The sequence below is a fragment of the Leptodactylus fuscus genome, chromosome 6 (genome assembly GCF_031893055.1).
Source record: "Leptodactylus fuscus isolate aLepFus1 chromosome 6, aLepFus1.hap2, whole genome shotgun sequence".
Taxonomy (NCBI): Eukaryota; Metazoa; Chordata; class Amphibia; order Anura; family Leptodactylidae; genus Leptodactylus; species Leptodactylus fuscus.
This window is the reverse complement of record NC_134270.1, coordinates 123,660,182-123,774,952: the sequence shown is the minus strand read 5'-3', so window position 1 is coordinate 123,774,952 and position 114,771 is coordinate 123,660,182. Positions and strand designations below refer to the sequence as shown.

Genomic DNA, 114,771 nt, shown 5'->3' with positions numbered 1-114,771 from the left:
AATCAGGGCTGGGATTCTTCATATAGTCTTAACACCTTAAGGAAAGGCCTAGTTTTGTACTTAAGGATGCAGAACCTTTTTCTTTTTCCGAAGCCTCAATTTAAAAGCCACAATTTTTATAATTCGTTTTTACAAAATTTGCACTGTGCATCAAAAATAACATACTGCATTGCCTTTTTATGTAGTTTTTTACATTGCAATACTTTTACATAATAAAATTGCATATTTAAAAAAAAAAATAATTAAAAAGAAAAATTTTGAATAAGTAAAATCAACTTAAAATATTTAACCATAATATGTGAGCTATAACTTTTTAATTTTTCCTTCGACTAGGCCGGGTGAGCGCTTATTTTTTGCAGTATAAGTTATGGTTTCTATTGGTACCGTTTTGGTATACCTGAGTTTTTAGTCCATTGCAAGGAGGGGATTTGATCAAACCTCTGTCAATTTTTTACTGTGTTCACTGTGCTGGATCAATAATGCTTTATTTTTATAGTCTGGATTGTTTTCAGGTGTCTGGCAACCAGACTTTATTATTTTTAATTTTTATGTACTATAACAACTGTAATAGGAAAGGATGATTTTTAAGGCATCTTTATATTTTATTTACATTTTTTAAAAACCTTTTTATATAGTCACGGCATGGGGCCTTGAATTGTGTATGGCCCAATCATTAGTATTATACTTTCTTTTTTTTTACTCATTTACAGTGCACACACATTGTGTCATCACTGTGTCAACACTTGATGTCCATACTAGAACTGACAATCTGAATCCGAAAATAATCCATTTGTATGTCTTTGGAGTGTGGAAACAAAAAGTACGCTGTGGAAAGCTACACAAACACAAAGAGAACATAAAAACTTCATACAGATATTGCCCTTGGACAGATCTGAAGACAGTATAGAGTCTTAGGATGCATTCACACGGAGTAACGTGATGCTGATTCTGCCATGATAACTCACGGCAGAATCAGCGCTGATAATAAGATTGACATTGACTTCAATGGATTCCGTGTAATGGGTTAAAAAGCCTCCCATTGAAACCACATGGACCCCGTTATAGTCCATGCGGTCCGCGTGGTTTCTTAGGTAACCACTTTTTAATGCATATAGCTTTCTATTTGAAGGGAGTCCCCAAGCAGATTTCCCAAACAGAAACCCAAACACTGATGTGAGCCGGGCCTTACAACTCCTATAAAGACTTATGCTATGCTTACATATGCACCTTTGTTTCTATTCTTCTGAGCCATTGGAATTATGGCTCCCGCTAATCTGTATTGCCTAGTCATGTATTTATAACTGTATACATTATTATGTTGTACAGATTTCAAAGGACTCCTAGAGTATAATAAATAATCTTGCCATAGATGTGCCCGAAATGTAGATAAATAAACTACTGATAAAGATTGACCTCTCAAGTATATGGGCTTCAATGTTCAACCTTGAGATAACAAATTCTTTTGTGAGAATTTATAGAAACTGTAAGAAAAAAAAAGGACATTTTCCCTTTCAAATGTGACTGCCGCAATTCGTAAGTGTTAGTTTAACACAATCCTAACATAACAGAAGACATTTCATTACACGACTTCCAGAGAGAGCAAACAAACTGCTCCCACCCACCCACACTATAGCAAACACTAAGCTCGGTCATCATATGGTACTCGTGCAAAGTAACTTACCGTAAGCTCAGGAAAGGGCAATATTCTTTAATATTTGCTTTATAGAAGGGTTTTCCCTAGGGGTTTCCCTCCTTATAAAGGAACTCTACCACCTAGAGACCACCACCTTTCTCACCCCCAGCACTAAGATGATGAAAATGTTTTTGGCTACTATTCATCATTGCAGATGTTGCAATATGTTGGAGAACATCCTGCTAACAGGAAAAATACTGTTAAAGGGAAGGTTCGCATCCAGAATTTTGCCAATGGATTCAACCAACCTTAATATGACAAATGGTTTTCAAAAGAGGTGTAACTTATGTGACAAAATCTCTTACAATTTCACTCCCCTATAATGTGGCATTTATAATGTATGCCCATTATGATGCCTTTGTAGTGGCAGAGGGGCCCTTGGACCTCCTCAGGCATCAAGGCCTGGGTTTGACTGGTACCGCCACATTCCCTATAGGTATGATGAGCTTTAAAAAATAAGTAAATTACTGTATATCCTTTCAAGGGAAATGTACAAGTGATGACAATGTTCCATGTTACCAGTTCAGCATTGGGAGAGCGGACACACAAATAGGGGCTATCTTAATAGGTCAACCCCTTTAAAGAGGACCTTTCATGTAATACACTGCTAGCTTTCCCATTCTGTGCCCCCGCTGAAGAGCTATCGGTGCCGTTACCCTAGCCCTTCTAACACTGAAGAGCTACGGTAACGGCACCGATAACTCTTCAGCGGGGGCACGGAAAGGTAAAGCCAATAGTGTGCACACCGCAGCTTGCATGTAGGTTGTCTTTTATTGCCTTCACTGCTGCCAGCCATGACATAGAGGACAAACTGTCTTCATTGGATCATAAATCATAAAAATATAATAAAAGCTCTGCCTATGCTTTAATTGGAATTACGATAGATTGCCCTCATGATAGATTCCTTTGAGCGATGATATTTATGACATCAGAATATCTAGTTCATTTCTAGACACTATGTGTGTGAATGAATCTTATCTCAATACATTTGGCTCACTGACAGCTTTCTAATGCCCAATAAAAAGGTAGAGTTATCACCAGGGGCAATGACAATAATGAAGTGTTCATAAACCCTAGTGAAGTTCTAAATGCATGTGGCAGATGTGGAAGAAGCCATAAATATGTCTTCTCACTACAGTAATAAATCACACAAGACCTGACATAAGTTAAAGGGTTTCCCATATGTTGACAGCCCCTATCCCCTCCTTTGATGAGGGCAACCCAATCCTTTTATGTGGTAGACAACTGACACAAAGCCTAAATTCTTCAGATGATCTCCAATCTGCGGGTCTTAAGCTTTCCATACATGACAAAGAGAGACTATAATCATGAACTAAAACATCTCTGGTGCTAGATGTCACACCCAATAGGTATTCGGGTTGCCACGTTCAGGTCTATGTGACCTCAGAAGGTTTACAGATAATGGGCCAACTACTGCTTATACTGTATGCTGTTATGAGAGTCATCACCTTGTAAAGACGACAATCCTATATGAGCAATTTGTAAGATTATAAAGAATCAATAGCAGGGTTACCAAACCCTTCTCTTGGACAGGAAAACCTTTGCAATAACATGGATGGATTCTAGGCCTCCGAGGATTACCAATTGGAAAAAGCAGGGCAACAAGGTGGTCTCCTATGAAAAAATTATCTTTCTACAAAGGGGTTTTCTGTAAAAGTTTCAAAAATGGTGGGGACACAGTCTACCATCTATTGATGACCTTTCTCCCTGTTCATAGCATAGCTATGTTTGAGACCTGGGACTCACCCACCCAACTCAAATGGGTTTCCCTAAGGTCCTTCGCACCTCCACCGCTTTGCATGTATACCACGTTTATATACAAAATCATGTCTATGTGAATTTTTAATTATTGGAAATGGTTTGATGTGAACTATTTGTTATACGGTTTTTACTATTACTGTTTGAATCACTTTTGAATAAAATTAGTTAGGATTATCATACAAAAATAGTAGGATTACCATAGGCAGATGAGCTAAGAGATTATTACACAGGGGGTATCCTGTTATTAATCATCCCAGGGCTAAGACTGCATCATGACCTCGTATTGAGTTGTTGGAGAGCAGTACTAAGATGAAAGGTGACACATGGCTTGTACTAGCTTTTCACTATAGATGTGTGAGTGAGGCTATTAGAGCGGTAATTCGTAAAAACTGGGACATTGTATAAAGTGACCCAATCTTATATGAGATAACAAATAGGAAGTCCATTTTTTTCCTTTAATAAGTATCGGACAATAATTGGTACCAATAGGACAATAGTTGAGAGCCAGGGAAGGCTGATGAGTCATCATCATTACCAGCAGCAACCTCCCTGGCTCTCACCTCCCCCTTGTACACATAGCAGACAGTGCTCAGTGAACTTCTGGTGCTCTGTACTGGTTAATTGGCATAGCAATAAAAGCGGGCTAATTCAAAAACGGCTAAAAGGATTATCAAATAAAAGGTATGTCTGGAATAGCCTTTCTAAAGGCTATGCAAATATATGCAGTGTTAAAAATCACTAGAGCCAATGATAGAATCCCTTTAATGGCCACCATGCAGTACTACATTTGTCCTGGGGAAATATATAGCCAGACAATGGTGCTGGAAGCCAAACCCTCAACAATCGATTTTTGCAGTGGATCCTTTCTGAAAAGGATTGTCTTTTCAAAGAGTGGCAGTCAGATACAAGGCATGGGCTCTCCAAATGATTACCAGTGATTTACAGACTCTAGGTCTTCAGATTCCAATAAATGAACCAATGAAAACCAGAATCAAAACAGCACCATAACAAAGAAGAATTATGGGACCTTCTTTCTGACTCACATCTCGTAAAGTGTACTAGAGCAGGCCATATGGCAAAAAGCACCCTTTTATGGACAGTTGGCCACGCTGGACCATATAATGGCTTTATATGCAGAAATGGTGTGTTTGTGAAGCAAGCTGAAGTGTGATCAAAGTCCAGCCTTGAAGTTTATAGAAAGGATATAATTCCCCATAATGACTTTATTTTTCTAAAGATATGATCATTGTAAAGTCATATAGACAAAACCAGTAATGTAGTTCCTGACATCCAGTGTGAGAATTCTGAATAATACACAAAGGTGAACCTTTATGTTCTCCAGATTCATTCAACAATTGAAGTTGAAGGAACTGAACTAATAGAGTCATAATGTGAGGCAACTGCAGCCCAATGCCCAAACCTACCTTGTGCCATTTACAATGAACAGTGGTATATTTTATGTGGCGAAAGGACCTTAGCTGCCCCCTCAAAGTCATGGGCCTGGGAGTGAATACTTTTGTTGCTATGCCTTGGATTTCTAATGTACTTACCATGTATATACCTCATATATACCATATACATATACCATGTATAAGCCGACCTGAATATAAGCCGAGGCCCCTAATTTTATCATAAAAAATTGGGAAAATTTATTGACTCGAGTATAAGCCAAGGGGGGGGGGGGGGGGAGATGATGCAGCAGCTACTGGAAAATTTCAAAAATTAAAATGGTCGGAGTTTTTGGGTGCAGTAGTTGCTGGGTGCTGGGGTAGGGGAGGGGGTGTTTTGGTTGTCTGTCTGCCCCTTCCCTGAGCTTGAGGACTGTTTTTTTTTCCCCCACTTGGAATTCAGCCTGGCTTAATATAGGGTATCTACAGTGCTCCTATTAACCCCTTCCCGACAGAACAGGAGCACTGCAGATACCCTATATTCAGTAGACACAGGGATACCTAATGTGTATGTGTTTCACAGTAATTTTCTACTTTTATATGTATTCTAGGGAAAGGAGGGATTTAGAACTTTTATTTATTTTATTTTAATTATATATTTTTTTACGCTTCTTTTTTTCACTATTTTATGGGAGATTATATACATTACTATTGCGGCTGGTCATACATACCCCCCCAGAAAAAAAAAATAATAATAATTTTTTTTTTTCTTGACTCCAGTATAAGCCGAGGGGGGCTTTTTCAGCACAAAAACTGTGCTCAAAAACTCTGTTTATCTTCTTTTTAGATTTTCATAAGATTGTGTCAAATATATATTTTTTACTGCAGAAATCTGTCTGTAGAGCGTCACTAAGTTGAACAATCCCAACAGCCGAGAAAAATAATCTTTTTGGAGACCCTATTATTAAACATAAGTAGAGATGAGCGAATCGATATAGCACAAATCAATTTCCAAAATTTTTGTATTTCTGTCAATCTGACACTTCTGGAATTCATATGGTATAAATAGTTCAAAATGACAGATCAGAAAAAGACAGAGGAGAAGGATGACATTGTTTTTTTATGCTACCATCGTTTGTATAATCCCGGCAGGCATCCAATATAATTTTTGGACCGAATGTTAAAAAAATATTGCCTTGTTCTGAAATCAATGTGTAGCCCAAAAGGGATAATTTTTGGACTGCTTTTAAATTTTATAAAGCATAAGATTCTGAGAGTACAGCAGTGCAGGCTTAGTCCGGTGCCCCACGGGACGGAAATGCCGCAATTTGCTTGTGGTGGAAACTCAGTGGTTAAAAATTGTGGTGTTTTACAGTAAGTGTAAAGTGGATGGGATTCTAGCGAATCCCATGCTCACTTTGCAGTAAAAACCACAGTGCGGACATGCTGTGATTTCCAAAACCAGCGCGGTTTTGGAAATTGCAGCATGTCAATTATACCTATGGAAACGCTGATGGTTTCGCCATAGGTATAATTGTAACAGAAAGTCCACGAGGAAAACTCCACAAACTAAAGCGCTGCAGGAAGAACTGCAAAGTGTTGCCGCCCGTGGGGCCTTAGCCTAAAACAGACTTTTTGTTACTACCAGCTGCCATCCATTTACTCAAAGCCATATATTCTGCTGTCACCCTGACATAACTAATGCTGTCTTGGACAACAGCTTGAAATGGGTTGGAATGTAATGTCATACAGTACTTTTAAGGGCAGTTGGGACCAACTAGAATCTGACAGCTAATTCGATCAAATCAGACCCCAAAATAAAATGTTAGAAAATTCACAAATCTCTAAACATGCGACATGCTGGCACTATATAAGGGTAATCAATGCTGTACTTGCAAGTCTTTCTGAGTGTCCAGATCAGTTCATACCCATGTATAGTATAAGTAGATTGTGGGCAACAGTGTTAGTTATATGGGCAACCTTATCATCCTGGTATCCAGTGGTCACTTATTTAACACTTGGTTCCTGTGCGACTATTTTTCTTCCAATGTTATTACATGGCTAAATGCAATAACTATAGAATCTGATCAAGGCAATTGAATTTGTGTACTGTGGAGAAGTTAGTTTGGTAGAAGCAGTGATGCGAACCCAAACAGTCAAGACAGGGACACAAAATATGCAGCAAACTGATTTATTTAGAAAAAAATAGGAAAATAAATTACTTCAGCCTCAAAATGAGCAAAACAAAATACAGCCTTAACTTCAGGCAAAAACAAAGTAAAAAACCTGCTCGTCTGAGCAACTAACTAAACAGAACTGATATCCTAACTATACTTACTTCCACATGAACAAAACAAGTGCAAAATTGTCTCATCGGACGGTTACAGGACAGAACCATACACCTCCTTTCACTTCATGGAACTGCACTGGAATGCAGGATCTGCAGCCTTTTCTGGCCCAGGGTCTACACCTGGGCTGAGGCCTACTCCAGATCTGCCCTGGACCACACATATGTCATAAACCTGGGGCTGATATATCTACACTCCAGCACTCTGCCTGTCACCTCAGTACTTACTCTTCTAAGCCTCGGCATAGTCTTTATAAAGTATAGTCTTTATACTAGTGACAGGGTTGAGTGACTACCAATATTACATCCTGAAACATTTTGGCACAGTGTACCACTTTGTGGGTGTGACCACAAGTCTAATCTCCTGAAACATTTCGGCAAGTTGCACCACTATGCCTCTCAAGCATTCAACCGGAAGTAAAGCTCCACTTATTATAATCCGATCAGTCATCAAAGCAATTTACTCTCTAAAAGAATATACATATATGCCAAGTGTCAGGATCAATCTCTTGCCACCTATGACATTTCTTTTCTGGTACTTAATTCTGATATTGGAGAATGAACTTGTCATTGTGGATAACATAGTAGACTATAATTGTTTTTCTTATTTTCATGCAGTGAATTCTTCAGAAATTCTTGAGATTCCTTTAGGTGTTATACGCTTAGCTGGGCAGGACCGGCGTCTGCATACTTGTACATTTTAGAATGTAATACGTGCTGTCGACCAATTTCCTAGGTGGATTTATGGCCTGTTATTGACTGACACATTATTTCCTTGAATTGAGCGCTAGAGAAATGTTCTATGCCTGTTAATAGTTAATTGGTCTCAAGTCAAATGTGGTAAAATGACACGGATGCCTGAGGCATACATGACTATTACTATCATCTTAATAACCTCATTTGTCTTTGATATAAGATACAGTAGGTGAGTACAGATCTTTCAGAACATGATCTATGAGATGATGCACATAATAAGGGCCCATTGCCAGATTATAGCGAAGGCACAAGATAGGGGACGTAGCGGGATCTTCACTTGATCCTATTCAGAAAGGAAAAGGTGATCAAACAAGCATGTGTGTGCCTCTCCTTTAAAGCCACCGGCCCATCTATGTCCATGACTCCTATAGGTACGCAAATGTGCACCCACCTTTACCATTTGGAACTGCACTAGGGTCAGGCCAGGAGGTGGGATTGCCACCCCCACCAATCTTGATAGGGCCCCTTCCCCTAAAAGCTAAAGGGCTCATTCAATTGTCTTAGAACATAGAACTCCTCAGAGGGGTTGTTCAGGATCAGAAACAGCCCTGTGCGCTGTGCGCTGAACTCTGCTATATCTGACATCGGACCACAATAGAGATTGCTGTGGTCAATGCATTCCTATGAGAAAAAGTCAGCTCCTGCATAAACGCAAGCTGCCAGGTATCCCGACTAGCATATAATGGGCTGCTGTGAGATGTTTTTTTTTCATATGAAGTGTAAAAGTGATGAGACCTTACCAGCCCGAGCTAAATGCGAGAGCAAGTTCAATGCAAATACATCGTGGCAGCGCACCATATGCTAGTCAGGATCGCTGGTAGCGGTGTGCGGGAGCTGACATTTTCCCATAGGAATGCATTGACCGTACTCTTGCATATATCTCAGGCTGGCAAGAAAGGTATATAGAGCCCCATAGAGCTGTTTGAGTAAGATTCCTACCTAAATAAAGCTAATTCCTAACTAACCCTGCCAGTACATCTATCCCTGTCTAGGTCACAGTCTCATATGAATTGAATCTGAAATCCACTATTCGTATAAAGTGGAGGTCACCTGATTTAGCCAGCCAATTACTTTTTCCGATTTTTTTTTCGATGCCTACGTTTTCCTACTTCCTATCCCACCTCCCCTGCACAGTTATTGGTGTAAAAAACGCGCCAGGGAAGGTGGGAGGGGATACAAATTTTTAATGCGTTTTCCGCGTGGTATTCGATTGGAATCGAATACCTCGAACAGCCTGATATTCGATCGAAACCAATTCGATTGAACGCCGTTCGCTCATCTCTATTCTTTACTAACTATAAGATGCACTTTTTTAGCAAGTAAAAACCCTGCTAAAAAGTGTTTGCGTCTTATGCCACGTTCACATCTGTGCTGTCCTACTTCAAGTCTGTTGCAAACAAAATGAATGGAATACTTCAGTGGATACAGTTGGCAGGTGTAAAACAACAGCAGTATGTAGGGGTTGATTCATAAGATCACAGACCTTAGTGGTGAACAGCACTCCTGCACCTATCCACCGAAGAACTCACGAATGCCATTAGGGTCCATTCACATGGAGGAAAATGGTGAGAAATGGTGTGGTGTTAGCAGAAAAAGGAACACACCAAATTCCACACCAAATTCCTCACCATTTTCCTCTGTGTGAATGGACCCTTAGGTTTGTTGAGTTATGAAACCTATTGGTATCTTTTTGGCTATCAGGCTGTTTTGCTGTCTAACATACTTCCAAATTTTCCATATCTCCCTCCTTCAAGCATTTCTCCTCTTAAGTAGAGATGAGCGAACAGTGTTCTATCGAACACATGTTCGATCGGATATCAGGGTGTTCGCCATGTTCGAATCGAATCGAACACCACGTGGTAAAGTGCGCCAAAATTCGATTCCCCTCCCACCTTCCCTGGCGCCTTTTTTGCACCAATAACAGCGCAGGGGAGGTGGGACAGGAACTACGACACTGGGGGCATTGAAAAAAATTGGAAAAAGTCATTGGCTGCCGAAATCAGGTGACCTCCATTTTAGACGAATAGTGGATTTCAAATCCGGGTCATATGAGAATGTGAACTTTGTGACTATGAGACAGGGATAGCTGTACAGGCAGGGATAGCTAGGGATAACCTTTATTTAGGGGGGAATGTTATTAAAAATAACTTTTTGGGGCTCTATCGGGTGTGTAATTGTGATTTTTGTGAGATAAACTTTTTCCCATAGGGATGCATTGGCCAGCGCTGATTGGCCGAATTCCGTACTCTGGCCAATCAGTGCTGGCCAATGCATTCTATTAGCTTGATGAAGCAGAGTGTGCACAAGGGTTCAAGCGCACCCTCGGCTCTGATGTAGCAGAGCCGAGGCTGCACAAGGGTTCAAGCGCACCCTCGGCTCTGATGTAGGAGAGCCGAGGGTGCACTTGAACCCTTGTGCACCCTCAGCTCTGCTACATCAGAGCCGAGGGTGCGCTTGAACCCTTGTGCACACTCTGCTTCATCAAGCTAATAGAATGCATTGGCCAGCGCTGATTGGCCAATGTATTCTATTAGCCTGATGAAGTAGAGCTGAATGTGTGTGCTAAGCACACACATTCAGCTCTACTTCATCGGGCTAATAGAATGCATTGGCCAGCGCTGATTGGCCAGAGTACGGAACTCGACCAATCAGCGCTGGCTCTGCTGGAGGAGGCGGAGTCTAAGATCGCTCCACACCAGTCTCCATTCAGGTCCGACCTTAGACTCCGCCTCCTCCGGCAGAGCCAGCGCTGATTGGCCGAAGGCTGGCCAATGCATTCCTATGCGAATGCAGAGACTTAGCAGTGCTGAGTCAGTTTTGCTCAACTACACATCTGATGCACACTCGGCACTGCTACATCAGATGTAGCAATCTGATGTAGCAGAGCCGAGGGTGCACTAGAACCCCTGTGCAAACTCAGTTCACGCTAATAGAATGCATTGGCCAGCGCTGATTGGCCAATGCATTCTATTAGCCCGATGAAGTAGAGCTGAATGTGTGTGCTAAGCACACACATTCAGCACTGCTTCATCACGCCAATACAATGCATTAGCCAGTGCTGATTGGCCAGAGTACGGAATTCGGCCAATCAGCGCTGGCTCTGCTGGAGGAGGCGGAGTCTAAGGTCGGACCTGAATGGAGACTGGTGTGGAGCGATCTTAGACTTAGACACATTCAGCTCTACTTCATCGGGCTAATAGAATGCATTGGCCAATCAGCGCTGGCCAATGCATTCTATTAGCGTGAACTGAGTTTGCACAGGGGTTCTAGTGCACCCTCGGCTCTGCTACATCAGATTGCTACATCTGATGTAGCAGTGCCGAGTGTGCATCAGATGTGTAGTTGAGCAAAACTGACTCAGCACTGCTAAGTCTGCATTCGCATAGGAATGCATTGGCCAGCCTTCGGCCAATCAGCGCTGGCTCTGCCGGAGGAGGCGGAGTCTAAGGTCGGACCTGAATGGAGACTGGTGTGGAGCGATCTTAGACTCCGCCTCCTCCAGCAGAGCCAGCGCTGATTGGCCGAATTCCGTACTCTGGCCAATCAGCACTGGCTAATGCATTGTATTGGCTTGATGAAGCAGTGCTGAATGTGTGTGCTTAGCACACACATTCAGCTCTACTTCATCGGGCTAATAGAATGCATTGGCCAGCGCTGATTGGCCGAATTCCGTACTCTGGCCAATCAGCACTGGCTAATGCATTGTATTGGCTTGATGAAGCAGTGCTGAATGTGTGTGCTTAGCACACACATTCAGCTCTACTTCATCGGGCTAATAGAATGCATTGGCCAATCAGCGCTGGCCAATGCATTCTATTAGCGTGAACTGAGTTTGCACAGGGGTTCTAGTGCACCCTCGGCTCTGCTACATCAGATTGCTACATCTGATGTAGCAGTGCCGAGTGTGCATCAGATGTGTAGTTGAGCAAAACTGACTCAGCACTGCTAAGTCTGCATTCGCATAGGAATGCATTGGCCAGCCTTCGGCCAATCAGCGCTGGCTCTGCCGGAGGAGGCGGAGTCTAAGGTCGGACCTGAATGGAGACTGGTGTGGAGCGATCTTAGACTCCGCCTCCTCCAGCAGAGCCAGCGCTGATTGGCCGAATTCCGTACTCTGGCCAATCAGCACTGGCTAATGCATTGTATTGGCTTGATGAAGCAGTGCTGAATGTGTGTGCTTAGCACACACATTCAGCTCTACTTCATCGGGCTAATAGAATGCATTGGCCAATCAGCGCTGGCCAATGCATTCTATTAGCGTGAACTGAGTTTGCACAGGGGTTCTAGTGCACCCTCGGCTCTGCTACATCAGATTGCTACATCTGATGTAGCAGTGCCGAGTGTGCATCAGATGTGTAGTTGAGCAAAACTGACTCAGCACTGCTAAGTCTGCATTCGCATAGGAATGCATTGGCCAGCCTTCGGCCAATCAGCGCTGGCTCTGCCGGAGGAGGCGGAGTCTAAGGTCGGACCTGAATGGAGACTGGTGTGGAGCGATCTTAGACTCCGCCTCCTCCAGCAGAGCCAGCGCTGATTGGCCGAATTCCGTACTCTGGCCAATCAGCACTGGCTAATGCATTGTATTGGCGTGATGAAGCAGTGCTGAATGTGTGTGCTTAGCACACACATTCAGCTCTACTTCATCGGGCTAATAGAATGCATTGGCCAATCAGCGCTGGCCAATGCATTCTATTAGCGTGAACTGAGTTTGCACAGGGGTTCTAGTGCACCCTCGGCTCTGCTACATCAGATTGCTACATCTGATGTAGCAGTGCCGAGTGTGCATCAGATGTGTAGTTGAGCAAAACTGACTCAGCACTGCTAAGTCTGCATTCGCATAGGAATGCATTGGCCAGCCTTCGGCCAATCAGCGCTGGCTCTGCCGGAGGAGGCGGAGTCTAAGGTCGGACCTGAATGGAGACTGGTGTGGAGCGATCTTAGACTCCGCCTCCTCCAGCAGAGCCAGCGCTGATTGGCCGAATTCCGTACTCTGGCCAATCAGCACTGGCTAATGCATTGTATTGGCTTGATGAAGCAGTGCTGAATGTGTGTGCTTAGCACACACATTCAGCTCTACTTCATCGGGCTAATAGAATGCATTGGCCAATCAGCGCTGGCCAATGCATTCTATTAGCGTGAACTGAGTTTGCACAGGGGTTCTAGTGCACCCTCGGCTCTGCTACATCAGATTGCTACATCTGATGTAGCAGTGCCGAGTGTGCATCAGATGTGTAGTTGAGCAAAACTGACTCAGCACTGCTAAGTCTGCATTCGCATAGGAATGCATTGGCCAGCCTTCGGCCAATCAGCGCTGGCTCTGCCGGAGGAGGCGGAGTCTAAGGTCGGACCTGAATGGAGACTGGTGTGGAGCTATCTTAGACTCCGCCTCCTCCAGCAGAGCCAGCGCTGATTGGTCGAGTTCCGTACTCTGGCCAATCAGCACTGGCCAATGCATTTCTATGGGGAAAAGTTAGCTTGCGAAAATCGCAAACTGACAGGGATTTCCATGAAATAAAGTGACTTTTATGCCCCCAGACATGCTTCCCCTGCTGTCCCAGTGTCATTCCAGGGTGTTGGTATCATTTCCTGGGGTGTCATAGTGGACTTGGTGACCCTCCAGACACGAATTTGGGTTTCCCCCTTAACGAGTTTATGTTCCCCATAGACTATAATGGGGTTCGAAACCCATTCGAACACTCGAACAGTGAGCGGCTGTTCGAATCGAATTTCGAACCTCGAACATTTTAGTGTTCGCTCATCTCTACTCTTAAGCTGTTCTCCAAATCAGCAGACTCACCGAGAGCATGGGAATGGATCCTTAACCACTTCAGTACCAGGCCAATTTGTGGTCTAGGACCAGACACATTTTAGGTTTATTTTGTATGTGCAGTTTAGAGGGCTGTAACATTTTTCTCATACGTCTCATTCAACTAATTTTTGCGTCTTTTTTCGGGGACTCATAGGGCTTTATTTTTATGTTGTTTTTATTTTCGAATGTGTTTTAATTTTTTTATATCTGGGAAAATATAAACATAATAGGAGGGAAATTGTGTCTGGTTTTCACTTTTCTTTTTTTAAAATTTAATAACACAAAGTACAACTGAAAAACTTTATTAAATAGTTTTTCCTCTCCATTACAGTAACTTTAATTTTATATGGTGTCATCGGGGGTGGGGCTATAACCTTTAATAACGTCATTTTATTGGCGTATTATTTTACTTATTTTTTTAATTATTTTATTTCATTTTTTAAAAAACTTTTAAATCAATTTTTTTTTATATTTTTTTCAGATGGTGTCCCCATAAGGTCATAAGAGACCTTTGGGGACATCTGATCACTTTTTTTTTTGTACTGGAGGCTGATTTCTCCTATAACTGGGGCTGGTACATTTAGCCCCAGTTGCAGGAGGAATACAGCCTCCTGCACGCTGCTACATGGTATACAGAGCTGATCTGGGGTCCTGTAGGACCCAGCAGCTCTTGCAAGAAGCTGCTCCCGGCGGATCACGGGACTGCCGGGTCAGAGGGCGGCCGCATTCCCAGATCCCTGAGCTGAAGCAAAAAAAAAAAACTGCAGCAAAAACCACGAAGAAAAAGCAACAAAAAACGCATCATCAACCATTTCCTAATTCCTCCAGATTTTTTTTAACTTGCAGAAACCTTCGTGTGAAAATACCCTTCACACTACCTTTGGATTCTGTCAGCAGTGTCCGTGGCTAATGTCCTTTACAAGATTTTAGCAACAGACACTAGCTGGTCCATCTGAAATTTCCATTCATTACAATGGGATTTTATCTTGTGTCCGTTTGTGTCCATTTACACCCAAGTCCATTTTTTCAAGCGGACAAAAAAATCCTACATGCAGGACTTTTCTGTCCATTTGCAAAAACGGACTGCAAGTGTCTGTTGTTTTTTTAACATTGAAGTCTATGGGGAACGGACTTCTAACGGACAGTAAATGAAAGCCATCACTGTCCATTATTTGGGGGTGGGGATCAGATAACACTGTCAGGTTTGACATACACAATTTAGATTCTAAGTTCCTTTGGGGACATAAACGGATGTGAGTTATGATATTCTCTTCACAAGGCTACAGAGAATGTTGGTGCTATGTAAGCAACAGCGAAGAATGAAACAGGTTCAAGATGAATATGTGCTATAGTAAAAAGGGTTGTAATAATTCCAACAATTGTGCAAACACATAGTCAGCCAGTTACTTCATTCATCTTCTTATAATACCATATTTAGGTCCGTAGGTCAATTCTAAGAAAGATTATCTGTCTTCTTATCAATAGGTATACTATTTATGAGCTGTAGTATGCCAAACACATGACACATTCTGGAGTGACATTTTATGTAGGGTAAATTATTAATGGACACTTGTGTCTTAAGTACAGCCCTTTAAGTGAGAACATCTAAGAAATGAACTCAAATCTATCTATCTATCTATCTATCTATCTATCTATCTATCTATCTATCTCCTATCTATCTTCTATCTATCTATCTATCTATCTATCTATCTATCTATCTATCTTCTATCTATCTATCTATCTATCTATCTATCTATCTATCTATCTATCTATCTCCTATCTATCTATCTATCTATCTATCTATCTATCTATCTATCTATCTATCTATCTTGTCCTGGACTGGCTTAGATCAGCAAAAATGCTGCCCTCCTGAGGCCCTGGCATAGCACCGCCTGAAGCGGTTGCTTTAGGTCGCCTCATGGGAGGTGCGGCGCTGCATAGTTCTGCACAATATGATGTCTCTACACAGTATAATACTCCCTTTGTGCCCTCATACAGTGTAATGCCATCTTAGTTTCCCCTGTACAGTGTAATGTTTCTTAGTTACATCACATAATTCAGTTCTTGCAGAGCTCCAAAGTCCCTCTGGCATTAACATATCATCTGGGAACACCATGGCAGGGGATCCCATGGCTAAGTATCTACATGTGAGCCTTACATCACCGAGCACAACACTAAGCAGCTGGTGGAGTGGCGTACAGCACCGGACTCTGATGTAGTTGTTCTGTGGAGTGATGAATCACATTTCTCTATCTGGCAGCCTGATGAATGAGTCTGGATTTGGCAAATGCTCCCTGCCTGAACGCATTGTGCCAACTGTAAAGTTTTACATTGCCAATGGAGATTACCATAATAGGAACTTGCCAGAAAAAAACAGCCCTGATTTCCTTATAGTGGACAAGTTATCTGGCAGGGACACTACATATAAGAGAAAATAACCTTTCCACAACAAGGAAATCATGGCTGGGTTTCTGACCAGTGCCAGACCATAGAAAGTTTCTGCATTCATGGTCATATCCATTGGTAACTGATCAAGACAAAAGACTGTCAATGGTAAGTTGGTCAGTGAAAATCTTTATAAATCTTGCATAATTCAATTATTAACATCTCAAAAATGTTTAACTTTTTATTGTCTACAAATTTATATATGGTCATGTTCATGGGAAAGGGAGTCTGTCAGCATCAGACTAATGCCAGTATCTTGTAGGGAAGCTTCTACACTTTCCAAATATGCCTTTTCTTTACATTTTCCCCCTGCCAGGGCCTTGCTCTCTCCTCTAGATAATCGCCTCATCCACCTCCTTCACAATTGCTTGAGTGACATCTCCCACGTTGTCAGACTGTTCTGCAATGAGTGCTGCTTATCTGGAGTGGAGAGCGAAGTCCGACAGGAGAAGAAATGCCCTTAAAGTTCTTTTCAGTTAATTTGCATAAGAGTAAAATGATTTTCATGAAATTGTAGCTGCAATGCAGAATAGGAAAATAATATTTGTAAAGTGTAGAAGCTGACCTGTCACTAGTTTAATACCAATTTTCCTGCTGACAGACTCCATTCAAAGGGAGTTTGTGAGCAGTAAATTAGTTATAAACCCAGTCTACAGTTTACAAATATGCCATATATCCAGCTTTGGAGCCCCTTTTTCATGTAAATTGTCATTTTATTAATTTGCAAATGTGGGAAAAAGAGCTTTGATTGAGCTTCTGTCTCAGCAAGCTGCATGAAAACAGGGCTCCAAAGCTGAATAACGGGCATATTTGGAAACTGTAGAATTACATTTGACATTGACAGGCCGCAAACCTTATGTTGACCCCATACGTTAAAATGGCCCTCATCTGTGATCCCCACCAGTAGCCGGATACTGTATAATGGACCCCACATACAGTGTCTGTCCTCCATCACTGCCCTCATACAGAGATGTTTATTAGTATACTAGTACAGTATTTACCTCACTTCATCACGGCAGCGTTGATTCCCTGCTTTGGGTGCACTACTTTGATATGTCCTGTGCAATCCTGGAGCAAGAAGAAGCAAAAGGGGCCAGGGATCGGAGAGGTAAGAACTGCATTTATGCTGCAGTTGGAAAGGGGTAGGAGAGGAAGGCTATGACCTCTTGTCATGCCAGGGCTCCTCTATTCCCCAGCTCTGCAATCTGGCTGGATTTTTTACATCTTGATTAGAAACACTGAGCAGAATCCGCTGCATCCCAACTCTTCCTGCTGGCCTCAGATGACAGCCTCAGGGGCTACACATGGCCCGAATTTTTGAAATCCCTGATATACAGTATATTAGTTTGGAGACATTACTATTGAAGAAATTCAGCATGTGGCATTGTACCACAATACATAAATAATTGAAGGCAATGCTATATGTATAATGAAGATTCATGACAACGTAGTAGAGTAGCCTTGTCTTTCCCCCTTGAGTGCACAGGCCTGTTCTCTAGGTAGCGTGACATAAAATAAACACTATCAATGAGGTCCTATAGTCTTTGAAGCAAACTTGAAGTGGCCTCTATGCTGTGGATTAGTACATAGAATAGATTTTGCCCCAGACAGCATCTTAATCTTTTTTATATGCTCTTCAAACACGCTATACTATGTCAAACATACAAAAGAAAACTGTACAGATGTCATCTGGTGATTTGTTACAGTGTAATCTCAGCCTGCGGTCACAGGTAATTTTCCACAGCCCCTCCTGGCATAGCAGACACAGCAAATCATTGAAATCTCACTCCCTCCAGCAAGGTTCATGTAGTCATGAGATTCCTTATCGCCTGTAATTTCAGTAGACAACAGTTTACATGGAGTCTTAACCTAAACCTACTATAGACAACAGATCATGATTAAAGGGGGTCTCCATGAATCAGGATGTTTGGCCAAGTCAAATGTCTACAAATGTCTACTTTAGCAAGGATATGTCTTTACTTCCTGAGGTCTGACCAAGTACTCTTTAGTATTATATTTTCATAGTTCGAGGATCGGTGTGACACTGTAGCAAAAAGTTCAGAAGGTGCCATAATACTCCATAATAAAGGGTCACAACTCCTTGACTCTAGAAGTTTTGCTTTTGAAACCAGACTCACAATAAGAAGCGATTCCATATGGTAGAGATATTTTGTCTCTCGTATAGGTGGGAAAAATCAAAAACTTAGCCATAGAAATTAGATGTCAACTAAAACTCGCTATACACATTCAATTTTGGATCGCCATTATGTGGCCGTCAGATCATGGATGGGGTTGTTTCTACAAATGATTCCACCATCAATATTAATAACCTGCCCAATCGGGGGTCAATATAGTCTACCCAAGTTGGCTCATAATCCACCAAAAACCTGACACATACAGAGTCTTGCAGTGTTTTCACAGCCAACTGTAAGCCAGAATAACTGTAATCGGCCATTTTGGCTGACAAAAATCCAATGTCTATGGCCAGTTTTAGCCCAATTTTCCATCATATAAAGACTAAATGGCCAAATATGCACAATATTTTAGAAGAAGGGGGTAAGATAATTGGTAGTTGGAACTGACTGTTGTTGCTTATGTCTCTTCAATCAGATGTTGAGAGACTGTCCGTATACTATGCACATTAGACTGTCCATTATCTACAATACACGGGACTATTGATGTGATTGAATACTTTTTGAAAGATCTTTGTGTCCCTATGTCTTTATGTTCATGAAAGCTGGAAGGTCCTAATGTGAGCTAAGATGTTGTCGTAGAGGTGAGATTTTCTTGTCCAATCAGATTGTCCACCAAGGTTAGTCTTATCAGCGTCTGCTGTCTCTAGAGCAGTTATCAAGAGTAAGGTGTATTTTACATGGTTTGAAGGTAAAGAACCAAGTGCACAATGGCCCTATTTGCTAGTGTAACATGCCATCTTTATAATAAATGTGTGGCTTGTTCTATGGGGTTACTGAAAAGGAAGTGAAATATAATGGATTTCATAGGAACTAGACTTCCAAAGTCCACGATACAGGAGTGTCACTCATGGTATGTGTGTGCACACCTGCAAAGGAACTGTGTCAGAGGGTCTGTGTACACCCCGTCACTAACACTCTTGTAAGATTAGTACAGTACACAATGGTTTGATGGGTAAAGCAGGTGTAGCTGTTAAATCATTAACTCCTTGAGTTTGCTTTTTCACTGCCGGAACACACCTTTGCCATCGGCATTTTGTTTCTAGCATGTTAATCATGAGTATTCCTGTCTGTACACTGATCTAGATGTAATAGTCTGACATTGTACCGTGCTTTCAGCAAGACATGCAAGTCTCCCTCAGAACAGTTCAAAATGAGACCCTCTTCTGGTGCGGATAAACACTACCACATCCCTTATTGCCTGTGTTCCTTGATCTTTAGGTTTATTCAATACAATCTGTGGGTAGTATCAAATGCATATTAGATAAAATGCAACTCTCCCCCCAACAAGGATGACAACTTTTGTCACCGGGCCACAAGGGTCTGGTATATATTTGCCTCTTTATTCTTTTTCTGTGACCCTTGGGTCCCACCCTATCATATATTAATAATTCAACAATAATTGCTTCCTGGCCTTTTGGCTAAGATCAAGTGTAGTATCTGTTCTTATCAGAACCAGTGAGTACAGATTCTTTTCCAGAGGGTAGGACAGGCTCTGCTGGAGGTTGCTGGCTATGAAAGTTGGGGAGATGGGAACAGAGAACCACTTATTGGATTAGCTGCTTTGCCAGTTGTGGTCAGTAATTTGCTCTGCCAGTGGGGGTGACGCTATGAAAGCGGGCCGTGAACCACACCAGGGATTGACAACCCCTGGGGATCGAGGCCAAAAGGTCAGGAGGCGCTTTGAAAGCTTCTGAGTGCTAGTGCCAGTGAGATCGGTGGCTCCCAGAGTGCCTGAACTCACTGGGGGTGGAAGCCTACTGGGTGACGGCACATTGCACTGCACTTTTACACTTTCAGAGCACCCACCTTTATGCCTGGTCTAACCAGCATGGGTAATTTTTATGGATCCGGCAGATAGACTGGGCCTTCACTGGCATTCTGTAAGCTTATTTATTATTTTTTGTATGTGAGCAATGTTTTGTCACTTTTTGTCACTGTGCGTCTAGTTTTAGGATGAAGAGGTGCGGATAACCCTCCCAGCGTCTAGAGGTAGGATGGTGTGGCCATTAGGTTCCCTTCTCCCTGATTTTTTGGTTAACCTCTGCTTTTGTGGAGGTGGAAACAGTCTTAGGCTCTGGGAGTGCTCTTGGGGTGAGAGCCCGTGAGGAAACCGAGCAAAGTAGCCTTCCTGCTTCGGCAGGAGGCAGTTGTACCCTTTGGTTGCTTGGTACCTTTTGGTCCAGTAGCCTTGCGATTGTCGGGAGCCTATTCTTATTTGAGATGGGTTACCATTCAGACGTATCCTGTACATGTTTTTTTTAGCGGCACTCCCACTTTTTCGTGCACTGGGTGTATGTTGACACAGTTTAGAAACCTTCAAAAAAAATCGTATTAATAATGCAGTCCCTCTAAAGGAGGCAGTCCTGCACAGGTTCCCACCACACAGTAATAACATAATGGGCCGAATTAAGTGGGGCCCCCTTTCTCCAGAAGCTACATACCAAGACTTTTAACCATATACAGTAGTTTACCCTGGAAAAAAATGTAAGTGGGCCTCAAATATGACAGAAGATTGCTCATTTCCTTTCGAGTTTTTCTTTATCTCTCGCTTCCAAGAATGTCCAAGTTCAAAGTCTCTTTCTTCTGCTTATAGTGTAGAATTTCCTGTACTAATGACCCTGTAGTTCAACTGATCATATACAGGTACCACTCATTACTCGTATTACTTCCAGTTCTTATAGATGCTCAAGCGGTGTAAGAGCTGGCTGGCAGTGACAGTCCATCTTTCCTCCATAAGAATAATGGAAATCCATTGGTTGAGGCTACATTTCCACCATGTAACCTTGTATTGTATCATGCTCTGTGATCCTGGTTGAAAGAATTCCAGGTGTTTTCAGATGGACAAGACTTCAGATAATGATTTTACTTATTGGGACAGATAAACTACTAAATATGCCCCAGAATTCTGGCGTAACTTGCTCTATAAAGTGAGTGCACATTATAGATGGGTGAACCAATTTAGCACAAACTGAGTATGACATGAATATTCCAAAATGTTCATTTTCTAATGAAACCGAATAAATGGCAATTCATCTCAAACAAATGAAAATGGCTGCCGTCACAAATTACAATAAAATACAGAAGAGACAAATGTCTGGTGAGTCTCTGTCATTATACAGTACCCATGTCATATACAGTATATAAGATTGTGTGGGCTAGAACATGAAGCATATCAGTGATGGTGGAAGTAGGAGATGGATGTTATTCATCATTGCCTGATATAGAGCACTGAGTGCTGCAAAGCTTACAATACAGCTAGAGAGTTAGGAGTAGGCGAATTACAACACAGTTTAGTCAGATCAATTACAGGCAGATTAGTAATAGAAATCATAGATAGGAGTGAGTGCTGTGTGAGCGGTAATACATACAAACTGCTATTCTAACAGCAAGATGCTGATTCTGCCTGCACTAATCTGAAACAAATATTTCAGCGTTGATTTTTTTGCAGTGTGATGGAGCATGCTAATCTGAAAATTTGGCACAACAGATCCACCATTGATACTCCAGACTGCTCATTTGCATAATCTGAAGTAAATTAATATCTCTGTAATGGAGGCATGGATTTTCATTGGGAAAAGAGTGTCACACACACATAGTTGTGTTGGTTTAATAGAGTGTTGGTTTGATTATCCAGTTATAATTACCCCATTGGGTCTATATGAGATAAAACATGACTTCACAAGACTATAGGCTCAAAAAAAATCACATGGCTCCAAAAATCCTTGGCTCCAAAGTACAATGACATTTTTGGAGTCATTGGCAATCATTTTAGTTGCCATGTGGGACTCTGGAATAATAAAACATTAAAGCTTTATAGATGGATTTGTGAAGCTCGCTGTTTGTGTCCTCTCTGCTCCAATTTGTGCCTTGAAGTTACAATCTGAAGGAAAAAAATGACAAGTAATGACTGAGCCCAACCAGGCGATATCTTTATCTTTATTTTATGGATTCAAAGGTGTTTCAGAAGGGACTATGCCCATACTAACACAATATGCAAATCTATTCTCCAGGATGTAATTGGGAGAACAGTGCACACTCTCCCTGATGTATAGGATTATCCCCTGGCCCATACTAACACAGTAACTAGCCCATAATCGAATGGTTCCCCATAGCTCGATGGTTCCACAGAAGACAACTACCCTGGATTCAGTCACTTGCCACTATGTTTTTTCTCTTATCAGTTGATTCATAAGAAAGTTAGTTGATGTTCCAATTCTTCTGGTGGGCCCAATAAATCCCCACCAATTGTGAATTGTCTGGTTCTGTCCTGGAAAGTGGTGCCATGTTTCCTAGAAAAAAAATCACTAGAAGTAGATGGTGTGTCACCAAACTGTGTCACTAGTGCAACAAATACATTATTGTTGCACTAGTGACACAGTTTGGTGACACACCATCTACTTCTAGTGATTTTTTTCTAGGAAACATGGCACCACTTTCATGGACAGAACCAGACAATATAAGATACTAAATCATTCTTATTGTTACAGTTCTGGGAGAGTGAGTACCACAGACATTGTCTCTTTGCTGACATTTTTATGTAGGTTTAGTAAGACATTTAGCGCATTGTTGGAAGACATTTTAACCGTGATCATGGGACAAACTTAGAAGAATGTAGTAGGAATGAGTAGTATTCAGAGCATGGTTGTTTTGCACGCAGTCACACCCTGAACACTTTGATCATTGCTCTGCTTTATCTGCTATGTACTTGTTTTTGACAACCTTGACTGTCGGCGAGTGGCACATTCCAGGTGACTAGCACGAAAGTGAGATAAGAGGGGATGGTCGATAGGATTTATGTGGCCCATCCCTGGCAGGAAACCAACCGCCACTATGTCAAGATATGTTCAATGCTGGACTCCACAAGTGACCTTATATTGCCCCTTCTCCGTAGCCCATATACAAGCTAATAATACTCAGCGGTAAATGCCAAAACTACCTTGTGGGCAACACCAAGGAATTTTAATATCTAGCAGATGCCCTCCATTTCAAACTAGAGTTTCTTAGGCCTACCAGAAGACATGATTCTTAGGACCCACTCACTATGTATGGAGAACATGTCCATAGCCACTATCACTGACATCCTAAGATAAAGATGTAGTAGGTTATTTGTGATTAACCCATAAGAAATAGGTACTAGTCAGTGAGTAGTCAGAATTCAGTCCCTAAAGAACAAAAGGTGTAGATATAACTTTTTCATCCAGTGAAATGCTGGTAAACATAGCAGATACTCAATGGACCCCCTTATAGTCAGATCCACTTGTGTGAGTCATATAAGAAATATATTCCGCTCTTCTAATAATGGAAACAGAAAACTGTCAAAGTGCTTCTGGGCAGTTTCCATATACAGGGTAGAGATGTTACCTGGCAGTGTCCATATACAAGACAGAAGTACTACTGTACAATGTCCATAAACTGGTTGGAGATGCAGCAGTAACTAGGAATGGCAGTGCCCCGTGGCGAACTTTTGACATGGGCCCCCCCCAACCGACGCCAGGATCGGCAAGTAAATAGGGCCCGTAACGGCCTATTAAAAAAAAAAAAAAAAAACCCGGGCCCTGTGGCAGCCGCCTCCGTTGCCTCTATGGTAGTTATGCCCTTGAGATGCAGTATCCATATGCAAGATAGTGGTACTGTGCAGTGTCCATATGTTAATATGTAGTCTCTCTCTCTCTCTACATAGTGTAATATGGCGCTACGCGCGCCACGGCAATTTTAGCCACGCCCACTTTGTTGACTCCGCCCATTCGTTAATTTTTCATGTGCCCGCACACAGTATAATCCTCCTACAGTCACCCGTAAATTATATGTCCCCCCTCTATCTATATATCCCCCAGTTTCATATACACCCTTCATCTGCCCGCTTCATGTCCCCCTTCCATCTCTGCCCCCAGATTCATGTCCCCACATCTCTGCCCCCAGATTCATGTCCCTCCATCTCTGCCCCCAGATTCATGTCCCCCCTCCATCTCTGCCCCCAGATTCATGTCCCCCCTCCATCTCTGCCCCCAGATTCATGTCCCCCCATCTCTGCCCCCAGATTCATGTCTCCACATCTCTGCCCCCAGTGTCATGCCGTCCTCTCCATCTCTGCCCCCAGTGTCATGCCATCCCCTCCTTCATCTGCCCCCAGTGTCATGCCGTTCTCTCCATCTCTGCCCCCGGTGTCATGCCGTCCTCTCCTTCATCTGCCCCCAGATTCACGTTCCACCTCCACATTAAACTTACCTTCTCCTCCGCTCCCTCGCCGCTCTCTGCGCGCCTCTCTCGCTGACACATGCGGCTGAAGGAAGGAGCTGACACAGGTCAGCTCCTCGCTTCGCCGCTGCGTGTCTCTCTCGCTGACACATATGCGGCTGAAGCGAGGAGCTGACCTCTACAAGCCAGGAGCCGGCGGCAGCGGCTAAGCGAGGAGCTGACACAGGTCAGCGCCTCGCTTCAGCCGCATATGTGTCAGCGAGAGAGACACGCAGCGGCGAAGCGAGGAGCTGACCTGTGTCAGCTCCTTGCTTCAGCCGCATATGTGTTCAACTCAGATCTGCGTCCTCTGGACGCAGATCTGAGTTGAAATCGGGATATACCTCCCTCCAACCAGGACCGCGGGACATGTCACCCAAATCGTGACTGTCCCGCAGAAATCGGGACGGTTGGGAGGTATATATCACCGGCCACTTTATTAGGTACACCTGTCCAACTGCTCGTTAACACTTAATTTCTAATCAGCCAATCACATGGCGGCAACTCAGTGCATTTAGGCATGTAGACATGGTCAAGACAATCTCCTGCAGTTCAAACCGAGCATCAGTATGGGGAAGAAAGGTGATTTGAGTGCCTTTGAACGTGGCATGGTTGTTGGTGCCAGAAGGGCTGGTCTGAGTATTTCAGAAACTGCTGATCTACTGGGATTTTCACGCACAACCATCTCTAGGGTTTACAGAGAATGGTCCGAAAAAGAAAAAACATCCAGTGAGTGGCAGTTCTGTGGGCGGAAATGCGTTGTTGATGCCAGAGGTCAGAGGAGAATGGCCAGACTGGTTCGAGCTGATAGAAAGGCAACAGTGACTCAAATAGCCACCCGTTACAACCAAGGTAGCCAGAAGAGCATCTCTGAACGCACAGTACGTCGAACTTTGAGGCAGATGGGCTACAGCAGCAGAAGACCACGCCGGGTGCCACTCCTTTCAGCTAAGAACAGGAAACTGAGGCTACAATTTGCACAAGCTCATCGAAATTGGACAATTGAAGATTGGAAAAACGTTGCCTGGTCTGATGAGTCTCGATTTCTGCTGCGACATTCGGATGGTAGGGTCAGAATTTGGCGTCAACAACATGAAAGCATGGATCCATCCTGCCTTGTATCAACGGATCAGGCTGGTGGTGGTGGTGTCATGGTGTGGGGAATATTTTCTTGGCACTCTTTCGGCCCCTTGGTACCAATTGAGCATCGTTGCAACGCCAAAGCCTACCTGAGTATTGTTGCTGACCATGTCCATCCCTTTATGACCACAATGTACCCAACATCTGATGGCTACTTTCAGCAGGATAATGCGCCATGTCATAAAGCTGGAATCATCTCAGACTGGTTTCTTGAACATGACAATGAGTTCACTGTACTCCAATGGCCTCCACAGTCACCAGATCTCAATCCAATAGAGCATCTTTGGGATGTGGTGGAACGGGAGATTCGCATCATGGATGTGCAGCCGACAAATCTGCGGCAACTGTGTGATGCCATCATGTCAATATGGACCAAAATCTCTGAGGAATGCTTCCAGCACCTTGTTGAATCCATGCCACGAAGAATTGAGGCAGTTCTGAAGGCAAAAGGGGGTCCAACCCATTACTAGCATGGTGTACCTAAAAAAGTGGCCGGTGAGTGTATATATATATATTGTGAGAAGGTGACAGGCAGACTGCTGGAGTCCAGATACATCAGCCCCAGATTTATGACATATGTGTGGTCCAGGGCGGATGTGGAGTAGGCCTCAGCCCAGGTGTAGATCCAGGACTCATTACTGGGCCAGAAAAGGCTGCAGATCCTGCATTGCAGGGCAGATCCATGGGATGAAATCAGGTTTGTGGGTCTGTCCTGTAACCCTGAATCCGGTGAGACAATATTGTTCCTGTTTTGTTTGTGTGGCTGGAAGTAAGCCACACATATAGTTAGATTAACCTACTGTTTAGCTATCGGCTCAGATGTGCAGGTTTTTAGTATGTTTTTGCCTGAAGTTAAGGCTGTATTTTTTTTATTTTTTTTTGCCCACTTTGTTCCTGATGTCAAGGTTTATTTATTTTCCTCTGGTTTTTTTTTTTTTTAATTTAAATAAACCGGTTTGCTGCATATTTTGTGTCCCTGTCTTAACTGTTTGGGTCTGCACCACTGCGTCAACCAAGCTAACTTCCCCATAATATATATATATATATATATATATATATATATATATATATATATATATATATATATATATATATATAGGATGGAACTGCTACTGTGAAGTTTCCATACAATATAGATGTAGTGCTGTGCAGTGTCCATGTACTGGATATAGGTAGTACTGTGTAGTGTCTATATACGATATAGAAGTGCTAATGTGAAGATTCAATATGCAGGGTAGAAGTGCTACCATAAAGTGTCTGTGCAATACCCCCATATATCCTCTGAATTGGTGATAAGATGGAGGGATATCCTCATTTATCAAAACCACCTGACAGAAAAAAACAGAGATCTGCTTTCATTTAAAAAAAAAAAAAAAAAAATGATAAAGGTCCTGTCCTTCTATCTCTATTGTGGAGTCTTCGTACATTGGGAGATGGTCTCCAGAATACTTTCATAGATGACCATGATGCAGCGCTCTCTGATAAACCAGGGAAATAATCTTATGAAGATCTTCCGAGGAATCATCCCACCACTTCACCTTTAGGAAAATATAGGCTATCTTCGGTTTTTGACCTTTAGTTGTAAAATGGTAAATCATTTACGGACATCGCTAGGTAACAGGTGTAAATTCTACAATACTTTCCTGTATGTCATTGATCTTCTGACAGGCCCTGATATAGATGATAAGAACTTCCATATATAGTAATGGATGTCACAGACCTCTCCTCTTATATCAGTGGCAGATGGATGCCTGCAGGAAATGTATAGGGCCAGTCAGTATATGGGGTCCATAGGGATCCTAGAAGTACAGTAAGATTCACACATATCTATCGCTGACCAACCTACAGGCAGTCTCTATCTGTAACAGAGACGCCAACCTAGGAGATCCCTTCACAGATCCCTTCATGCAGGGTTTTTCTGTCCGCTTGAGAAGTTGGACATCTTCACTTGCGGACAGGGAAGGACGGGCACGGAGTGCAAAACAACGCACCCGATGCCCATTGAAATAAATGACAGGTGTCACGGACACAGCTAGTGTCCGCTCCTAATGTCCATGACAGATTTTGAGCGGACACTAGGAGCGGTCACTACCTGTCGGACACCGACGGTAGTATGAATGTCCCCTTAGCGGCAGAATAACGTCCCACAATGAAGGACATAGCGCAGTCAGTAGAGCGGCTATCTTATATACATCATCATTCAGTGTCATCCTGGCTTGGGAAACCTAGTGCAGCACCACTCCTATTACTTCAATGGGAGCGACACTGCCCATCCACTAGCAGCTTCTGGATCTGTGTGGATCCAGGTATCCGACAAATAAAAAATTCATTTAGGACCGGAAAAGACCTTTAAGGGTAAGTGAACACGGGAGTTTTTTTGGATCGTATTTTGACACAGTGGCCCCCTCAGAATCTGGTCCAAAAAACAGCTAGTCGCCACTGGATGCTGCTACAGTGCACCGGCATCCAGTTGCGGCATTCTGCTCCGGGTTAGGCCCAAATGAATGGGCCTAGTTGGGAGGGAGCGTCACAAGGCGGACGTGCGTGGCTGAATCAGCCATGGAATCCACCTAAAGAAAGGACATGTTGCTTCTTTGTTCCACGAGCTCGCCGAAAAAAGGAACCCATTGATTTCAATGGGAGGCTGTTTTCTGAGCCAGATTTTGACATGACCAAAAAACTGTGTGAACTTACCCTTAATATTTTTGACATATTGCACAGCAATATGCCTCCAGCTCAGGGGCAAACATGCTCCATATAAATCCACATGGTATATTGGCCGCATTTCTAGGATTGAATATGATCTGGAGATCGGGACTCCTTTCGTTTGCTCGAACATCATGTGATCATTCAGTTTTAGCTGTCCACAGAATCTTTGTTCGCCCACAGCACATTGCTTGGTGTCATCTGGGTGGTGTTTGTACAGTGTCTCTGAAATCACCTACATGTGACTAAGTTATTGGTGCAGTATTTCAGTATTTGAGGCCCCTCTTTTAATTTTGCCCAGGTCCACACTTTGTCTAAACCCAGCCCTATTCCTACAAACATCTGAGAGTCAGATCTGGACACAAGTCAACAGCGCCACCTAGGGTTATGTCACTTATTTTGTTTGAGGATGTTCTAGTCTTCCTACGCCTTCCAAGATATTTTCTTTTCCTATTGAGTTAGCGCCCCCCAGTGGTAAAATATAGATTTATATGAAAAGAGTAGCTATGGATAGTCAAAGAAATTATGTGGGTGCAAATCCTTGGTAGTGGTCAGCCAGTCCCAAAGTATGTACAAAAAGTCAGAAGCACTTCCGGAACAAACGTGTGGACTGTGCAACATTTCTATCCATATGTACTTTATCTTTCTCAAGATAGACAGATATGCCAAAAGAAATGGACACTTTCTCCTCCTGCATGGGCTTTTAATATGTCTATGAGCTATCAGTGACTTCTCACCTACTGTCCCACAGGATTAACTCTCCTCTGTTATGAGGTCATGTTTTACCATATTTTCCCAAAATTTGACATATCAGCCATCATTTTAGCTGTTTTGTGTGTATTAGACTGCAGTAAGTTTGGATTCTTTCAGAGCCAAAATTTCTAAAAAGTTCAGGCTGAGCTGGTTTGTTAATCTCAGATAGAAAGATCTATGGAAAAATCATTCAGGTATGGGGGCGTTCACATTACTGTCGGTGTCCGACAGCTAGTGTCCGCTGCTAATGTCCGTGAAAAATCTTGTGCGGGCATTAGCATCGGACATTAGCTGTGTCCGTGACATTTTGCATTGATTTAAATGGAGATCGGATGCGTTCTTTTACTGTCCATGGGTTTCCTTAACTGTCAGTTCCCAAAGATGTCCGACTTTGTAAGCAGACAGAAAAATCCTACATGTCGGGTTTTGCTGTCCGCTTGAAAAGTCGGACATCTTTGGGAACGGACAGTTAAGGACAGGCACGGACTGTAAAAGAACGCACCCGATGTCCATTTAAATCAATGCAAAGTGTCACAGCGCTGGTAATGTCCGCACAAGATTTTGAACAGACATTAGCAGCGGCCACTAGCTGTCGGACATCGATGGTAGTGTGAATGCTCCCATATAATCTAGTATGAGAACTATATTATTGAGTGTCATTCCCTAATTGGCCAACAGATGGAGCCAAAGGCAAAGGTAACTTTGTCAATAAAATAGTCTGAAAATTTTCCTTGTATTTAAGGGTCAGTTCACACGTGAAAACCGCCTAGCTTATTTGTGCGAGGTAAAAAACCTCGAGGAGTTTTTTTGACGCTGTTTTTTGCATTCTACGCGGTTTTTGACGAGGTTTTTGACGCGGTTTTCGCTAGCGGTTTTGTGTGCAAAAAACCGCGCGGTTTTTTACCGCGCGGTTTTCGCCTCCCATTCACTTCTATGCAATTCTTCAGGCGTTTTCCGCCTGAAGAAAGGTCATGTCGCTTCTTCAGGCGGAAAACGCTAGGAGGAAAAAAAAAGCTAGTGGTCTACATAGACCACCATGTTAAAGGAGAGGTTTTTGAAGCGAATTCCGCTGTCAAAAACCTCCCCTTTGCCCACGTGTGAACTAGCCCTAAAGCCAAAGCTGTGTCACTTGGTCCTTTTTGCTGGTGAAATGGAATACATACACAATGAGATGGCTGACTCTTTTTAGAATGTCCCGGGCCCTGTGGCAGCTGCCTCTGCTGCTATGGCGGTAGTTACGCCACTGATCACATCTTTTTATGGCCCCCACACAGTATATGACCCCCTTTTTAAAGCTTACCTACAGTAAATGAACCACATTTTTTCTCATACCAAGGGAATGAAAAAGCTTGGTCTGAGAAAAAAACACCTAATGAAAAAAATATTAAAATAAGGCTTTAGTAATTTTAATCATAAAAAATCTGCAGTCTGATATGTGATCTGAATATATGCAATTGTGCACTGTTATAAAGCTACTCCCGCTTTTTCTGTGACTTACCTTTGGCAAATCACCCTGTGAAGAGCTTTCTCTTCAATCTATCCGTCCAAAATCAGTCCATGGTCATGTGATGTACAGTCCATGGTCATGTGATATGTAGTCCATGGTCATGTGATGCACACACAGCTGCACAGTTCGTTACCATGCAGATGTCTGATTACTGTGCTGTGAATGTGATGAGCTGTGCACCTGTGTGTACTCATCACATGACCATAGACTGATTTTTATCCACTGGGAGTAAGCAGAATGAATGAATGAATGAAAGCAGAGATGTAGAAAACTGTGAGCATTTGATACAGAAAGTATATTGGAAAACAAACAATAACATTAATCTATCAATATTTTTGTCTGAAAGTGGCCAACCCCTTTAAGCTTTCTTGACAGATAATTCCTTGTACACAAATATACAAAGAAATATAACTGCACATGTGCAGCAAGCCATTGGGGAGAAGATGGGAGTAGTAGTCACTGTTTCTAGGATTCTCGACCAAGTGGTGCAGAGCTGAGAGGTTCTGCAGAGTGATGACAGTCTTCACCTGGGGCATTTGCTAATGGTTTTGAGCCTTCCTAAGGCAGGTGGAATTTGGAAGGACCATTGACAGTACTTTCACGTAAAGACATAGAATTGCATATGAAACAGTTCTCAACACTGCAATTATGGTATTTCTAGCAACCTGTGCTAAAGTATGGTATACCTCCCCGTCTCTCTCTTTCAGGTTGCCAGTCTTATCACTCTCATTTTTCATTCTTACCAGTCCCAAATTTGTCCAATACAGCTGGATTCCTTGTCTGTCTTGAGGTTTGGGAAGGATCAGTCATGGTGGCATCTAATCAGATTCTCCAGAAAAATACTTGTCTGACTGTCTTTCTCTCTTTCTCGTTCACCATGTATCAGTGTGTCCTGTCTCTCTAGTGGCTCAGGCAAAGTCAATTCGTGAGGCCTCAGATTCTATATTATAGCATGTTCCTCTTTCCCTGACAGCTTTCTATGCAAAACAGTTTCTTAAGGTGTTCCTACAAGTTTTGCCTACACACTACCTCTATCATTCTTTTCCTGCGAAAGTGGGATGAAGACTCACTAGTCCCAAACCAGTTTTCAGTACTAACTGGCTGGAATTTATCATCTACTGTAGTACAATTCAAGGCTGCTCTTCGGTGTATCTTGCGGTGCTTCTTCAGTCCCTATTCACAGTTCACAGCCTATTCAAGCAGCTGATCTTTGAGGAGTACTGAGTGTTTTCCCCCAAAGATTCGATATGAACGACCTATCCTAGGAATTTTTCATCAATATTAATATGTAGGAAACCCCATTAAGGATGGAGCAGATGTGAAGACAGGATGCTCTATGCAGATGAATTGATGTTATTTTTGGGATACAGCAGCTGCTCCATCAGCAAGGTTTTCTTCCATAAGACAATCCATTTTCATATATTTGGGAAATAAAAACTAAGTTGCAAAAAGTATGCAGACGCCTATCACAAATATATGGCCTTGCTGGACATTCTAAAACCATGTGTAAATATGGAGCTAGATCCTCTTTTTACAGTTATAGTATCTTTATAAAATTTCAGGCAGTGATGGTGGACAAGATCTGGCTCACGATCAATACATCACAGAGATGCTGCATCTGGTTGGATTCAGGGCCATACCCAGCTGCTTCCAGTTCCTTAATACCACATGTGTTGAACTATCTCTTTATACACCTCACTTTGTGAATAGGTGCACACTTATGCTGGAACATCAAGGGAAATGTTTTTTTGCGCTTCTTTTTTTGTGAGACAAACCTTTTTATATTAAAATTATAGAAAACACTTTACAAGTGCTAAATTGTGCAAAAAAGTTCTTTATTTTTTAAAACTCCTATATGGAATAAAACATCTGCAAGAGACCACCTCTTTGTGGAGACCACCTCCTTATCCAGACCAGAGAAAAAATGGAAGAGAACCTTATGGATCCCCAAGGCTCTTGGGCCTGGGTAACACTGGACTCGCTGCACCCCCTAAAGTTACAACCCTGGTTATATCATGGCTCTGTACAAGTTTCTAGATGTATGTAGCCATAATGCAGTCCCAATAAAAGTCCTATAGGCCATACTGTACCTTTTCATGCTTCAGATTCTGATTACAGGAATCATACAATTATAATGACAGCATTTATTACGGTGTAGTAGCCTATATTCACAGTTCTGTGCCCTGAGTAGCCGGATTCATAAGAGAAACCAATTAAAGTACAGGTATGAAGATAATAATCCATTACTATTTATTGATCCCTTACTTCTTGGCACACATCTTATTTTAATATTTTAATTCTTTTTGGGAATATTACAGTAAAATGGAATTAATTAGATCTTGTGTCCTGGTTTTTATTCATTAGACCCATAACAAACCATATTTCTCCCGTCAACCGTAATAAGGATGAAAGTAATTTACTAAAAGTAACAGCAAAATGATCCAAATGTGAAAACAAATTTAAAAGTGTCATAGGAGAAATGTACAAATAATACAATCACGAACAGAGGAGGTTACAATGAAATTCATTCATTGAAATATATCTCAGATTCTTTACCCATAACTTACATAATATTTATAGAGATTGGAAGTCAGGTTTTCTTGTACAGAGGCCTTAATTAGAGATGAGCGAGTAGTATTCGATTGAGTAGGTATCCCACAGAGTACTACGGTATTCGAAATACTCGTACTCGTTCGAATAGTACTCCTATTGGCAGTAAAGATTCTATTCAGAACCGGCATTGATTGGCCGAATGCTATACAGTGTATAGCATTCGGCCAATCAATGCTGGTTCTGCAGCAGGCTCTTCTTTGCTAGTTGGGAGAGCTGACAGTTAGGGTTGAGCCAATCTTGAAATTTCAGGATCATTTTTAAAATCTGATTTCCGATCATTTTCCATTCGAACCCAATCCCGATCCCAATGCAAGTCAATGGGATTTTTTTAAATAATCGAAGATCGGATTTTAAAAACGATCCTATTCACTACACAGCATGGAATCTAAAAATTGTTTCAATTTCTGAACTTCACGCTGTGTAGTGATTTAAGAAAAATCCCCCGGCTACTTAGCCCCCCTGGTGTCCACTTACCTGCACATATTCGCTGCGACTCCCCGTTCTCGCTCCTCTTCTCTCTTTGACATGCCTACAGCGCGCCGTGCGCGCCCCCACCTCCCTAGGCTAGTGTTAGAGATGATGGGAGTAGGCGGGGTTTGTTATGGCTTAGGAGAGTGTGGGCGGGTACAGGGCGGGGAGATGTGAGCGCTTCACTCACGTCTCCCCTCCCAGTACCCGCCCACACTCTCCTAAAACACACTTCTCCCAGCATCTCTAACAGAAGAGGAGTGAGAAGAACGGAACCGGCAGCGACAGCACTTCTATACAGGTAAGTTGAGCGAAGTTCGCGAGTAGATAGATACTATCTACTCTTCTGCTTCGTCCCTGCTTTACTGTATACTCAGTCTGCTACATCTCAGTTGAGCACACAGCTCTGCTACATCTCAGGTGTAGCAGAGTTGAGCACACAGCACTGCTACATCTCAGGTGTAGCAGAGTTGAGCACACAGCTCTGCTACATCTCAGGTGTAGCAGAGTTGAGCACATAGATGCTCGCTCATCTGATACTATAGCTTTTCCCACAATGATTGGCTAGTAGCCAAGCATTGTGGGAAATAACCTCTGACCTTGATCTTGCCGGAAAAGATTGGGATCGGAATTCCGATTGCGATCGTTAAATTTACTCGATCGCCGATCAGAATCCGAACATTTCCGATCCCGATCGCTCAACCCTACTGGCAGCTTTCGGTTATGCGGGAGCTGACTTTTTCTCATAGAAATGCATTGACCAGCATTGATTACTCGAATGCAGTGTACAGCATTCGGCCAATCAACGCTGGTTCTGCCGGAGGCTCATCTGTGAGGAGGCGGAGTCTAAGATCGGACCACAATGGAGACCAATCAATGCTGGTCAATGCATTCCTATGAGAAAAAGTCAGCTCCCGCATAACCACAAGCTGCCAGCTCTCCTGACTAGCAAAGAAGAGCCTGCTGCAGAACCAGCGAGCATTCGGCCAATCAATGCAGGACGAGTAAGTCCACATTAGCGCTTGCCTCCCGTCCGGAAGGAGTCCGCAGGAGGACCCCCCCTCCCGAACTGAATATTAGCGCAACTGCAAGCGCTGTGCAGTTAAAGCGCACGGACCCGTTATAGTCTATGGAGCCATGCGCTTTAACCGCACAGTGCTCCTCCTAAACACTCTCCTCCTGCTACTCGTGGACTTGGTGACTCTCCTTTAGTCAAATAGTGGTTTCTCCTGAAACGAGCATTTTTTCCCATAGACTGTAATGGGATTCGATCTTCAATCAAGTATTCGAATATTGACGCTCTACTCGAAACGAATATCGAATCTCAAATATGTCACCACTCGCTCATCTCTTGTCTTAATTCTTAGTATAACCATACAGTTTAAAAAGGGCTATTCCCATCTTGGACATGTATGACCCATCCACAGGGTATGTCATAAATGCTCGATCAATGTAGGTCCAACCTCTGGGACCCACAATTACCTTAAAGACAGGGTTTGTCGGCCTTTTCACTTCCGTGAAGCGCCTGTAGATGAGAAGCTCTCTCCATTCACTTTTATGGAGTCTTCTGTAAGTAATTGAGCAGACAGACGTGCCTATTTTCGGAAGTCCCATAGAAGTTAATGGGGATAGTGGTATATGTGCCACCTCTCCATTCACAGGAGAGATATAGGCTGGGTGAACCCCACTTTTGAGTTGGGAAATAGAACTTAGAATGGTAAAATTGTGACTGCCTGAAATCCCCAGCTTGCTGTACATGGACCCTCTCATTTCCCATGGATACAATCATAAGTGCATATGTGGAAAGCTCTTCCTAGTGGTGGCTCAAGCCAACCAGGTTTGTTTCATGTTTTCGGGCTGTGATAATAAAAAAACAACTTAATCATCCTAACTAAAACATCTAAAAGTAAGATATCTACATGGTTCCGCTTGTGTCATGCAGCACTGTTAAGACAGTTATCAGGCCACATGTGATGGTCTAGCAGTAGGTTATGTCACACAACAGTAAATCTTGTCCACATGCTCCAGAATAGGACATGAGCAATATAGAAGAGATACCTCCTGCTGCGTCTTGGCCACTGGAATGCCATTCTGATACACCCAACTTGACCAGGTACTATATGGTCACCTATTAATATGAATTGATGCCATTGAAGTGATGGCCTAGCAACCATAATAGGTTTTAAGTCGTCTCCTTCTATCATAACTACCTGAAATTATATGTGTGATAGTTGAATATTATATCAATAAATTAATTTATTAATCCTTTGGTATAGAAGCTTATTTAAGATTGAAGAAATGGTGATGTTTTGTTTGTCCACTTCATGGGTTGGGAACTGGTGGGTTTTTGGTGATGACGGATGTAGACTCTGAAATCATAAACATAAACACTGAAAACATCAGTGATGCAACTGTATACTGGTCTGGGCATAGCATTATAACAAAGTATATAAATAATAAATTTTATTTCTATAGCGCCAACATATTCCGCAGCGCTGTACAATTTGTAGGGTTCAAATACAGACAGAACGATACATTACAAAGAAAATCATTTCACACAATGGGACTGAGGGCCCTGCTCACAAGAGCTTACAATCTATGAGGTAGAGGGGATGACACGAGGTAGCAGGGGCGGTATTGCTTATACAGAGGTCAGACACTTTTGTAATAGAGGTGACTGTTATTGCATAAACATAAGACTTTATGAGGCGTCGACAGTCGTGTCCTTTAACATGTGGATGGAGCTTGGACCTATGCAGTTAGCATGAGATGACATCATATCATGTGGGGAAATGTGGGAGCGGAGACAGAGGAGGGTTAAGGGTTTACGTTAGACATTGTGATAGGCCTGTCTGAACAGATGCGTCTTTAGTTTGCGTTTGAAACTGTAGAAATTGGGAGTTAATCTGATTGTCCGGGGTAGAGCATTCCAGAGAAGTGGTGCAACTCGGGAGAAGTCTTGTATAAGTCTTGTATAAATGGTTTGAGTCATGGTTTGACGTGTACATGAAATGGCAGCAGTTTAGGGGATGTTCACACTACTGTCCCAAATATCCATGGTTCATGGTTTTAACCTAAGGAACTGACTGTAGAGAGCTACGGTACCGGAACGGAAAGCACAGATCGGGAAAGCCGACAGTGCGCTGAATTCAGCGCACTTTAGCGACTTTCCGGCAGTATATAGAACTGCCTGTGCCCCAAACCATGAAAGGTCCTCTTTAATAGGAAATATAGTACTGAGGTTGCATTGGCTCGATATTCCTTATAACATGTGTTTGCAGATCCTGAATGAGAAAAAAAATCCCCAAAATAAATAAAATACCAAGTGAAAGTGTCTTCAAAAATGAGATAAGAGTTAATAAGTTTTTTCCCCTATAGTGGTGTCATGTTTGTCATGGGTGTTACCTTGAATTGCAGTTCAGCTCAAATTTACTTTAATATAAATTAGTTACCATAATAGAAATAACTCATGGGTATACAGGGATATCATTCATAGCAGAGATGTGTGCTTATAGCTGGGTTCTTCTAATGTTTTATTGGATGAAGAGAATAATAATCAATTCTAAATATTAGTTGTCTAGGTTAAACAGCATGTGACCTGTAGATCAACATGGGATGCTGGAGGGAATCTGTCAGTCCACATGACAGTACAGTGTGAGTATATTCACTGTTAACTCTTTAGTGGAGGTTGGGAGTGCATCTTACCAATCTACTTTCCACAACAATGGAAAAGATCAGTGCTGACAATAAATAAATTCTGCTCATGAAAATTGCTCAAGCCTATCCTTAGGATATACTGTTTTATGTTTGTCCAACCCATGTGCTATACAGTGCATGGAATCAGGGTCATTTTAAGACACTGGTGGACCCGGTGCATAAGTTTTATGAGTGCAACCCCTTTCCCCATAACAACTACTTAGACATACCTGACTGCACAAATTATAATACCCCTCAAAAGCCCACACATAACATAATGCCCCTTAGTGGCCCTCACACAGTCAAATGCCCCTGCATGCATCACACATTTACACATCCCCTCTCCTCTGTGGCCCCTCAGACATTAACCCGTCCCACCCTAATAGCCCCTCAGACATTATATTATAATGTTGTCCTCCGGTTTCTCCCACAGGTTCATGTCCCTCTCCAAGTTGTCCCCGCAAGTTTATGTCCCCCCTTCAGGCTGTCCCCACATTTTTATGTTGCCCTCACAGTTTAATCCTCCCCCCTAGATTGCTCCCATAATTTCATGTCCCTCCCAAGTTGCCACCATCATTTTTTTCTCTCCATAGGTTGCTCTCACAATTTCATTCCCCACTAAGTTGCCCCTACAGTTTCAGGTCCCCCTTCAGTAGGGTAATGGGTATGTGCACCTGTATAAGATGCAGCTTCTCTTTACAGATGGCCGGGCTGCATGCATTGTATGCTTATTAATTTTACAGCCAGTGGTGTATGCTCGAGAGCTCCCTGGCTTTCTTTCCACTATATAACCTCTAATGATCTGGTGTCTGCCAGCAGAAACGCGTCAGCTGGGGTATGCATATGTACCTACCATCTTAGGTGCAATGTGTGTGTGTTGGCAATTCCAGATAGAAATGGGGGTGTAATGTTAGTGGCTAGTTAGTGGCTAGTTAGTTAGTGGAGTGGGTCTTTTACTGGCTGTACTAGTTATGAAGAGTGTGTATGTGACTGTGATAGCAGCCTGCAAATAAGGGCTATTCTATCTTGGCCATAATAAACCTAAACCTAAATCTGTGTTCACATCAATATGGTGCATGGTTGCACTTAAGACACAGATTTTTGTGGTTACACTGATGGAACATTGGCCACATTGTAACTAGCAATCACCTCTTCTTGGTCTTGACTATCTGTTATCCCCAAGCCCCAATTTGATAATATCTGCCATTTTTATTTAGGGGTAGGAGTCTGTTACTTTTAAATTATCAATAAAAGTTATATTTTAGTGTATTATTTTGGAGTTTGTTTCCCCCTTCAGTAGCCCACACTGTGTATATATATATATACCTTTCCTCAATCCCTTGTTCTCTCCTGTCTCTGGTCTCAGAATCTTCAACTCATTTGTGCCTGGAGGATATGGATGAGTTGGAGATTAGCGGACAGCAAATGCAGGACATCCCCAGTGCTGTTTGAAAACACTTCAGCGGCCGCCTTCTTCTTTCGCGCTCCCGTTGCGTCTTGGTCCAAAAGCACTGACTGCGCAGTGTCAGAGCTTTTGGACTAATACGCGATGGGAGTGGAAGAAAAGAGGCGGAGGCAGAGAAGAAGACAGAGGCGGTGGTGGAGAGTTTTCAAGTAGCACTGGGGACGCCCTCAGTGCTGCGTGAAAACTCATTTACATAAGGAAGCAGTGCGGATCAGAATAATAAAAGAAAGAGAAGAGTAGCCTTTCTTAAGGCTATTCCTATGTGTATTTATTGTAAAAGGGGTTTCTAATGATAGTATCCCTTTAAGGACTCTCCCCACATTCCAAGAGCCATAACTTTTTCATTTTTCAGTTCACAGAGTCACATGATGGCTTATTGTTTGCGGGACAAATTGTACTTTGTAATGGCACCATTCAATATGCTGTGCAATGTATTGGGAAACTGGGAAAAAATTCTGAATGAGGTGCAATTGGAGAAAAAATGCATTTGCGTCATTTACATATGGGTTTAATTTTTACATTGCTCACTGTGTGGTAAAAATGACATGCTACCTGTATTCTGTGTGTCAGAACGAACACGGTGATTCCAAATTTATATAGTATTTTCAATGTTTTGATACCTTTTAAAAAAGTAAAAACTTTGCAAAATACAAAAAAAAAATTGTGGTGCCATATTGTGACACTAGAGATGAGCGAACAGTGTTCTATCGAACACATGTTCGATCGGATATCAGGGTGTTCGCCATGTTCGAATCGAATCGAACACCACGTGGTAAAGTGCGCCAAAATTCGATTCCCCTCCCACCTTCCCTGGCGCCTTTTTTGCACCAATAACAGCGCAGGGGAGGTGGGACAGGAACTACGACACCGGGGGCATTGAAAAAAATTGGAAAAAGTCATTGGCTGCCGAAATCAGGTGACCTCCATTTTAGACGAATAGTGGATTTCAAATCCGGGTCATATGAGAATGTGAACTTTGTGACTATGAGACAGGGATAGCTGTACAGGCAGGGATAGCTAGGGATAACCTTTATTTAGGGGGGAATGTTATTAAAAATAACTTTTTGGGGCTCTATCGGGTGTGTAATTGTGATTTTTGTGAGATAAACTTTTTCCCATAGGGATGCATTGGCCAGCGCTGATTGGCCGAATTCCATACTCTGGCCAATCAGTGCTGGCCAATGCATTCTATTAGCTTGATGAAGCAGAGTGTGCACAAGGGTTCAAGCGCACCCTCGGCTCTGATGTAGCAGAGCCGAGGCTGCACAAGGGTTCAAGCGCACCCTCGGCTCTGATGTAGGAGAGCCGAGGGTGCACTTGAACCCTTGTGCACCCTCAGCTCTGCTACATCAGAGCCGAGGGTGCGCTTGAACCCTTGTGCACACTCTGCTTCATCAAGCTAATAGAATGCATTGGCCAGCGCTGATTGGCCAATGCATTGTATTGGCGTGATGAAGCAGTGCTGAATGTGTGTGCTTAGCACACACATTCAGCTCTACTTCATCGGGCTAATAGAATGCATTGGCCAGCGCTGATTGGCCAGAGTACGGAATTCGGCCAATCAGCGCTGGCTCTGCTGGAGGAGGCGGAGTCTAAGATCGCTCCACACCAGTCTCCATTCAGGTCCGACCTTAGACTCCGCCTCCTCCAGCAGAGCCAGCGCTGATTGGCCGAATTCCGTACTCTGGCCAATCAGCACTGGCTAATGCATTGTATTGGCGTGATGAAGCAGTGCCGAGTGTGCATCAGATGTGTAGTTGAGCAAAACTGACTCAGCACTGCTAAGTCTGCATTCGCATAGGAATGCATTGGCCAGCCTTCGGCCAATCAGCGCTGGCTCTGCCGGAGGAGGCGGAGTCTAAGGTCGGACCTGAATGGAGACTGGTGTGGAGCGATCTTAGACTCCGCCTCCTCCAGCAGAGCCAGCGCTGATTGGTCGAGTTCCGTACTCTGGCCAATCAGCACTGGCCAATGCATTTCTATGGGGAAAAGTTAGCTTGCGAAAATCGCAAACTGACAGGGATTTCCATGAAATAAAGTGACTTTTATGCCCCCAGACATGCTTCCCCTGCTGTCCCAGTGTCATTCCAGGGTGTTGGTATCATTTCCTGGGGTGTCATAGTGGACTTGGTGACCCTCCAGACACGAATTTGGGTTTCCCCCTTAACGAGTTTATGTTCCCCATAGACTATAGTGGGGTTCGAAACCCATTCGAACACTCGAACAGTGAGCGGCTGTTCGAATCGAATTTCGAACCTCGAACATTTTAGTGTTCGCTCATCTCTATGTGACACCTGTAATGTACATGTAAGGAGCTGGGTATGGCTTCTTTTTATGCAGGATAAGATTACTATTTGGGGAATGATCTGATGGTTTAATCACTGTTTATTCAATTTTTTATAGGAGGTAAAGTAGCTATTTTGATTTTTTTTGCCGCTACGCTGTTCACAGTATGGGATAAATATTTAATATCTTAATAGTTCGGGTGCTTTGGATTGTGGTGATACCTAATGTGTTTAAGCTTACTTTTGTTCATTTACTTTTATATCAGATCTAGGTAAAGGGGGGTGATATGAACTTTTATGTTTAAGGGTCCGAGCGTTCATACTATTCCCTGCAATACTATTGTATTGCAGTGAATAGCAAAATGCCTACCTCTCTATTACACGCTCAGGTCGCCTAAAATGATTTTAATATTTAATAAAATATTTGAAATTCTGTTTAATTTACTCATAAAATGTGACAATGATTCAATGAATAACCAGCACTATATAAGCTTATTTTACAGCTCACTGCAATGAAGATCTATGTTCTATATATAACATAATACACTTACTTTGTCTGCTATCTGTAATGTCATCGGGTTGCTCACTGATGACTTCTTCCATCCTACAAGACAGTAGCAAAGGAAAAGTTTAGGAAAATTATATAAAACAGAATGTGAATGCAACAGCAAGAGCAACACAAATGTACTGTGTTATGTAATGTATGTGGGATCCTTAAAACAGGGGCCCCTCGGGTGCAAGACAGTCTTGAAATAAAGTCATTTTGCACCTCAGTCTGAATGTATGAATGCGGGCTTATTCTAACATGATTCTTTTGAGTCTGGATTTCCTTTAGAAAGTCAACTTATAAAACAAATATTAGTTCAAGACCAATATCTCTAATATCAACAGATTAGGACTTTTACCATCTTCCTACCTGTTCTCCTCCTCGTCCATCAGCAAAGCATATGTCCGTATTTCCATTTCAAGAAGATCTTTCAGGTAACACAATAACCTACTGTCAGATGACAATTCTTCTGCTTCTACTTTTAGCTTAGACAATTCATTTTCCTTCTTCACCACCATTTCCTGGATGTTTTGCAGATGACCATCATAACCAGAAAGAGTTTCATGTAGAGCGGCCTCCTGAGCAGAGTTCTACAATGAACATAACATGAAATTAGGAAAAAAGAGTCTATTCTTGGGTCTTGGATGGTGAACCTTCCTCCAGTTTCTTGAATTGTTATATGCATGACTTGAGACAATCCAAACATCTAGTAAGTGGTGTAAAAGACAACCCACAAGTTGTGACGTTACATAGGTGCGTCTCATGGTCCGGCGCGTCTTATAGTCTGAAAAATGTCAGTTTCTATTGACAAAGTCAGTCCTGTTAGTGAAAAATAATTTCTTATGGTCGTTTTTGGGCAAGAGTTAGAATCTTTTTCATTAAATACAGACTGCTGTTCTAACAGCAAAACACTGATTCCACCAGCACTGATTTGAAAAAATCTCTATTATTATATACATTTTTTGCTCACCTAATAAACAGAGTGACACAACTGGCTAATCTGAAAAATATCTGTGTCTTAAGAGTTATTTGTTGTTGTTCACCCAATAAGTAGGCTAGTAGCCTGTGCTAATTTGAGGTTATATACAATCAATGAGTCTGTATACAATCTGCAAATAATAAACAGAGAACAACTATGGTTGTGTGCAGGAGGCTTAACAGTTCTGTCCAGAGATGTTACTCTACTCTCTGGGTTCGAATCCTGCCAAGGGCAACATCTGCAAAAAGTTTGCAAGTTCTCCCCATGTTTGCGTAAGTTTCCTCTGGGTACTCCAGTTTCCTCCCACACTCCAAAGACATACTGATAGGGGATGTAGAATGTGAGCCCTATATGGGACCGTGCTTGACAATGTCTGCAAAGTGCTAGGAATATGATGGCGGTATATAAGTAAGCATAATAATAATACTCTCTATTTCACTCCATTACTTGAGTGAGAATGCAATATTTTTTGCAATTTTTATTAAAAAGTCGCATTTCATATTTTGGTGGCATCGACTGATCATGCTAAACCGTTCCCTTTCCCATCCACTTTTCAAAAGTTGAGTTAGTGGGGTAAATTTGTAAAATGGTGCAAACATTTTTCATAAATATGCCCAAACAATAGCTAAGCCCTTTCATGCAACTTTCTGATATGACTTCTGGCATGCATTGCTTCATAAATCCCCTGTTATTTGTCCAGTGGATTCTTTCAGCCCTCCACATAAACAATAGGCACAAAGAAAGGATGGGATTTTGTGATACCAGAATTTTGGTGTCACAAAGCTGCAGTTATCTGACTTTCTTTTTTGGCTTATTTCTAAATCTGTAACTTTTAGTTTTTTAATTTTCTCATCACTATTCAAGGTCTTGCTTTTGTGTGTAATTTTATAGTACCATTTTGCAGCATTATTTTGGAGCAGATATAATGTTTTGTTTAGTTTTAATTAATGTTTTCAGGGTAAATGTGTAAAAAAAAAACCCGGAAATTCCAATGTATATTTTTTTGTTTCATATTTATGATGTTCACATTGTGTAAAAATAACCCTTTTAATAGGATATTTAACGTTTTACTAAATAAAAAAAAAGCGTTAGGAGGGGGGGGGGGGCATCATATTCTGAGATCCATAACCTTTTCAATATCCTGGTGCCACTCCTTATTATACTGCACACTACATGTATATTTAGACTTATTGATTATTTTGTACAATAGTTTGATATGCTAATTATTTTATTACATTGTCATTTCTGATATTGTCTGTTGGTGTAACCCCTGATTTGTAAGCTGCTGCTGAAGATATTGATTTCTTTTTTGGAGAGAGACCAGATGGCCAAAAGTAAAAATTCTTGCTTTGCATTTTTTTTTTTAACAAAATTAAACAGTGTTTAACGCTGATGCAGGATAAATATTGTTATATTTTAACAGAATGGTCTTTTACGCTCACAGTAATACCAATTATGGGTTCTTGTTTATTTTATTTATATAAGAAATGGCAAAAGAGTGTTTTTCTTATTTTTTCATTTAAAGTACATTTGCTGCAATCGCTTGATCTCTTGTACAATATACTGTAACTTTTCTGTATTGCAGTATATTGTATATGCTACCAGCTGTTTTAGGTGTTCTTTCTGTCTGGGCTTCATAGACATCCATACAGTACAGCGTTGAGGCTGTTGTTAAGTCTCCTGGCTCCTATAGTAACTGCTCGGAACTTGATAATTTTGTGAAGTGAGGAGGTGATAGAAGTGACTTCACTGAAACCACCTACATTATAATTATGGCATCTGAGAGGTTAAACAGCCAAAATGTTATGAGAGTAGTTCCATTTGAAGCTAATGCCCCATGTAGAGAGCCTCAGCAAAAAAGCAATGCAGGAAAACCATGACGGCTACACATTGCGGCTTTTCATAGAAAGTCTGCAGAGGTTTCCTTTGCAGATTTTCTACTTCAGTTATACCGATAGGGAAACAGCCAGCATTTCCGTAGGTATAATTGACATTCTGCGTTTCCGCTGCATGTATTGTCCCACAATGCATGGATGGGATTCACTAGAATTCCATCCACTTTGCAGGGATCTATTTTTTTCTATGGTGTTTCTGGCGTGGCCAACAAGAGGCTCTGGCCTTAAAACAAGATTGTATGATGCACAATATTAACATTGCTTTTTCAAAGAACTTCAGTAAACCTAATAAATTGCATTATCTTAGAAATCTATCGGTGCACAGAAACAGTCACTTGACAAATTTGGCTCTGCTACATCAATAAATCTTGTTGGAATTTCTTTTCATTGTTTTTCTCACCAAACTTTGAATAACTTCACGCTCAACTTCCAATTCCTGAACAGTCTTTCTCAGTCTGGACAGCTGTCTTCTGTGACTCACAAGATGCTGAGGATCTAAATTTGTAGGAATATTCTGATGCATGGTTTTCCAAGTCTTCAAGGGTAACAAAAAAACATAAATATGGCAAGTTTATCAGTGGTGTAGATATAGATAGAATGTGAGTTTTGTGTAAGGATTCTGAATGTAGTTTTAAATTAATACTATACAAGACTGATAGATTGTGTTATACCTATTGCACGCAGGATTTGAAAAAATATCAATAGAATTTTTGTTAGTTTTCTTATTTCAAATGTAGGAGTTAGCCTGCATTTGTATAATAAAATATTTGGTAAACCTACAACACTTCACAGATCTTGTATGTGCAATACTATGAAAAATTGACCAAAATGGACATAGACTTTCAGTGTCTTGATCCTTATGAGACAGACAGATGTTTATTAAACTACCCAACATACCAAGAAAAAATGTAGTTAACCACTTCCGGACCGCCAATATACTATATACAGAGGAATAGGGCAGGACGGCGCTCACAGGTCCAATAGATTTTATTAATAAGAAGAATTGCACCTCTTGCACCTTGCAATTCTTCTTATTAATAAAATCTATTGGACCTGTGAGCGCCGTCCTGCCCTATTCCTCTGCTGTTTCCCCGATTGACACAACTGGTGCCTTTGAGACGTGCTGCTCCCCATACCTGGTATCATATACACTTTAGTACGGAGTTGTGAACGCTGTCACAACCAAACCAGGTGAGAGGCTACCAGGTCTGATACATTCATTACAATTATCTAAAAAGGTGAATAGACTATCTACACTATAAAGTGTGCTCGGTGTTTTTCTATCTTTTACATATACTATATACATCCGGGAAGTGGTTGCCTAGTTCTGACAGGACGTACTGGTACGTCCAGTCAGAACACAGTAGCTGCACGGAGATCGTGCAGCTACTGAAGCTGGGAGCCGGTTGTAACTTCAGCCGGAGCTCCCAGAGAGATGGCAGGGAAGGTTTATTCCCGTCCCTGCCTTCTCGATCGCTGTGTATACAGCGCTCAATGAATGCTGTATACACAGCTATGTTAATCAAAAATGTTGCACACACTAGTTTTGTTGCCAAAAAAGTGAAATTAATTTATTTACAACACTGTGTACATCATTAGTTGTGCCTTTGGACATAGAGATCGCAGTAATATAAACAAGATGGATAGATCACAGTAGTTGACGTTTCGGTCATATTAGACCATCATCTGAACCGATCTATAGTGTGCATACAAGATATATAGGATGCGTCCCAGGCACTGTGATTTGTGGGAAGTCCCGGTTGTCAGACCTCCACAAATCTAATATTGATGGCCATCAATTCTAGAAACCAGACAACCACTGTAAGGTGGTTTCATTTAATAGAATAAGTGATTCTAGACCAAAATGCAATCTACTTTATTTACAAATATTGCTTTCTGCCTGAAAAACTTCTACAAAGTTCCTATAACTAAGTCTCTCCCTTCTGTCTAATTTGCTGTTCACTCTCTATTACCACATAATTCACATCCTTAGTTATCATGTAAAGCAAGACGTCGTCACAGTAAGTGGAGAGAAGAGGGAGGGACTGGTTTTCTTCACACAGTGAATAGAGAGGGGAGGGGATAGTTTTCCTCACAGCCTCCACATTTTTGCCACACCTTTCTCTGTACACTGGACTAAGCATTCTGCACGATCTCACAGTTTACAATACTAGAATAGTCTACTTATGTAATTGTATCTGTTTCTGGCTGCTTGTGTGATGGTGGGATATTATTCACAGACAGCAAACAACCCCCTTAACTGTACTCATTGATTTCTCTTTTTCTTTATCTGTTTATCTGCAATATGTAATGTACAGAATATACACAGGCTGGTCCTGCATAGCAAAAGAAACTTTTAGAAGACAATCTACAGCTAGAAAATAAGGGTCTTCAACTAACTCAGTACTCCCTAAAATGGCATGGAAAAATGAAGTTTCTAACTAAGAAGCAGGGGTGTAACTATCAGGGTAACAGTGATAGCGGCTGCCACAGGGCCCATTGTTTCTTTTCTTAATAGGCCATTACCTGCTGGAGTAACTGATTTACTTACCAATCCTCAACTCCTGCTCACGGCCGCTGGGGCTTCCCCTTCTGCATAGGCTGTGATCAGGATAGTGGAAAGTGACACCGCTTAGGGGCCTACTCACGTGACATCCAGTCCATCATTGAAGTTGGCCGACATCAGCGGGGAGTGCATCAAAGCCCAGGAAAGGTAAGTAACAGTGTTTTTTATGTTTCTTTCCTCCCCAGGTCTCCGGTTATTATACTGTGGGGACTGAAAAGACCCTAGAGTATAATAATTGTCCATGGGTTGTCCATAATGAGACATTATACTGTGTGCAGGGACCACTATGGGACATAATACTGTGCGCAGGGACCACTATGGGACATAATACTGTGCGCAAAGGCCACTGTGGGACATAATACTGTGCGCAAGGGCCACTATGGGACATAATACTGTGCAAAGGGGACACTATGGGGCATAATACTGTTCACAAAGGCCACTGTGGGACATAATACTGTGTGCAAGGGCCACTATGGGGTATAATACTGTGCACAAGGGCCACTATGAGAGATAATACTGTGCACAGGGACCACTATGGGGCATAATACTGTGCGTAAAGGCCACTGTGGGACATAATACTGTGCGCAAGGGCCACTATGGGGCATAATACTGTGCGCAGGGACCACTATAAGGCATAATAGTGTGTGCAGGAATGCGGTTTGTCTACACATGGGGGATGGGGGGTTGGTTTAGTCGGGGGGAGAAGAAGATGGCTCCATGTCAAATGTTCGCCTTGGGGCCCAGCCATTCCTAGTTACACCACTGCTAAGAAGCCGTTTATCATCATCATTAAGTAATTGGTTTTACCTTATGGTCAAACAATGCTTCAGAAACCTTCTGGTGATTATGTGCTATTTCATTGTATTGTTCTCTCAATTTATCCAGGTTGTCGGTGAGTTTTGTTGCCTCCGTTGTGTCAACCTCAACATTAACCAGACAGCTTAACTTTTGCTGCAGAAGATGTTCTCGATCCTAAAATTGTAATAAAAGAGGTAAACTGATGTAAAATGAGTTTTTTGTTTTCTCATACTGTAGTTGTCAAGGTATTCCAAACAGAATGTTGATCTGCAAATCTGACCTGACAGGTCACTCCAGGAATGAATGTGAAGTGGTCAAATACAATTCCAGGAGAACCTGTTGGACCATCTAGCTTTGTCAACTTCTCCAATTTATTACTACAGTTACACAAAAGAGTTGAAACAAAACTTACTGAAGACAAATAGAACAACTTAGATAAAAAGTGAAAGCTTGCAAAGTTTGAGACAAAATATTGCGATCAGTGGAATACTTAGAAGATAAGGGGCCTCAAAGAGAAAACAAGGCCCTCTACAGGAACATGGTGATTATTTACTCCTCCATGTCTTGTCCATTTGTCTTGAACCAGTTCCTCACCCCGATTTACTAACATTGCACTTTCTGCTTTAGATGAAAGGTCTGAAACCTGAATAGGTTCTTCAAATTAAATACTAAAATAAATAGGACCAACCAGATTCTACGTGTCTTCTCTCCAAAGGCTCCCTAAAGCCACATGGGGTGTTACATGCACCCTTGACTGTACATATGCTCAAAAATAGAGATGGGCAAACCTTCTGAGATTTGTTTAGCAAATATTTGGGTGGTTCACTCATCAGTTTGGTTTGGTTTTGAATTGGCTGGAAGTAGCATTATTATAGACTGGGGGCTCAGAGGCCCAGAGGAGGTGCAGCAAAATAATAAACCCTGATACTCACCTTCCCTCTCCTGTCCTGGTTTCCTCACAGAACCTAGCACTCCATTGCAGATGTCTTCAGTCCTTTTCTGTCCTCCTAGCTGAAGGCACAGTTCAGGGGACTGCTGAGCCCTATGGAGTGTGCTGACAACATGATGCTTTGATGCATGTGACTGCTGAGGACAAATCAGAGGCTTTAGAGGTCCCCTGGGGTCTATGAGAGCACTCAGGAGTCTGAAAGAGGCCGGAAGAGGACTGAAAATGGTTGAAATGGAATGGAATACCCCCCCCCCCCCCCATACAGCTGTCACCAACTAAGAGGAGGATGAGACTCCATGGACTGTTATACCCCAAATCACCCCCCCCCCATACTTTCCCCCTCGACTCCAGCCCCCCTCCCCCTACACTTTACTAGCTTTGGCAATGCCAAATATCTATTCAGATGTGCCAATAAAGCTTGTTTGATTTGATTTGAATGCCAGATGCCACAATGGATCCCAGGAAAGGTGAGAGAAGGTGAGGATCACTGTTTGTTATATTATAGTATCTGGGGTTTTGTCTACCCAAGAGGAAGAAATAATCTAAGAAGTTACATATTTCCCTACACTTCATAAAATCACAGTTTAGCAGGTGTAAGTTAAGAGCTGTGTGAGTATGAAATCCTTTAATCCATGTCCACACAGTCTTAAATCATTGTATATATGAGTGGTACACAAACCCACTCCTGCTGCTGATTGTCAGCCTTCTCTCTACATACAGTAATACGGAGGAAGCCCTCCTGACGTTGATTGAAAGCTTTCTCCTTATTTTTGTGTAGGACTCTAGAGCATATGGAAACTATTGAAAGGATTTAGGCTTCATTGCATATTGACAAGTTTATGGAACACTGATGCAGTGACCCAGAGCGGCCACTGATAGTGAGTTAGGGCCCTTGTGCGCCTGTGGCCAGTAGCTTACTCCTGGGCACTGCCCCCCAGCACCTCTGTGGCTCCCCTGTCAGTATTTAGGCAGATGTATCTCTCTTTTATATAGGTCCTGATGTACTTTGCATTATAAATGTATTGTTATGTACTGTCACTTTAAGTTTCCTGTGTCTGCTAAACATGTGAGTTGTGAGCACCAATCCCTATCCAGTCCTCTCCCTGGGAGGAGCTTCCTTCCTCTCAGTCCTGCAGTCTAGACCTAGAGTCTAGGGAAGGCAGACACACCTGCCACCAGCTCTTAGCTCCTGTGTAGGCCTCAAGCCTGAGGTCTAGGCCTACTTGTTTTCTCTGAAGTTGCAGTGAGACTGCAGGTCTCAGCCGAGACCCCTGACAAGCTGAAATCCGGGTCTGGAAGATATAGCCCGCCGGTACAGCTGGGCTGAAGTGCCTGCACCCCTGAAATCAACTCCTGCACCTTCTACCTCTCCGGACAGAGCCCCGCGAGCTGCGGAAACTCTCCAAGGTCTCCTACCTCCCTAAAGTATTGTGCATACTGTTTGCCAGGAGGGGCAACTACTTCAAGGACCCTCCTGCCTTGCTAGTGGCCTTTCATCGGTCCCCGAGCCACTGCACCCCGACATCACCAAACGTGAGTCTTTATCCGTAACGAGCCAAGTTACGAAGCCGCAGTTCTCGTTGTCTCCCACAAGGGCCGGCCTGTCCTATCATCTACTCTCCTACTGTATTTGTACACCGTCACATTGCTAATAGCAACCGTCCTCCCAACTACTGCTAAGGGACATAAGGATTGGTGATCGGTGCCTCACTTAACTCTTCAGTGCCTGGACTGGACTTTGTCACATTGCACTGTGTACCTGCTGCTGCAAAGCACTGTAAGACTGTCGGTTTCTTCAGTAAAGTTAACCTGTTCACCTTAACCCTGTGTGGTCGACTGTTATCCTGCACATCGCACCTGGGTGAATGGAAGAGTGGAAAGGGTTGTGGATAATCAGGGATACACCGGGACACCACTCTGCCCAAACGTGACAACACTACATTGCCCATTGCCCCTGGTTACCACACTGACAACCAAGTATAATAATGCTTAAAGTGAGAATTCCTCTTTAGCTACTTCTACATATGTTAGAGATACAGGATGACAATCCGCAATAGTGGCCATTACTGTGTCTATAACATAGCTATTAAATACTAATATGGCAATACCTCTGCGTGTTCCCTTGTCAGGTTCTCCAGCTCATTACTTAAGATCTGGACCTCTGCTTCCAAGCATTGCTTCTGCATGTCCAGATCACTACCAGTCGCTTTTAGTTTTTTCATATCAGCTTCTATAGCAAGACGTGTAGCCAGTTCAGCTTCATATCTGATTATTTAATAGAAAAAAAGTTAAAAAACAAAATACCTAATAAAACATTTACTTAAAAAAGCATTAAAGAGGACCTTTCATGAGTTGGGGCACATGCGGTTTTATATACCACTGGAAAACTGACAGTGCGCTGAATTCATGATCTGTGCCCCAGGTGAAGAGTTATCGGTGCCGTTACCATAGCTCTTCACCATCAGAAGCCTATAGTGCTGTACTATGAGAGCAGTGAGGAACGTCTCCTTCCCCTCCTGATAGCGCTTGTCCATAGACAAGTAGTGGGGGAGGCGTTTCTCACTGCTCTCACAGTACAGCGCTGCTGTGAGGAAGGGCGTTCCTGACTGAGTGTCAGGAACACCCTTCTGACGGTGAAGAGCTATGGCACAGATCGTGAAAGCCGACCGTGCGCTGAATTCAGCTTTCCAGCAATATATAAAACCGCATGTGCCCCAACTCATGAAAGGTCCTCTTTAAAGGGGTTGTCCCATCACAAGGATCCTATCTATACTGCTTGTTAATGTGGATGTAAGACTTTTCCTAAATACACTACTTCAGCAAAACTGCTTTGTTTGTCCACTATCTTACTTTATTCAATTCTTTGTGGACACAGCCCTTGACTTATCTGCTCATGAGTCAAGTGATGTATCTGCTGCTCTCAAGTGGGGAGGGAGGAGGGGCTAAGTGCAGGGAGCCAGCTTGTGTATCTAGCTATTCCTGTGTCTACACCATGTGACCTAGCTTGCTACTCTCAGATAGGGGAGAGGAGCTGCTTTCATTTCTTCTGTTCTCCCAGTTATCAGGCTAGCTAATTCAGTTGTGTTCATTATGGCAGATACAGGCAGTCTCTGTATGTAACACAGAATGGAGTTGCTGCTGCCTGTACTTCATAGTCCAATATGGGTGGGCGGAGCTACATGTGAATTTGGGGGCGGAGCTAAACGGCAGGTTGCATGTGAAACCCCACCCACCAAATGATGCAAGAAACCAGGAAGAAAAAAGATTTTACAGCAGTAAAGACTGATGAGTATATGAGGTGGGAATACCCCTTTAAATAAGCCAATGAAAACATAAATAAAAAAGAAGTTGATTTAAATGCACCGCGTTAAAAAGGTATGGAAAAGAAAAGTGTACTGTATTGTGTATTCAGATCCTATTCAGACAGATGGACAGATTTACTGTTGTGGCTAAGACTTGGCACTGGCACAAACATGGGGCATCTTTAGTGCAATGTGGTTGATCTTGGCGAATTTTGTTCGGGCTAAAACTTTTTGACTTGCTAGACATGTAAGTGTTGATATTAAGATACTGCGATGGTCATGTGTTACTTACTTTTACGATCCCCACTGATGCTGAAGTTAAGGGAATTGAGGGTGCATTTCTAGCAGTGAGGTAGGTGCTTATGCCTTCTAACCTTTGTGATGACATTGAATAAAGGATATGGATATCTACAAGTATACTCATAGGTGTCTGTAATGATGATTCATGTCAATGTATAAGTGAAAATAAACCCAGGGGCATAGCATGTAGATACATACAATAGGTATGAGCCTGAGCCTCTGTGACTACGTGGACCCAATGGGCCCTTTAGTTCACAAGAAGACACCTTTATAATAAATTACACTTAGTAGGTGGGGTCCTGATACACATTAAACACAAAACTAAAAAAAAATAATAATTAAGGAAAAAAAATAGTAACAAAGAGAACCATTGACTGTTTCCAAGTCTGGTCATGCAGAGCATGGGCTGCATAGCACACAGCCAGAGATGTAACCGATGCCCTTGAGAAACAGCCATGAGAATACAATGAACACTCACTTAGCTCTGAAGCCATCTGCAGTTAACTTTGTGTTCTCAATGATTAAGTAGAGCTCCGAGTTTGTCAGCTTCATGCTATTTATCTTGAAGAAATAGAAAAAGATTTAGTAAATTATTGAAAAAAAATTTAGAATTCTATCAAATCTAAAGTATTCTGAACTCTTAATCTCGATGAGAATGAGACTTCTTAAAAACTTTAACCAATCCCAAAAGTAATTTCAATGGACACCAATAAAACAATTTACCTGAGCTTATTGGTCATAAAATAATAGACAACAATTTGACACTGTGGTCAACCACAATTGTTCTTTGCCAGGTCACCAATAAAGGTATAACCCTGTGGGGTAGCAGTGTGAATATGGCACAGTTAGGAGTATGACGAAAAAGACATCTGGCACTACTGTATATCCTCCTACAGGTCCTGAGGTGGGACAATAATGAGGGGGTCACACTAAGGTGATGATGAAGGATCCCCCGTGGTATTCCTTACCACTTGTCTACTGCCTGATGGTGTGTCAGGGTGCCCTTGGTGTTAGGTGTGAATGAAGGCACAGGAAACAGGCTGGCAGTTGAGACAGTCAACGCTTGCAATTAAGTTTCAGCCAATGGCAAAGCAGCATGGAGGCACTTACAGTAGTAAGTTCCACACATATGGCATTTTACATACATGGACAGGAGTGGTTATTGTTCTTTACACCTTCCTCAGTCTTATGACCCATTCTACTGGGGCAACCCATGGGACCTAGTCCTCTCTTTCCAGCCACTTTTGGAGACATGCAGGGCATGTTTCTGACCACTCTTGGGGAAATGCAGGGCATATTTCAGTGGTAGACTTTTAGGTTACAGCAGTAGACATTTTCCGCATTCAATAGGTTTAAGTTTTGGTTAAGCGAGCATGACTGCCTGTCAAATCCTATAAGCCATGAACTAACCTAAAAAGCTGAAGGTGCTCTTCCATAATCTAGTTCCTTCTTCTACAATTCTAAGATTTGTCTGAAACAGGAAGTAAGTCAATGTCTAAAGTCTGGGGTCTCCTAACAACTGCACCCACTGTATAAAGCTGGAAAGTGCAAACATCCAGTATACTGCAAGCAGTATTAAATCGTGAAAAACACAGTGTGAGCGAATAAACAGTCCAGTCTTTAGCAGTGTCCCAAACAAGGATGACCCATCAGTTGTGACAAACACAAACTTACAAGTAATAGGAATTCCAACCCACCAACAACAATGCCAGTATGGGAGTTGTTCTAGGAAACTATGGCTACACCTCCGTGACACTTCCTTATAATCCTATTGCTATTATCTCCTTATGCATCTTACGTTGTATATTACAGTAAACATCTATATACTGTACACAACTGTACAAATATTTTTCAGTTTTGGCATATTAGCGTGCGGTGTTGCATATATGTCTATTGGAATTGATGGATTTCCGTGTTAGGTAAAATAATCATGTGATTGTACATTTGACATTCTTTGCTGGATCATGTTCATAAACGTTTTTAGAGACATTTGGGGACCTGGGTATGTGTAAAAGGCTGGAATGCTTTTTTATGTGTTTCCCTTCTGAACCCTGTGAATTTTTAACAAAGGTGAAAAAGTCATTTTAACTATTTTCCAATGTTGGATTCCACAAACTACTATTGGGACTCCCCTAAAACACACACACACACACACACACACACACACACACACACACACACACACACACACACACACACACACACACACACACACACACACACTGTAACAGGTTGCTCCAGATATGTGGAATCACATTGCTGTCAGTCTGTATATTATCAAACTTGGGTGATCTGTACATTTCTTTAAGCCATCAATATTAGCTCTGCAGGGTATGACAGCAGGATAGTGGTGGTCCCAGTAATGTGTACAGACCAGGAACTGCTCACTCATTGTACAAAGTGCAGTAGGTGCTGCAGAGCTGTCCCATAGACTTTAATGGCCAGTGCTGTAGTACCATCAATATTACAAAGGTGGATAACCCATTTAATTGCAAAAGTGGACATTTGCTTTAATAATACTCCTACTTAAGCATTATATGGTACTCACATTGAAATCACAATCTCGTATTATAACCTTCCAAAACTGACTCTATCTACTAGAGGTCTCCAAAAACACCCTCTACTGTCATATCAAGTTGGGTTCTCCACAGTATATAATAACTTAAAGGGAAATTAATTTCAGCTATGAAAATTGTTATTCTGATTGCCACAGCTGAAGTCTACAGATAGGTCACCCATTTTAGAAACAGGATTACCCCTTTAACTATAGGTCTGCATAGGAGCAGGAGCTAGATGTAACATTGGGAGGACACCGGATCACTGGAGACTGGTATTTTTTTTATTTAATTTATTTCACCTCCCCCGAACTAATTTAAAAAAAAAAAGTATATTAAGCTTGATAACCTATTTAAGGGAAAGGATGAGGACACAAGCTAAAGCATCTGAAAGGTACATTATGAAAATAGGACCTTTAATGTCCTTGGGCACATGCAGTTTTATATACTGAATTTAGCGCACTGTCGGCTTTCGCATTATGTGCCCCGGGGCTGGAAATATAACGGCACCAATCTCTGTCCACTGTCAGAAGGGCCTTCCTAACAGTCTAGCTGGGCTGTGTGGAACACCCCCGGACAGTACTCCTCCATACACTAGTAGTGGTGGGCGTTCTTCACAGCTTAGCGTCATCGCTGGGCAGTAAGGAACACTCCATCTGACAGTACTGGACTATGGATGAGTACTGTAGGGGAAACGTCCTCACAGCCCAGCTAGATTGTCAGGAACGCCCTTCTGACAGTGGGCAGAGATCGGTAACGGCAATGATTTCTCCAGTCCCAGGGCACATTACAGGAAAGCCGACAGTGTGCTGAATTCAACACACTATCGACTTTCTAGTGATATACAGTCCTATGAAAAAGTTTGGGCACCCCTATTAATCTTAATCATTTTTAGTTCTAAATATTTTGGTGTTTGCAGCAGCCATTTCAGTTTGATATATCTAATAACTGATGGACACAGTAATATTTCAGGATTGAAATGAGGTTTATTGTACTAACAGAAAATGCGCAATATGCATTAAACCAAAATTTGACCGGTGCAAAAATATGGGCACCTCAACAGAAAAGTGACATTAATATTTAGTACATCCTCCTTTTGCAAAGATAACAGCCTCTAGTCGCTTCCTGTAGCTTTTAATCAGTTCCTGGATCCTGGATAAAGGTATTTTGGACCATTTCTTTCTACAAAACAATTCAAGTTCAGTTAAGTTAGATGGTCGCAGAACATGGACAGCCCGCTCTCAAATGATCTGAAAACAAAGATTGTTCAACATAGTTGTTCAGGGGAAGGATACAAAACGTTGTCTCAGAGATTTAACCTGTCAGTTTCCACTGTGAGGAACATAGTAAGGAAATGGAAGACCACAGGGACAGTTCTTGTTAAGCCCAGAAGTGGCAGGCCAAGAAAAATATCAGAAAGGCAGAGAAGAAGAATGGTGAGAAGAGTCAAGGACAATCCAAAGACCACCTCCAAAGAGTTGCAGCATCATCTTGCTGCAGATGGTGTCACTGTGCATCGGTCAACTATACAGCGCACTTTGCACAAGGAGAAGCTGTCAGGGAGAGTGATGAGAAAGAAGCCGTTTCTGCACGTACGCCACAAATAGAGTTGCCTGAGGTATGCAAAAGCACATTTGGACAAGCCAGCTTCATTTTGGAAACAAAGATTGAGTTGTTTGGTTATAAAAAAAGGCGTTATGCATGGCGTCCAAAAAGAAACAGCATTCCAAGAAAAACACTTGCTACCCACTGTAAAATTTGGTGGAGGTTCCATCATGCTTTGGGGCTGTGTGGCCAATGCCGGCACCGGGAATCTTGTTAAAGTTGAGGGTCGCATGGATTCCACTCAGTATCAGCAGATTCTTGAGAATAATGTTCAAGAATCAGTGACGAAGTTGAAGTTATGCCGGGGATAGATATTTCAGCAAGACAATGATCCAAAACACCGCTCCAAATCCTCAGGCATTCATGCAGAGGAACAAGTACAATGTTCTGGAATGGCCATCCCAGTCCCCAGACCTGAATATCATTGAACATCTGTGGGATGATTGGAAGCGGGCTGTCCATGCTCGGCGACCATCTAACTTAACTGAACTTGAATTGTTTGTCCAAAATACCTTTATCCAGGATCCAGGAACTGATTAAAAGCTACAGGAAGCGACTAGAGGCTGTTATCTTTGCAAAAGGAGGATCTACTAAATATTAATGTCACTTTTCTGTTGAGGTGCCCATACTTTTGCACTGGTCAAATTTTGGTTTAATGCATATTGCACATTTTCTGTTAGTACAATAAACCTCATTTCAATCCTGAAATATTACTGTGTCCATCAGTTATTAGATATATAAAACTGAAATGGCTGCTGCAAACACCAAAATATTTAGAACTAAAAATGATTAAGATTAATAGGGGTGCCCAAACTTTTTCATAGGACTGTATAAAACCATAGGTGCCCAAGGACATGGTCTTTAAAACAATGTTATAAAACAATCTATAGTAGAACGTTCTACCTAACTGGGATTGTGATAAAAACAGTAAGCAGTCTGTACGGACCCTGCAGTGTAAACCCTCTGACTTGTATTCACACTGCCCTGAGAGACCTCTATCTGGTAAAAAGTTGGACAACAATCTCAAGCAGACCAATGTGTAATGGCCTATTGACAGTTCTGAACTGGTCGACAGCCCGGCACAAATGTGAACCTTGCCTCAGTCTCCCGGTCCTGTCTACCGCCGGCTCTACGAACTGGACTACAGGGGTGTGATAACATCTTCCCTATATAATTTCTTATACTTCACTAATGTGAAAGATGCAATTTCTTATTTTGGCCTGAACTAACAAGTCTCCTTCACACATCGCACCTGACTTCCTTCTTGGGTCCTGTCGCCCACCATTAAAGGCTATTCTGTGACATGGTACAATGTTCTCCATCATACACAGTCAGATCCCCAACTAACCAGTAAGTGATGGCATATCCTTAAGATATACAATCAGTATTGCTTATGGGAACACCCTACAAGTTTTCTGAAGGTTAACATAAGGAACGAGGACCCCATCCCCATGAACGCAGTCACAGCCACAGTGGACGCCTCCTTGGCTTGTAGTTCAGTGCTAAACCACAGATTTCAAAACCGCTGCCCTTCTATTGTTCCGCCTCATATTGAAAAGCAGTTCTGCACATCACACCTAGTAGTAACACAATGATATGTCTCATTAGTGGGTAAGGCCATGTGAACACCCATTGTAGCGAGTAAAACACTATCATAAAGTTCATGTTGTCTTTTAATAAAACCCATTACATACAATCTCTTTGATCTCCAATGTTGGGAAAATGCTTGACTCCAACAAACAAACATTATTTTTTCCTCCTCCGTACTTTCCACAGGTATGGGAATGACTTTGGTGCCATTTTCACAATTGAAATCCTTATAACAAACTAAGTGAGTATTGTGCAAATATATTGTTTTAGTGTTTTATTCTGATTTTATGTATTTTATCCATTCATGTAGATAGGGGCTTCCAAAATGTTGCACTTGAAACAGACTATTAAATGTCTACATGCTACTACTACTGCTTCTAAATGCTGGCCATACACTTTAGATTGCTTTGGGCCTACAGGTACACATTCAGAACCCCTCATATACATGCATACTTGGCTTGGTGGGCATGCGTTCTCCATGGAGTGATGGGAGTAGATATCTCCTGGAGGTGGTATATCTCCCTAAAAAACAAAAGAACCTGGCAGGTTAAAATTCAGTAAACCCAATCCTTCTTTTCCCTGACACCTGCAATTGAGGAAAGGTCAGGACACCAATATACCCAATAGATAGCCAGCTGACATTAACCTAATGTGTGTGGCCACCATCAAAGTCCATGCACTACACAAAACCAACAACAAAGCCCAATGCGGAAATGCTGCATCTTTTGTTGCAGATTTTGCTGCGGCTTTGAAATGAAACCAAGAATGGCTACAAAATTATTGGGACATATATAGGAAGCTCTTATACTTCTCCCTTCTGCTCAACACACTCCTGGTTTGGGCTTAAAAATGAACATAACTAAATCTGCAACAAAAAATTCAGCTTTTCTGCAACATGGGGCCTCAAATTTAAAGTGTGTCCGTGTCGGAGTGGTAAAGTGGTGTTCACTTTCAGGTCATGTAAGCAGGGTAAGCTTTATAAATGTACCACATGTTATTACTGGAGGAGGTGCAACATGGCGGCTTGGGCCCCCGAAGCATCCCCAATCCCACAGTTTGTATATGAAAGCTATTGGAAATGTTATTTAGGAAATTGTATGACTGTTATTTGTTGTACATCAATGGAACAGTATTTGAGCACTGACTGGGTACAAGTCAACCTTTACTGCCACCGATAGTTCCAGTGTAGTCTGGGTTAAATGGCAAACCCAATAGCATTGGGGTTCATAATGGCCATCATTTTACATCCAGTACCTGTCATATGATTATTGCCTATAATAGAGTAATATTTGATATATACTGGTCTTTCCTCATTCCTCTATCAGCTATTACTCAATTGATGTAAGTATGCAGATCACACTAAAGGACAGGAGGGCATTATGGTCCACATTGGTATCTCAATTTGTTTATCTACTGGAGAAGACACTACGTTTTGAAGGCAACCCAATATTCAGGAGAGAACCAAGCAATAGATACATATACATGATGGTGAGGAATATCATTCAGGAGAGAATAAAGATGGAGTCCCTACATTAGCTCACCTGACTTTCGAGTTCAGCAATGGTCTTCTGATGTCGACTGTAGTCTCGACTTACTACCTGTTTTTCAGACACCTGTTGAATCTGTGTTTCGATTCTGTGGTTGGATTCTTCCAATGTCTTTACTTTTTGAAGATACGCAGCCAGTCGACCATTCAAATCAATCAAAACATCCTTCTGGTTTGGACTGTAGACTTTTCCACTGGCCATGGCAGCCCCATAGTTCAGTCTACATCTGTTATCTCGGAACTTGCTTCTTCTAAACCCTGGAGCATCCAATCGGCTAGAAAACATTGGATAAGATGCAGGATTGGAATATCCAGCACATGTCATGAGTGCAGACCTGCTACCGTAGGGCATGTTGACTATGTAATGTGTGATTATACAGCTCCCATAGTAACACAAAGTAAGGAAGTCTTGTGGCCAACTTTAACGGCATGTTATTGGCTTAGCAAGTGAACCATGTCTGCCAGCTCAAATTTCATTCACCTTGGGCTTGGAATAATCTCTTCCCTGCTATTTATTCTTCATTTAAGTTTAGGGATCGGCAGATCTGCTGTACAAGATTACTTGCAGAACAGCTTTACATTGGCCTGGCTGGAAATTCTTGAAGGGTTGTGATGAATTCCTGGAATGCCAATGGCTAAGTGATATCATGTACATTACTTGACAGGCACACACTAAGGGGTTAAACTTACTAGGAGTAGGATTGGGAGACGTTCCCTCGGGACAAGTTATGTTGACGCTGTACCAGGAGATATAGAGAATAATGAAGTCTATTCTTGTGCTCGGAGGAGCAGGATCGTCTCACCTGTGCCTCTACTCTTGGGGCACAGCAGCCTTAAAATACTTTGAGACTGTGAGAACTAACAGGACAGGAATGGCTGGGAAGCCGTCCAGAGTTCTTGCTTTTCTTGAACGCTTGGGTAATTATTTACAAAGTATAGGAATTACTCCGATCAGAGATTTCTTTCATGGCTATTTGTAGACATTGAATAGAGAATAATATATATATTATACACAAACGTAAAATAATATCTGTATGAACTTCACAATTTAATGTTAAAATCTGACAAATTGATAGAGGTGAGTGAAATAACATGAGCACTCCTTATCTTTCCATAAAGAATACTTCTGCCACAGCTGGCATAGAAAGTTATCTTATGTTAACCATTGATTGACTGACACTTACAGCCTACTCTGTCTTAAACAAGAGGTTTTACATCTACAGTTCTGTATCCAAGCTGCTACAGAACATCATAAGACACCCCTTGAATACTGCAGATATTCTTATAGAGGTGGTCTGACCAATCAATTTTTTAAAGGGAGCCTAGCATAACCAAATCCAACTTTAGCCCAGGGACACATGTTGCATCCATCCATCATGAAAACTGGTATAAAATTGACATGGCTAACCCAGCAAGAAGTATAATTTAAGTGTAGTGGATGGGATATCCACAAATCCCATTCGTGCACTGCAGAATCAAATCTGCAGTGCAGTGGCGTAACGATTGTGGTCGCATGGGGTGCATCCATCACTGGGCCGGGGGTCCACATCCAGCTAGAGATGGCCAGGGCCCTGCAACACCATGTTAGCAGTTTGGTAAATCTTGGTTCCACTATACATATTGTTAATGGAAAGGGTCCCAGTGTCATGTGATGTATGTACATGCTGTCGGACCCTTTCCAATAGAAGTCTGCCCAAGAGAAATGAGTAAAAATAACAAACACTTTTACTCACTTCTCCTGGACTTCCAATAGTTTTCACCATCCTCTTCGGGCTCTTCCGGCTTGCTAGTGACATCACACTTCCCACGTTACCACTGAGGACCAATCATGTCAACTGCAGGCCAGAGAGGAACGAAGAGGATGTTGGAGACAGATGGATGCGGCAAGGTTGCCCAAGAAGTTGAGGCAAGATAAGTATAAGTGTTTGTTATTTTTATTCACCTGCCCTGGGCATCCACTTATTATATCTGAAGAGACCCTAGAGTTCAATAATGGCACTGAAATGAACCATGAATATTCATGGAAGCCATTGTGGAGCATATTATACTGTGTGGAGGTCACTGTGGAGAATATTATACTGTGTTGGGTCACTATAAAATTCTTTTCACACACACTGGAAAGAGTTGCCCATTCTTATGGAGTGTCCAGGAATTTGTAGATGGTTGACATGGGCCTATGTGGATCTGAAGAGAGAGGTTGTTCTCTTAGAGCAATTTTCCCAAAGTTTGTTTACAGGCCAATTTGATTGATTTGGTCACCAAATTCGATTCCGTATCATAATCATAAAGCCAAGTGCCCTGAAAACTCATGTATGATACTCTGAGGTCTCCTAAAACTGTACTCAGCCCATTTTAAGCACTTTAATGTACCAAGACAGCATTAGTAATGTGAAAGGATCAGCAACATATAAGGCTGTAGGTAAATGGGGCTGCTATTTGTTTTTTAACAATAAACCACACAGATTTTTATGCTTTTTAAAATTAAAAAAAAAAGAAAAAACTGCCGAAAAAATATGCATTTTTTGGGTTCCGAATGCTTCTGGTCAAAGTTCACAAAGGGATGTCAACACTCAGCTATCCATAAAACAATTGCTCTTTATTTAGAAATAAATCCATTCAAAATGAACACAGCGTGTGTAACAGCAAGTGGTAATTCTCTGATGTTTTTCCAATCCACGTGGGGTGCTAAGTCATAGTTAAATACCTGCTGGTGTTTACACATATAAGGTGGTATAAGAAGTAGCAATGGCTTTTAAACAACGGGTTCAAGAATGATCTCTGTTATCCCTAAGGGGCACTGTTTATAAACCCAATGTACACTGGAAGAGGAATCAAAAAATGGTCATCAGGGGTAGCAGTAGCTGCATCAGTACCAGCAGTAGCAGTACAGTATGGAATATGATAGGTGTGAGATGAATAGGCATCAGTAAGTAATGGCAGATCTGGTGACAGAGCTGGTGTAAATGTCCAGGAATGGAGAGAGATCTCCTGATAAGACACGCAGCTCAGTACAGAATTTATCCTGGTAATAATTTTGCCTATAGGAGATGATAAAAAAAAATTCTCCCATTTTAATTTTATAGCAAGGGTCTAAAAGTGTGGATGTACAATTTTTATTCCGTTTTTTTCATGCTAAAAATTTCCTTGAACTGTAACACTAACCTACCTACCTACCTACCTCTATAGTCTCTCACTCTGCCAAATCAGTATCCCTACGCTATGCTGAGGATGGCCCAATAGGCCGAAACAGCGCTGTCCATAGCTGGGAATCTGTTCCTTTTGGAATGGAAATACTAATTTGGCAATTAAATCCACATCATGATTAAAAGACTTTTTAACTGAGTCATGCATGATGTTAAGGATGCTGCCCTCTATAGGGTGGTGTACAGAGTGCACTGTTCTCCTAATTATATCCTGGAGAATAGATTTGCATATTTTTTACCCAGAATCCCTAGCGGAGCAGAAATGACTTGTAAGTCTCCGTACTGCCTATGTAGGCACACTCTCTCCCTGATGTGTAACCTGCCTCAGTGAGTTTGCTTTACCTGCCTCCAACAGCGCCTGCTCAATCGCTTGTCCCCATTAAGAGTATAAGCTGCACTTCTGCAGTGTGTCACAGTTTGTTATTCTACTTGAGGCTGGGCAGATGGACAGTTGTGGCCTGTGTGCTTGTTAGTTATCTAAAGAGACTGATCATGTACAAGGACCCAAAAGACTCTTTTTAGTTACTATGTGATCCATTGTGACACGTGTGTGAGTATATATTTCTTGACCAACAAGTGTCAGACATGCTATGCTCCTGTTAGTTACGACTATCTTATGGGGAAAGGGTAAGGGCGAAGACTGAGGGACCTAAACCCAGTTTGGCATAAGTATTGCAAAGCAGCAAATATTGAGGAAGATATTGTAAATATCAGATGAGCATCGCCTATTGATACTGCCTTACATATCATTTTGAGCAGTCCTCTACATGTTGGGGGTAAAATCTGCTCTAGAATTTGTAACAAAATGACCCTTTCCTAAATGTGCTGCATAGTCTGAGAAGTTTACTATAGATCCTTTATGATCAAATCAGCTCATAATGACCTGAATGTGCTCTGCAGCACCATCTACTGGTCTGGACTGTCACTGCAAGCTGTGCAATACTGTACGTCTGAGGTTGGGATTACCCTTTTCTATAGAATTTGTTTAAGCTACATGGAAGGAGGAAGTTAAATTGAGCATGATTTTTGGCAGCTAATGTACTACTATGTATTCTTTTATATTTACCTATTACTTTAAGTGCACAACATCATTTTCTAGAATACTACTCAGATGTTAATCTATTTCTAACATATGCATCTGAATTATATACATTATATATACCATATTTTTAGGACTATAAGACGCACTTTCCCCCAAAAAAATTTGGGAGGAAAATGGGGGTGCGTCTCATAGTCCAAAGGTGAGGTGTTTTGGTAGTGGTGGTGGGATTGTGCGTAGAGAAACAGGGACGATGTGTGGACCCTTACAGTGTAACGTACAGTGGAAACCTGGAGCTAAAGCCCGCAATCAAAGTCTACTCTGATCGCAGGAATTACTACTTCAAAACTTCCCATAAGTGTAAAAATAGTCCCCACCGGCCCCATACCTTTGTTGTTGCAGGAGGACTCCCATTCGGCGCGATTGCGGGAGCCATCCTGTTTCTGTGACAGCCAGGAGCCTAATATTACTATTGCAGCTGGTCAGCCTCAATAATAATGTATGCATACCTCCCAACTTTTAAAATACAGAAAGAGGGGCAAAATGTGGGCATGGCAAATTTAGTTCCACCCACATCTAAATTGACTCTGCCCATTCCCATCCATTTTTCTCCCCCCACAGTACATTCATGCACCCCACATCTCTCTCCTGACCACAGTAAACCCTGCACCCCACATCTCTCCCCACACACATAGTCCACCCTGCACTCCACATCTCTCCCCCAACACACAGTTTACCCTGCACCCCACATCTCTCCTCCACACAAAGTACACCCTGCACCCCACAACTCTCTTCTGACCACAGTAAACCCTGCACCCCACATCTCTCCCCACACATATAGTCCACCCTGCACTCCACATCTCTCCCCCAACACACAGTCCACCCTGCACCCCACATCTCTCCTCCACACAAAGTACACCCTGCACCCCACTTCCCCCCCACAGTCTACCCTGCACCCCACATCCCCCCACACACAGTCCACCCTGCACCCCACATCTCTCCTCCACACAAAGTACACCCTGCATCCCACTTCCCCCCCACAGTCTACCCTGCACCCCACATCCCCCCACACACAGTCCACCATGCACCCCACATCCCCCTCACACACAGTCCATGCTGCACCCTGCTCCCTTTAATATCAAAGTCAGATTCTTTAGGGGGTGTCTGCTTTCTTTTGGGGATGCAGTTCATTCTGGTGTGTCTGCTTTCCATTGATGAAGAGCCTACTGTATCTGTCCTTCTGTATTCCATTTACTTTTATACATGTATAGCTGCCTGGACATTTTTTTTTTAAACTGTATTTTTTTTTATTGAATTTTTCAAATAAAGAAAAATTACAAGATAAAAGCATTCAAAAACATAGCATAGCGTTACGGGTGCCATCAAAAAACAAGCATAGATAGGAGGCAATGTAAAAGAGGATTAACAGGTAACACCAAGGACACAGGGGAGACAACGTAAAAGAAGGGAAAAGGGGGTGGAGGGGCGGTAAGTGTGGGAGACCCCGCAAGGTATACTAAGTGTCCCAGTGAGACCAGATAGAATCGAAGGCCTCCACCGTGTGAATAAGGGAGGCAGTCAAAAAATTCCAGACTGCGGACATCTTTCATCGGAGCTATCAATGCAGGCCCCGTAGGCAAGTTCATTCTTCCAATGTATGGCAATAAGTATTGCCATACTTATAATTTTACTTAGCAATTTTAGCAGCAGTACATAAATACAGAAACAGTGCAGAAACCGAACGGAAACCATACGGACCCCGTTATAGTATATGGAGTCTGCGTGTTTTCCCAGGTAACCACTTTTCTATGGGTATAGGTTTCCGTTCAGGAGTCCAAGAGGACTCCCTGAACAGAATCCCAAATGCAGATGTGAAATGGGCCTAATACTCACCTTTCCTCACTGCCCTTCTGTTCTGGTCTTGAGTCAACAGAGAGCTACATGCTACGGCGTAATGATCATGGTCGCAGGGAGTGCATTTGCGACCGGGCCCAGCAAGGTACAGGGCCTGCAGCCAGCTGGAGATGGACGGGGCCTGGTACCACTATGACAGCTGTCGGGAAAAGCCTGATTCCCTAACCGCTATACATATTGTAAATGAAAAGGGGCCCTGGCATGTTGCACCTGGGCCTACAACACACTTGTTACGCCACTGCTGCAGGCATAATGTAAGTGACATCATCATCGGGAAGAAAGGGGAGAAACGGTGAAGAAGTCCGCCTGTGGGGCAGCCTGGAATTGCAAGACAGCAAATGTAGGACTCATACCTCCCAACTTTTGAAGAACCGAAAGAGGGACAAAATGTGCGGAAACTGAATCTGGAAATCTGAATCTGAAGCTTTAGCCCCGCCCACTTTTGTGTTGACTCCGCCCACTCATTAATTTTTCATGTGCCCGCACACAGTATAATCCTCCTACAGTCACCCGTAAATTATATGTCCCCCCTCTATCTCTCCCCCATTTTCATATACACCCCTCATCTGCCCCCAGTTTCATGTCCCCTCCATCTCTGCCCCCAGATTCATGTCCCCCATCTCTGCCCCCAGTTTCATGTCCCTCCATCTCTGTCCCCGGATTCATGTCCCCCATCTCTGCCCCCAGATTCTTGTCCCCCATCTCTGCCCCCAGATTCATGTTTCCCATCTCTGCCCTCTGTTTCCTGTCCCCCCATCTCTGCCTCCAGTTTCTTGTCCCCCCATCTCTGCCCCCAGATTCATGTCCCCTCCATCTCTGCCCCCAGATTCATGTCCCCCATCTCTGCCCCCAGATTCTTGTCCCCCATCTCTGCCCCCAGATTCATGTTTCCCATCTCTGCCCTCTGTTTCCTGTCCCCCCATCTCTGCCTCCAGTTTCTTGTCCCCCCATCTCTGCCCCCAGATTCATGTCCCCTCCATCTCTGCCCCCAGATTCATGTCCCCTCCATCTCTGCCCCCAGATTCATGCCCCCCATCTCTGCCCCCAGATTCAAGTGCCCTCCATCTCTTCCCCCACATTCATATCCCTTCCATCTCTGCCCCCAGATTCATATTCCCCCATCTCTGCCCCAGATTCATGTCCCCTCCATCTCTGCCCCCAGATTCATGTTCCCTCCATCTCTACCCCCAGATTCATGTCCCCCTTCTCTGCCCCCAGATTCATGTCCCCTCCATCTCTGCCCCCAGATTCATGTCCCCTCCATCTCTGCCCCCAGATTCATGTCCCCTCCATCTCTGCTCCCAGATTCATGTCCTCTCCATCTCTGCCCCCAGATTCATGTCCTCTCCATCTCTGCCCCCAGATTCATGTCCTCTCCATCTCTGCCCCCAGATTCATGTCCCCCCATCTCTGCCCCCAGATTCATGTCCTCTCCATCTCTGCCCCCAGATTCATGTCCCCACATCTCTGCCCCCAGATTCATGTCCCCTCCATCTCTGCCCCCAGATTCATGTCCTCTCCATCTCTGCCCCCAGATTCATGTCCCCACATCTCTGCCCCCAGATTCATGTCCCCTCCATCTCTGCCGCCAGATTCATGTGCCCTCCATCTCTGCCCCCAGATTCATGTCCCCACATCTCTGCCCCCAGTGTCATGCCATCCTCTCCTTCATCTGCCCCCAGTTTCACGTTCCACCTTAGTGTACACATTACACTTACCTTCTCCTTCGCTCCCTCGCCGCTCTCTGCGCTCCTCTCTCTCGCTGACACAGTTGTAGACGTCATCACATCGCGTCTACAAGCCAGTAGCTGGCGGCAGCGGTGAAGCAAGGAGCTGACCTGTGACAGCTCCTTGCTTCAGCCGCGTATGTGTTCAACTCAGATCTGCATCCTCTGGTGATGTCATGATTCAGCTAGCCAGCAATAGGGAGCTTTGTACCATTTCTGACCCATCCAATTGGAGCCACAGCTTCATCTGTTTCTCTGTGCCTTAATCTCCAGGATTGGCTCCTAGGCAGTCCAGATCATAAGATGTAAGAACACTAGAGGCACTGAGAGGGAAGCAGTATGGCTGGTTTGGCAAGTGAAGTCTGGTTTGCAATTTACAGAGTGGTCAGCGAACCTGCAAGTAACCATTAGTGGCCCGGGACTGATATAGTGGCACCATATAGGAGGTGGGCCTATATAGTGGTAACTCATGTGCATGCATCACTGGAAGCAAACAATGCAAGTTTCTATTGCAGCAAGCAGAGATATTGAAAACCACAAAGAACTGATGCAGAAACTATATAGCAAAATTGTAAAACTTTTCATCCTATTATAAATCAGTGAACTTTGTGTTGTGAAATTCTATGTAAATAATCCATTTTAGTGGTGTGGTTTCTGGGGAAATGAAGAATATGAACTGGTTTATAAATAAACAGGAGTCAACAGTGAGATTTAGTCATACAATGTATTATTTATGTCAGATTGTAGATGCAATCCAAGACCTGGCAGATCCAGTTTGGCCAGCGTTACACGTTGGATTAATACCATGACTTCATCTTTCCCTCACCCTGGAGAAACTGTTTATGCAATGTGGGAACATCTTTTATTATTTACTGGGAGGTGAAGTTACTCTCTTACAAGTGTGGGAGAATATTATATTGCTTTTCGGTTGGTGATGCCTAGACATATCAAAGAAAATATAATTCCTTCTGTGTCTGTAATAGAAAGTAGCAACTACCATTGTTAGCCATATTGTTTCTCAAGGAGTTAGACTCCTTGTTCCTTTCCTCTGTAAGCGTGCGTTCACACTACCGCCACTGTCCGTCCTGGGGTTTCCATTCTAAACTCTGGGGAAACAGGGGACAGCTTGCCGGTGGTCAGCTTTAAAACCCATTTATGTGTATGGGTTTTTAAAGGTGACTGCCGGTGTCCATATGCAGCCTCTATGTCTGGAATCCGTTTTTTGTTTTTTTCACGATTACAAAGTCCTGCGTGTGCTATATATTACATGGTGACGCATTCATTTTAGTGTTTTTATGCAATACCACATTTCACCTTTAGTGGCCACTGTAGGGAAAGCATGTTTTCCCTTTGTGGGATTCTGATCGCTTCTAGGTTGTAACATGACTAAATGTAATAACTTGTGCTGGTGATTTCATTGAGAGTAAATGTGATATAAATCTTTCATGTTGAGCTTCCTCTTGGCATCCTTACAGACAGTTCACTTGTTAACAGATCTTCCTTGATATTTATATTGTCAATCACTGTTGCAGATTAAAAGTTTACAATTGGAAATAATATTCGGAGATTATTCTAGTGCATATGCTAATGTAATTCTCTTCTTGACACATTTATTATCTAGCATGACAAGAAAGTGCAAGTCGTGATGTTTACCTAGAAGTGGAACAGCCTAGAATAAGAGATCTTAAGAGGCGTAACTGGATCCTAAAGTAAAATCAGTAAAAGGCACCCATCTGCCATGTGCCATTTATAAAATTGGTGTTTTATGTGGTGGAAAATCCTTGGGACCTCTTCAAGCACCAGGCCCGCTGCTCTGTGTTGGGCACCCTGAAGGCATATCTAGGGACAGCTGACACTCTTGATCCATTTGGGACATTTGTGGCAGTGGACATGAAGGGACATTTGTGGCAGGCATTTATAACAGCATAGGTTCACCTAATATGTCCCTGTGCAGCAGCAATGTTTTCCTATAAAAGCTACTGCAGCAAAATACACATGAAATTGGTTGTTTTTGCTGCAGGTTATTGGATGGAAAGTCTTGAGCATAACACACAGCGCAATGGCCTACTTAATGTTCAATACAAAGTACAATAGCCTTCATACATGATTCAATTCCAAAGTAGATACTAATTATAATATCAGGCACTGATATGCACTGATTGCTCAGGAAAGGTGGGAGCTAGAGAAAAATAAAATGACAGAATTAATGAAATAGTATCAATCAACGGCTGCATTCACACAGAGTAACGCCAGGCGTCATTTGTGTGTAATTTGTGTGTCTTTTACGGCCGTCATAAAACGTTTACATAGAGTTCTATAGGAAAAGACGTCCGTAATTTACGGCCGTCATTACAATGACGGCCGTAAATGACGGCCGTAAATGACGGGCGTCTTTTCCTATAGAACTCTATGTAAACGTTTTATGACGGCCGTAAAAGACACACAAATTACACACAAATGACGCCTGGCGTTACTCTGTGTGAATGCAGCCAAAGGATGCAAAGAGCTGAAGTTGACTGAAGTGGTGAAAGATCTTCTTTAGGATATGTTCATTGGAATTTGACGCTGATTCTACCCTAAAATCAGAGCCGAATTCCACCTTGACGCTGCCTCCTATTGTTCTCAATGGGAGGCAGAAATCAAAGTAAGACACAGAAAAAATAAGCACCCTGCCCGATCTTGTTGCAGAATCGGAAGTGCAAGACTGATGATAAGCCCCATTCATCTCCTGATCGGTCCCATTCATCTGCTGATCAGTCCTATTCATCTGGTGATCAGCCTCGGGGGTCTTTTCAGACCACCGAGTATAATGATCGGAGGCCCGGGAGAGGTAAGAGAACATAAAAAACACAGTTACTTACCTCTCCGCGCTCCATACAAGCATCGGGCCTAGTTGTGTGACGTCCCTGACGTCACTTGACCAGGACCTGCTTCCCAGGTCATGTGATGTCCTGACTTCATTGAAGATGTCCGACACCACCGAAGACTGCAGCAGAGTCGGGGATAGGTAAGTGACAGTGTTTTTTATGTTTGTTCCCCCCCCCCCCCTCGGTCTCCGATTATTATACTCTGGGGGCTGAAAAGACCCCAGAGTATAATAATTGTTCATGGGAGTTCATTATGGGGCATAATACTGTGTTCAGGGTCTGCAATGGGGCATAATAGTATGTGCAGGGGCCACTATGGGGCACAATACTGTGTACAGGGGCCACTATGGGGTATAATACTGTGTTCAGGGGCCAGTATGGGGCACAATACTGTGTTCAGGGGCCAATACGGGGCATAATAGAGCACGCAGGAATGCGGGGGGGGGGGGGGGGGGGTCGGTCGGTCGAGGTCTTTGGTGTCAGTCGGGGGGGGGGGGGGGGGGTTATGTCGAAAGTTCACCACGGGGCCCCACCATTCCTAGTTACCCCACTGAACCAGTCAGATGTGATACCGCTACTCAGCCCCTTGCACTTCAATAAAGCTGAGCTGCAATACCCGAAACATTTTGTGGACAGGTGTAGTGCTATCTCCAAAAGACAACAGCCATTTGTTCTAACCTGGAACAAATACTATAAGCTGACAGATACATTTTTATTTTTCTTGGAGTCAGTGGGCAATAAAATAAATTTTTGTTTGTGGACTCATATCCTGGTTCCTGATAAGAAGCTATCATTTTGCAGAATGATATACTGAACACGGTAATTTTCCAGAATGCCGCATTCCTTCGGTTCCTGTTACTTGAGCTTCCTGGCTTGTGAATCATTAATACCTGTGTACGGGATAATCGTTTTAGGACACAGAATAATTAACTCAATCAAATAAACTTGAATGTTAATTAATAGAGATGAGCGAACAGTGTTCTATCGAACACATGTTCGATCGGATATCAGGGTGTTCGCCATGTTCGAATCGAATCGAACACCGCGTGGTAAAGTGCGCCAAAATTCGATTCCCCTCCCACCTTCCCTGGCGCCTTTTTTGCACCAATAACAGCGCAGGGGAGGTGGGACAGGAACTACGACACCGGGGGCATTGAAAAAAATTGGAAAAAGTCATTGGCTGCCGAAATCAGGTGACCTCCATTTTAGACGAATAGTGGATTTCAAATCCGGGTCATATGAGAATGTGAACTTTGTGACTATGAGACAGGGATAGCTGTACAGGCAGGGATAGCTAGGGATAACCTTTATTTAGGGGGGAATGTTATTAAAAATAACTTTTTGGGGCTCTATCGGGTGTGTAATTATGATTTTTGTGAGATAAACTTTTTCCCATAGGGATGCATTGGCCAGCGCTGATTGGCCGAATTCCGTACTCTGGCCAATCAGCGCTGGCCAATGCACTCTATTAGCTTGATGAAGCAGAGTGTGCACAAGGGTTCAAGCGCACCCTCGGCTCTGATGTAGCAGAGCCGAGGCTGCACAAGGGTTCAAGCGCACCCTCGGCTCTGATGTAGGAGAGCCGAGGGTGCACTTGAACTCTTGTGCACCCTCGGCTCTGCTACATCAGAGCCGAGGGTGCGCTTGAACCCTTGTGCACACTCTGCTTCATCAAGCTAATAGAATGCATTGGCCAGCGCTGATTGGCCAATGCATTCTATTAGCCTGATGAAGTAGAGCTGAATGTGTGTGCTAAGCACACACATTCAGCTCTACTTCATCGGGCTAATAGAATGCATTGGCCAGCGCTGATTGGCCAGAGTACGGAATTCGGCCAATCAGCGCTGGCTCTGCTGGAGGAGGCGGAGTCTAAGATCGCTCCACACCAGTCTCCATTCAGGTCCGACCTTAGACTCCGCCTCTTCCAGCAGAGCCAGCGCTAGTGCACCCTCGGCTCTGCTACATCAGATTGCTACATCTGATGTAGCAGTGCCGAGTGTGCATCAGATGTGTAGTTGAGCAAAACTGACTCAGCACTGCTAAGTCTCTGCATTCGCATAGGAATGCATAGGCCAGCCTTCGGCCAATCAGCGCTGGCTCTGCGGGAGGAGGCGGAGTCTAAGGTCGGACCTGAATGGAGACTGGTGTGGAGCGATCTTAGACTCCGCCTCCTCCAGCAGAGCCAGCGCTGATTGGTCGAGTTCCGTACTCTGGCCAATCAGCACTGGCCAATGCATTTCTATGGGGAAAAGTTAGCTTGCGAAAATCGCAAACTGACAGGGATTTCCATGAAATAAAGTGACTTTTATGCCCCCAGACATGCTTCCCCTGCTGTCCCAGTGTCATTCCAGGGTGTTGGTATCATTTCCTGGGGTGTCATAGTGGACTTGGTGACCCTCCAGACACGAATTTGGGTTTCCCCCTTAACGAGTTTATGTTCCCCATAGACTATAATGGGGTTCGAAACCCATTCGAACACTCGAACAGTGAGCGGCTGTTCGAATCGAATTTCGAACCTCGAACATTTTAGTGTTCGCTCATCTCTATTAATTAAATAATATAAAACAATTCATGTAACAAGTCATTTGATGCAAATTATGATGATACAACTAATTATCTTCTTTTCATCTGTATTAGATATTCACTTTCCTCACTTGAGGACAAACATGCAGCTTCCCAAATTTATTTTTGGATATTATTGTCTTACTAGTGTCTGGTGGTGGTGGGGGGGTTATGTCTTCAATCAGAAATATTTGGACTCCAGATTGTCAGTTACCCTGAGTTCATGATAATGTCCATCAACCTATCAACCTATATCTTATGTCCTATTTACAGCAGGGGCGTAACATAAAGCTTATGGGCCACAAAGCAAAATCTGTATCGGGCCACATGTGCTATCTTTAATATTGGTGTCTTCTTATATCATGGAGAGGGCTTTGGTCACCCTCAGGCTCCAGGGCCCAGTAACAAGTGCTACATCTGCACCCACTTTAGATAAACCCCGTAGGCTCCAGAGCCCAGTAACAAGTGCTACATCTGCACCCACTTTAGATAAACCCCGTAGGCTCCAGAGCCCAGTAACAAGTGCTACATCTGCACCCACTTTAGATAAACCCCGTAGGCTCCAGGGTCCAGTAACAAGTGCTACATCTGCTCTAACTTTAGCTAAACCCCATAGGCTCCAGGGTCCAGTAACAAGTGCTACATCTGCACACCCAATAGCTACACGACTATGTACTGCCCTGGTCGGGTCTATATTGGGCTACGGTAAAAACATAACTTTACAGACTTCAGCAGTGAGTCAAACTCTGTGCAAAATGTACACAGCCACAATGAAGGATATTGATTGAAGTCTGTATTCTGTTAATAGACCCTACCTACCTAAAGGATAACCAGGGAATTTGAAATTTCATAAAGTCATACCATTAATGCTAAAGTCCTGCTAATGGAAGTGTGAACACTACCTAAGGCCCCTTTCACACAACAGTCTTTTTTGTATTCTGTATCAGGATTTCTAAGCCACAACCAGGAGTGGAATTTACATATGTACCTCTTCTGTTTTTTGAAATTCTTCCAAAGTACTAAGCGTACACAACATATTGAACTGTGTGGGGGCCACTATACAGCATAATATACTATGTGGAAGCCACTGTGGAGCATATTATACTGTGTGGGCCCTTTCACTATTCAAATCACTCACCATCTGTTTTATAGCAGCCGTGCACTATTACTACAGGTTGTAATAACATTGCATGGTGATTAAAAAACAGATACTGTGCAATGTAAATAGCGAAGGAGTCACAGCGCTCACAATAGCACTACAGTACCTTCAAAGAGTTGATCAGCAGGGGCCCTGGCAGCTAGACCCCACTCATCTCTTAGATCTTTTAGACCAGGGGTCCTCAAACTGCGACCCGTCAAGCACTTCTGTCCGGCCCGCGGACAACGCCGGCAGGCATGCATTTATAATGAAGCTCCCGGGGAGTTTGGGCCAGGCCATGGAGCGCACTTCACTTTACCTATTGGAGGGCACCGCTCCTGATGTCTGTGCGACCTGCTCTGCCTCTGATGTCCACCTGTCACCGCATGTATGTCCGCCTGTGGCCTGTCTACGGGGAAACCGTTTTTTTTTTAGCCGGACATAAAGTCCTGCACGTCTGACTTTGTGTCCGGCTAAAAAAAACGGTTTCCCCGCGGACAGGCCACAGGTGGATACTGGTGGTCACCTTTACAAACCCATTCAATTGAATGGGTTATAAAGGTGACTGCCGGGTTTCCGTACCCTGTCCAGTTTCTCTGGGACTGAAGATGGAAACCCGACGGAATGCAGACACCAGACACCGAGCACAAGTGTGAACGCCTCCTGAGATTGAAAATTGAGTGTCCCCCTCCACCCCACGGTTGCATTCACCTCCATTTTTTCTCAATAACACATAGGAATAGCCTTAAGAAAGACATTTAAAGGTAGGAGAAGAATAGCCTTAAGGCTATTCCTACGTGTTATCGAGAAAAAAAATGTGATTTTAATGGTAGAATTCCTTTAAACTATATTTCGGCCCTCCAATGGTCCGAGGGACAGTGAACTGGCCCACTGTTTAAAAAGTTTGAGGACCCCTGTCTTAGACTGTTAGAACTTCGCAGATCAACCATTTCCCAGGGCATGCAGCTACCAATATTATTTACATACAGTGGATTCTAAAGCTGTATTCCTTTCAAGTATCTGAGATACAGCTGCAGCACCCAAGTTTGCACCAGGGCCCCCAAGACTTTAGTTACCCCAATGTTCACACGCTGCATTCATTCACATTACAGCATGGTAGGAGGTTAGTGTGGTGTTTTCTACCTCACATAAGGAATAGTTTTTGCCTCACAGAGTGTGTGCTCCTCCATTGTCCATATATCTGCCTCACACACAGCAGACATGGCTGACACTTCATGGATTAATACATGTTACTTTGCTGAATGTGGTGGATCTAGAACACGTGTACTAGAGATTGTAATGCTGGGGAGAGAGATGTAGCCTGGGAGTAGAGGGAAAGATATTTCAACATGGAGACTGCACTGTATTGGTCACCATCAGGTGTATGGTTTCTTGCTGCTTTCCCTTTCTATGATCTCCATTATATATACTGTTTCTAGAAGTAAGTCACTGGATCCCCTTCTTTGTATATGACATCCATTATGTGTCCTGGTCTTTTCCATGTTCTCCTCTACTAGAATAAAACCTCTATTTTATCAAGATTATGCTCATGCCCCCATTCAATGTGCATGGCTACGGCTTTTATTTGATGTTCCCTTTTAGCTCCTGAGTATCCGCCACATTTAAATATCAACATCTGTCCTGATAGCACACTGGATGTTGGGAAGGGGTTAATAGAAGTTGTCATACTTAATGGTGATGAACAGGCTTAGCTGTGATAGCCAGTCTAAAGGATGTGTTAATGGTAAGATAGTGGAGGCTTGGAGTGAAGATCTTAAGGAGGATCATTGGTACCTTAAAGTGGACTGGTTTTCCTAGAAAGGCCTCTTGATTGCAGGTAGCTGGGGGATGTCACAGTATCCAAGAATCCCAATATACACTCCCCTAGCTTCTCACCTGACTCCTACTGTGATTGTTGTAGTCATGTGGTTTCAATATATTGGTGGCCATTCACCACCCAAGAAATTGTCTATTTATTTGGATCATAGTTTTGCTCGCTATACTAGTGAGTGGGGGTTCATCCCATATCCAGAAGTCACGACATGCTGCCCCACCCTAACCATTGTATGGTCAACCTCCAACAGTGCTGAAATCATGGGAACATAGGGCACAGCATTTCAGGATGCTGAAAAAAAAAATCCGCTCCAGATGAATGGGCCTAGTCTGGAGAAGGGAGTGTCTTCAGGCGGATTCGTGAGGTGACTCTGCCTGAATAATGAGCATGTCCGGAACAAACAACTCCTGTAAAAAAGAACTGACTGGCTTCCATTCATTTAAATGAGAACCGTCCTTTTTGGTCAGGATTTTGAGGTGGATACGGCCTCAAAATCCTGACCAAAATACCCAGTGTGAACCCAGCCCTAGGTTGAAGGTCTTGGCATAATATATAAATGTTACCTCTCTTCCTTTGTTACTATTCCTATGATGTCTGACACTATCCAGTCTATCTGTACCTTAAATGAAGTTATGTAGAATGTTAGAATAGGATTAGGATTTTATTTGGAACTAAAGATTGTAAAATATCAAGATAAAAGACACATAGACATATTCACAGATGACAGGTAAGTGCGTAAGTTCACATAACTGTACAGACCTAAGTTATCAATACATCTATAGCGATCCATAAATACACATAAACCAATGGAGTAAAATACATTTTATACATTTATTTTTATACATTTTATATCACATTCATACATATGGTATAACAATTCTCACACCTACAAATAACCAAACTATATCGGACCTCCGTCAGAACTTCTAATAACCAGTTAACCTTCTTTGCTTTCAACTGAAAAGGAAAAAAAAAATCTACAAGAGAACAAAAAGAACATATCTTAGATTTATCTCTATGGAGAGACGGAGATTACAGTGGATCTATCTATTGTTCCATCCTATCTGAGGCAGCATATGATCCAGGGTGTGCTTTCCCACACCTACAAACAGAGATTTTCCAGTTTTTCCTATGTAGAGAGCTGTCAAACACGGTGTGTTGAAACCAGGATCCCAGGCTTTACCTTTACTCAGTGTCTCCCTCTCTATCATATGTTATGTGCAGATACCTGAGATATTCAATATAAAGTGAATATATATGGTAGATCTGGTTAAATATACTTAGGGCATATCTCAAATCTACAACATAGCTGTCATTTCTATCTGTAAGGCTATAGGCGCACAACCGTAGGCTACAAGACTACATGCACACCACGTAACCAGGCTGTGATTAAATGGCACATGACATGACATCCGTGCGCCACTCCATGACCCCATTCACGGTGGTCAGACTGCAGAATGGACAGTTATAGAACCTGCCCTATTCCTGTCTTGTATATGGGGCCATAGAAATGAATGGTTCAGAGTACAAGCCATGAAAAACATGGCGAGCACACCAACACTATACACAGTCGTGTGCATGAGACCGTAACAAAAAAGTATGTTGGTAAATATCTTAATACTAAACCTAAACCATATTGCATTATATTGATATATTAACGAACATGGATATATAGCCCTCTTGTTCAGTCTCCAAAACATACTTGATATTTTACCCCAACAACAAACGTACATCAACTGTCCAATAATTTCCGCAACGTGTGGCCTCAACCTTACGTTTTAACATATCTAATTCTGAAATCTTTCTTATACAAGTATACAGTCATAAAAACATGTTATACCACATGGGTGACATAAGGCAGTCATTCTTGCATGTAGATGTAGCAGAGCTGATCTTGTCATTTCTTGTAAGTCACCATATTTGTATCTGTGGTTATACATAGGAATTTAGATAATCTTACAGAATTAACACTTAAATGACACAATCAGCTTTGTTACATCTGTAAATAGTGATTTTAATACAATTTACATTCTTATCTACACTACATTCACAGCCAACAGGGAATCTTAGTAGTCCTAAGACATTGAAAGAGAAAAGGAATCACAGAAGAAAAATCATTTTTTGTAAACAAGAAAAAATATATAACTGTATTAAACTATTAACATTACTATTAGAGATGAGCGGAGTACTATTCGAAACGGCCGTTTCGAATAGCACGCACCCATAGGAATGAATGGAAGCGGCCGGCACGCAGACTTTGCCGGTGGCCGGCCACTTAACCCCCTGTGTGCTAGTTGCGTCAATTCATTCCTATGGGGTGCATGCTATTCGAAACGGGAGTTTCAAATAGCACTCGCTCATCTCTAATTACTATCTATGACAACGAGGGACGTCAAAGAGTGGAGCAGTATCGAATAGCTACCGGTCAGATAGACATACTAGAAGCCACATGTTGTTAAAAAGATGCATTTTTTTCTTGCATTTGCTGCAGTTTTTTAAGCTAAAGCCAAAGTGGATTGAGCAGAAGGGAGAAGTATAAGAACTTCTTATATATATCCCCCATTCATTTTGAAGCTACTCTTGGTTTTGGCTAAAAAAAAAAAAACGCAAAAAAAATCTAAAACAAAAAAGCAGGCTAAGGCCTCAAGTGGAAATGCAGCAGAAAAAAACGTTGTGTTTTACAGTACCAGGAAAGTGAAGGAGATTCTAGTTAACCTCGTCCACATATTTTAGCTGCGGAATTGCATTAGTTTTCCCTATATAGTTAATACGGGAAGAAAAAAAGCAAAGAAATCGCAGCAAAAATTTTTCAGAAAAAAAGGCATTGTGTTTATTGAGCCTTTTACCACAGCGTTTTTAGCTGTGTTTCACTACGTGGGACCTTAGCCTTAAAGTAATTATCATCACTGTGTCTTCCCCTTTGCAGAAGAGACTTTGGCCTTTATAGCTGTCACGGCCACTGAATTAACCAGTCTTCCAGTTGCTTCGTCTACCGTGACTTCTGGTAATAAACATGGCCGTGATCAGCACTGTGTGCACCATATGAAGGGGATATCCATGCAAAACATAAAATTACCACAACTGAAAGAATCACAACTCAGAGCAGCAGCCAAATCTGGTAAGTATATTTTACTTATTGACAGAGATATTGGCATGTTACTGTTTAGCAAAACCAACAGGAATTCAGCCATATTGCTTGTCACCCTGCATTTAGCTCATGTGCCACTTTGTTACAAATTGCACCTGATGACACAATGTGAATATCTGATAAGCTAAATCAAAGGTGACAGCCAATATGGCCGTACTTCCTGTTGTCACTATTTACAAAAATTGGAGCCATAACAATTAATGCATATAGCTATTAAAAGTCAATAAAATGAAATTAACAATCGTTATAATCTGATTGAGTCTAATTTATTTATCTAATTTTTATTGCTCTGATTGCTTTGGTTTTCTATTTTTGCTGTATTTTCACATATCAAACATTCATCAAAAATGAAAACTATGATTAAAATAAATTTCTATAAATTCTATAAATTTATATCTATAAGTTATCCTATGTACTTAAATAGTGAGGACACATTATGGAAACATTCTCCAGGTTTTATATTACTATTTATTTCTCATGATAACTGTTTTATTGATGTTGACCATGTGATCGGTGAGGTCAACAATATTTTGGATACCATATATCTTTTTCCATCACTGGATGGAAAAAATAGTGCTGTATAGTGCTGGACCCCATACTGGTATCCAATAGATATGGGATCTATCTGGTTGTACTGGTATGGATCCATGTGGAATTGGTTTTCTCTTTGACCCAGTCACATCAAAGGGGTGAATTGGGCCTGTGAAAATGGACCTGTGAGACTTATCTATTTCCAATTTTTTCACAGATCGCGGACACCACATGCCTAGCCAAAATACTTAACCAGTTAAATATAGACTTATGAATGTAGCCTTAATAACATGTTGAAGTGGCCGATTATATAAATTCTACGTCTTGACAGTAGTTTTTAAGGCTAGATTAAAAAAGTTGTTTACTTTGCGTAATCCCATATTTTTTAGAAGGGACTACGAAGGTTAAAGTGATCACAGGGTATCCCACCGTTGGGATCTTCAGCAAATCTGTTGGGAATACCTTTAGACTTTATTTGATTCCCTTGCAAGTCCACCACATGGGATATGAAGTGCATATTGAATTCCATAGCTGGTCTGCCAACTGCACAAATGTGCTGGGTCCTCCACTCTTTGGAGCCATGTTTTGGCTCAAAGATTGGGATCTCCCTTTAATAGCCAAGAATACCCTTGTAAGGCAGTTGGAGGGTCGATCTAAATCATTAGTGGATCTAAAATTTCCTTTTCCTGATATATTTTGTCACAATTACCGCATTACATATGGTATTTGGGTATTTATGTGACATATGACAGGCCAGATTCAGATATTAAAAAAATAAAAAGAAATAAAGTTATCACATTTTCGGGAACATGTTCCTATAGGAAACCCTTACATAAAGGCCCAGCATATCAAAAAATGTAACCTAAATAATATGATCAGAATAATATGAGTATAACTGGCATTGTTTGTAAGAAACAGCTTCCATGCTGTACATTGTTCCCCCGTGTTCTCATCAATAAATATCTTTCTGGACAGGTATATATTAGAATAGTCCCACTGTACAATAATGATAAATATTGGCACATGTAAACAGGGTATCTGTTGCCCGCTTTTGATGTAAAACGCATTGCATCCCAAGACTTGAGTGTTCATGGCTATCACAGTTTCAGTGGTATCTCAGAAATTTTGGAGTTCACCACTCTTCCATTGACCATGTCTTGAACGATGGATTTGACTTTTTTGTTTGCATCTAAAGAAGCAGAAGGATTGAATTATTATGGTAAGTAGAGAAACATAGATAGTGAATAAAAACAGATTTTAGAAGCTAAGCATTGTGTAGGAGTCTTTACATGTGTCCATATAGGACATCTGGACCGTTTACCCCTGCCCTCTGGTGCACTGGAGTGAGACAGATGAACATTTATGATCAGAGAAATATAGTCAAGGAAATATTCTGTGGGGGACACTGTGGCACAAAGGGGCAGAATTATTCTGTGTGTGAGTGTGGTGGTGGTGGGGGGATCACAGGGGATGGTATAATGCTGCTAAAATGTATGGGTGGGATGCAGCTGAAGGTTGTGAAGAAAAGCTACACAAGGGAGCCCATGCTGAGTTTTTGTATCTGGGTCCATAAGTCTTTAGCTACACCCCTGAGTGCTCTTTTGGTCAATGGCTATGTTAGGATTGGTCACACTAACATATGTATTCCGTCCGGGGGGTATCCATGCGAATCATTTTTTTTTTTTTTTTTTTTTTTTAATGTAGATTGTGAGCCCCACATAGAGCTCACAATGTACATTTTTCCCTATCAGTATGTCTTTTTTTTTGGAATATGGGATGGAAATCCATGCAAACATGGGGAGAACATACAAACTCCTTGCAGATGGTTTTTTGCCCTTGGCGGGATTTGAACACCAGGACTCCAGCGCTGCAAGGCTGCAGTGCTAACCACTGAGCCACCGTGTGGCCCCGCCCATGCGAATCATTTGTGTGGGCAGTGTGCGGCAAGCACATGGACCCCATTATAGTCTATGGGGTCCATGCACTTTGACAGAACCGCGCTTGCAATTGTGATTGTATTTTGTCCTTGGGGTCTCCATGCGGACTCTACCCGGATGGAATACATACGCTAGTGTGAACCAGGGGTGGGTTCTGGAGGGAGGATGCCCAGTGTTGATCTGAATGTAATGATGGCCACCTGCCTCCTCATTATAATGGTAGTTATAGAACCCTTCAAGTGACAAGAGGTCATTTATCTAGAGATAGAGACTTAAAAATGATATAATAATTACCTGTAGACTGAGTATATGTCTCACTGAAATAAAGAAAGACAAAAAAAAAACAGGAATATAAGTCAATATAAAAAGGCTGAATATAATTTCTGTGCATTTATTGTGAAAGTTAAATATATTGCAAGTGAACCAAAAATAGTATAAACATGGTAAGGATACAACATAAGGTGAGAAACAGTGACATTTTTGGGCACGAATGCTATAGCTGGAAGGCTGAGTCATATGGTCATCTCGAGCTCAGACTGGCCCGCAGGGAAACAGGTGAATCCCTCCATGAGCCCCTGAGGGAGGTGAGCCCTGAGCTAACGCTGGAATGGAACAATATACTCATTATACTTCATTTGAATCTACCCAGTTTATATATTCTGTAGACACATTGATCGGATAAGTTGAAATCTTGGCATAAAATCTGGCCAACCCATATCCATCCTCCCTGGGCCCCAGTCACTTATAATTGAGAGCAATAGTTTAAAGCAAGGCCTGAGAGGACTCCAAGACAGAAACAATCAAAGACAAGAGCTAGGCAGCTAAGCAGCAGCTATTGAGACACAAATGCTGGTGATATTTTAGGAATTAGAGAATGAGCACCAGGTAATATTTGTAGGTACCTGTATATTGGCCCTAGGATACATTGTACTGTTGTCACTGCTAGTGGTACCATTCTATTCTAGCTAGAAGTCTGTTGGTGATGCACATTTTATAAGACCAGTTAAATAATTTTTTGTAACCTTAATAGTGTAGAGCAAAAAGGCAAATTATGAACTACAGTGGACCTCTCCATAGTTGAGATGGTATATAACATCATAATTGATATCATGACTTTCTGGTCCGAATTTGCTTACCATTGGTTATCAACTCTTCAACCGTTCACTATGCTATGAGGCAGACTTGTTCTAGCCCAAAACCTTGAAGCCAAATGATATTTAAAACGACCTTGACAACACCGATACCTGAGAAAGGGAATGCACACAGCAGGAGAGTGCTGCTGGTGACCTGCAGGAGCAGGTGTACTGTGGAGCAGTTGGAGACAGAAAGGAGGTCTGTTCCAAGAGCACTGGATTCCAGAAGTGACTTGGTTAAGCTCAGTGTGAGCCAGACTCGTAGAAGAAACCTCAGTATTATTGCCCTGTGTGGGGCTAGTTTGCTTTGTTACTTTTGTTCCTGTTATCACTTATAAGATGAATAAAGCCACTTATTTTGGATTGCCATTACCTAATTTGCTGTTTATTTGGCACCCAGCGCCACCAACACCTCTGCTAAGTCCAGGAAACCGCTACCTTTGATGCTAAATTACCCCCAGTTGTCACAAAAAGGTACCAGTGATGTTCTTTTTCCCACCATACCTGCTATTGTTGCCATCAATCAATCGTCGATATGTGTTAATTTCATTTTCTAGACGACTCTTTATATCCAGAAGAATCTTATACTCATTGTTTTGTCGTTCCAGATCGTGTCTGACATTGCCCAACTCAGCCTCCAACTGGCAGATTAGCACCTGGATCTTCTCAAGATGTTCTGCTGAATGATTCTGGGTCTCATTTAATGCTTGTTCCAGTCCATTTTTCTAAAAAAATATTAAGTAGTTTACTGTTAAAATTGTGAAAAAGATTTAAAACAGGAAAAAGTTGTCAAAGGTAGAAGAAGACATGCAAGGAAATCTCACATGATACCACAAATCTCTTAGGGTCCTGAATAAGTATTCTAATTATGGTTCCCTCATTTAGGGTATGTTTTGTATTTGAAGACAATTTTAGAAAATACATTTTACTGTCCATACCATTTTTAGATATGTTACTTCCATATTTTTTTCTTTTGAACCTGGCAAATCAATTCTACCATCTGCTTTCCATTAAAAGGGTTAACTTATCACATGACAGCCACTTGCATTTGGAAGCTGGTTATTTTGTTACTGGAAGTCACCAACAGACAAACATTTTCCCCCCCATATTACATGGTGTCCATTCATTTTAATAGATATCCTTTAAATACATGGACAACCAGAGAAGTAGAGGTTTCATCAATCTACTTTGTCAGTCTCCTAAAATATGGTTTGGTGTTCCAGTTCTAAGAAATTTTAGTTTTGGTCCAAGGATGATGCAAAATGCAGAGCATCAGCGGCTTTCTGTAATTTGGGGGCTTGAATATTGAATACTTGCAGAAGCCAGTAGACGTAAAATCAATGAGGAATGACAGTACAAAGAAGACCATGGAACAACACTCACCCTACTGATCTCAGCTTGAAGCTCGATTTCGAGTTCCTGTAGGGTTCTCTTCAATGTCTTGATCTGGTTTTTGCTCTCTTGTAGGGCTTCAGTGTTTGTATTTACTTCTTGCTGGACTGTCAATGACTGGAAAAGAATAGCATATATTATAATAATTACAAGGAATGTGAATCTTTTCCATTTTTGTAGTTTTTTTGTGCATCTCCAAACCAAGCCATACAATGTAGACTAAGATAGGGCCTGGACCTTCAGGGTAAGCCTGCATGCAAGGATTATATTTAGTCTGTAACCAAGGAGCAAGTCTGTACTGGAGCTGAATACTTATAAAAACTATTTGCAAAGTTATTCTTTTTTTTTTCGTTTAATTTACATGCTCCAAGGCAGCGACAACAATACAAAATTGCATATCCTTTACATGGTTTAGCAGGGATTAGACAGAATTTTATTGACTCTTTGCGCTAAAGGGCATGAAAACTAATGTACCTGGAAACGGGTTGTCCAACACGATGGACATAAGTTGCAGATTGATAGCAGACTGACTGCTGGGACCCTTAATGATCATGAAAATGAGGATATTTTGCTCCCATGTATGAATGGAGTTGGTGTGGTTGAAACCACAGGAGAGTGGAGGAACTTTGGCTATCTCAGGTAGACCCACTGAAATTCAGAAAAGTAGGGCATGCCTTTCGGACCACTTCTCCATTCAGACTCAGTAGCAAAACACCTTATTCTCATGATCATGGGGAAAGGGGGGCCTAGTGGTTGAACTCCTACCAATCTTCCACTTTTTAAGTTTCCTGTGGATAGTGGATGAGTTGTTTTGGTGGAACAATCCCTTTGAAGGACATACCACCAAAGATGAAATTATAATAGGGTCACCCAAATGCAGGGCTCCAGAATCCAGAGTACTGTACTGTATTTAGTTAGTAGATGGGTGATTTGCCCAAGAGTGTTGGAAATTCATGGAATGGGCACATTTTGACCATTGTTTTATGCCACCATATGCCACTATAACTTGAGTACTAGTAGATTTATCATATGGGCATCACAAAGAATCATTCTCTTTGCGTATAAAACCACATTGATCTAAGTAGGGTAAGGAGAGGCCAGGTTTCTGTGCAGCACAATACATTTTTTTACTCCATTAACAATAGTATTATTTATGTTCCTGCATCGCTACAGGTAAAATACAAATGAGTGAACGTGTTCCAATTTGAAGGAAAGCCAAAATAACTACAGACAAAATGAAATAAGAATAGCATAAAATATGGAACAAACCAAACATTTTTTCCTATCAAACTAATCTGAGTGGCATGCACTGGCACAGAGCAAGTGCCAAGATGGGAGATTGCTATATTAGATTATTCAAAGGAGATGAGGCAAATTTAATATACGCCTAGAGCAGGTAGTAGCATGCCACGAATTATAGATAAATACAGGTCTGTCTTCATATACATGCCAACATACAATCACAAGGTTTTATAAAGGAAAAGCAATAAAGTTAGGGGAACAGATTTTTTTTTTCTATGAAACGTTTCAGTCATTTGATGTCTATGGTATAGTAAGGTAAAACCATCCCTGGAGGTTGTTGTATTAATATTTAAAAATAAAAAAATTCAAGATCACAAAAAATTTACAAAAAAATCCTTTAAATTATAGCCTGATCAAGACATCTTAGCTAAAGATGTGTAGGTTCCATTTGTAGGAGGATAAAGTATAGTAGGCCAAATAATATTATCATATCCATTAATGTACATTATACACTGCAAAAAAACCAAACCCAACTTTGCCATACAAGGGCACCACATAATACTACTAGACAATGATTTCATGAACAAAGTTCTGCAAGGGGGAATTAGTTCCATATTGAGGAAAACTATAGCCATCCTCAATATTGTCAATGGATTTGTTTGAGCTCTAGTGGGATCCTTGGATGAAGGTGGGGAAGCAAGTTGGCTCAGTGGTTAATACTATTAAGGGGATATTGTCACTCCTTGGGGAGAGACCACCATATAGGTGTGTGGAGACTTGTTAAGCCTTTAGCACTCCACTTCGCAAGGGACTATGGGAAGAATATGCAAATCTGTCTTCCATTATGTAATTGGGAAGTCAGTTGCTGCCTCAGTGTTGCAAACCAATAGAGGGCGCTCACTGGAATGTGCAAGCCTGTCTTCCCTGATGTAGTTAGGAAGACAGGATTTCAGTGAAACAACCCAATGGTTAATACTATTGCATTGCAACACTTGTGTCCTAGGTTTGAATCCAGCTAAGGACAGGACAGAATCTGCATTGAGTTTATATGTTCTCCCCATGCTTGCCTTTGGAACTCTGGTCTCTCACACTCCAAAGATATATTGCTAGGGAGTTTAGATTGTGAGCCCTACTTGGGACAGTGTTTACTATACCTGTCATAGCATTGTGGAAAATGATGGCACTATAGAAGTAAGCAAAAATAATAAAAATGTTCTGCTTTGTATTTGAAACAGTCAAGTGAATTGGAATGCAGTTTTCGGGCCACAGTATACTTCCTACAATACAGTCCAGGCAAGGTCCTTTGACAAAGCCTGATTTGCAAGATCTACAGTATATCCTTTAGAGAACAGTTTTGACTGTAATCCAAAAAGTCTTACTCTCATTTCTGTAAGAAATTATGAAATTAAATATTTCAGTCGGGTAAAAGCCCTCGTAGATTACAGCAACTGAAGACCACAGGAGGGAAATCAACCACAATTGTATAAAACACATAACTTTTTAGATCAATTTGAACAACAAAAAGTAGAATCCCACAATTACCAGGCCCTTTGTGTCTCCATTACATATAGTACAGTAAATAGCCTTCTCGTACCTGTTGTTTGTACCATTCTTCAACACCTCTGCGGTTTTTCTCAATAATGGCTTCATATTGTTTTCTCATATCAGCAATAATCTTGGCCAAGTCAGCTCCCTTGGGAGCATCGACTTCCACATTGACTGAAGAACCTTCCTTCTGAGCTTGGGCTCGTCTCATGTCCTACATCATTATAAAGACATTAAGTGTTTGTTATTTGGAGGATACTCAGCAAAAATAGGGGTTCATAGGAAAAAGAAATGTAAGCAAATTTGAATTCCAACAAAAGCATCTATTGTCTATCTATCTATCTATCTATCTATCTATCTATCTATCTATCTTTCCACAGTATATACCATAGACCAAGTAATCATTATGGAGCCTGTAGGGAGTGCAGTCTGGCCATTGTCAGTTATAAAATATACAAATGTATGATTAACTACATAACTACATGTAAGATGTTGTTGCCATGTCAATTGACCCTTGTCTCCAGGTTTAGATGGGCCTATCATAGTACTAGAGAATATTCTGGATAGGCTTGAATAGATAATAGGTCCCAAAAAGGTCCAACAATACACAATTGCATTTGGAGTTGACTTTGGTACCATCATTATATCTTATTGGTTATTCACATATAGCTTATTAAACCTTAATAATGTGTCCTGAATATACAGTTATAGCAGTTAAGTGTGGATATGTTCATGGATAGAGGGTATTTATTTTGGCGGGCCCAATAAACCCCAGTTCAACACTGTTTGGCCATTGAGAGATAGCCAAACATCAATACGTAGCACAACACATTGAATTTGATATATAATGTTAATCTTAGTGCTCCACAGCAATCCCTTCCAACCTATCCATGTACTATATGCTAAGGAAACAGCCAACCCTAGAAGGGGTCTTAGTAGCTAAAAATATTGCTTTCCTATCCTAAGGCTAGGTCATCAATAACAGATCTGTGGCAATAAGATGTTCAAAAACACATATTTGGAATCAGTGTCTTTTCACCTATAGATATGTTCACTCTTAACTCTTGGCTCAAACTTAGTTATGGAATCTAATTTTTCATGAGTCCAATTGAATACAATATGATGACATGCTACATAATGGGATGTAGATTTAACACAGATTTTGACCTGGAATTTATGCTGAAATATTCGTGAAAAATCTATTGTCTTCTTATAGTACTAATGAAATAACTGGATTCTTTTGACCGCATAGATGATATCTGCATAATGGACTGATATAGTTTATTGTATTATACAGACATATCATAGAAGTGACACATAGGTCTGGAATAAACAATTGGTTTGTTATCTTACTATAATTGTTCGATTCTTTATGACTGGTGAAAGCCGATAGAAACCAGACACATTGTACACAACTATGTATTCTGCTCAGTCATATTAAGTGATGAATTGCCTATTCAGGTTTATATAGATATTACTCATTCCATTTTTGTCTTCTCCACATTGTTCCTATTTATTAGGCCTTACCCAAATTTTTATATTGTGTCCACACCTAAGCAATGATAACACATCTGTACAAAAAGTATACAGGGTGAGACAATACCTCCTCATGGCTTTTCCTCATGTAGATGAGCTGCTTCCTCATTCCTTCAATTTCCATCTCCAGGTCTGTTCTGACGATAGTGAGATTGTCCATCACCTTACGAAGGCCTTCCAAATCTACATCTAAAGCGGCACGAAATGCTTTTTCTGTTTCATACCTAGAATATATAGAATATTTATAGTTGGGTGAGAATCCTAAAGGGATTATATGAGCTTAAAAAGAAAATATACTTGTTATTTCCCGAAATAGTGCCACCCTCGTCCATTGGCGGTGTCTGGTATTGCAGCTGGAGTAATTCTCAATCTCAGGTGCAATATCAGACAGAACCAGTATGCAAAGGTGATGCTGTTTCTTATAACCTAACAGCAGAAAGATCCTATAATTGTAGTAAGGAAAAGTGGGAAAAGTGATTGTAATGTAGAATCATAGGTAACAGCTAAACTGTAATACCACACATTACCCTTATACAGGGCCTACACTGGTCCTGGTATTTTTTTGTATATAATCCTGTGCACAAACTCTGCGGCCCCTTCACACGGCGTAAGCGCTCGGCTCATTCCGAGCCGTACACGCGAGCGCTTCTAAACACTTCACATTCACTTCAATGGGAGCGCTCGTAAAGCCGGCTTTACACGTGCTCCCATTGAAGTGAATGGGAAGTGTTTAGAAGCGCTCGCGTGTACGATTCGGAATGAGCCGAGAGCTTACGCTGTGTGAAGGGGCCTTAAATTATCACTTATTTTTATTTAGATGTATCACAACAGCAAACTCATTTAGTCAAATTCCTAGAAAGAATATTTTGGGCATTACTGTATCCCTCGGGTGAGATCATTTATGAGTATACTACCACATTTCTAACCTTGGTGTAACATTTCACATATTGGAAGTTGGCAGAAATACAAGGTATTCTCCAAGGTAATTTTTATTTTACCTTATCTACAGACCATTACATCTGAAACTTGTGTAGTGTGATAAAGGTAGTGGCCCTTTAACAAGTAACTTGGTGACCAACAAATAATAATGTTCTTTTTCCCTATACAATAAGTCATGGGCATAAGTGTTTTTATGTAATTATATGAATAAATATATGAATTAATATAATTTTTAGAACAAATGTTCACGTTTATTTATTCAGTAATAGTTGGATTGAACTTTCATGGCAACACAGCACAAAATTGACAGTAATACAAAAGTTTCACCGACAGCCTTCAGGGAGTTTAGTACTGTTTCCTACCATAGTTTGAAAACATATTCAGCACTACATGGAACACTCTGGGCACATATAATATGCTGTTTTATGCTTAATTTGGGGGTCTGAGAAAATCCTTGCCCGAAATATTCAGACACTGTGGTAGGCATAACTATGCATATCAATTTTGAATGATGTTTTCCTCAAAGAATAATCTAAAATGACTACGGTATATGTTTATTTTATAACGATTTAGCTGAGATTTGTTAGACAACTATACAAACTTCATGTTAATCAGTTGCCCTTTCAGAGTCTTCACCTCCAGGTCTTTAGGGAACTTAGTTCTATTTTATCAAACTATTTTCAGAAATGAGTTGTTGACATAAACGTGACTGCAAAGTAACACCTGCGTTCGGGTCTCCATTCTGTGGTTTCCGTCTTCTGCATGCAAGATGATGGAAACCACTGACCGGGTCTGGCCGTGAGTGGCGGTGAGCGTTTTATGCTCTCCGCCGCAAAACCAGATTTTTTAAACCGGACAAAGAGTACTGCATGTTCAACTCTGTGTCCGGATAAAAAAAAAAATGGTTTTGCGGCGGAGAGCATAAAACGCTCACCGCCGCTCACGGACAGACAGCTTTGAAACCCATTCAAATGAATGGGTGAGAAAGAGTCCTGCAGGTTTCCGTCTCCTGCCTCTGTTTTGTGCAGGAAACGGAAACCTGCAGAACGGAGACCGGGCGCAGATGTGAACGAGCCCTGAGCAATAAGCTGCTGCGTGTCATTTACTATTTGTAAAGTTTGTGTTCAGGTGTATGTGGCAATGCACACTATAAGTTGTATGTTCAGTAGCAAACTGGATGAAAGTACATGTGCACTATTACAACATGAGGATCGTTATCACTAATTTAGGTTCTAAATAGACTAAATATAATAAGGGTGTGTAACCTTGTTTTGCCAGTTGTCTTGTTTGCTCATCTGAATCAAACTCTATATTATAATGTAAGTGACTGTGTGTTTACAGATATAACAACATTATGCATATATAAGTCTGAACAAGATTTGGAGACGTAGATATTTTATGTGTGAGAAGCAAGTCTATGGATATATGATAGTCAACACTGGATACTAGACTCACACAAGCACCAAAGCTAACCCAAGATAACCCAATTTATTAAGGAACTAATCAGAAAATAGGTGTGAATTTGAGCTGAAAGCTACACCGGCCACTGGCTAATGTAAATTTCAATTGCAGTGCATGGAACCACTAGAGATGAGATTACGGTACTAAGAGGTTGTAGAATTTATTAAATCTGGTGTAGGAAACACCAGATCTAAAAAATTCCTGGTAAACAATATATGACAGGTATCTTATGCAGTAAATGAGATTAAAAATAAGAGCAACTAGATACAAAACCCATTTACTTACTTGCGCTTGAAGTCGTCAGAGGCAAGTTTGGCATTCTCCATTTGTAGCGTTAATTTGGCGCCATTTACATGTCCATTAATAAGCTGTGAACAAAATGAAAAATAACTATATGAATGGATGGATAAAATAAAAATACTACATTATAGTCTACTTTAATCTGTCTAGCTTTCAGCTACCTTGCGTATCGTACACATTGGAGTCTATGATGTTCTATCTTTTGTTGTCTAAGAGAAGTTATTTCAGTCTGAGAAGTTGTTAGTTATCCTTTATCACTGACAAGTTTGGAAAAGTCTATCCCCATGGCCACTACTCCTAAAACATCATACAGTATACACATAGACCTATTTAAGGTGAGCCCCCAAGATTGTGCTTTAAGTGGTCTTCTTGAGGAATGGTCTTCTCAAGAAGATGGTCAGATTAATAAGCATAATAAATGGTGGAACTAAAAATCTGGTCTGGATAGGGAAGTGGTCTTCTCCAGGGAGTGATGCTTGAGGAGCATTCTCATTTGTACATTTGTGTAATATATGAGATGAGATAAACTTTTATCACTTAAATTGACAAGCATAGTCTTTATTTAAGCTTCTCTCACTTTCAGGGTGGTCTGTGAGAGAATATTATACTTGATCATCACATGACGAAATCTTATGAAAGTACCATACCTGCTCCATACATGGTACAGTACTATGTCTCCTATATACACTCACCGGCCACTTTATTAGGTACACCTGTCCAACTGCTCGTTAACACTTAATTTCTAATCAGCCAATCACATGGCGGCAACTCAGTGCATTTAGGCATGTAGACATGGTCAAGACAATCTCCTGCAGTTCAAACCGAGCATCAGTATGGGGAAGAAAGGTGATTTGAGTGCCTTTGAACGTGGCATGGTTGTTGGTGCCAGAAGGGCTGGTCTGAGTATTTCAGAAACTGCTGATCTACTGGGATTTTCACGCACAACCATCTCTAGGGTTTACAGAGAATGGTCCGAAAAAGAAAAAACATCCAGTGAGCGGCAGTTCTGTGGGCGGAAATGCGTTGTTGATGCCAGAGGTCAGAGGAGAATGGCCAGACTGGTTTGAGCTGATAGAAAGGCAGCAGTGACTCAAATAGCCACCCGTTACAACCAAGGTAGCCAGAAGAGCATCTCTGAACGCACAGTACGTCAAACTTTGAGGCAGATGGGCTACAGCAGCAGAAGACCACACCGGGTGCCACTCCTTTCAGCTAAGAACAGGAAACTGAGGCTACAATTTGCACAAGCTCATCGAAATTGGACAATTGAAGATTGGAAAAACGTTGCCTGGTCTGATGAGTCTCGATTTCTGCTGCGACATTCGGATGGTAGGGTCAGAATTTGGTGTCAACAACATGAAAGCATGGATCCATCCTGCCTTGTATCAACGGTTCAGGCTGGTGGTGGTGGTGTCATGGTGTGGGGAATATTTTCTTGGCACTCTTTGGGCCCCTTGGTACCAATTGAGCATCGTTGCAATGCCAAAGCCTACCTGAGTATTGTTGCTGACCATGTCCATCCCTTTATGACCACAATGTACCCAACATCTGATGGCTACTTTAAGCAGGATAATGCCCCATGTCATAAAGCTGGAATCATCTCAGACTGGTTTCTTGAACATGACAATGAGTTCACTGTACTCCAATGGCTTCCACAGTCACCAGATCTCAATCCAATAGAGCATCTTTGGGATGTGGTGGAACGGGAGATTCGCATCATGGATGTGCAGCCGACAAATCTGCGGTAACTGTGTGATGCCATCATGTCAATATGGACCAAAATCTCTGAGGAATGCTTCCAGCACCTTGTTGAATCTGTGCCACGAAGAATTGAGGCAGTTCTGAAGGCAAAAGGGGGTCCAACCCGTTACTAGCATGGTGTACCTAATAAAGTGGCCGGTGAGTGTATCTAATGCACAATCTATGTTAGTGTGAACTATGAAGCCTACTTGGTCAGGTTTATGGCTGATGATATAATCTAAAGGTTTAGAATAGGGCAGCTACAGTATGTTGCCAATCGATTGATATGATCCCACCTGCTTTACAACATAAGTACACAGGGAACACATAGAAAAGACTTTAAGACACAGTAATTGATTAAGGACTTGACTGTTGTGACCTTCATGTGTCTCTGAGATAAAGTAGGCACAGCATTAGGGTTGAGCGATCGGGATCGGAAAAGATCGGATTCCGATTGGCAATCGAGCAAATTTCACGATCGAGATCGGGATCAGCTGGAAAATGATTGGAAATCGGATTTTAAAATCGATCTTGAAATCTCAAGATCGGCTCAACCCTACACAGCATGTAACTTTACCGTTTGACTTGGAGATCTTTAGATTGACAAATTTATTATAGGGATCTCCCTTTCACTGCAATAAGACAGTAATGCTCATCCTCAGCTGATATTTTAAGGAGCAGCTATGGATAGTCACATAATAGTTTTACATGGCATGCATTCAAATGAATGAGGGTTGTCGTTTTGGGTTAACCACTTTATGTTGGCTAAAGATTTTTTAGTTCGTATGAAATAGAGTGTTCTATAGCAAGAAGGCCATGGAGCCAATCTGGAACCATGTCAGAAGCCAAGCGTCAAACAGGTGCAGAAAGAGAGCCAGTTCTTCCAGGATTTCCATGACTAACCTATATTAGGAGATATATCAGGAAGAATGAAGATGAAGACCCCCAATAACCTCATTTTATGATATTACAGTCTATCTATAAATTGTTCGTAGATAAAAAAAAAGTGTTTCGACAATCATAACAATACAGTATTTCACTGGTCTCTATAAAATCCCGAGCGGGTAATGTAATTACATGAACACTATGACTCTATAGTGTCAGAAGCGTTTACTAGAAGATGAACTTGGTGTTTTGCTAGTTTGTGTCACTGACAAGGCGTGGGCTCGGTGTTTGAAGTTCCAGCAATAACTTGCTAATGTAAATGTGTTAATCCATCCATCTGTAATATTATCTGAGCGATCAAGGGTGGGACCCATTCAGACCTACCATGTGAACAGCGTTCACACAAAACATCTATTCAAGTAACTATTAATTGTATATGAAGCCTGACCTCAAAAATCAATGTACACTGACCTGCTGATACCAGGCTGCCCGCTTGTGATAGTACAATGGCCCATGGGTACAATGCCCTTACGTTCTTGATTGCAGGATTAGGGATTTACTGCTACAATGGGTAATTTGGGTGGGTCCTTTAGAACCAAATAAAAGCAAATGTATTCATATATTTTAATGGGGATACTGTGCTGATCTTGAATAAGTGAGCAATGCCTGATATACATGTAGCTGGTAAAGCCAAGATATTGAAAAATCCCATTCAAGCACATGGCCATGCCGGAGATAAATCTGGTTTGACTATACAACAAGCTGTCCTCTGGGGTTAAAAAGCATTTATGGATGTGAAATATGGAACCATAGGGATGCCACATGATATGTAAGTTTATGTGGAGTCTCATATAAAGAAACATTACATCCATATAAAGGAAAAGTCCCGAGAAAGGGAAAAAGTGGAAAGGACAGATCAGATAAGAAAGAAGAAAAAAGGGGAAGAGGATGTGTTATGAGGTGGTGTGGGGGTGGGAGAGGGGCCACACCTCAGCAAGTGGTCCATATGGGAGGGGTAGCTAGAAGCATGGACATAATGGCTTGTTCTGGGGAGAGGGTAAATGTAAATGTTTGCTCAAGTCACTCTCCCAGGCTCAGCAAAGTGCAGCTCTTGGTCCCACACCTCACCAAAAGTAGCATACTGTAGACTAAAGAGATGTTGTAAGCTGTAGGAGACATAGCTCCTCGAAGGGGTAAGTGACACTGCAAACTTCCAAGAATAGGCCAATGACGTAATAAAGCTGTAAAGTTATAAGCAGAGAAGCCATCTGGAGAGGGGTTAAGCCAGCAACTGCATCCAGACTTTGGTGTTTGATGGTGCTCAAGACTCCCTATGATGCATAAGATGGCAGTATTATACATGTTACATAGTAGGTGGGTGACCTTCTTTTATTAATTTTATATTGCGGCACAGATCTTAACGCTAACAGTTTTGCTATGTTTGCACATAAATTGTGGTTACATAATTTTCCTTCAGTTGACAAGGTGGTTAAAGATTGGTCTATTAGGACAGAGAAAGTTCTAGTAGTAGTACAGTATGTGGTGTAACTTATGATTAAGCCAATGTCACATAAACATAGAAGTATGTTATTCCCATGCCGTAGGAAGAACAAAAAAAGAACCTATTACCTATTAACTAAAGCTATTGTGATTATTGGAGACTACATGATGTTCTGTACTGAGATCTTGGTGAGACCTAAGGGATCTGGGGGGATCATACGGTATCTTTATACTTCTAAAATCATAGCTGGCACTGTACGCATGGTGGACATTTGTTGTGGATAGATAGACAAACATTAAAAAGGGAGTAGATATACAGAGAAAGAGAGTATAAAAAGTCACAAATTAGATATCAAAAAATTCTGCTCTATTTTCAATCTTTGGACAAAGATTAATAAACCTTAATAGAATAATTTGGATAAGAAAGTATATTCTGGGGAATTAGCGGAGAGGCTTTCATTCAGAATCTCTGCTAATAAACCATTGCAGACACACCGGCCCTCGGTCTAAAGTCTAATAAATCATACATAATACTTTACTTGGCCTACAGTAGTGACACAAGAGGATAAACCCTTACTGTAAACCCACAGGGAAAAACCTGGCTGTTAAGGGAGCGGTCACACTACCGTCATTGTCCGACAGGTAGTGTCCGCTTCTAGTGTCCGTTCAAAATCTCGCACGGACATTAGGAGCGGACACTAGCTGTGACCGTGACACTTTTCATTCATTTAAATGGCGATCGGGTGCATTCTTTTGCACTCCGTGCCTGTCCTTAGCTGTCCGTTTGTAAAGATGTCCGACTTCTCAAGCGGACAGAAAAACCCGACATGTAGGTTTTTTCTGTCCGCTTGAAAAGTCAGACATCTTTACAAACGGACAGTTAAGGACTGGCACGGAGTGCAAAAGAATGCACCCGATCACCATTTAAATGAATGAAAAGTGTCACGGACATAGCTAATGTCCGTGTGAGATTTTGAACGGACACTAGCAGCGGACGCTACCTGTCAGACACTGACGGTAGTGTGAACGCTCCCTAACAAAAAAGAAACAATAACGAATAATGAACAATTTCTTTAATTTATATGACATGAATATTGATAAATCCTGTAATGAAAAACTTGCAATGAAGATAAAAAATATGTATCTTCCTGTCTCCAAACAAATCTGAATAATCCATGGCAAGGTTTATTGGGTCTAGACAACCACTTCCATGTTTACAAGACTACGGGCTTAGGTTCTTCATGCTGTCATAACTGCAGCCGGGGAGACTCCCTTCAACATTATTAATCCCATCTTAATCTCAAAATACTCAATCTTGATCTCAAATACTGAATATTTGCATAGACCATCAGAATACCTTGTTCTTATAGGCCAGTCCAACAGTGTTTGTGCCAAACGGCAAAGTCAGCACTACTACATGTGTATTGCTCGAAGGCTTTATATTACTATTGTGTCCAGTCATCTAGCTGTTTACATTCTTGCTGTCACTCATCAAGAGATGCACCCAAAAAGCTGTCTCTTCCATCCAGTCACTTGAATGCCTTCATTTGACTGGCGTCAGAAGTCAACTGAAAAATTCTATTAGCGAGAAACTAAAATTATTTCCCAAACTTGCCTACACATTGTTTAAGTAAAAATATAATAATTCTTACATCAGAATCTTCTCCGTCATGCCATTGAAATCATTATAATTACCTGATTAGCAAGTTCTAGACAAGTAGTGACAGTGAACAACAGAAAGAATAGGCAGTATGCCGCAACCATCCAACAATACAAAGCCAATTACCTGCACAGTTAGCAATGCCCGAAAGCTAAGTGATCACTTCTCTCTGCAATTTCATTTCAACCCTGACCACAAAACACGTTAGAGGATGGTACATACAATGGAGGGAATTTACTAACCCATCTATGCCAGTTTACTGGTGTTGGTGGATATAAATGTAGTGCACCTATGGCACACAGCCCTTTCTTGTACCAAAGATGCGCCATGTTGTTTCTCTTGCACTCCCATCACAAATCAGGTGGATATCAAGCCAGAGGAATAATTGATTAAGACTGGCGTACAGAATCATAAGAAATCCCCTCCATTTTTTTCTCATGGTTGGGGTGATCTTTACTACCGTCCAGTTTAAGTCCGTAGGAAGATGATATAGCGGAGGTCTCTAAAAAAGATCACAGTGCAATGGAGCACTCCATATAGAAGTCTAGTCTTTTACCACTAAAATAACACAATATGTGGCATACTTCTACTACTATTACTAGATTTGGGAGGAATTAGCGTATGGTTTGTAGAGATTTCAAGTGTGAATTGATGCATAGTATTATTTTTGGTTCTCATCCTTTCGACCATAAACTGCCATAACTATTCTACCTTAAGAAGAGAAAATATTGGCAAATTCATTGCAATCCATTGCATTCCAAGTCTACAGTCAAATGTTGACAAGTGGTAGAGAATAAAACAAAGACCCAGTTCCATTAGACAAGCATGGTTCTCTTCTTAGGCTGAGTGCACACAGGGTTTTTTGGTCCGGGAAACTGAGGCAGAGGCCTCACCAGGTTCCAGACCAAAAAATGGGTAGCCGCGACTGGTGCTGTGAACTGAGATCAAGCCGCACACTCCATCCCAGATTAGGCCCAATGAATGGGCCTAGTCAGGAGGAGGGAGTGTCTTCAGGCGGATTCGCAAGGAGAATCAGCCTGAAGAATGAGAATATCCGTTCTTTTTTCCAGGAGCCAGAACAAACGGCTCCCAGAAAAAAGACCTGACAGCTCCCATTGACTTCATCAATGGGAGCTGTCTTTTTGGTCAGGATTTTGAGGCGAAGACGGCCTCAAAATCCTGACCAAAATACCCCATGTGAAGTAAAAGCCACTGAGAAAATCTATCATGGAGTACATGTAGACATATACAGGGTATTGTATAGCTTTTGTGCTGTAGCTAAAGTGTAATCCTTCACAGCCTATGAACAACAAAACCACATTGCTCACAAACTCATAAAAGTGTAATTATGACTAATCTTCTTTTTTGGCCTTTTAGATGTGTATACAATTATAGTAATTACAAGGCACGGTCACCCTATATATATGGATGTGGCAAGACCAGAGAATGCCGTGTGTTTAGCAGCATTCCATGCTGGGCTAGATCATACCTTCCATCTCTCATAGATAGAGCTCAGTAGGATAATTCAGATGAGTTTTTTTATTACCTAATTAGGCTAGGTTAGGTATTATTTCAACAAAGGTGAGCTAATCTACACGATTCTACCCCCAAGCAATGTGCATTAAAAGCTATGATTAAGCAGCCATACGCACATAATAAGGCTCTCCCAGATGTCTTGAACATCTTGGACCCAATAACATAAAGGTGTTGTCCAACAACAGAATAGGATGTAACTGTCTGATCATTATGGGACCCTCAGCAATCAGGAGAACGTGGGCCAGCTCTCCATGTTAATGGAGCAGGGGTGCAGTTCCAGCAGTTTCAAAGAAATGATGAAACGGTGGTCACACATTGAGATGAAGCACTAATGCAAACATGTGGGTACCCATTCCCATGAACGCTTGGGCTCCTAGCTTTCAGACCACCAGTGATCAGATACATGTTAGGAAGTAAATGGACAACCCCTTTAAGGGGTAAAATGCTACTTCGGACAGATTCTGAGAAGGACAACAATCCAATCTCTGACCAAAGTGTACAAGGATCAAAACAGTAAATGTATAGCATCATGTAGCTTATCCTTTCTATCTCCACCTCTGTACAGTACAGTAAGTAGCAATATTGTATGATAGGCGACCTAGGGACATTGCTAAATGGAGTGTAGATGCCCTGTAGCCATTACACCTACGCCCTAGGGCTTGAGTATCACATATGGATTATATAGATATTATATATCCATATAATATATGGCACTTATAGATGGCGGTCCTGTTACAGAATTTGCACTGGGACCCAAGAGCTTCAACTTACGTATCTGGGTCATAGTCATTTGTATTTCAGTCTCCATTGTCCATTTTCAATCATGCTCTCTCCTTAGCAACATTTTGGAGAGTAAATATGCTATATAGGCAATGATGTTCACACATTTAGTACATTCCCTATATTTAAAAGCCTCCAAAAGATATTAACCCACTTTATACATGTGCTGTATATATACATATATACATACTGTATATATATATATATATATATATATATATATATTATAATAGACATTGATACTGTACTTTAGTGGATAATATTGACTATAAATCTAATGACCACAAAGCGTAACTTTAACTTGGAGCTTCAAAATCTGTATGTCTTCCCCCAACCATGTGACATTTATAATACTGGTGCCTTTTTATGTGGCTGAGGGACCTTTGGCTCATTTTAGATACCTATAAACTGGTATGCCTATAAAATGACATAACATCTTTAGACAAAAGTCTTATGTGTAGGTCTCAAGCTGCATGCACAAATCCTGGACTAGTCCATATGGATATATATCCATATATTTAGATATCTATAGGAGTACTCTTCATACAATCTATAGGTATACTCTACATAGAATGTTTACTTTAAAATGGAATGCATAAAACTGCATGTACGGACCATAAAAATCTATGAGTGTTATATTACGAGCCATACTATACCATTTCGTAGTCTTAGGATGCCAGTGTTATGTGTTTTTCCGCTGTAAACATACATCTCTGGCTTTCTGCTTAGAGCAGAAGTCATTGTCTATGTATGAAAATGAAGAAGTTATGTCAACAGCACAATACCATGGTACTGAATTATTGTTCTATGAATTTCTTCTGTCTGCTCATCTGAAATTACATCCCCATTGAGGGAACTTTACACAAAGAGCTACAGACATTTGTGAGCGGTTACATTTCAGCCCTGTTTTTGGAAACGACTGACTGACCACATTCTGATAAACTTGGGGGAAGTCCCAGGTTTTCAGACACCAAAAGGTATTTAGTTATGAGTATAGCGTTAACTTGATATTTGCAGAATTTAGCTATTCTTCCATGTTATCAGATATCTTATCTACATAGATACTGTATATTTCCATGATTTTCATAACTAGGTGATTGTTCAAAGTGATGAAAATTTCCCATGAAACATCAAATATATGGATTCTTCCCTAGCTTATGTATCTGTGTTGGGTTGTTGTGTTGGGTTCTGGTGACAGACTCCCTTTAAGGAGGAATGCACAGTTCTTGATCCTCAGATCTCATAACAAGAAGTGGGACTTTTCTTTCCTCAGAGTCTTCGTCAACCTCTTTAGAAATATGGTCAGTTTGGAAATGGGATTATATAAATCCAGAAAAGGGATTCTGATTTGAAGATCTGATCATTTGAGATATATTCTATAAATGTCTTTGAAATACTTTGAGTTATCCTAGGATCTTCACCGCTGCTAAAATAAGAGCAAGACATACTGATGCAATGACTTGTCTAAACAGAGGACTTCTGTAATTTCACATTGACAAGGTCTCAAATCTAGACCAAATCTGATATATATCTAATAATACTTAGCAATATGTATACTTAAGCACCATCTGTCAAGTGAACATCCATTACCGAGTTTGGCTTCTCCATATATACATAGCAACGTCCATGTTTATAGTTATTACTGTATGTATGATACCCTCAAGGTGTGTGAAGATATGGTCAAGGAGACACATTCATGTTTTTGTGTAGTTTTTGAGGTCAAAAGCAGATGTAGTTAGAGATGAGCGAACACTGTTCGGATCGGCCGATCCGAACAGCACGCACCCATAGAAATGAATGAAAGCACCTATGACACTGACTTTGCCGGCGGCCGGCCGGCGTCACAGGCGCTTCCATTCATTTCTATGGGTGCGTGCTGTTCGGATCGGCTGATCCGAACAGTGTTCGCTCATCTCTAGATGTAGTTCTTCAAGGGGAGGAACCAATAAGGGACAGATGTTCTCTTTTTTCACTTCATCTCTGGTTTTGATCTCAAATACACTGCTGTGACAAACCCTAAACATATCTACTTATCCTTACTATGAAATTGACAATTTCAGTGTAAACTGAAACGAAAATGAATAACCAAGATATAGGTGGTACTTGAAATGGGAACATAAAGGTAGCTTGTCCAAAAGTGGTCCACATTGTCTACCGATACTAATCCTCAACACATGGACGTTTCTAGATGATCTCTATATTTGTAATCATACATGGGTCTTAAACTGAGGAAACCCAGATTTTATTGATCAACATTCTAGATCAGTCCTTAGTGGGCCATAGCAGCTCAGCATAACCTATATGTTCATCCATGGTCTTCTTGGACCCACAATAATAGGAAGCAATATGGATATCAAATACAAGAAGAAAGATCTGATCCACCTACAATATGCATATATAATATTTGTCATTGAATTGTTATTTTTTTCATTTTTTCCTAGTTTTGGGGGAGTGTAGGGTCTTAGAACCAATTACTTGTTTTACATAGATTGTTCTTTCTGCAACCAGTTAATATGGGGCCACTATTATATATTGCCATTTTACAGAACATGCAAGTAATTTACTGTATAGAACTACAAAGGAGGTTCAATGATATTTATTAACTCAGTAATGCAGGGAGTGAATTTATTAATCATTGTATTAAGTAGTGATTGGTTTATTGGGTAGGTGTATTATACCCAATATATTTCTGAACATTTCACATTTGTTGATAGCATCCATAATAGATTAGAATCATATTTGCTTCCAGCCTTCTATGCATATGCATGCTCCGCTCAACTAGATGTGCATTTGGGAGTTAAACTGCTACCAGACACCACTATTAGTAGTAGCTTATTTTCCCTGAAAACAAAAGTATTGGGCATCTTGAAATCCAAGAGCCCAATTCTTCATTCCTCAACACCTGTCACATGGAAAAAAGTGGGACACTCCTATACACATTAGATGGTCAGCTGATTCCGACAACATGGGTGGGTTTGGCTGACATTAGTCTAGTGAGAATAGCCAGCTATTGTTTTACCTATAAGCAGATGTCCTGTATTTCTCTATTTTATCTTCAAGTTCAATGTCTCTGAATCTACCACTGAAGATTATGTTATAATATCTAGTAGTGAAAGTTATGTGTTAGTGAAAATTATCCTATTCATTAGATATGTGACATATCAACATAGAAGATCACACAGAGGACATTTGATGTATGGCAAAAGCTTATGCACATAGCTATGCATAATGACACATGGAATCCCCAATGTTCCTGAAGGATCTGAAGACACTTAAAGGGAGATGAAATACATAAAGATTAAATGCATGCAGAATTTCAGGTTCATGCAAAAAGATATGTAAGATGTGGATGTGGATGAGGCCTATAGAAAGCAAACATCTTAAAGATGTAGCAACACCAGAGCTAACCAGCACTAGCATTATGAACGTAAAGCACACCTAAAATTGAACTGAGGTTCCTTAGACATACCAGATAAAATGATTCTAGAAAATAAAAAATGATGGTGCCCTTCAAATTGGGCTGTCTTCAATTGGACCATTATTGTGTTAGAGCCTGGTCCCACCAAGACGTGTTACTCTGGTGGGCTAATCTGACAATGAGTACACTTATCATATTTGCAGAGTGCACTATGTTAAGAGCATAGGGTTCTAGTAGTTAACTTTAGTAGCTACATTTGAATATTCTATAGAACAGTGTTTCTGATCATTTACTACAAAGTATAATGCCCCCTCAGTGCTCCACACACAGAATAATGGCCTCACCAGTGCCCCACACACCATATTATCACCCTCATGTGCTCCCACACATAGTATAACACCTTTCTCAGTGCCTCCACAAACACCCAGTATAATGTCTACCTAAGTGCCCCCGAATGCAGTATAATGTCCCCATTACAGCCCCCATACACAGAATATTGACCCTCTCAGATCCCCCACACAACAATATATTTGAACCCTCAGTACCACCACATACAATGATTTAGAAACTGGACTAAAGAGGAAGCATCACTTGCTTTTGGAGGCACCTGTATCACCAATGAGTGCTTTCATCAGTACTGATGGAAGTACTCATTGTGTTTGTCCAAAGTTAATGTAAGGAAGGTGCCCATGGCCATGGGTGGGAATCCATGCTTTCTGAGTGGGAAGTGGTAAAGAGGTGCCCAATGTCATGACTTGCGGTACATACTTCTGGAGCTGGTCTCAAGTCTTGTAGATCCAGATGTACATTGTTTTTGCTACTTTCCTTTTATTTCTTTAATAAAACTGTGATTATATCCAAAATGTATCTGATCATACTTGCTAAAAAAGAAGATTCCGGAGCTGCATTTGGGTTTAACACATTTAGAGCAAGGGAGCCTGTAGTATATTTAGTATATTCACTCATTAACATATGTGAAGACACAAGTTGGAGGCCACTAGTAGTCAGTTTGGGTATCTTTTAGTGGGCACAATTAGCACCCGCAAGTTCTACTGTTAGCTCTCCAGACTCAAACTTGGTGATAACCGTAGTGAAGCCTGTAATGGTAACCATATTTTCTGCTCTCTTCACCTCTCCAAAATGAGATTTAGATTTTTAACAGCTTGACAACTGTGATGAATATCAATGACAAGGTCTTCAAAATCCCAACAATTAATTACTTCGTCCCTATATACATATATAACTACACCTGTATCTATATGTTACCTGTGATGATAACATTGGTGGAACCTATGGATTATGAAAGAGATTTGTTTAGGAAGATGAAAGGATGAGACAAGAGAGACAGGCTGTAATAGAAGCTTTCACATCTTAAGGGATTAACCAATGTGAGGGAGTGAAGAATACGTCATCATCGTGACCATAGTGAGTAAGACAGACACAACAAGACATGACAGTGGGAAATGTCAAAGAGGCATCTTACAAAAAGTAAGCTATATGAAGCTATAGAATTACCAGGATATTCAAACCCATCAGTTCTCCAGTTTACCATATAAGATATCACTTTTTCCTGGAAGACTTGGTGACAACTGATATGGCTACCATTACTGCTTACACATATGTTGTCACTTATTTTCCCTTGACACCTGACTGTATAGATATGCGATGTATAGATATACAATTGTTGTATAGATATGCAATGACTAGTTATACCTAGTACAATGTTACAGAGGCCTACTGTCAAGCATCAAGAACATTGTACGAGTATATATATTATAGACACATTTTCCATCTCATACTGTACCTGCGATTGAAGTTCTGCAATAGTCTTCTCATACGAGCTGTAGTCTTTTTTCTTGGTCTGTGTCTTGTTTTTATGCCATTCTTGGATTTTATTCTCCAAATCAGCATTGGCCTCTTCTAGTGATCGAACCTTCTCCAAGTATGAAGCAAGACGGTCATTTAAGTTTTTCATGGTCTCCTTGCCATTGTTGGATAGTAGACTTTCTCCATAATCCTTGGTGTGGTTATAACTTCCGATGCCAGAAGAAACCGAGCTGGATCTGGATATTGAGAACTGACTTGCACCACCAATACTGTATGATGAGGAGCTGTAGGACCCACCTAAGCCTCCATTTACTACAGGAGTGGATGATAAGAAGCTGCTAGTGTAGTGGCTCATGATTACATCAGCTGAGGAGCTTTAGCAAGCATCAAGTCTCATCGGCACGGCTGCTCTGTAGCACAAGAGTATCTTTGCTAGTGTACTTTATGTCTTCCAGAGTGGGAGTTGCCTAGCGAGGCTAGAGGGTTGTGTCATCTCATTAAGTACGTTTCCCATTGCTCAATCCTGCACCTTGGTGTTATTATTTTGAATAACAACTCGCTCCTCATTCATATTATACCAACAAGGTGTGTCAGAGGTGGTGGCTGATCTGCCAAGTGCGAGTACAGTATCCTCGCAGCAGAATACTCTGAGAAACCTACCACAAATAACTCCGCTGCAGCTCTCCAGACTCTAGAATATAATTACACTGTCTCAAGGTGTTAACTCCTTCTGTGCTCGAACTAACATACCAAAGGATTATCCTTAGAAACACCAATAGACAGTTTACAAAAGAATGTTACATACGTGTGGTTAATAAGGTTAAGCAATGCTAGTAGGGATACTAACCCTAATAGTGGTTCTTCTTCTGGACTGGACATGTGTGTTTGCCTAAGGTTCACTTGGCTACAATATCATTAAAAAGTATTTCGCACCAAGGCAACAGAAATCTGCCATTCAATGTACTTTGGGGGCAACTCATGAAAACATTCTTGTCACTTATGACCTACAAGAGTACTTCAGTGAACTATTAGGACGCTCTGGATTACGATTTCTTAGGGACATTCCAAGTGTTGGGCGATTTGATGGTTTACCGCTAGGTACTTCACTGAAGAACCAATTTAATAGGATAATAACTGAGGTTACACCTGTAAAGTAACTGTACTGTACCTATGTTTTGAACTGGGGTTTCAATTTTATGTCATAGCAAGGAATCATACAACAAAGAAAAAATAATCTTAACCAGACGATCATGATGGACAATTGTGCAATGGGGATCCTTGGCTCCTCCAGATCCACCCTCCATCTACAGTAGATGTGAAAATCCAGTGTTAATAGCATCATAGAATTTGTTGTTATCATTGTATGCATAAGAAATATCCCCAAGAAATCCTAATAGGTCATTTCTGAATCACCCATAATAAATAAACTCTAGAGGCAAAGCCTTTGGCTTAACCTTGGTCAGAGCCATAGTACTCATAGTGCTCAGTCCAGCCTTTTGTGAGTTTTCTAGAGGGCTACTGAATCCCATTTTACTCTAAAAGCTTTAGCAGTCTGTCCCTAATAATAATAATAATAATAATAATAATAATAATAATAATCATGAGAAGCTATAAATTGTAATTGTTCTTGGTGCTCCATATTCAAGCAATTTTGTACCTGGAGATTCAAATGTGGTCACCTGTATGCAAGGGCCAAAGCATCTACAGCTATCAGATACCCAGGGTATAATCAACTCATGCCAATGGGATGTGCGCAAACATAAAATAACAGTTACTCACCTCCCCTGGGCTTCACTGCTGCTTCTGGTCCTCTTCAGGCCTATTAAAAACATTAAGGATATATCAGAACCATCATAGAGGGTGATGTGATGCAAAGATGCAAGCGTGTTGACGTCTTGGCATCATGATGCCATGTGACCACTGAGGCACAGTTACAAGCCCAAGCAGTGCCTGAGGTTATTTAGGACCTCAGAAGAACATGAAGACCAACATCGAAGCCCAGGGGAGATGAGTTACACACTTTTTTATGTTTGCTCGCCTTTCATGGGCCTCAACTAATTAAACTCTGGAGTCTAAAGAGACCACCTTTAGAAACTGAAGTCAAAGGTTTGCAAATAATGTAATAGCCAACATACACAGAATCACATTAGTTATCTGGATTGACAGGTAGTGTCGATTATTTTTTGATTAATTGCCCAGAACTAATGATCTTATTTGGTCAAAGCCCAAGAGCAGAAGTATATATGTTCTTGCTGGTGTGGAAATCACATGTAGTAAGCTGCGCTATAAACATATATATTACTGTCAAGACCTAGTTTGTTTAATAAAATTTGGTGTTTTTCTGTTGGGTTTGGTCGGGGTTTTGAGCCAGTGGTCTGGGGTCTTATGGTGGTTTCCTTGCCATTAGGCCATCTGCTATGAGCCTTTAAGTATACCTGAGGTTCTATGGATCGAACCTCAGGTGTGGGTCATTATCATTATCCTATGGGACGATTCGGGGGCCTTTATTAGGAGGAGGGCTGGCTTCCCCAGTTGCCGTTTTTCGTGGTTATCACCTAGCATTCGTGGCTCTGGGAGGAGGAGTGTTTTGGTAGTATTACAACTGACTAGGAAGTGGTGTGAGTGTTGCCTTGTGTGTGAGTCTGGTTTGTCCCTCCACACTTCTACTCTACCCTGTCCTTCAGTTCTGTTTGCCTGGCACTATCTGGTTGTTTGTGAGGTTTGGGTTCCAGTTTGTTTTGCCCCAGTCTTGTGTTAACCCTTTCCTCACCTCTCCACTGTCCCTCTCCTCATTCTCTTGTTGTGTATTGTGTTGTGCTGCGTGTCTGTTGTCCAGCACTTCCCATCCTGTATTGTCTGCAGCCGCACCTTGGTTTCTGTAGGGGTGACCACCTTAGAATCCCCAGTCCCTAGCTCTCTTGTAGCTCTCGCCCTATCTGTCGGCTAGGCCTTCATGTTAGAGAGCCAGGAGTTGTCGGGGCCAAGGCTAGCTTGGGAACAGCTGACCCCCACCCGCAGGCAGGGCCTAGCTAGCTAGCCCTATAGTATTGTATGTATTATTCTTCAGCATGTTGCTACATATTACTATCCTTATGTTACCTGTGCAGCTGTGTTTATGATATCAACATTTTATACAACAGAAAAATACTAACTTAGAGATGTAGACCCAGCCCTGTACCTGTTAACACGTCAGCACAGAAACATAATCTAGCATGGCCTACTGTAATATTCTACTGTATGGAAAATTAAAGTATAAGGATGTCATGAAGATTACTAGCCTCGGACCCATTCTATGAGCCAGGAAAGAAAGCTGCTACATAAGATCTAGTCTTGTATTAGGAAACCAGTTTGTCCTTGTATTGTATGGTTGGCCATTCATATGTATGAAATAATAAATGGCCAGACAGAGCTTCCTCTGGTGATAAAAGATCACTGAGGTCTGAGGAACTATACATAAAATGATCAGTAGATCAGTGGACTGAATATGTCTAAGGGAGGGAGTTGCCTTCATGGGACAACGCCTTTAAGGTCAGGTTTGCCATAAGTGTTTTCCTTTTTGAACAATTACTCTATTTTATAGTCAATGGTATAAACACTGTGGGGGAAATTCGGCATTCCCTCTATGCCAGTTTTCTGGTGTAGAGGGATGATGTTGAGATGCACATTTGGCGCAAGGCCATTTCTTGCAAAAAGTGTGTCTGAAGACCCAATCCATGCTTCGACTGCCATACTGTGCAAATGTGGGTAGAGCAGGGGGTATCAAAGCAAGCTTATGAAAGGGGGAACCTCGACCCAATGGAGTTATTGTGGATTCTGGGACTGGGACGTTGAACAGATTTGTGAAGAAGCCACAGTCTTTTTATAAATCTCCAGTTCTCTGCACCATTCAGGCTGTTTATTAAAACTGGCATACAATACACCAGACTTAATCAATTTGCCACTTTAATTATTTTGGTGCTGAGTCTTCAAGCCTTCTTAGATCTGATATCTCCTGGAAAGAGATTCTTCCAAAAATAGTGTAACATCGGTCAATGTTGTTTCGCGCTATGGTGGCCTGACTCTAGATGGGAAAGTCTTTTTGGTCTCCTGTCCAGACCTCCATTGCTGTCACACCTAATATCCATCAGTGTGGTGTGTCATCCTAGTCTGGGGTTGCTTTCAGTTTACCCAAACACTAGCAGGGCACAATTTGGCAAGTGTCTGAGAAGTGGTACCTGTGTAAGCTGAACACAACACCTATGTGAACAGGGAGACTGTATTCAAGCAAGTGACATTGGGTTGGGTTATATATGAAGACTGGTGTATTCAATGCCAGTCTTCATATCCTCTGCGCCAATGGAACAGCCTCCTAATTAAGAAATTTTAATCTATACAGAGTCAATAGAAATAATTTGCATTTAAGTATTAATTGAAAGAACTGTATATCTTACTGTCTGTCATTTACATATGGACAGAAAGTTATTTTATCATTGTTATAGGTAAGAATCCTTTATAGTCAGAGTACGCAATCTCCGAATACTCCTCTAGAGACTGTTATGAAATAAAATGCGAGTTACATAATCAAAAACATAGAATAGAATAATTGACATTTTTCACTAAAATGTTTACATTGTAATGGATTGATATCTATATAGGTATGTGGTAATTGTTAGGTAGATCAGGTCATTAAACGGTGACATTTTTATGATTTCCCTTCGTTCAATGTATAAGAATTTATTGAATAAAACTTGAGCTTGTTTGGACAGATCTTGAAACACGTGCAATATGTAAAATCTGTCATGTGACAATTACATTTTACTGCGTGTCATATCATCAGATATTTCATGTAGACTACATGTGTTTTTGTACTAGCAGGTAAACATTAGGTTTTACAGCAATTTTTTGGTTAATGTGCCTCATTGCTGTTCTGTGTATTGGGTATTGAATAAACGAGTGATACATTTAATGGTTTAACATTAGGGTCTAATCCGGGGGTCCCCAGTCAGTAGCTTGGGATGTGACTCATGACCCCCATCAATGAGGCTTACCATGGAAGCACTAAGTTATCGCCATCATGGCTGGTATATGACATAAATACTAAAAATATTGTATACATAGCCGAACTTCTAAGCGGTGGTAATTTAGATGGTGTAATCTAATACCACAGGAATTATCTGCCCAGGATTACAGGAAAATATCTGCAGATTTTACAATTCCATAATTTACTTCTAGAATTTGTCTTTTTTATGTGAATGTGGCGCTCAACTATCCATCAAAGCTAAATGTATCAATGCACAAAACTTTGGGGGCCAATGTTCTAATCCATTGCCTAGACCAATAAACATATCAGTAGCAACTGAATCCTAAGATTGTATCAATGAGTGTGAAGACAGCACATGAGTAATGGAGGGATTCACGGGTGCTGGCATATTTTAAAATTTATTTAAGAAGAAGTTATTGGCTGACTGTATATTGGTATTATTTTAGCACTGTGTAGCATTGTTATATCGGATTACATATAGATGTGTTCTAGTTGGGCACCGTTTAATATCTGCACACTCAACAGAGCCAGACCTGATAGTAGAAATAATAGTACTAATAACTATAGTACAGAATTATAGACCGTGCAACTAAACAATGCTGTCTGCTTGGTGTCTGTATACTACATATAGTAAGGACTTGCTTTCCTCTTACAAAGAGTCTATTTACTTTGTACTGTGACTAAATAAGAAGCTGCTATTGAATGAATAAGTTCATCATACCATGCGATTCAATAGGCTAAATATATAAAGCACATTATGCTATGTATGCACAGAATATGGGGTTTAAAGAAAATATATGCTTAGCTGGATAGGAATTTCTGTACAGGATGTTTGTACGTTATAAGAATTTACCTTCAGGGCTGCGTTCAAGAGGGAACAGGGGCTACAGTGTTGAGTAAGAGCCTGGGGAAGTTAGTCTGTGCTGCTTTATTCTTGTGAGCAACTATTTTGTGGATCAGTTCAGTGTGATTCTACATTATGGCTAAATCCCAATGTTGTGGAAATGCAGCTTTTTTTGCTGCAGATTTTGTTGCGGTTTTTTTTAGCCAAAGTATGAGCTAAGAAAGGATACAAAAGGAATGGGAAATATATAGGAAACTCTCATACTTCTCCCTTCTGTTTAATCCACTGCTGGCTTTGGCTCAAAAACCCACAGCAAAATCTGCAACAAAAAAAAAGCTACGTTTCCGCAAAATGGGGCCTCAGCCTTTAATGGGAAAATTGTGTGATCTAAGCAATTTATAAAGAGGCAAGGTGCTAGACTAGCCTAGGCTAGACTAGGTTGTGCTAGACTAGCCAGGCCAGTATTGCAAAATCTGCCCACCATGATGGGTTCTAATGTGTAAGGGCTCATTCACATCTGCGCCCGGTCTCCGTTCTGCAGGTTTCTGTTTCCTGCACAAAACAGAGGCAGGTGACGGAAACCTGCAGGACTCTTTCATACTCTTTCATTTGAATGGGTGAGAAAGATGTCCGGCCGTGAGCGGCGGTGAGCGTTTTATGCTCTCCGCTGCGAAAACAGTTTTTTTTAAACCGGACACAGAGTCAGACATGCAGTACTCTGTGTCCAATTTTAAAAAAATCGGTTTTGCGGCAGAGAGCATAAAACGCTCACCACCGCTCACGGCCAGACCCGATCTGACAGAACGGAGACCGAACGCTAGTGTGAACCCAGCGTCACAGTGTCAAGTGTGATGGAGACAGACATGGACAGAAATGCTATAACAGCAAACAACCAAAAACAGCGCACAATTGGAGAAACATGAGCTGGTCTGATGGGAGTGTCAGAATTTGTTGCAAGCAGCAAGAATTCATGAATCCGTTCCATCAGCAGTCAACATTTCAGACTGGTGCAGGTTGAGAAATAGTGTTTGGGGAAATTATTTCTTCTCACAGTCTGGGTTCTCTGATACCTGTGAATGATACCTGTATGTACCACAACAAATTGCTGTATTGTAGGTAATTTTTTATGGTGCCTGTTTCAGGAGTTAAGAAGATGGATATTCCCATATTGTATGATATGATCACACGAATGATATGATCATGTGAGTCAGACCTCTGGGACATCCACCAATCCTTTTATAGAGTTTATCCTATACAACAGTACTGTGGCCACATCCTGAGCAGAGAATTACAGCACCGCTGCATTCAAGAGCATTGGGACAACTGTAGAGTGGGTTGGCACCGTCGTGCAAGAAGGGAATGAAGCACTAAATCAGTCCTGCAGCCCCTTTATTCTAAGGACAAGAATATGCCAACAATTTATATAGGTAGACCATAAGTGATGGCATATCTTAGCAATAGACTGTTGCTGTAAAAATCAGAGATAATATCTTGGCTTAAAGGCATAGTCAGGAAAAATGTTAGGGATCAGGGCATGGATTTGGTCCTCTTTAAATGTTTGTCATGCACTGGCCCCACAGTCCTTGTGCAGAAATCATACAGTGTATCTAAATTGTTCTCTTCATTCTACTCAGTTTGATATCTGGCCTTCTTGTCCCCTGTTGAACACAATATAATCTGCCTGTGGGCAATATCAATCACCATAATGGAGCTGTACCTCCTCAATTGACCATCTTTTCACCTCAAAATGTGCCTACCTCTATATTGTATTGATAATGTGTATTAATGCCCATAATGCCTTCTCTATCATCACACATGCCAACCTATAAATAAGAGATGAGTGTTTACCTGGTTTGTAGCGTTAAACCTGCGGGGTAAACATGACCTGTGTTTAACAAATGACATTGGTTTCTTATTTCACTTGCATATCATTTCAAACTTTGGCAATGAGATCCCTAAAGACAGCAAAATGGTTGTATACACAATAAGCCTACCATATATGTACTATTTTTCATATTGTGCTGGACATGGATATTGCTTAGGGTAGTTCACACTACCGTCGCTAATGTCCGTTGCTGTCTTCCGTCATAGGAGGACAGCAACAAACATTAAACTGTCACAGACATTGACAGTAATGTAAGCAATCTGATTGAAGGTAGCTTCCGTCATGTTGTGTACGTCAGTGTTAATGGGAATGGACACAGAATCAGTCTGTTTAATATCCATTGATGTCATCTTATAACGGAAGACAGCAATGGACATTAGAAATGGTAGTGTGAACTTCCTATTACAGTACAACTGAATTACTTCTGGTATCCAACTATCCATCCATTCACACTATATGAATTAAATACAATATACAGTATTTTGTGCTGACATTACGCTGGATGTCACAGACCAGAAGAACCCCTGAGAGGATACTGGGATGGATTAGAAGACCAGGAGAAGTGAGTATAACTATTTTTTTATTTTTAGTCACCTCACCTGGGCTGGCATCTATTGGAAAGGAACTCAGTATATATATATATATATATATATATATATATATATTTATATATATATATATATATATATATATATATATATATATATATATATCATGCTGCAGAACCAGGCTATCATGGTGGTTTAGGGCCCTGGACATCTCCAGCTGGCTGCGGGTCCTGTACTTCCATGGGCCCAGTTGCAGTTGCACCCCCTGCGACCGCGATTGTTACGCCACTTGGTAATAGACATGCATGATAGCATCAGCGATAGCATATTTTGAATCTTGCATAGCAAAAAAGATAACACTGGATGCCATTCACAGATAATTTTTATTACTTTTATATTTGAGGCTTTTATAGTAGCAACATATTTTTCAGCTTTACACAGGTATATCATAATCAGTTCCTGTTCTTTCAATCTAATTTTTAACTGAAAGGCACTATTATACTGGCTGACCCAAGCAAGCACAATAGCTGACTGACATAAAAACATGACTAAGATAAAATACTTGTACTGTTGCTATTGCTAACACGGTAGAATACAGGCATATCCTGGCAATAAGCACTACCGGTAATACGATGGATACAGTCAAGACGCAGCATCAGTAACTAGGCAGAATATGAAAATCATTGAACAAACACAACTGCAGATGGTTTTAACAAACAACACAACTGGATAGCCCTAATAATACCACTGACCTCAGTGATGCAGGGCAATACTTCTAGCCACTGTGCTGTATACCCTTAACCCTTGACAGGATGAATTTTTCACATCTGATTCTATTGCTTTCCTCAAAAGGAATAGATGTGTAAATGACTGCAACATTGGAAGAATTCTAAATATCAATTCTTTTATCGGTCAACCTTTCTAAATTTTAGTACATCTAAAGAACCATTGTATGGAACAAGTTGTCATATTTCTTAGGGTTAGGTGGAGATTTCTAGTCCTGTCTAGTTAGAGCTCACTGTATCTTGCTCTATGACACATATTTAACTAATAGCTCTCTAGTGACCTTTCAACCCAGCATAGTAAAAGAAATGTCAGACGGAAAGTATTGACAAAACTGATTTGCTATTGGGCTCATACAAAAAAAAGGAACTGGCTCAACCCAATACTTAATTGCCCACTCCCTTCTTATCTCTAGTAGAAGTGTTAGAGTGGCATGATGGTGGCTCAGTGGCTAGCCTTACAGTGCTGGAGTCACGGGGTCGAATCCTACCATGGACAACCCATCTGTAAGGAGTTTGTATGTTCTCCCCGTGTCTGCGTGGATTTCCTCCCATACTCCAAAGACATACTGATAGGTAAAAATGTACATTGTAAATCATGTAACAAGCCCTATATGCCCCCCTTATAGGTCACATGTCAAAAGGGTCCATCAAAATTCTATTTTTATGTATATAGGTAAAAGCTTCTAGGTAGACTGCTGCATCTGTCCTTTATAATCTGACCATTCTCAGGACATATGGGAAGAATATGCAAATCTGCCTTCCATGATGTAATTAGGAAGACAGTTGCTGCCTCAGTGTTGCAAACCAATAGAGGGCGCTCACTGGAATGTGCAAGCCTGTCTTAAGACAGGATTCCAGTGAAATAACCCAATAATGGCTGCTCCCTTTAGCCTCATGCCCGATCTTCCAAGAGGCCTTTGTTTAGCAATGACGCTGGGATTATTACCAGGTTATAGTCTCTCAATCGAGGACAGCCATTAT

At 41.6% G+C, this 114,771-nt stretch overlaps 2 protein-coding genes and 1 pseudogene across 2 annotated transcripts; 1 reads left to right on the top strand and 2 right to left on the bottom strand.

Annotated features, from left to right (window-relative positions):
• Nucleotides 1-19,813: 19,813 nt before the first annotated feature.
• Nucleotides 19,814-19,909, top strand: LOC142210918 (U2 spliceosomal RNA; annotated as a pseudogene).
• A 16,196-nt stretch (nt 19,910-36,105) lies between these two features.
• On the bottom strand, nt 36,106-60,266 carry LOC142209370 (keratin, type I cytoskeletal 20-like). The gene is made up of 8 exons (XM_075278344.1): nt 59,910-60,266; nt 53,097-53,179; nt 51,125-51,281; nt 48,077-48,241; nt 45,104-45,238; nt 42,199-42,419; nt 41,834-41,886; nt 36,106-36,226 (listed from the first exon to the last, which is right to left on the bottom strand). Exons 1-8 carry the CDS (start codon nt 60,264-60,266, stop codon nt 36,159-36,161), a joined length of 1,239 nt encoding a protein of 412 aa, XP_075134445.1. The 3' UTR covers nt 36,106-36,158.
• A 20,479-nt stretch (nt 60,267-80,745) lies between these two features.
• On the bottom strand, nt 80,746-105,164 carry LOC142209412 (keratin, type I cytoskeletal 19-like). Its single transcript, XM_075278402.1, has 7 exons — nt 104,686-105,164; nt 91,348-91,430; nt 88,730-88,886; nt 87,176-87,340; nt 84,331-84,456; nt 83,426-83,672; nt 80,746-81,066 (listed from the first exon to the last, which is right to left on the bottom strand). Exons 1-7 carry the CDS (start codon nt 105,061-105,063, stop codon nt 80,975-80,977), a joined length of 1,248 nt encoding a protein of 415 aa, XP_075134503.1. The 5' UTR covers nt 105,064-105,164; the 3' UTR covers nt 80,746-80,974.
• Nucleotides 105,165-114,771: the final 9,607 nt, after the last annotated feature.

Excerpts from the sequence above, each read along its gene's own strand:
- LOC142209370 (XM_075278344.1), bottom strand. The coding sequence starts at position 60,266 with ATGCCCTACGGTAGCAGGTCTGCACTCATGACATGTGCTGGATATTCC. Across the intron at positions 48,242-51,124 it reads TGACAAGGGAACACGCAGAG|GATCGAGAACATCTTCTGCA; the intron begins GTATTGCCATAT and ends TTACAATTTTAG. Across the intron at positions 42,420-45,103 it reads GTGAAGTTATTCAAAGTTTG|AACTCTGCTCAGGAGGCCGC; the intron begins GTGAGAAAAACA and ends TGTTCATTGTAG.
- LOC142209412 (XM_075278402.1), bottom strand. The coding sequence starts at position 105,063 with ATGAGCCACTACACTAGCAGCTTCTTATCATCCACTCCTGTAGTAAAT. Across the intron at positions 87,341-88,729 it reads TGAGGAAAAGCCATGAGGAG|GACATGAGACGAGCCCAAGC; the intron begins GTATTGTCTCAC and ends ATAATGATGTAG. Across the intron at positions 83,673-84,330 it reads TTCAAGCTGAGATCAGTAGG|AAAAATGGACTGGAACAAGC; the intron begins GTGAGTGTTGTT and ends ATATTTTTTTAG.